The following is a 144179-nucleotide window of genomic DNA, read 5'->3' as shown; positions in this document are numbered from 1 at the left end:
TCTCATACCTCCAAGATCGACAGTGTTCGCAGCTTTTTCCTCTCCATCGTTCGATATAGAGTGCCTGCCCTGAGTGAGAGATCTGCCTGTAAATCTGCACATTAATACTCCAGAAACTCGTAGATATATTGCAGATATGGAATTGCTATATAAGATCATAAATGGAAACTTAAGATGCAGCATCCCACTCCACGAACTCTTCCTCAGAGTGCCTAGACATAAAACACGGAGCAAGGAAACTTTCCACACTACACCTCCCAGGCTCTCACTCATACAACGTTCACTATTCCATAGGCTACCGAATCAGTTCAATATAATCTCAAACCAAATAGATATATTCACTTCATATTCATTTTTTATCAGCAACATAGAAAAAATGTACATAAGTAATGCTTTTGTGAAACTGATCTATTTAGCTTGGTACTTTTTTGGCTTCTTTTATTTTTGTTTATTTTATGTTATCCTTTTCATTGTGTTTTTAATCTTAGTCTATTGTTTTACTGTTGTTTCTTTCTGGTTTAAAATGGCTTCTGCTGTACTGGAAATTTCAATAAATAAATAAATAAAAGGTGCAACAAGGTGTGTTCATTTTACTTGATTTCATGTCCTAAAATATATAGGGCCTATCTCAAACGATCCGTTAAAGGTGCTGCACCTTAAAATCCTTTCCCTACTTAACAACGTCATTTCCAAAGACCTCAGCCATAGTAATGGAAACTTGACAGTCCAGAGCGAGTTTCGCCACGAGAGGTGTGGGTTGAGGGGAAGAGTGTAGTGTTCAGTTGAGTGCATTTGTAAAAGCAATCCACTCTCTCTCTCTCCCTCTCTCTTTGAGCAACTTTCCCATCACCTTCCCTTGCACGAGCAGACACCAAGGTGACGCGAGTTGGGGCATTGTAGCCAGGACAAGAGAGACGGGTAGACACGGAGTTGCAACTCTTGACACAACATGATTGATTTTTAATGCGAATAAATCTAAAGCAAGTCTCACAAGGAACTTACTGTCGAATTAAAAATTATACATACTCGAGATTGGACTCCAATTAAGAATTAACCAGTAGACCTACATAAAAAATAGTTACATCAAAATTTAGCTTATTCAATTTTGCGTTAATATATGCTAACCAATTTTATTTTGAGTATGCATTTTATTTGCTATCGTCGTGAGAACAAAATAAAACTGCCGGTTTTTTTTAGATTTTTCAAATGATCACCCTCTTTGAAATTCTGTAAATAAAAAACAGGTTGTGCGATCGTGATGATGAAATTTTACTACGGTGTAGACCGAAAGGTTTTAAACGCAATTCTTAATTTTCAGATTTCTAACATTTGTCAAAAAAAAGTTCTTATGAATTTTGCGAAACAACATTTTCTTTGTATCGGGTAGTCCTACAAATACAATCTTGGCCTACTGTGGTTCACGACAAATTTCAATTTCATTTCTCTTTCTTACAAGGAAAAAGACAACGATAAGACTTTATCAGTCGAAATAGGAATGATGTTAGTGAAAAATATCGAAAAATGAGAAAAATCGATCGAGCTGTTCAAACTTGAAATTTGAACATCAACTATTGATCACCGCTTAATATTATACTGTCCTTCCTCTTTACAACGACCTCAAGAACACCTATGCATGTTCATTGCTTCCCGAGATATACGCAATTGAAAATTGCATGTTTGTGGAAAATGAGTTTTTGATCAACCCTCACATAATTTATTTCAGCAAAATTCTTTCACGGGTGTTGGTTTTGGAGTAAAGGAAAGCTCTGTTCAGATATCATCAAAATCGGTGACTGAGAGGTCAACTCCTGCCTGATTTGACATGGAATGACCGATATATATGAACCATTATACAAGTAATACATAGTTTGTGACTGTAGTACTTCCTCCTTCATTAATTCAGTGTAGTTCTAACAAGTTTATTTTAAATTGTAACGAATTTTCCATACAAAGTTACTATTGGGGACAGCTATCTACTCTTGAGATCGGCGCTTTATACTACCTTATTTATTTCTATAGAGATTACAATTTGTAGGTTTTAGAAAATCATCTTAACTTTTTGGAAGTTTTTACTCACTCCGTTACGTTCAGATTAATTCCGGTTCTTCTCACCAGAGTCGCTGTTGTTGTTTGCCATTGGCTCCAACCACCCACCTATTCTTTGCAGTTTTTGGCCAGCGTTGCTGCTTTTTTTAATATTCCATGTCTTCTTTCGATCCGATCTCGTCTTTTACGGCACTTTCTCAGTTAAACTATCACTGCCCGATTTAAGACGCAACCATAACTATGAAATATTCAACAAATGATTATTGACATGTTCAGCGCTCATTGTTGGGATGACAGTTGTTAAGTATTATGAAATTTGTGAGTACAAGTGGCTGCAAGAGAATTTTTTTGTAGTAGGATTAAAGGTTGGGGTGTGCCTTGGATGACATAGCTTCCAATATACGAAAGTAAAGAACGTTTTGCCATAGAAAGGTATCTAGAAGCAGAATATACATGTTTTGCCACATACTTTTACTTGCTTCTCAATATAGTCGCCTTCGATATTGCGACACTTGTCGTACACTGAAGATAAAAGTGACAAGAGCAATTCTCAGAAAAAGAAGCACTGGCTCGAAACAAGATACGCTGGATTTGGATACGCCTTTCAAGCGGTTTCTGTTTTCACTTCAAAGAATATTAAGAATAAATTAAGCTCCTAAAATAATTATACGTGTTCCTGTGTACATATATTTAAGTGCGTATATGTGTTTACATATGATTATATAAACATGAATGTATCTGGTTATACTTCTGAATTACCATTTATTAGATGTATGCACTGTATAAAATTTGTACTAAAATAGTATTCTTTACTCAATTATTAGTGTAGTTATGTTATCTCTTTCTTCTTCTGTTGTATTTTATTGTGATAATTGCTATTTTTGAATCGTCATTGCTCTTTGTATACCTATTGTAATTGGAGCCACAGTTCTGTTATAGTTAATAAATAAATAAATAAATTTTCTTCCGTCAGTATTAACCCTTCAGTACTACATCTAAAAAAAACAATACGTAAATGGTATTTAGGGGCCCTGAAGACCCCAAATATAAAATGCAGCTATAATGTATATGGCCACTGCTTTAATGATTTTTTTCAATCATATGTTTATAATTTATAAAACTGAATAAATTTGCAAAAAAATAATCCTGATCATTTTCAAGACACTGGGAACAAACATTTTGAGCACAACTTGCACACTGGATACTTCCACAAAAAAGTTACATAAACAGTACTTTCGGGTCCACAGGACCCCACTTACTCAACAGTGTGAACAAGACTGGCTCTCCTGCAAAACTAATGGATTTTCTAAACTCTTCACCAGATGTCAGGAAACTACAGAGATGGGCAGTCTGCAGAGCAAAGCCATCTGGTGGCAGTCACAAAAAACATATCAGCCGGTGTCTCCAGCACCCCAAAGTAGCAATGCAGGGTTATATCTCTCCATTGTCGTGATAAACCTAACGATATAGAGATACAAGACCCTTGTCAGAATCTTGTCGCCCAGATTGAGCTCTATATACCTGAAGCATTAGGGTCGTTACACACTTATTTTTTATTATAAATATTCATTATTACTTGAAGACCTCAGCACAAAATCATTAACAAATAATAATAATAATGATAATCGGAATTTTGTTTTACAACATTTAGAAAGCATCTCTAATAACCATCCATAATGTTATAAACCAATGAAATAGCTTAGATGTGCATTATCTAGTTGTTTGTGCCAAAGATGGACTACCCCTCGTATATGAACTTTAAATGAATTAATGTATTACAGAAACTATCCGCATGCGTAATGCATATCCCGTTCTGAAAATCGTCAATAAATATTAGAAACTTTGATCGGGAACCAAAAATCTCGTTATTCGGTTAAGAAATATTGCAAACCTACACAGACCAACTTATAAAAACCTTTTCGAGGAGGCCTCATCTCCAGGAACGTATCAACTCGGGGCAAGCCCCGGCACCGATCGATCCGTTGTGTGAGATGAGTCAAGACAAGGACTGATAAAACCTTTTCCCGCTCCCCCCAAAATAGGCAATAGTTAGGCTGGAGAGTTCGATGAACTAACCGATCTCTAACTGTAAACCTGTAGAGTGGGAGTCTATACTATAGTCTGCAGATGCAGGAAATACTATGTAGAACTTGATGGCTGGTAGGCCACTTACTCATTTACAACCGTACTAACAAAGGTAATATAACATGCACAATCATGCCAACATTTTTCGTGCGATAATTATTTTAGGTTGGCCGTTAATAATGCATTACTAAGACAAGTTGCTGCTCTTTCTTTTCAAATTGATTAACCTGCCATCTAGGATGTTATCTGGAGTCACTACACATTGTCTGGAATTTGTGGAGCAGCGCCGTGCATAACGGTAGAGAAGGAGAGAAAGCGAGTGGACTGAACAAGGCAGTGCGCGCTGCTGGTAACTGCAGCCGCGTTTTCCCCTTCCTACTCCCCTTCCCCTTCAAGCGTCCATTGGCCGAGCCCTCTCGAGTTGCGCAGACATTTGTTTTTGTTTGCTTGCTCCAGAGATGAAGCAAAGTAAAAGGAAGGAGTTTCTGGCGTTTAAATAACTTCTTACGTCATAACATTATTTACATAGGTCACGTAACAGTGATCTATGTAAAAACAAATAAACATCTATTCCTCGAAGAAACGCATGTAAACATTTTGAATGCCAACAATTGAAAGTCAAGAGGAGGGATATTAACGGTTGAAATCAACATCCTTGTTTCTCAGTTCGAGGCCAGTGTGGCTGCCGTAATGCATTGTCGGTTTCTTCTCCTTTGGTGAGTATGCGGTATGAGCGTTGTGTGGCGAAATTCATAGTGCACGTGGCGCTTGTAAACGAAAACGAAATTTAATGAAAAATTTTACACGTGTTATTAATACACAGCATGCAATTAGTGGAAGTGAAGTACCATGATAGCAAACTGATGATAATAATAATGATGATGATGATGCATGCAGGGCCCAATTTTTATGAATGCTCCCTGAAGGAATGTTATAAAATCCTCCACAAGAAGGATATGGGTTCGATTCATGATCTCTTCATGGGTGTCATATTTTTTTTTTACTTCGTCTCTAAACATAACTCATTCTTTTGGTTGCGATTATGTAAAAAAACAGCCTTCAATTAAAAAATACAATAATTTCCATTTTCAAAACTTTCTCTCATGGCTATAATTCTAATAGAGTAAAATCGGTAGTTGCCATATCGCCCGCTGAATACTACTTTGTCGTATGTCCATCTGCACTAACTTCTCAGGAGAGTTGATTAAAGTTTGACTTACGTGGGCTTTGGACACACTACAAGATTTTCACAAACATTTTAGTATTGTTCATAATTCACACAACCTATCAGCAATTGTTATAAACATATGCCGCTCCGTAACCTGATACACTAACATGTACGGATCACGAAAACATGATCAACTCATTTCCGACTAAAAGTGGAGATAAGACAGAGCAGAATTCAGCCGGCGATTTGCATAAATTACTAATTTGATACTGATATATCATGTGGTATTTGAAAACTAAATTAGTTGTCATTATAATCGAGTGAATTAAAATCATATAAAATACATTAGCATGCTTCCATTACTTAGAATACTATATTATACATTGTAGCACTTTCATTTTCAAATCCCAAAATACACTGAATCACCAAACTCTGATTTCAAAATTCAATTTTTCTCAATGTATCATCTTCTTGTAGCAAGTGTTTTTTCTTGTTTCACATTTTATGCACGGCAAAAATTTAATTATTTAGGTAGTGAACTGTCGCATCTCGTAGCGGATAAGATGTAGGCCAACATTTTTGATTGGTTTTAGCTATATGTATTATGACTTCAGGCAAGTCACAAGTGAAAAACTTATTCGCATTTGGTACGTTTATTTTATTCTCATGAATTGGCAACACTTGAAGAAACACTTATCTTTGTTTATGTGACATCTGAAGTAAAATTTCATAAACTTTTACCTCCAAGAAATAGCTAGTTATACTTTAATTCCGCTATACATATTTGTTTTTCTGCTAGTAAATCAAGTCAACTACTGTAATTTTGAGGATATTTTGGTTGAGAAGATTGAGTTCAACTATGATGTAGCAGAAAAATTGCAAAATGTCAAAACAAACTATATATTACTCATTTCTGACATGTTTGTGTGAGATGTTTCTGCATCATTCTTTAATTAGTGTGACGATTGATTTCCATCTTCAGAGACATCTAACGACCAATGTCTTAACTTTTGTTTAACATAGTTTGAGGTTAATCAATTGCATAAGAAAATATTGTACGACAGGCGTAAACACAAAAGCACACAGTGCGCATGAAATAATGAGAATCTGTAAGATGAGGAAATTACAAGAATGTCTTAGTAAGGGGACATTTTCAAGGTCATTTGAAGCAATGTTACGACATGAACGGAACCAAATTTTAAGCGAAATGGAATAAAAAACACCAAAATTCCATGGAAATTTAAATACATCAAACTCCATATTTGTACAGATTATGTACTACTTATTATTACTATTATGCGATTTTTAGTGAAGGGACAAACTGAGTGTCAAACGGGATTTTTTCCCCTTGGAAAGGGAAATTGTGCCCTCAGATTGTGGCAACACTGATTTGAAGGTCAATCAATGGATACCTATTTTTTTTCTTGTTTAACATTTTTATTTCTCTTACAAAAATAAAGATATTTTGGAGAAACCATTTTTTCATTCAGCTAGTAGTTTCAGAGATATTTGACAAGTACAAAGTGAAAACATAAATTCACAATATTTCATGTGGATCGAAATTATTATTCCAAAAACGAAAGAAATTAAGTTTGCAACATTAACAACGCTGTACAAAAGTACAGAATTCTTCACTTCCAGGCTAATGATATCATTAGCCACTACGCTCCGAAACCATTGCCGCATACATGGCTGCGGGCGTGATTTCGCGCAATGAACTGTGGGGGAAGTTGCGAATGGTGTATCATCTTTAATTGATCACTGATTGTGTGTAATTGTTTGGGGACTGAGAGTTAAGCAACATTTTTCTTACAGTTTCTGCGCAGTAAAATATGAATCTTAACACTGTTGATTAAACCCCACTACCCTTAAAATGCTTTCCCAGATTTGTAGCTAGCTCTAAGTGAACAATTTTGGGTCACGTGTGGGACAGAAAAAAAAACTGTCTTTTTGCGTAAAAATTAATTTATTTTAATTTCTCCGAATTTTCAAATGATGAAAGATAAATTATTTAATACAAAGAGATAAGGTAATTGGACCTTTGAGTATTCTAATGGAGTTCAGGGTAAATAAAATTGTTAAAGGAGAAATTAATTGTTTATTGTTGTCATGGGTGGGACACGATAGAAAACAACTCAATCAAAAAGTTAAAATAAAGAACAATATGTAAAATATCTTCTAATTTCTAACTTAATTATGTATAGTACTTGAATTTTTATCCAACAGACAATTTTAGATTATCTACGAAGTGAAATGTAAATAATGTCAGAGTGTGTACATAGGAGAAACGAAAAAGAGGCTGAAAGACAGGTTAAAACAACATAGGGATGGTGTACGACTTAAGAGAGAGAGAAATGCGATATTTAAACACGTGAGAGAAACAGGACATGACATAGAGTGGGATGAGGCTAAGCAGATAGGAAGGGAGAAGAGAATACTAGTGAGAAAATGGAAGGAGGCCAAGGAAATAGAGAAGAAAGGTGAAGAAGACACAATGAACTGGAATGGGGGACTGAAGTTAAACAAAGAATGGAAGAAGGTGTTAGAAAGAGTTTAAAGGACAAGAGAGAAAGAGGAGATGAGAAGGAAGAAAAATGAAGGAAGAAGAGCTTGAGATAAAGAGTCCAACCAAATTCTAAATGGAAGTAAATATGTTTAGCCTTTTAGGTGAAAGTACAGTTGACAAGGGAAAGCCACCTGCTAGAATGTTCCAGAACAACTTTCTAATAGTCTGGAGGGGAGTAATGTTTGTGGATATATATCGTCCTGTTTTATACCTTGTTACATTTGTACTTGGTGCAGAGTCTGAAGAAGACCTTGCTAGAAGGTTGAAACGTTACGTTTAGTTTATGTTTTATAATAAAATGAATTACTGCCTTGGTCAGCATATTTTAGTTTTTCATATCATGGTTAGAAGGCTTAATGGTGTTACAATTTTAGATTGCTCATTCACAAGATAAGATAAAGTTACAACATTATATTTAATTTTAAAAATTGAGGTTCAGGGACACTATTACACGGAATACCTCTTTGCAATGAAATTTCCAACACAAAGTAACTGTGGGGTGTAAGGGATGACCCTTCCACGTAGTACACCCAATTGTCAACTTCACTTCTACATTGCAGACTACGTAGCGTCTGGACTTACAACCAGTATAATCTTCGTAGGGCTCTGTTTGTGTTGTCCTGTGTTTTGTCCTTATGAGTATTGAGTGCCCCTTTACAGCCTCAGCTAGTAACTGAAGTCAGAATATTCTAGTCCCCTACGTTACAATTGTGTTTTTACTTATATATTTCAGATAAGTTAAGGGGCTGGACCCTGTGTCATGTGACGGGTGCTAAATAGCCTAAGTGCAGACGCATACAAAATTTTAAATTCAATCAATCAATGAACAAAGTAACTGTAAAAATAATTTACAGTTACTTTTTGAACACAATGTATGTGCTTCTGTGTGTGTGTATGTGTAAATCAGTGGCGTAGCAACATATCGCGAGTCTCTGGGCGAGATTAGAATGCGAGGCTCCCCATTCGTTCTTTAAATTTCAAATCTCAATATGAATCGATACAAAATCTTCACGGATACGTCGAAAAATTATGATATTTAAATAATAACAGTAAGAAGAAATTACTTACGAAAATTACATTTAATAATTTTCCTCACTCTAAAAATGCATTTATCTGTTTTTCTGAGCTGAAATCTGAAGCTGTCTGAAGGATGGATTAACCGCTAATATTATCCATCCTCTTCTTGAGTTGAAAACAACGCAAGCATTCAAATGCCACACACCTTGCCTCATGGGAGTTGGTTGAGTTGGTGTAATTCCACTTTATGCACCGTAAGGCTAATCGGGACTGGACCTACAGTTTAAAGTGGGATCCAAATCACTATGTGCCTCCACCGGGTATCGAACCTGGGAAACCTTTAGTGTTGCCCACGAGACGAGACTTTGGCCTGTCTCGTCTCGTGGAAATGCTGTGAAATGCTGTCTCGTCTCGAAAATGTTCGTTCGTCTCGGGACACATGATCAATCTCGTCTCGTCTCGAATTTTTAAAAGGCTGTCCCGTCTCGTCCCGTGGGCAACACTAGAAACCTTGATTACAAGGCGACGACGCTACCAATGCGCCATCTGGTAGGGCCGTGGGAGTTGAAGGTGATTTACTGTTAACATTAAAATCGGGAGCGCGTTTCATTCAAGATAATAATTAATGAGTAAAAATGACAAAGCAAGTTATCTTGAATTTTTACGTAAATGTTTCACATGAGAAATAAGATAATATTTTTTACTTTTTGAGCTCTTAGGCTTAGGGCTCGCCCACCTGTATGTTACGTCCCTGATTTGACGTATTTATTCAAATTATAAGGTTTAACTAGAATTTACAGCCAGATAATAACATAATGTTTTAATTTTGTGCCCACAAAAATTAGCCTTTTCCATATTTTTTCCTCATTTCTATTTTTACAGCTTTCGTATCAACCCCTTGAAGCGCCCCGAGCGGTCGCCCACTTCGCACACTCCTTGCTACGCCACTGGTGTAAATGGACCTTCTCCTCCATTAATTTAATGACATCGCACCCTGACGTCCCCGTATATGAAAAAGAAAGGAAAATTCTCCTACTTCTGGCAACACTGACCCATCCCTCAACCGAGCACCTTTTCAAGGAAAAATCAATGTCTCATTGCCAGATTCAGACCAGCTTCGGGAAGAAGGAGGAAGGAAGCACAAGAAAGAGGCTGCTTGAGGATTGGAAAAATGACGCAGAGAGACTAAAGACGAGGCACGTGGCGAGAACCAACAATGGGTCCCCTAGGAACCCAACGGTTGACTCTTGGCCCGGAGGAAAACATCCAGGGTCTTCTTTTTTTGACAGCTCGCGAGCTCAGCTAGTTTGACTTCCTGTTCGGCAGACGATTTTACCAGAAGGATGTTTTGGTGCTTCTTTTTACGCGGTCTTCGCTCTGTCTGGCAGCTAATGTCAATTGCCACTCGTCCGCATTAGAACCAAGGGTCCTAGGAATGCAGCTGAGGGGAGGAGCGAAGAAATTGTGAAGTCCTCACTGTTCTGTGCCATAATTGTTTAAGGAATTTCCTTCAGGGTTGTCATAGATCGAAGAACCAATACATTCTAATAGGTTCTATTGGATTCCGCTGCAGACCGGAATCCTTTTTCTCGCAGAATTTAAATTCTGTCCAAGTTGCATATTTTCATTGAAAACAGGTTCCCAGACGTATTTAAATTGAGCCTGAAAAAAAGTTCCTGGACCGAATTTAAATTCAGCCGGAAAGAATGTTAGTGGACCTTATTTAAATTGATCTGGAAAAAGGTTCCTGGACCGAATTGAAATACTTTACAGATTAAAAAGGTTCTTTACGGTCCAGAACCCATTTACGCTTGCTGATTTTCTCTCCTGGACCGGAATTTAATTTATTTAAATTTCCTGGACATTTAACAACCCTGATTTCCTTTGTAGGCATTCAAAACAGGAAAATATTATCATATCTAATGATTTGGGACGATCTCGTGATGATCAGCACCACGCTCAGGAGGCCGGACTGGCCCACCGGGACACCGAGCAAAATCCCAGTACACCCCCTCTCGTCTCGGCGCCCTTCCGAAAACACACATTCGGCGCCTTATTTCTACAGCTCGCAATCGGTACCAAATATAGCAGAGGTGAATAAAGCTTTTCTTTTCTGTTCCATCGTGGACCCACACAGACAGCGGCAACCCTGCGACTGACAGTGACGGAGGCGCCTCCCTCGGGGAGGGGCGGGGAGCTGCCCCCCCTGAGATTTCTGGAAAATGTTAATGTAGCGAATTCGAATGGTGAAATGGTAGCGATATTTTATAACAAAAAAATATTGTTTTCTATGACTTACAGACCGTAAGTAACAGCAACTATTATTATTATTATTATTATTATTATTATTGTTGTTGTTTTAAATAGGGTTACAACATTTAAGCTTACAGTCTATTTTACATTGATTATTTATCTGTATATGGATAGGTATACAGAATATGGAAATTACAAATGTATGTAATTTAAAAAAAAAACATTGATAGTAGTAGTAGTAACAAAAATAATAGAAATAATTACTACTACTACTACTACTACTACTAATAATAATAATAATAATAATAATAATAATAATAATAATAATAATTGTATGACTGTCTCCCTGAGAAAAATCCTGCGGACGCCCTTGTTATTAAGTCCACTTAATGCACAGAAAAGCTACACGGGAGTGGGCCTACAGCTTAAAGTGGCATCCGAAGCATTATGTGCCTCTGCCTGGTGCGTGACTAAAAGAGTTGGATTAATTACAATTGTTGTTGCATAACATAATTAAGTATATTGCAAAATATACGTAGCAATTAAAACCATTTAAATAATTACTGTTAATTTCATGGCATTACTGTATGTAGGTATTAAATAAATACATGCCTTCAATAAAAAAAATCTTCTTTAGCAGTAACACTTACAGTATTTTTTAAAAAAGGTATTATTTTATTTAGCATTAAAACCGTAATTATGGTCATGTATTTTTATTATAGGAAAGTGGGAAGTGTGGGGGCAGGGTGGAAAATGGGGCGGGGTGCGCCAAAAATACACTAATAATAAGTATTATTACTGAATTATGAACATTAAAGCTTCACAATAATGAATAATAATAAGAAATGAGTTATAATGGAATCTTGGACAGAACAATAATAAAAAATCAAATAATATAGAACAATTCTATTAAATTAACTATATTTGTATTGAGCAGTAAGGTTCATATAGTGCGCTATTTAAATAGATGCGTCTTCGTAAAAGTTTGTGGCAGCATTTTTCCACTACCAAGGACATTTGCAATACGATTAAGTTTGCAAGGTCACGTATTCACAGTCGTTGATCACACAGCAGTGAACCAGGGAGTCAGGTGGCATAGTCCTGACGCCAGGGTTGTGCAATTACATGTAAAAAAAAAAAAGTTTTCTACATGACACGTAAATTACACGTAAATACGTATGAAACGTATAGTACGTAGAAATCTAGAATCAAACAAAAATTAAAAATAAAACATTTTTTTGCTATGGTTATTGTTGTGTATGACAGTTGACTTTTATATTAAAATTTTACTACAAAAAACAAAAAAAAAAACAAGTAGTTAATAAAATATCTTTGCACATTTTCCAGTTTCCAATCAAACGTATAACAATTAGCAATCAACCTGTTTTTCTTTACAGATATATATATATATACACGTATGAAAAAGGAATTTGAAACTGTTACTAAAACTATCAAATCCAATTCAAGTAAATTGTCGTTACTAGCTATGTTATGTTATAAATATAAGTACCAGTGGAAGACATACAATATCAACGGTTTCTTAACAGGGTGAGGGCGTGAGGTGGCTGGATAAACAATCTTCAGAAAATAAAGATTTTGTGCTGAAATATATAAGAAAATTAAAATTTCAAATGTAAGTAGTTTTTATATTACTAATTTACAAAAAAGTAGTTTTTTTTACATCTGTGTAAAAATCTGGTTTTCTACGCGTAATGAGTAAATTACCTTGCCAACCATGGAGAGGAAAGCAGTGGTCTTGTTCAACACGCGTAATCTCGGCACAACAGCCAGATGGCTACACAGCGAATGTGCTTGGATGATCGATACTGGACAAATTCTTTGACCTTGCCCATGAACACCGAAGCTATATCAAAGAACTATGGTTATCTTTTAAGACACCAACACATGGTGTGTGTATCGGCTGGGAACAGGAAGTACGATACAAATCCTGCAAGTCAACGACTTCTAACAACGCGAACTCGACTTAAATAACACAACCGACGAAAGAGGAGCAAAAAAAGTCTCAACAGGGCATGGAACATTGGTGTGGCAAAATATTTGGACAAAGCACTAACAAACAAAGTTCAATACTTGTGGTCTGTTTTTTAGTTCATGGTAACTACGATACAAGACTGATATGTATATATACACACACACACACACACACACACACACACACACACACACACACACACACACACACACACACACACACACACACACACACACACACACACACACACACACAGTATGTACCAGTCTTATCCGTACAGAGATAGTTGGAAAGTGAAATGATAAAGTACACCGCTAGAAAACAAAGAATTAAAAAAAGTCTTGCTCAAATTATGTTCACAAGAATGGTATATTGCTATCTTCATTCGCCTTCCTCCACACCCTGTGGTCACCATTTGATCCAAAAAGGTTTATTTTGTTCTTATCGGAGCAGATGACGTCCGTTGTCCCAGAACCTCCTGGTCTTTATGCACATGGTTTTTTGCATTCTTCCAGGGTAGCCCTAACTGTACAATGCACGACGAACGGTTGAATTGCTCTATCTCTCCTGTTGCACACTTAATTTTGGATATGCCTTATTTTGTCTCACCAAGAAACACTCCTGTCTTTCGGTTCGCCTTTTTCTCCCTACTTCTTCTTGCCCGATTCTTTGTTGAACTCTCATATTTGAATTTACCTTCTGTCAAAAAAGTACCGGGAATTTGTAATTTAAAAGGCCCGCGCAAATGATTTTTTTTTAAATCTTTTTTTCTATAAGTTGGTAGCTCTGTACTTAATTACTATGCCAAACATGAGCGCGATCTGTCAACCAGTTTGTTTACAGCAGGAGGTTGAATCAGTCCACTTCAGTAGTGCATCACAATTTTTACAATGAACGAAATTATTGAACAAAGAGTTTGCCTTAAATTTTGTGTTGCGAACGGAATTTCGTGTGCTGACTCGCTAAAAATGTTAGAAAAGACTTATGATGAATCAGTTTTATCAAAAACACGGGCTTACGAGTGGTACAAAGCGTTCAAGGAGGGCCCAGAGATCGTCGAAGACATGCCTCGTTCTGGATGACCTTCGACCTCTTCAAAAGATGTAAACATCGAAAAAGTGAACGAAATTGTGCTCGATAATCACTATTCCAGCTTAAGAGAGATAGCTAGTGACCTTAACATCTCTCACGAGTGTGTTCGTTCGATTTTGGTGGATATTTTGGGCATGAGACGCGTCACCGCACGGCTTGTTCCAAAAGAGCTGAATTTTCTTCATAAACAGTACTGTGAGCAGGTCTCTTTAGACATGCTGGATTGCGCCAATTCTGATCCAACATTCATGGAACGCGTCATAACTGGTGACGAGACATGGGTCTACGAGTTTGACATGCAAACAAGTCAACAGTCATCAGAATGGAGAACAAAATACGAGCCGAAACCGAAAAAACCACGTCAAAGTCGCTCAAAAGTCAAGGTGATGCTCATTGCTTTCTTCGATATTCGTGGTTTGGTGCATCATGAATTCGTTCCAGAGGGACAGACGGTCAATAAGGAATACTATTTGGCCGTATTGAAGCGTTTGCGTGAGAAAATCCGTCAGAAACGGCCAGATTTGTGGAAGATGAATTCGTGGATTTTATACGACGATAATGCGCCATCGCATAGAGCGACAGTTGTGGCCGATTTAAAGGCCAAAAACACAATAAATACCATCGAACAACCACCGTATTCACCAGATCTGGCCTTGTGTGACTTCTTTATGTTCCCAAAACTAAAATTGCCGCTCCGGGGTACTCGTTTTGACTCGATTGAAGCCATAAAGCAAAATTCGTGGAAGGAGCTGAAGGCTATACCGGAAAGCGCCTATAAAAAGTGTTTTCAAGACTGGAAAAAACCCTGGAATATGTGTGTTGCATCAAATGGGTCCTACTTTGAAGGCAACAAAATAAATAGTAATGATTAAATGAAAATTGTGCGTTTTATTTAACAATTCCCGGTACTTTTCTGACAGAATATATTTACTATGTACTGCACAGTAGAATGCGATTTGTTCACTAATGACCCTATTTCTCCCAAAGAATGTCCTTTAAGAGGAAGATTCACTATCACACCTTTAAGGTCAGAGCAAAGCTCCTTCCGCTTCTCCATTACGGACTGCCCACGCTGGCAGGGTGGTTGAATGGTGACAGAGTGATTACATAGACCTGCAACTGAAGCTGTAAGTACAAAAACGCAGTGTGCTGTACACAAGGACGTGTCTTGGTCACTAAGTAACTCCGTGTGTACGAACAACAAAGGTACATACATCATACAACCTCAAAAGATTTATAATACTCTCCATCCAGTACAATTACTGCATCTTGCATCCTTTGTACAAATTACCTTTTCGAAGGTCCTCCCTGAATACTGGACACCTTTCGTTATCATATTTCGCCAACTGAACACGTACAGAGAGGTTTTATACAATGTATACAGCCTGTACGAACAAGTATGGTACATACTGTATATATATATATATATATATATATATATAGTATTTAATAACATGTATTTATGTAGTATATGTAATGAACAAGATTCTATAGACCATAGAATAAGTAGGGTAAAGGAGGGGAAGTTTGCTACCAAAATGCTTTTAATTTTTTTTTCTAAACGAATTGGAGGAGAAGGACAATATTTATACGATACAAAAAGTAGTAATTGTGGATTATGAGGAATATAACATAAATACTGTGGTACTGATATTTATGACGTAATATTAAAAATACCAAAATGAGGAAAAGTGGCGAAATTCCCGCCACATGCTGGGAAATTCGCCATACTTATTTATGCTAACTTATATATAATTTTATCGTCAGTTATGTGTATGACATACCAAGTTGTTGCCAATAACTCAGACAACAAAGTGTAAAAAACCTACAAATGACAATACAATAAAAAACTGCTTAAAAAGATACAATACAAACATGTTTAAGAACACGCATTGTGAACAAGTTGTGTGTGAAAGATCGCCTGTAAGAAGGAAAATTCGACAGATCTTCTGTTACTCTGGCCAATTTACCAGCAAATGCATAGTCGAAAGAAAACAACTTATGTTTACTTGTACATGCATGCACGCTTCCCACAGCAAATATTTTCACTACATTCTTACAGTTTGAGGTTACGATATCAATAATTAAAATGAAGAAAAATAATTCTTATCTGCCACGAAATGACAATTTCCAACGTACATGTAGTATTGAAATTCGGCACCATTCTTTGTCTTCTGTGTAGACGCAACTGCGCATTCCAAACTGTACTGCTTGCTTGCTAGTTCGTTCACCACACTGTAGTTTTCAGTAGAAACAAGGCACATGTTACTTGATTTTTTACAGGCATCAGTGAGTGTTTCCAACCTATAGTTTCTATCTACGATTACAAAAACCACAAGTACGGCGAAATTCCCAGCATGGCGAACATCCCTTCTTTTACCCTACATGTCAACAAGCAAGTATCCTGTGGCAAAAATTAAGAACGATGTTTAGTAGAATATGTCGTATAACCTTGTTATTTAGTACATAGTATATACTAAGGTATAGTAAACTACATAATCTCAGAATTATGGCACTACCAACATACTAATGGCAACCAGTGCAATGGCTCATTAGCAATTCTAATTACAGGAATATTACATATGCATGTCAAGTTAAGGATTGTTTACATCATTAACTAATGCAAAAATCTATTGTGCAAAACATAAAGAATTCAAAATTCCTAAAATTGTATGTGAGTAAAAGGAAGGTATACGATAAATATTATTACGAGGGTTGCTCAGAAAGTAATGTCCCACGTTTTTCTCGGTAACTATTTATTCAAACGTCTACGACCTTACACCAGTGCAAAACAAGGGCATGAAATCCTTCCACGTACTAGCTCGTGTAATGTTCTCACTGCACGAATCACGCTCGCGTCACGGTCACAAACCTTGTCCCACGCAGGGCAGCCTTCATGTTAGTATTTGAATCGTGTTGACCTTATTTCGATATCAACATTCAATTGTTTATATAGTTGTTTATTATGAAATTGTAAGTTCAGTCATCTTGTAAGTTTAATAACGTTGTTTTTATGAATCCTCGTGATGCTCATTATCTTATGAAGTACGTGTAAGTGTGTGAATAGATTAACCTCTGCGTACATAGACGACACTTCAGTAGCTCAAACAGATGAAATTCTGACGGCGCCAGATCAGGACTGTAGGGGGAGTGGGAGCACAGTCCAACCAAATTTGGCGATTGACTCCTGGCTGGAGGCTTGTGCTCGATTGTGAGAATTCGGGGAACCCATCTTGCGCATATCCTCGAATACCTCACAGCGTCAATGAGTGCCATTGAACTATCAATACTGACGGAAAGCTGTACGGGCAATTGCTTACTTGTGATGCGACGATCCATTCGAAGAATGTCATTATCTCGCTGCAACAGGTCTGGGCTGGTGACTGGCAGGACGCCCAGACCGAGGTCGATCATGCATCTCCATTTCTTCCTGCACCCTGAATCCAACGGTGTTCCTATCGACCACAGAACTTCCACACACAGCACACAACCGTTTCTGAATGTTTCCCACACTTTCTTTCTCCGTCACTAAGAATTCAATTACAGCATGTTGTTTGTAACGTGTGTCCCTCACAGACGTCATTTTTACGTACCACTATCGCGGTGCTATCTGTCGCATAACCATGTACTTACACACATGTGTGCATTAAAGTTCAATGTTGCTACCTTTACGTTTGCAGACTGCTCTCTTCATTTTGGAATGAGAAAAAAATGTGGGGCATTACTTTCTGAGCAACCCTTGAAGACGAATAAAAAAAGTAAACAGCAGTACGGGATCTGGGTTCGAATCCAGGCATGGATTTTCTTTGTGGGTGTCCTATCATCATCCTCATAGTCACGATTATCCAATAGTGGCAGGAAAACGACATTAATAAACACAAATCAAATCCATTCGAGATGGTTCTGAGTCAACAATGCCGAGACCCAACGACAAACGAAAGACATTTGGTGCCAAACATAATCGAAATTCTAGACCGAGTCCATAACAATTTTATTAGCTACTTTCCGAGCGTCCGCCGACATATGGTCCATTTCAGCATCTCCCCAGGACTCGCTCCGAGGGCCGCAGGAAGGAAACCCAACGCCGCTCTCTCGCTCCTATTTATTGTTGGAAGATCCTCCCTCGGATCGTCTTGCACCCGGACCACCCCTGAGACCCGCCACGGTCCGGTCTAAATATTTAGATCCGATGGCAGCGGGATGGGGCTCTCCTCGCCAAGTGACGTCTCGTCTAATGAGACGGGATTCAATCTCCTGCTCAGAAGCGCTCAAGTGGAGGATTTCGAAAAGGTGTAGTGTTGCCAACTCACGCAACGAAAGTTGGTTTCAAGCAGTCTCCAGAAAGTTAGTTCGAATCCCGGCCTAGTGTGAGTATCCCTTGATTAATTTCATCATATTATCACTCAACTTCATCGTCGCGATTAGCCAAATGTGGCAGAAAAGCGACGTAATATAACCTAATTCATACAATCGATTGATTGAATTAATATTGTTGGGTGCGTCGGTCATATTGCACCCTTCTATGTACACGAGGAAATATCTCTTATTTAAAATACTCACTTAAAAGATTAAAATTTAAAATAAGGGGTGTGTAAAAAGCCTCTTGGGAAAAATTAAAAATGCAAGGTTATATAGGGGCCCGCACAAGACAAACACAACACATTAAAAAGTCAGAAAACACTAAAAACTTTCTCACAGACAATGAAAGAAACCAGCTCTTCGCAAAAAGCTAAACAAATTTGATAAAACACTGTCATCTGCCAACAGGGATGACAAACAGCTGGGAAAATTAAAAGTCTGTCTGAGAATAGCAAAATCGGCACATCCAATAAGAATATGACAAATACTTAAAACGACATTACAAACCCGACTCATTGGAGGATCCAGCCCTTGCATCAAGTAACCATGGGTTAGACTACTGTGCCCAATACGCAGTCGAGTGAGAAGTACTTCTTCTCGACGACAGGGACGGGACAATAAATTTAAAAAGTCACTCGTTTACAGTTTCTGCTACATGAAAAGTAATTGTCAATTACTTTCACAGTTACTTTCGGGTCGAAATTTTCTTGCAAATAAGTTACACACAATCAATGATTTCACGATAGCAAATTGGTAACGTCTTGGCCTTGTAATCAAGGGGTCCCGAGTTCCTTACCCGGTTGAGACACATATTGGTTCTGATTCCACTTTAAACTGTAGGTCTAGTCCTGATTAGCCTTTCTTTGCATAAAGCGAAAGTAAAACCAAACTGAAACAAAAATCAATTTGAGACCAATATTGATCATAAAAGAGCCCAAGCCCGCAAGAAAATTACAATTCATTTATAATTGTTTATAGTATAGGCCTATATGTAATCAATATCGATTTACATGTGCTTCCAGTAATCCTATCGGCATGCCTATGTCCCAAATATCCATCGCGATTACGCCCCCGGTGCCGTTTACACAGCTTCAACTCCTTGCCACCAGTCCTGGAGAACAGTTCCTCCATATGGCAACACTGAATCCTAGAAGTATAGGAGAAAGTGGGGGTAAAGTGCACCGCTGTTGGTGGCAAGGCAGCTTTTACTAATGGATTAGGCCCAACCCTTGTCTCCACCGAAAACCCGGACACTTCAACTCGTGGATCGGCTATGGTTACACACACTCACACACGCACGCACACACAGAGTTAACAGCTCGGAGAGCATCGGGAGAGGGGTGGGGGGAGGTCATTGAAATTACGTCAATCTTCCCCGCTCCCCAGCTTCTCTTCTCAAGGGGCTGAAGATCGATATTTAATTGGCCAAGAACCGCACCGGAAGTTCCGCCATTAGCCGAAGGGACTGTGGCTACCCAGAGCAGAATGATGACACGAACAAGAGTAAATGAAGGGAGCATTGAGTTGGGGAGGAAAAGAGAGGGGGGAGATTGGCTAGAAAGTAAATTGTGCATTAGAACAAACGTAACAAATGAAGTTAAAAGGGAACGTTGAATCGGCAGAGATCGCTAGTTCAGGAGCATCCCTCCCCTCCCCTCTCGGTTTCTTTTCCGAATGATTTCGCTTTTTTCCTAATCCCCTTTTCGGTCCACTGTATCATATCGAGAAGGCGATGGGGTGTGAACGCGGGATTCGTAGAGAATAAAGGGGAAATTACGCATTGTGCCCCTGAACAATGTCCCTTTTCCATGTTTTGGTGACGTAATCTGTTCATGGTATTCCCTTCTTTCCCTTGTGATCTAGAAATCAGTAAACTAATTCTTGCGAACTCTTTGAATATCTAGACATAGGCTGTGTCCGAAAGGTACAAAGTACAGACTTGAAGTATGGTCTTGGCGGAAGTGATGTCACCTAGTACAGTTCGAAAGCGCCAAGAACAGAAGCACGCAAGTGCACAGCTCGCAGTGCAGATGCTTGGTGACTAGGTCACTTGATTTCCGCACTCGTTGTTCATTTGTTTAAAACCACGGATGTAGAAAGCCAGCAAGTTGTTGCTTATAGTTCTTCTAATGTGTGGAAATGTATGTGTACGAACATTTGAAAATGCTATGTGATTTCTATGGTGAAAAATATAAAACGCGAGGAAAACAACGAGTACTCAGTTTTATCTACTGATCGTATTTGGCGCTGCAGTCGAAGTGCAATTCGAAAGGCGTGTACTTCCAGTCCACGACTTGAAGACCGCACTCCAAGACCATACTCGGAGAATGCTCGCTTCAAGTACGGTCTTGCACCTTTCGGACACGGCCATAGGCTGGAAGTTTAGACATAGGGTGTAAGTTTAGACATAGGGTGGAAGTTGTCTTCAAAATCTGTATATCAGCTTTATGTTTGGGAACCTGTTGACCAGGTTCAAAAGAAAATTTGGGAACCAGTAGATCAGCTTCAAAATAACATTTGGAAACCTGTAAACAAGCTTTTGGATATTCGGACACCAGTAGATCAGTTTCAAGGAAAAATCTGGAAATTTCTATTCTACCTGTAGGAGAATATTTCGGAACTTGCAAACCAGCTTTTAAAGATCACTCGCACATCGGAAGATCAATTTCAAGGGAAAAATTTAGATCTCTCTATCTGGGAACCTGTAGATCAGCTTTTTAGGACGATTCGGACACCAGTAGCTAGATCAGTCTCAAGGAAAAATCTGGAAATCTCTATTCTAACTTTAGAATAATATTTAGGAACCTGTAGACCAGGTTTTGGAGACAATTGGGAAACCAGTAATAAGTATCAATAGGGAAGTTTGGAACTCTATTCAACCTTTAGGAGAATATTTGTAAAAGTGTAAACTAGCTTTTGGAGACAATTTCGAAATCAGTAATCAGTATCAATTCAAGGGAGAAATTTGGAATTCTCTGTCTAACCTTTAGAAGAATATGTCTCGGGCTGCTAATTTAATAAATAAACTAATTAACTCAACTAACTCAACTGAGCTGAGCTTAGCAACGCAACAACGAAGAATCTCTCGCCTCACCTGCTGGGCGAATTAAACATTACATGAAATATAATACGGTCAGGATAAGTGCCTAACAGTCGGAGTTACCGAGAATAAACCTAGGAGGATTTGATTTTAAATACCTGAAATGACGTTACATAATACTACGGTGTTTCTGAATATACACATATATTAAAGCACAGATAAAAACACAGTACATCTTGCCCTCTTTCACTCGATCTCACATTCATACTCTCATTCCATGGCATATGGCGACAATATGACAATTACAAAGGTTAGATTAATTACTACTTTGACCATACTCTTGTTATGTCTTGGCTACATTGCCGTTTACAATTTATCGTTTAGGATTTTAAGTATAAATTGAATAATTGTTCCTTGTGCGAACTCCCTCTATCTTTTCTGAAGGTATAAATATATTCAATAAACTATTGTTTGCTGTTAACATAAACTCTCATCTTTAACATTTGATTACTCCGCCGGAAAACAGATGTCTAGGGATGCCATAGCGCTGATTTAAGTTAAGCAATGATTTGATTCACGCAGATTCGCGGTAGATAGTCGTCATCTTTCTCACGCACGCACATGGTTGGATCTTACCTTCGCTGCATTCCCTCTGACCTGGGTTGGGTGAAAGTGGTCCTACAGTTTTGGAAGGCCTCCCCACACTCCATCGTTGCACCTCGCGGTTATCCTGGTTGGCGAAAGTGGATCAGTCGGCGGCTCCATCTGGCCTCATCGGATCCTGGCTTCACTCGTTCACTGTCGACTCCATACGACAACTTGCGCAATAATAGGTCAGTTCTTCGCGGTCACTCGTAAGTACAGATACGTGACTTGGGCGATGAGACGAACATACGCGATGAGCCATTCGCGGTTTCACATGGATATCAAATGTTATTAACTTTCACTACTTAGGACGTTGTTTCGGACGATTGACACGGGTGGACGTGTCTGGCGTTATTCTCACATAACCACACGTATGTGCACGGATGCGTTGACGGCAAGGGGGAGTAACGACCCCCTGGTTCTATTCTGCTCTACTCCATGGCTCTGAAACACTCACTCGAGGAAAAACAAATCCAGACCTCGAGCCTGCTTGCAACTCGCAGCTCGGTCGCGCGTAGCTCACACTCCGGTGGCGATTGTAGGCAAACTGTGCAAAACTGTTTCAAATCATCCCTTTTATTCCAGATTTGAACGTAGTGACGCTGTACCCTCTATGATCAGGTGCTTGTTTATTGTTTCTGGTGCTTTGACCGTTGTCCTCCTATCCTGGTCAATGCTCACTCCGGTCCTTAACCTTTGGTAGCAGCCCCTCGCGCAGAGATTAGGCTAACTCTTCCTCCATTGTAGTCAGTCACGAAAAGCAAGGACATCTCAGTAGGGTAGCTTCTCCCTTTCAATTCAGCGATGAATCTTTAATAATTCATAACTCCCGTAGTTCTGTTCTGATTAGGCTCAAATCTTGGAATCAGTACTTTCATGATGTGTTCTTCCGCTGGTTAAAATCTCATCAAATTCGGTCCATTGGTTTAGAAGTTGCATTTTTCTTGTTATTCCCATAAGAATGCATGTAAATCCGAATTCGGGCGAAAAACGGTGGTTGAGCAAGCTAGTGCTGGCTAAGACAGTTCGCTAGACACCTGTATTCGCGACGGATATTAATATTACCAATTGCAATTAATTCCTACTAACGGGCAATTAGATTAATTACTTGTCACTCAATATTTGACCGTTATAAATATTTGTGAAAATGTAGACTAGATTTTGGAGGCCATTCGGACATCAAAATATTAATATTCAAGGGAAAATTTCAAACTCTCTATCTGGGAACCTGTAGACCAGATTTTGGAGATCATTTGGACATCAGAAGATCAGATTCAAGGGAATATTTGGAAATCTCTACTCTACCTTTAGGAGAATACTTTGGCACCTGTAGACCAGCTTTTGGAAGCGATTTGGAAACGAGTAATCAGTATCAAGCGGAAAATTTGCAACTCTCTATCCTATCTTTAGGAGAATATTCTTAAAAATGTAGACTAGCTTTTGAGATCATTCAGATATCAGAAGATTAATTTGAAGGGAAAATTTGGAACTCTTTGTCTGGGAACCTGGTAGACCAGGTTTCGGAAACCAGTAGATCAGTTTTAAGGGAATATTTGGAAATCTCTACTCTACCTTGAGGGGAATACTTGGGAACCTGTAGACCAGCTTTTGGAGACAATTGGAACACCAGTAATCAGTATCAAGGGGAAAATTTGTACTCTCTATCCAACTTTAAGGAGAATATTTGTAAACCCGTGGACTAGCTTTTGGGGACGATTTGAAAATCAGTAGATCAGTTTCTAAGAATATTTGAAAATCTCTTTCTACTCTTAGGAGAATATTTGGAAACCTGTAGAGCAGCTTCGAAATAATATTTGGTAACTTGCTCCAGAGAGTTATGAGAGTTATAATTTAGTTTCAAGGAACTCTGAAAATATTAAATCAATATTTTTAGGACTTAATCAGGTGGGGCGCCAGAGGGGCGCGAGGGGGTGTTTGCGCGCCCTTCAATTTTCTTCCGCACCCCCTTCATCACCTCCTACGTTCAACTGAAAATACTAACATTCATTCATTCATTGTTTTCTGCCTAATTGGCAGGTTTTTCACTGAAATCTCCAGCTTTCCCTATTCTCTGCCTTACGCTTCGTAATAGCATACGACCCAGTTAATTTAATATCATCCATAAGCTGATATCTCTTTCTTCCACGGACTTTTCTTCCTTCAACCATTCCCTCCAAGGCATCCCTTAGCAGGCAATTCCTTCTTAGACAGTGTCCTAACCAGTGTCTTTTCCTCCTCTTGATGGTCTCCAGTATAGATCTTTTTTCACCAACTCTTTTCAGTACGGCTTCGTTTCTTACCTTGTCCGTCCATTTTACACGCTCCATTTTTCGCCATGTTCACATTTCAAAAGCTTCGAGTCGTTTCTCTTCATTTCTTCTCAACGTCCAGGTTTCTGCACCATATAGTGCTACACTCCACACAAAACATTTGACTAATCTCTTCCTTAGACCTATGTCCATGGGTCCACAAAAAACATTTTTTTCTTCTATTGAAAGCTTCTTTTGCTATTGCGATTCTCATTTGCACTTCTTGTTTGCAGCTCATGTCACTGCTTATAGTGCATCCGAGGTACTTGAAGCTATCCACTTGCTGGATTCTTTCACTGTTTGCTCTCACATTAATATTCCTTGGTTTCCGTCCTATAACCATTGCCTTTGTCTTCTTTACATTAATCTTCATCCCATACTGCTCACAGCTGCTGTTTAACTCTTCAAACATACTATTTATGGTTATTTCATCCTCAGCGAATAATGCCAAGTCATCAGCAAATCTTATGCAGTTTATTCTTCTTTATCCCAAATTGACACGTCATGTAATATTATGTCATGTTGTCATATTGAGTGCCGAATGTTAGGTACTGAAGTAAGACCGTTAGTATTGTATGCAACAGGCAAGCACTGAAAGAGGTGCCGATATATGTACATACTTTTCTGCACCTTCGGCAACCTCTATAAAGATCAGCGGCCGTTTATATTTCTTTCATCAGCACTGTTGTTATGAATTTTTTTCTTTTTTTGTTTCTTCAAGTGGTCTGTTCGTGGTTTTTGATAATTGCCCATAGCTTAATGTGAGTTATGTTTTTTCTTTTTTTTGCATTGTTGATAAACGGTTTATTTCCCGGCTGCTTGTTCTTCCTTACACTTGAGCAAAAATTTCAGCTGCTTTTAAGGTATCACCAGGTCATGCTCGGGAAATTATTTAATGCGAGTTGTAACATGAGGGGTAGTTTTCTTCCAGTGGCGCAACCACAGGGGGGCGGGGGGCATTGCCCCTCCCAACGTTGGGCGGAAATGTGTTCTAGTGGGGCAAACATTGACGGCCAAGTGCACCTGCATGAGGCAATTACCGCCCACAACTTCAAATTTTATGCAAATAAAAATACTTTCCGTAAAATGTTCTTGTTCGCTTCGCTCGCAATTCCTGCTCTTCTTAGTCTTATCAAGTTCAGAGCCGTAGCTAGGTGGCGACGGGAGTCGGCCCTGGGCGCCGAACATTCTAAATGAAAATAAGTTGTAAAATTGATTGATTGATTTGTGGTTTTAAGTCCACTTTACGCACAGAATGGCTAATCGGGACTGGACTTAACAGTTTAAAGTGGGATCCGAACCACTGTGCCATGTGCCTCGACCGGGTATCGAACTCGGGATCCCTTGATCACAAGGCGACAATGTTACCACTACACCAACGGGAAGGCACAAAAGTGCCATGAAATTACTTGCGCCCTATTAAATCAATATTGATTTCAGCCTGAAAAAAGCTTGGGTCCAAAAATTTTCTTGCACGCTTCGCTCGCAATGTATCATTCTTATCTGTAATGCATTATAAATTACCAGACAGAGAAATAAGACTTGTCTTAATTGATTTTGTTTTAAAAGCATGAACGATTGTTTTGAGGAAAGGGAGCGTGCACATTTGAAAGACAATTTATGTAATTTTTGCTCTTTGTTTATTGTAAGATGGATGAATTGGTTGTGTAATGTATTTAAATAATATATATTGTATATAATATGTGTTAAAGAAACTTTGAATACATACACAATTTAGTGTCCACGTCGCTCCATGTTACATTTATGTGAAACATATATCGTGCATGAAAGTTACAGCTACATGTTAATATAAAAAAGAATTTTATTTGAAATGAATTTATCTATCAAGCATTTTCTGTCTTTCAAAAATAGTTTATGTGCTTGTTTTCCATTATTAATGTGAAATTGAACGTGATTAAAAAATAATTCAAATCGTTTGTTCGAACACAAATGCTTTAGCACCAACTTCTATCCCCTTTTTGAGTAATTTATGAGGATAATAACGTCTTTGTTACTACCACTACTAATACTACTAGCACTACTACTACTACTAATAATAATAATAAAATTATAAAAAAATCAAAAAAATCGTGGTTGCGCCTCTGTTTTCTTCTTAATACGTTCTATGTATTTGTTCCACGTAACATGTCTAGTAAACGTGCCATTTCAAGCTTTTTCAAAAATTGTAAGGAACAGCACCAATGTTCACGAAGAAATTTTACAGTTCGTTGTTGGGGATAGTACGGCAGAAGGGATTTTAAAGATGACACAGTTCCTGTGCTCTTTGCGTTTTGCCTTGTGGCACACGGAAGGTATAATTATAATAATTTTATAGTTATGACAACCTATTGAACAAGTTAAAAGTTGAATACCTTTCAGCTAGAAGAAACAGAAATGATATAAAATTTGTTGAGAAAATTTTAGAAGGTTGCTACTCTGTCCCTACGCTTTTATCGAGAATATCTATACGAGCTACGCCGTATCGAGTACGCACTAAAGGGTCGTTATTGACAACATCTACAGATTATAAATATAATGAGTTTTTAAACTCCATAGTCAGTAGTTATAATGATTTCCAACGAGCCTAAAGATCAATTGTATTTTAATCATTCACCAGGCCTATTTTAATGACTTATCATGTATTCTTTAATGTATATATCATTAATATTTTATTGCACCTCTTATTGTATTTAGCATTTCCTTTGTACAGTCACAACTTTATCATTCAATCTTGTATTATAAATTTATGACTTTTTTGTATTTACATGTATATGTACTGCTGTACTAAGGCCAGCCAGCTGTTTTTCAGCAGGATAATACTAGCATAAATAAATAAATAAATAATGTACTATGTATTTTGTACCTCCATTGGTTACATTGAAAAGGTTCAAAAATTATGTTTTTAAGGGCAGGATGATTTTATTTTGTATTTCGCTACATAGTTCAATATGATTGCAACGTGTATCTTAATGTTTACAGTATGACCACTTTCTTGGAGTAGAAGACTTAATACACATCATCATGGACTTCCAGGGGGAGAGCAAGGGGGGGCAGCATCCCTGGAAAATGAATGTCAATCTAAACGTATATATTTCTCACATATATTTTAATTTCAGTCAGTATTTTTTTTTTTTTATCCAGTGGCGGCGAGTAGGGGTGCAGTTGCCCCCCGCTTTTTGCTATTTTTGTCCCCGCACTATGCTAAACCTTGTCTACCAAGGAAAGGTAAACTGTTCTTGCCCCCCCCCCCCCACCTCCAGTTTTTTGGCACCTGGCCCTACCAGTTTTGAAAGGTTGCATGTGTGTTTCATGTTTTCCTTATTTTCAGAATAGCATCCCCTAAATTTCTTTCCGCACCCCTAGATGAATAATCCTGGCGCCGCCGCTGGACTTAAGTGAACTAAGTTAACGAATCAGAAAATAAATTAATTGTTCTTCTTGTGCACTGTTGCACCTTAGAAAGATCAACATAAAAAAAAAAAACTGTTGCCAAGAAACGGAAATTCTGATTCACGTAAACGAGGAGAACGAAGTTTGGTTTATATTACGATTCACATCACTGTGGAACCAGAGAAGGCGGCTTCTTTAAACCTCCCCTCCCCCTCGAGTACTGAAAGGACCAAGGCGTGGAAGAACAAGATGAGGATTTAATGAATCTGTAACAATTTTTCCGCCTGACGAAATCCTCTCGCGACTCAAAACGTGGATCTTATTGTTAATGCCTCTTTGCTATTCTGTGCGACGTCTCTCGGGTGAAAAATTGCGGAGGGATTTTCCCTTCGCTCTTCTTTCAATTAAATATGCTAAGAGGACCAAAGGGCCCTCAACTACGCCCAGAAAGGGACAATTACAAATTCAAAGAGGCTGTTTCGGGTGGTTATTTGGAGTGTCTTGATGGTGAAGGCCACTTTCGACTTCTGGTTGTCAATTTTCTGTTCTCACGACTTTCCTGCGAAAGTGGGTGAGGTTGAGTCGAACGACTCAATTTTGTCCGCTGTGAGAACCAATTCATCATAAACAAATTCACGCGGTTTCTGACAATGTTTGGAAGTAACTTACTTGTATTTATTTATTTATTTATTTTACTTCGCACTTCTGCCACTTTTGGCTAATCGCGAAGATGAGGATGAGTGATGACGGCCATGCCCAGGGTTGTTATAGAACCCGTGTCCTACTGTTAGGAAAGCGTTCTCAAGAGCGAATAAACGTGCCCGCAAAGACACTACCACTCCAGTATTTGAGGTATGTATATAATTTAAAGTTGCTCAATCTTTTTAGTTCCATTTTAACATCAAAATCGATGTTATAAGGGAGTCACGTTTTTTTTTTTTTTAATCTAGTTAGATGTTACCATAAATGTTTTGTCGCTAAATATGTCTATATTGTGGAAGGAATTTGCCATTTTTAGGACAAAAACGCAAATGCACTTTCGATAAGCAGAAATTTCTGTCTCAAAGAAAAGCTACGACGCTAATTCAAACTGCATATTTTACAAAAAAAGAAGATTTTGTTATTTTTTCACAGGTGTTCAAAGAAGAGTTCCAGTCCGTACAATGCAGAGGCTACGAATTTGTCACACGTGTTCCAAAATTTTCTGACTTGAGTTTCTTGTACGCAAATAGAAATAAGACGCAAGGAGTTCAGAAAGAAGCTAAGTATCCCGAGGAAACTGTTCTTCATGAAGAATTGATAAAGATGTCGGACGGAAGCAGGTTTCTTTTGTCTGATGAAGATCGGCATGACAGAATGTTGATTTTCGCAGGAGCCAAAGGGAAGGAGAGCTTGAAACAAAAAAAAACACCTTTTTCATGGACGGAACTTTTAAAAGCTGTAGCAAGCAGTTTGCACAGCTGTACACGATAAACGCGGACTTGGGTAGCACGGAAGCAGAGTCCAACATAGCGCCGGTAGTCTTTGCTTTACTGAAAGACAAGAAGAAGGAAAGGTATGTACGTTTGTTTCGGACAATCCTACGCGCGGTACCAGGTTGGAACCCTCAGAATGTGACCATAGACTTCGAAGCGTCTGCTATTCGCGAATAAAATTACCACCTGAGCGCTAGTGTCGCTTCCAATATGGCCGCTCTACGTAGGATAGATCTTTGTTTACATTCAGTAGTAGTACGTAATAGCAACGTGTTGTCATTGCTGGGATGGAAGAAACGTTTAAATTACGCGTTATATTTAAATATTGCGAATGCGATGTGAATTCCAGGAACTATAAAGAAGGTGAAGCTGTGCTGAGAGCGAAGCATTTAATTATGATAATAAAAATAACACGGAAAACGCACACGAAACTAATGTATACGCACTGGTTTTTCAAAGCGGTGCTGTTTCATCTGCACCTCGGTTGTAACTGCCTAACTGGGGCTCTCAGAAATGATTTGAAAATAAAGCAATTCACCTCTATTGCAAAGCTTGGGAGGAAATAAATGAAAACATGCTGTTGCAGTTTTTCCCCAAAGAGGCAGGCTGGTTTAATAACAACACCGGATAATGATAATAATAATAACAATAACATAAATTTTCATACTGAATGAAACAGCAACATTAGCATGTCAATTATGTTTTTCTGACTTACCTTTATGATTACGGACATTAATTAATTCTCAAACTATTTTCATCTTTGCACTTAATCGACTTGCACGTGTTCCAAATTACATACATAATACATTGTTTTCGAAAAAAAATGTTATATTCATAAAGAACAATTTAAAACTTACTTTCATGGCAATAAAATAATCTTTCTGAAAGATTATTTCGGAAAATAGAGTGAACAGACTCGTACATTCTTAGTAATTTCCTTGCCGCATTTCAGTTATGCCAATCTTATCAATCAGTTGTTTTCTCTGATTTATTTAAACATTTCATTTTGTTGATTCCACGGGGTGGAAAACACATGTAAGCTTTTCACTTGTCCTGAACCACAGAACGATTTAGAGCAAAAAACTGAACAGTATACGCTACTTTTTCGCATGTTCCCCATACTTTGAACTGCTTCAACACGGCGAAGCGCAGCGAGGTGTCCTACGTGTAGTGGTTCCTGAAAATCTCACCAGATGGCATATAGGATAATTTTAATCGCGAATTGCAGCTTTGAGGGAGATGTTTTCGACGGTGAAGTTACATGGATATTTCTTCCAAAACTACGGTTCTGGACCGTAAAGAACCTTTTTATCTCTAAAGTATTTCAGTTTGGTCCAGGAACCTTTTTTCTGAATGAATTAAAATACAGATCAGGAAGCTTTTCTTCCGAATCAGTTTAAATAGGGTCCAAGTTCCGTATTGAAATGAAACAATACGCAACGTGGATCGAATTCACTTGTGAGCATGAAAGACTAATCCAGGTGAAATGCTGTCTCGAGAATCTAAGGTACAAGGTAGAAATGGGCGAAACGCAAACGCTACAGTCACTTTGCCCTCTTGCCATGTAGCCCCATTCTCTCGCGCGCGTAGCAACACTGGCCTTGCCTGTCGTGATATCTGCTGGGAACACAGCAGCATCGCGTTACCTCATCGACGGCTCCTATTGGCTGCGGTTCCTGGATCGGATGCCGGAGCAACACGTGACGGGTTTGTTTGAACTCAATGTGACGCCACACTAATATAGTCCATTGCGTTATGTACAGTAACTCTTCGACAAGGGAGTTTTTGAACCTGGCCCACGAGAGTTTTATTCCCTGCGCTACGTTTTCTACAACCGCAGTTGGACGTTCCAATGTAAAACGTACTCGCGGACATTTTCAGAAGGCAACCCTGGTTCAAGAATTGTAAATAAATTCAATCCTGGACTAGGAGAGAAAATTAGTAAACGTAAATGTGTTCTAGACAGTGTATAACCTTTTCATATTTAAAGCATTTCAATTTGCTCCAGGAACCTTTTTTCAGCATCAATTTAAATGTGGTACAGGAACCTCTTTTCCGGATGAATTTAAATTCGGTCCAGGAACCTTTTTTCAATGAAACAATACGCAAGTTGGACCGAATTTAAATTGTGCGAGATAAAATGTTCCGGTCCTGAGACGGTTTAGGGCTCTTAGCATTAAAATAACATCCCTAAATGCTTAAATACCTGTTCACACGTAAAAATCTGGTCTCGAGTACGAAAGCCCCTTCGAGCCTCGCATGGAAATCCACGAAAACTCGTGTCCGAGTTGACAGGAAACCAAGACCACATAAGCTACTTTCAAACCATGATTTCTCCGATAAATTACACTTAGTCAAGATTTGTAACTGCGCTAATCAGTTTCTCCAAGCTTGGAACTTACTCCCGAAACAGTTTCCAGTCTTGTAAAGCAGTATTCTCCTCTATAAAACTTGCAAAAAAATCATTAAACTTTCGGATCTAACTAACTCGTGGTCGTGCATATCACATGACCCACAGTTCATATTTACCGTACGTGTCCCCACAATAAATGTGTATATACGGAGGGGGCAGAGGGGGCACTGACCCTCCTGAGATAGCCTACCTAAGAAAAGTTAATGTAATTCGAAGTTTTTGAAGTTGCAGCGATATTTTATTACCAATGCTATTTTCATGTGATTTAGAGGCTGTATGTTATAGCAGTTGGCTGCCATTTGAAACAAAGCAACGAGAGGCCATTTTCACCAGGCATTATACTCATCTTGACTGCCGTAACTATAGGGGTGTATCGGAAGGAAAATTTTTATAACCCCGAAATTCTGTACAAAAAAATCTCCATTTCCTGATGGAAAAATATTCCGTGTCGTGAAATTTTCAAAATTCCCCGTCGCTGGGAAAATCTCCAATCCTACGTGATTGCTTTTGCACTTCTAGAATAGAAACTGTTAATTTTCAAGAACTTTCAGATATTTGTAGTGCAGGAAATAGCTAGAATTAACCACACTCTTAAATACGATCGTTTGGAATTTTTCCACTGCCTATAGCCCGAAAGTCGGAAATCATTTCCTGGAATCAGGATCTGACCCGGACAATTCACATGACGTCCTTTACGATTACTTTTTGTTTTTACAGTATATTTCGGCGCGTTAAAACATGGGTAAGAGATAGCAAGAAGGACAGCAAATTAAGTGGTCTCTCGTTAAAAAGTACAAAACGTCAAGGAGCTATATCTTACCAACCCAACCATCAATAACGACGTTCAACGGGATCCTATAAGGCGGATTTATAAAATGCCGGGACTAGATTAATTAAAAAATCTTCTCTATATGTATAAAAATGGATGTAGGCTATGTGTGTATATGTGTGTGTTTGTTCCGGCATAATTCTCGCACGCCTGGAGCGATTTCAATCAAACTTGGAACACATACGACTTGCAAATCTGGAAGGAAATACTGTGGGGATAAGACACCCTTTGGCATCCCTAGGGATGGGGGTGGTAAGGGGATGACATGTAAAAATAATCGAAAACGACCGATATTAGTGTGGAATCCATAGTTTTCAGGGTCGCTAAGATGAATAATGACACTACGAATGCCGTTCAAACCCCTGGCACCCTAGGGGTGGGGGTCGAAAGGGGATGAGACGTAAAAATAATAAAAAACGACCGATATTGGTATGGAATACATAGTTTTCGGGGTCGCTAAGATTAAGAGTGACACTACGAATGCCGTTCGAACCCCTGGCACCCCTAAGGATTGGGGTGCGAAGGGGGTGACATGTAAAAATAATCGAAAACGGCGGATATTAATGTGGAATCCATAGTTTTCGGGGTCGCTAAGATGAATAGTGACACTATCAATGCCGTTCAAACCCCTGTCTCTCCTAGGGGTGGGGGTGGGAAAGGGGGGACGAAAACGGTTAAATTTGCATAGGAACTCGTGTCCGGAAACGTACCGTTTCTCAGCTACAAGCAAAACACCACCACAACAGACGTTGAACCAGTGGCGATGCTAGATAAAGGGCAACTAGGGCACTGCCCCACAACAATTTTAACATAAAAAGTTCATCTGAAGAGACGATTGGTATATAACTATTTTTTCCCTCCACTCCTACGTTGCTGCAACCAGACGTGCATCCCGTGCGAGGCTAATATATTTCTGCGTCCTGTTGGAGAGAGTCAGATCTCAGCTCTGCTCTGAGATGTGACGTCACTGACTGATCCAAAGCTTCACAGCATAGGCAAGGGACGGTACGCCTCACAATGGAAAAGCGCAAAATACGTAGCCGTCTTTGGTCAGTGGACGAGGTGCCCTGCCCATTCATGTTTGCCTCATTTACCGTTCAGTGTTTCCAACTCTTGGCAGGCACTTCATTCGTTCTTCCAGCCTTCATACTTTCACTTTCCTCAGTAAGAGATGCAGCAATAAGCTAGAAAAAAAAATCCCTCGAATGCTTTTCTTCGCGCTTGTTCCGGCGAACTGAAAAGTTGACAACACTTTTTATTGCCCAAACTAGTCCCTTGGTGTTTTCAAAAAGATCCTCCTTCCTTTCCAGTTTCCATTGTATACGGATTTGGATTTGAGTTAGTCTGTGAGTTTGCGTTGCGTTCCATCTGTGTGTTGATTGCTTATGAAATAATTAGTTTTTTTTCGCGAGTGAAGGAGTTTATAGTTACTGTACGTGTGTATTTATTTGTGTGGTTGTGCCTGTGTTCCAGACAAGTTGACATGCAGATTATCTTCGTAAGTATAAACGAACTTTTTGGGGGGTATAGGGACAATGAAAAGTGTTGTAACTGAACTTAACGGTGTATCATCTTCCTAGTTAGTTATTGATATTAGATCGGAATTTGTTACATTTCATTCCAAATAGTGACCCACTGTTCGAACAATTTACTTACTCAATGTCAAGGAACTCTTCTCAAAAACCTTAAAGAAAAATTTAGAGGTTATCTGCCTCCTCCTCCCCCCCCCCAAAAAAAATGTGCCCTGCATGCCTAGAAAGGCACACGTCGCCCCTGCGTTGTACTATCCCGCTTTTTTGCGCCAATGACCACAGTATACGTACGTTGGCCTGCACGTTAGATGGACTTGGCATCGCTCGATTATTTCCTGTGGGGCCACATGAAGAACCTGATTTACGAGACCCCGGTGGAATCAGAGGAAGACCTGCTGGTATGGCAGCGGCGGAAGTTGGACTAGCAGGTGCTGGTGATCGTGTGTACCAGAACATGATACGTAGGTACGGTGTTTGTGTTGAAGTCAATGGTCGCCACATCGAACCCTTCTTGTAAGTGGACGCTGCAGCTATGCAAAAACAACGTACAGTAACCAGCAGAAGTGGGAGTGTTCAGCGTGTGTTTTGGTGGTGTTTTGCTTGTAGCGGGGAAACAGTACGTTTCCGGACATGGGTTCCTGTGCAAAACTTAACCGTTTGGGTCCCCACTACAAGCCCTCAAAGTCTGTAATGGGAATTTAGATACACCCTGTATACTTCATTGGCAAAAACCACGTCACATCTTAAAGTTAAAAAAAAAACATTAAATCGCTGTATAAATCGTCGCACTTGCTTTCAACTGATGTTAAACTGCATCTTATACAATCTCTAATTATTTCCATCTTCGATTACTGTGACGTTTATGGCGCTAAGTTAATATTAATGAATGCTAAAATTGTACAAAACGTACAGAATTCCTGCATACGGTTTGCACTTAGTTTGAAACGAAGGGATCACATACTGTCTTACTTAAATGAGCTTAACTAGCTGAATATGACACGTCGCAGAAAACGACATCTGGCGTGCACAAACAAAAATGACAGACTCCAATTTAGACACAACATGCACAAATACACGACTCGACACTCTATGAAACTCAGTGGCGTGCGGTGACATTTTTCGTTTGGAAACAGATCCGGGAAAATTAAGAAAACCAAGGATACATTGCTTCTACGCGGTACGTTATACTGAAAAGATGAGCACTGTGCCTGATACTGTTTCCTTAACGTCTCTGAGGGAAAAGATGAATGTCCTGGCGCAATTGTTCATATATTCGAACTTCATTTGGGCTGTTGTCAAACATATTTAATGAAACAGACGATCGCGGATGATAGAAACAATTTTCACTATTTTCACATATTGCAAAATTCACAAATCCACTTTCGCACCACGCAGTTCTCTCCGCAGAAAATAGCAAACAAGGCCAACACTAAAGTTTTTGAAGCAAAGAAATAGAAATTCACCCGCCCAAAAAGCAGTAACTTTTCACCTCGCAAAGCGCTTGAAAAAAGTGTGACAGAGGCCAGCGAGTTTTACCAACTTTTCTTGGCGGACGTGACTATGAACGTATTAGCTGTCGTGATAGACCGGTCGCTCTGAAACGTTTACCTTTACTTAGAATACGTCATCCGTGTGTCAGCAATCATATTTTTGTGTTTCTCCTGTGCTTTGAAACTTTATAGTTTATTTATAAATATACATTTTTAACTAGCTTGGTGGATATGCTACAACGCTGCCAGTATACAGTACACGTGGACACTTAATCGTGCAGTTCGCAACACTGAGGACATCAGCAGACTTCACCGATGGCACCCGATTTTGTTTCATCCCTTGCCTAATGGAAAACAAAGTTTCCCTCCACATAAAGTACCCTTCCATTGGCTGATGCAAGGTCGCCTGTTTATATTTTGGTTGCTTGCTGGCGTTGCAGGCTACAGGCTGGCCAGAGCGATGTGTCGCAGATGTTTTGTCAACACGCCGAAAGAGGGTGCGGATGGCCCCATATCGGAAGAGGACAAACCTTGGAGGCTTGCAGGTTGATTCTTTTGAGGTAACAGGGAGAAAATAATGAAAACAAATAAAAAATTTAAAGACGTAATTTTGTAACAGTTATGTTGTGGGCCAGCACTGCTGGCTTTGCTGTACTGGAGTGCACGCGCATGATGAAACTTTTCAAAATCTCTATTCCTGTCATCTTTCAAAGCATGCTTCTGCCCTATTGTTGGAATGCGCTGCCACCAGATGCTACAACGTGTTCGACATACAACAGCTTTAAAAAGGCAGTAACAAAAGTAATACTTCTCGATGAGCAGGGACAGAGCCTTAATCCACATGATTAGATTCAGCATTCTAACGTTGAAATCAAAACCAAGTAATTTAGCAGATTTGAACCCGACACGAATATTTTGATATGTGTGAATGAGTAAAATTGTCTTTATCTTTCTTAGTGTTAGTTACTGAAATTTTCAGTAGGTTGATGTTTTCTTTTAAGTACACTTTATGCACAGTAAGGCTAATCGGTACTGTACCTGTAGTTTAAAGTGGGATCCGAACCACTATGTTCCTGCAACGGGTATCGAACCCGGGACCCCTTCATTACAAGGCGACGACGCTATCGGGGAGGCCTGACATTTTTAGTAGGGATAAATGTAATGGAATACTTATGTTATAATAGTGTTGTATTTTTGTTTGTTTAATTGTACAAGTTTTTTGCGGGTTAAGTGGTAGGATAGCCACAGGCTGAACTTTGCCCATGAATAAAGAATTTCGGTAACAGTTTCATACATCGGAGACACATTTAAATCGGATATTTTGTCTTTCTCGTGGTTAGTACTTACCAATTATGTATTGCGGAACATAGTGGAAGGTGCCATTATGCTTTTTGCACGAAAACAAACACTTATTCTGCTAAAATAAACCATTTTCCTTAATGCTACGGAAAGCACGTCACGGTGCGATATCGCTTGCTTTGCGAATGATAACGCTTCTTTTGTTTTCGAATATCAATGTTTCCAACTCTATTGTGCATGAAAGTTGTAAAAAACCGGGGGTCACGTCTGGAAATTGTACATTTTGATAAACCATCCACGGGTAGCCCCACAAACCATTGACGTTAGCCCTCAAAACCATCCACGGGTAGCCCCACAAACCATTCACACGAGGTTAGATTAGGCCTGTTAGGTTAGGTTTCATTAGCACTCATTTCACCCCTAAATTCATCGAAAAACCATTTTCCTTTCTCGAATAAAAACCGCGCGTTTCTCGAAAAAAATCGCGCGTTTGGAATCCCTGATTCCACTAGCGAGATCGCGTGACTTCCGACGCTAGAGCCATCTGCAGGTACATCTTGGAAACAACGGCATGATGATGTCGATTTTCACAAAATGCGCAATATTATTACATGAAAAGTGATTATTTATTCTTCTGCTGCATTGTACGATGAAGTTTTAGGAAGAATATATATCGACGAAGGTTGTAAACCTTGGAGAAACTCATTTCCGTAAGTAGTTTCTTGTGTAAAATTGAAGAAATGTGTCTCCGATCTATGAAACTGTTACCAGAATTTCTAATTCATATTCTAACAACGCCAAAGTATTTTCAATTCAATTCCAATTTTTGGATTTGTCAAATAATAATAATAGTAATAATAAAAGGTACAATATAAAATTGTATGAGTGAAGGGCAAGATGTGAAATCCTCCCCCCCCCCCCCCGAGAAAAAATCCTGACCTTAGGCACACCATCGCTTCCAGTAACCAGCATCCTTAATGTATGGTTTCCTTCACATAAACGATTTACTGATTCCATAAACGAAGCCGTGGCGTAATTTCCGCACTGCCTGCCCCACAGTCATCGGAAGTCCCGCGATCGCCTGTCGTTTCCATTTCGACGACGAGCCAGCACTCGGCATTGTTATGGTAGGCGCCCGCTCAAAAGATTCTGTTTGTAGCAAGAACAACAGCCTGGAAGGAAGTCCGTATTGACTTTTCCAATCACGTGTTGCCTTGGAACAACACACGTGGCGGCTGAGAGTAGGGGCGGAGGGGGGGGGGAGCTGTAACAGACTTTTCCTGCACCTTGGTAACATGCCTCTCCCTCCCTCTAGGGCAGTGTTGCTAACTGCACGCTAGCCACGGCTCTGCTTGTGCACCATATAACACCACCCTCAGTTTTTACCCACAAAGAATGGCAAAATTAAAGGGGTAAGGTGGGTTATCACCACTAGGGAGTGGATTTTTAGGCAAAAACATATTTTTTTTCCTTGCTTCAGAAGTCGACCATACTCGGTATGGCTGCAGTGTAATCTGCGATGTCTTCTTTCACATAAAAATGCACATAAAACATGCATTTTTAGGTAAAGAACATAAAATATACACATTTTAGACATTCCAGACAAAATATTGTATCCGAATTCATTGTGTAAACTCAGATTTTGGAGTTAATGAATAAGGTAGTGCGATAGTTCAAGATTTATTAAAAGACGGATGCTTACAAAACGACTTGAGGTTCCTGCTTGCAAATCTAAGCTTTTGTGTAGCGTGATAGAAAAGCTGAAAACTTCCATACATCTGCTTTACGAAAAAGTGCAGTGCAGTTGAAAGGAAATTGAACTCTCTCTCAGAGATTGCAAGAAAGTGATTAAAGAGAAGTCTGTGCGAAAAAGACATGGGGTGGGTACCAAGAAATGTAACGTTCCCGAGGTTCTGGAGAGTGAACGTGTAGGTCAGGGCTCGAAATTAAAATTTTCACGAAACGGAACGCTTTACTTTGGGTGGTGGATTAACGGCGAAAGGTCAGAAAGGCGAAACGTAACACAGGATTAAACGCGAAAGGAGTAAGAGCGAATCGGAATAAACGCGAAGGAATAAGCGCGAAAGGTTTAAACGCTAATTTGAATAAGCGCGAAAGGAATAACAGCGAAATATATTACGGGCGAAAATTTTACTATCGCGCTTAATCCCTGATACGCTTTGTTTATTTTGGCCATATGAAATATTTTATTTGTTTTCTGTTAATTTCACATTTGATTTATTTGTTAGTTTCAATACTGTTGTTCGATATTGGCTTAAATTTGTAATTTTTGCTGTACATTTGTTACACGCAATATCGGAAGCAGAAGGCATTTCCGGTTTATAAACATTTGTAGAACTGTCCAATCTTTTATTGATTCGGTTGCGGGGACAACAGTGCAAAAAGAGAAAAAAAAAATAAGTTGAGTTGCAGAAGATGACGTCTATTTTGTGAAAAACGCTGTTTTAAAGGAAAAGCAGAAACTTGATTCAAAAGTGATTGTGTTGGTGAATATTGTTATTAATTTGCAGTGATTGTTTAAAGGTAAAATGTTTTAATAAATTTGTAAAATAGTAAGAAGCTATTTTTTTGTTCAAATCGTTTAGTCCTGAGAATCCAGTGTAGTATACATTAAGGTGAGTCTCATTACTCCGCCGCACAGGGAGATTGGGTAGCTACCGTGACGTAGTAATCCGTGATCCAGTGGCGAACACCAGAAAGGAACGTCACATCCCTTTCTCGGTTGTTCCGGCGACTTGATTTTTAATTTGATGTAGTTTATTTTACTTCGCGTTTTGTGCCTCTTGGCTAATTTGCGAAGATGGGGATGAGTGATGAAATGATGAAATTGATGAAAGGACATTCACAAACAACCAAGCCCGACCGGGATTCGAACCCGCGATGTGCTAACCACTCGGCCACAGGGTCGGGTGGTTGTTCCGGTGACCCCTTTACTTTAGTTAACATGGTGTTTGTCTTCTATGGTTACAAGAGCGACGAGATAGCGACAAATGAAATGATGCGCTGTATCACAATTAATAACAGTAACATATTTACATGAACATCAAATAATATAAAATACATTGGACACGAGTTCTGGAATTCTCTTCCCTTTTAAAAATTTAAACAGACTGAAATCCCTGCTCCCAGTCAGCTCGCCAAGAGGGGGAAAGAATTTCTGAATTAGAATTTCTGAATTAAATGCACATATCTTCAATATTCAGTCTTAATTTGTGGAAGTGAAAGATAATACGTATTTTACTATTGTTATTTTGTGTATGATCAGGGATTAGATTCATTGTTTGACTGATTTGAAATTTTACTGTTAGGCTAATCTGTCAGAACAATCGAATCCACAAAACACACTAACTATCTTGCCTATTTAAACCAGAAGGTTCATGGCTGCAGCAACCCAGGCCTTCCATCTGTCCCTATCCTGGGCAAGATCTATCCGCTCTTGTCCATTCTTACCGATTTCCTTTAGGTCCATCTCAACGTTATCCCTCCATCTTCGTCTTGGCCTTTCTATTGGTCTCTTACCATTAGGTTTCCCAACCAGAATCCTTTAAGCTCTTCTTTCCTCTACCACAAGACACAACAAAGAGTAATAATTAACAAATATAAAAACTGTAAAAACGATAACTATAAACCACAAAAAGATGAAGCTTGTATGAATGTTATAACTTCGTTCACATTTGGTGCAAATTTTATGTCTTCGGTCTGCAAAGTCCATTCATCTATCGCAGTCATATGAGAGCGTGATAATTTTTCAGTCAGCCAGGCCTAATAAACCGCGGGGTTTAAAATTGCACATTAACATTTACGCTCCATTTGGCGATTAATAAGTTATTTTTAAGTCCACTTTATGCACAGAAAGGGTATAATCGGGACTGGACCTACAGTTTGAAGTGGGATGGTAACCATTATGTGCCTCCACTGGGTATCGAACTCGGGATCCTTTGATTACAAGGCGACGACGTTACAACCACGCCATCGGGGAGAGGTATTTGGCGATTAATGGATCATACATGTGAAAACATGGTCTCCAAAATTTGATTCGATAGTTAAAGACAGGCACGTATCTAGAAATATGTTTCAGGGGGATCCGAACCAAGTGTCTCATTAATAATAATAATAATATTAATAATAATAATGTTTAAATTAAAATAATTATATTAAATAAAATTAATACTAAATACAATACATAAATTAATATTATATTATTATTACACGAATAGATAAAAAGACTGTATAAGAATAGAGATATAACAGCGCATATTCATTACGTAGCTTACCTGTAGTTAAGATCGGAATAATTTACATAAAAACAAGTGCCCTGGCAATGAAATTAATGTCAAATAGATGAATAATTGAATATTTATCGAATAACAAAAATGATGTTACATGTAGTTTGGAGAAAAGTAAGTTTCTGATTAATATTTTGTGCATATTGAGTAGTAGTGTACGTAAATCTCCTTTGTAATGTCATTCAAAGCCGTATGATCCCAATATAATCCTCGCCTTCTAAAAAGTTCCGAGGAAATTAATAACCATCGTTTATGCAACAAATGCGAATATTTCCATTACTTAATTTTAGTTCTTGGTAAGTCGTTCGGGGGACCCCTGGACCCCCCTCCTAATTACGTCCTTCCTGTCCTTCAAAGCCGTATGATCCCAATATAATCCTTGTCTTCCAATACGTTCATAGGAAATTATACAACAAAGTCTAAAAGAATATATTTTTCATTATTTAACTTTAGTACTTAATAAATGTTTCGGGGGGGGGGGACGGACATCCCCTAAATACGCCCTTGGTTAAAGAGTAAGATATCAAATGCAAATCATGTAAAAACAATGATTACAATTAGGGATGTGCCGAAGCCGATTACAGATGTATGAAAATCGGCCGAAATTGACACATCGGCATCGGTATCGACATCGGCAAAAATCCGATATTTAAACCGGTACAGATTATACTAGAGTTTTTACCTTCTAATAAGTTTTATATTCTAGTTTTGTAAGATTTATTGAAAATTTGGTTAAATTCGTCATTATTGTAGAGTTTTTGTAATAAAATTATTGCAAACTCATTCAGAGGATCAACCTAACTATAAAAATGGAAATAAAACAGTACATTGCTGAACCAGGATCTGCTGTTGTATTGGATATTCAAACCTGAAGCAAGTGCTGAGAAAATATTTGAGCATACCTGCTGCATCAGTATTCATTGATTGAGTGTTCAGTTTGTTGAACAGATTTGAGATAAGAGAAGAAGTAGGTTACTTCCTGAAGTGCATCCAAATCTCGTGTTTCTGAAGTTGAATCTGGCAGAACAGGAATTCATTTTGCATTTTAAAGAATTGCCTGTGTACTAATGTTTAATTTCTTGAGAATCCATGTTCTTCTTAAAGGTTCACATAACATTTTGTAGATGCAAATGTACATTCGCATCTCTTGAGAATATAGTATATGTATATACATATGATATGCAATAGAAATGTAAATAGCAAATTTATTTTTGTCATGCTGAAAATAACATCCTATTTCTGTTTAATAGTCTTATGTATCGGAATCGGTTAAATATCGGCATCGGTATCGGTTCCAAAAATTATCGGTGAGTACATCGGCATCGGTAAATTTTCAGCTTCGTCACATCCCTAATTACAATGAATTACTTTCATGCGCTGTAACAAAAAATCACATGATAAATAAATCCACTCAGAGCCTTTGGTGGGCCTTGGCCTCCTCCACAAACAGCCTCCATTCCAATCTGTCATCAATTCTTCTCCTCCGTCCTTTAATTTTCATCGTCCGCAAGTTTGCAGCAACGTCGTCTATCCATCGAAGTCGGGGTCTGTCCTTTCTTCTTGCGCGGTGAAGCTTTTCTCTCCAACAACCTTCTTCTTGGCATCCGGTCTTCCATGTTTCCCTCTACTTATCCCAACCAGTTTATCCTCTGAGCTCTAACAAATTTCACTATATCCTGGCCTTTTATCAATCCATTGACTTCACGTAACCCAAGTGTATTGAAGGTGAAGTTATTCATGAACATATTTGGGGTGTAAGGGTGACCTTCCGAAAAGGCACCCCAGTGTCAACCTCACTTCCCCGTAAGTACACCCCTGTAACTACTTCTTGCAGGCCAACCCATAGCCATTATAATCCTCTGTGCGTTCGCGTTGTCCTGTTTGTTCGTATGTCTGCTGAGTGCCCCCTTGCAGCCTCATCTTCTAACTAGAGTATGGAGATTGTATTCTCTGAGAGAGAGTAAAGTTTTAATTCTTTATTACGACAGTATTAGTTTTAGAAGATGATTCAGGAAGTTTAAAGCAGACATGTTCTTTTCTTGTTACAGTCCTGTCTTCCATTTTGTTTAAGTTAATGGGCATATTGCCTGACGGGCACAAATAGCCTATGTGCTAACGTGCCTATAATTTAACAATCAATCAATTAACGAACATAATGTTTCCAAACTTGCCGATTCATAACTCTGCAATGCTTGAAATGCTAGAAATACAACTTGATTGGTTCTGTTAAGTTTCAAATTCAGAAGGAGACCTCTCTATTTTTCTCGGTCGCGATTAGTCAACACGGAGAAAGAAAAGCAACGAAAAATAAGTAAATTACAGTGCACTCAAAGTGAGTGTTCCAAGAGATGTACATGAAATTTACCACTGATGAATATTCTGAGGTTGTTCTTAGATCAGAAAATAGTATTTAGTCGTGTGTAAAACAGCAAAACAATTTGGTCAATCGCGACGTTGAAGATGGACTGATGAGATGGTGATGAGACAAGCATGGTGGTCGTTGCCTGACCATGGTTGGAAACTGTTAACTTTCGCGCGTCTGGCGCCAAATATATTAAATAGTTGCGAATAAAAAATAATCTCAGTCATATTTTGCCACTCACGATCAGAGATGGTCACCCTCCGCCAGGCGGACCCTCATGAGGATAGACCTCATCCTCAACCTCCGAAGACTTGTGAGGGTGGGGGCGTGTGAGGGTGAGGGCTAGGGTGAGCCGTGAGCGTGAGGGCATGAGAGTAAAGGCGAGAGGCGATCTGTGAGGTGAGGGTGAAGGTGAGGGTGAAGGTGAAGGTGAGGGTGAAGGTGAAAGTGAAGGTGAGGGTGAAGGTGAGGGTGAGGGAGGTTGAACGAAATTGACCACTTCTGCTCACGGTCACTATTTTCGAACACACCAGATATTAATAATTATTTTTAGCGTAAAGCTAAGTCAAAGAGGATAAAATTTGATAGCCATCTTAAATACAAGTAAAGGCGATTAACTTGGGGATCATATGGGCCCCGAGCTTTCATCTACAAAGGCGCCTGACAGACTTTGAAAAATCCCTATATACAAAAGTGGGGATGGTAACCAATAATATAAGAAGCAACTAGTAGTCGGTAAATATGTATTACTATAGTGAAATCGTCGTATCTTCCGACGCGGGACCGGCCTTGGCAGTGACCCTCTGTTGCCTTGTTTACCTACGAAGGAACTTCCAGTCAAACAGCCAATTAGACCTACCCTGCCCCCTCTTTGGGCTACAAACGGCAATCTTCGAATCCCTCCTCCCCGAAGCAGCCATCAGGAAAAAGGATTTTGTCAAAATAACCGTTCTACGCTGTGAATGGAAACTTGTTCTTAGCCCTACTGTAGATCTCGTTTTGTACAGCCTGTACAAGTAGACTGCACAATTAGGCAGTAAAGTGTCACTAAAGGTCGTTTCTACTGTTACGGCGGCCGATCCTAATGCTGGCAAGGGAAATGGGGAGCGGGGAAGCGACCAATCCAGCACGATAAGAAACGCAGCAGCCAGTAGAACGAGGGTCACATAGTACTTCTTCTGGCCGCGTCGTAACTCTCGGCGCCACCGCTGTTGTTCCCGATCCCCACTTCCCTTGCCAGAACTAGGACCGGCCACCGTAAGAGTAGAAAAGACCTAGGCACGATAATCAGGTAGTAGAAAACCGAAAGTCACTATACTAAGGCATATTGTCAATAGGCCTAATGAAAGAAAATACATACATCTCCTATCCAAGAATTAACATTCCTTAAGTTAACATTAAAAACCAACCAATTGTTTATGTAGCCAGGCACCAATTTAGGGGAGGGGGCCTCAGAGGACTAAGCCCTCCGGTGTTCATCTGCAAAGGGGTCTCCAATGGGGAAAATTTAATTTGAGAAGGGGCACAAAATGAAAAATTAATGAAAGTTTCTAAACATTTGGTACCTTTAGAATACTAGACAAGGGAATCAGTTGCTGGGGCAAAACTATTTGGATGCGTTGAGCTACCCGGACATTAATTTTTATCTTCTCTAGATTCTCCTATATAATACATTTGTAAGCAAACAGTTCCTAGTTAATATATTGAAACAGTGGCATACCCAAGGAGGTAGGTTGGGTATTACAACCCCCTTTGGCTCACCATCTCTAAAAGAAATAACTTAAATGTTGAAAAATATGGCAAAATATACAGCAGACTATTATAAACGTCAGACAAAATCCCTCCCCCACCTTGTAAATCCTGAGCATGCCACTGTCACCCTCTGATTCACCGAGGTACTTATCTCAAACGTGATGTTACTAAGAATATATCTACTCACCCCTGGGAAATATTCCGGTGTAAATGAATTACTCTCATCGCTTCAAGTCGCCAAAAGAAAAGAGACAAAAAATCAGAAAAATATCATAGAAATATACACCAGTACTAGAAATAGAAATTCTACTAGTGGAACTAAATATTCGTTTTCCACACATAATTTTCTAGTTTTTAAAAAGTACATAAAAATGAAGTGGGTAGGCTACAATATTCGATGATAAAATACTGTGATTCCGAATTACCATTTATTACTAGTGGAGCCATCTACGTGTATTCTTTTCCTCCCATTATTATAATTCTACGATACCTAACTGTATCCACATTTGTCAACCTCTTGTAGATATATGAAGTTGACAAAGGTGGGCCAACACCCCCCATTACTTCTATTTCATACACACAGAGAACTAAATGCGTCAGAACGCATTAATTGATGCACTAAAGTGTGTTTTATGGCCTCTGCGAAGGATCACATTCACATTTGATGCATTTTGGTGCATTTTTTGTATGTCGTAAAAGAAACACCAAAGTGCATCAGGTGATGCAAATGAAGATTTTTTTCAGTCGAGATGCGTTTCGCTTCACCTTGATGCGTTTTGATGCACCTTCCTGCACCATTTCTAATGATGCACTTAAACGTTTTGTCTGAGCTACATAAAGTCTGTAGCTCAAACCTAACGTGTAAGTGCATCATCGATAAAGATGCAGGAAGGTGCATCACGGATGCATTTAAGTGTATCTCGACTGAAAGAAATCCTCATTTGCATCACATGATGCACTTTGGTATTTCTTTTACGACATACAAAAATGCACCAAAATGCATCAAATGTGAATCTGATTCTTCGCAGAGGCCATAAAACACACTTTAGTGCATCAATGGCTGCGTTCTGCTGCATCAATCGATATGATGCATTTAGTTCTCTGTGTGTACCGCAAAATTCTTCTAGCACAGATACTATTGCATTACATGGTTCCTAAAATCAAATCCTCTCCCCCATTTCGTGGATACTTATAGATTAAAAAAATATATGTATAAATCCTTAACGAATGTTCGTTCGAGATTTGGTACGATTTGACAATTTTGCCTCAACGAAATTTTCTTCATGATACGATTGTTTTTATCAAGCGTCGCATGTCTGCCACTTTTAGCTAATCGTGATTATGAGAATGAATGATGATAAGATGAAATTGATGAAGGGACACTCACGAAGCCCAGGGCCGGGATTCGAACCCGGAACCATTGCCGTTGCAGCGCAGTGTGCTAATTACTCCTCCACGAAGGCTGGCGTGATGATTTACAAGAGTACGCGACCATAGTTCCTTGTCCCGGTGGAGGCACATAGTGGTTCTGATTTAACTTTAAACTGTACACTCAGAAAACTAAATGCATCATATCGATTGATGCACCAGAATGCATCGATTGATGCACTAAAGTGTGTTTTGTAGCTTCTTCAAAGAATCAGATTCACATTTGATGCATTTGTTTGCATTTTTGTATGTCGTGAAAGAAACACCAAAGTGAATCATCATTTGATTCAGGTGAGGATTTCTTTCAGTCGAGATGCACTTTAATGCATCATCTGATGCGTTTTGATGCACCAGAATGCATCTTTTTTGATGATGCACTTAAACGTTTCGTCTGAGCTTCATAACGTCATTAGCTCAGACCAAACGTTTCAGTGCATCATCCAAAAAGATACAGGAAGGTGCATCAAGGAACATCAACTAATGCATTGAAGTACATCTCGACTGAAAAAAAATCCTCACTTGAATCAAATGGTGCACTTTGGTGTTTCTTTCACGACATACAAAAATGCACCAAAATGCATTAAATGTGAATCTGATTCTTTGAAGACGCTACAAAACACATTTTAGTGAATCAATCGATATGATGCATTTAGTTTTCTGTGTGTAGGTTCAGTCCCAATTTGCATATATTTACATAAAAGTGAATTGAAAACAAAACTGTGTAAAGGGGTGAAGACACTCAATTTTCAACCTCACTTCCACGTTGCATCGTAGACTCAATTGTTGCAGACTAACGAAGCTCTGGCGTCTTGACCTACGGCCAGTGTGATCCTCTGTGAGGCTGTGTGTGTTGTCCTTATAATATGTACTGAGTGCCCTTTTACAGCATCATCTTTTAACCCAAGCAAGAATATTTCAATCCTCCGACATTAGAGCTATGTTATGTTATAGTCCGGCCGTCGTAGGAACCGGTGTCCATTCACAGCACAGAACGGTTATTTTGAAAAAAAAATCATGTTTCCCTGCTGGCTGCTTCGGGGAAGCGGGATTTAAGTGTTGCTGCTTCTTGCCCAAGCAGTAGGCCTAACTGGTTGTTTGACCGCGAGTTCCCTGTTAGGTAAACGCGACAACAGAGGGTCACTGCCATAAATGTAGTTATATTTTAGTTATGGTAAGGGGGTGGACCCCATATGATGTGACGGGCTGACGCATTCAAAACTTCAAAATCAATCAATCAATCAATCTAAAACTGAAAAACTCATAGGCGCTTTGTGATTCATTCTCATCGTTGTGATTCCTTGTAACCAAGGGGTCTCGGGTTTGGTAGCCCGGAGGAGGCACATAGTGATACGGATCCCACTTTAAACTGTAGGTCCAGCCCCGAATTACCTTACTGTGCAAGGACTAAAACACCCAACTCATCGTTGCGATTGCCCGAATAGGTAGAAAGCGACGTGAAGTAACAAAAAATTGGCAATTATCTCGATGCCGTCCCAAGCGAAATCTGAAAAAAAAATCTTGCTATGTTTAGTGTTGGTTTCGTGCGGTTAGCAACACTGCTCCGAAGGCGAGCTTTATTGGCCAATCTTCCAACTCGTACCAGGCGTTGAGTGCGGAGGGCGTGTCCCGAAGACCGATGACGTCACGGACTAGGGCACCGCCCCCTTCTTGGTATCCCGGATGAGTTTCCCCTCTCGCTCGGGAAGTGACTCCCAAGTGTCGACAATCTCCGACGTTGCGGCAGGAGTGTCGGGTTTTCGGTTTCCAAAATCTCCTCTTCACCTGGGAATTTCTTCACGTGACCTTGCTTGACCTTGAGAGGCGAACCCAGGACCGGTACGTGGTGCGTGTGTGTGGTGCGGAGTCGAAGGAAGGCCATGGAAATGGTTCCCACTTCGCTGGCCATAGGATCCGTGACACCCTTTTCGATTTCGGACATTCTTACCAAAGAAGGGGCCGCCTTGCCCGGAAGGGGGCTACAGATTGTGGCGCACGGTTCGAGTCCCGGTGGGGCCAGAGGGCTCGGTCAGGACGAAGCCTTGGATATGACGCAGAAAACGTCAATGAAACAAGGTAACTCTTTCACCATATTTTTAAATTTTCTTTCTCAGTTTACAATAAAAAGGTCAGTTTTCGAATTAAAATTTCATTCAGGAGGGGCCCCGGGTTCGAATCCCGGCCTCGGCATGGGTGTTCCTTGCTAGTGTCCCTTCATCAATTTCATCATAACAGCACTCATCCTCATGGGACCTAAGTTTAGGGACGCAGAATTAACTTGGGACTTGGGGGGGCAAAATCGACTTGGGACTTTGGAGGGGCAGAATCAAACTTGGGGCTTAACTTTCGAGGCAGAATCAAACTTTGGCTTAACTTTCGGGTGCGGAATCAAACTTGGGACATAACTTTCGGAGGGAGAATCAAACTTGGGACAGAATCAAACTTGAGACTTAACTTTCATGGCAGACTCAAACCTGAGACTTCACTTTCGGGGGCAGAATCAATCTTGGGATTTAACTTTCGGGGCAGAATCAAACTTCAGACTTAAATTTCATGGCAGAATCAAACTTGGAACTTAACTTTCAGGGCACAATCAAACTTAAGACTTCAATTTCGGGGAACAGAATCAGTCTTGGGATTTAACTTCCGGGGTCAGAACTTGGGACTTAACTTTCTTCGGCTAAATCAAACTTGTGACTTAACTTTTGGAGGCAGAATCAAACCTGGGACTGAACTTTCTTCGGCTGAATCAAACTTGAGACTTAACTTTCATGGCAGAATCAAACTTGAGGCTTCACTTTCGGGGGCAGAACCAGTCTTAGGATTTAACTTCCGGGGGCAGAATCAAACCTGGGACTTAACTTTCGGGGGCAGAATAAAACTTGTGAGTTAACTTTCGGGGGCAGAATAAGACTTGTGACTTAACTTTTGGAGGCAGAATCAAACCTGGGACTGAACTTTCTTCGGCTGATTCAAACTTGTGACTTAAGTTTCTTCGGCCGAATCAAACATGGGACTGAACTTTCGGGTCAGAATCAAACTTGGGACTGAACTTTCGGGGGGCAGAATCAAACTTGGAATTTGGGGAGGCAGGATCGTCAAGCTTTCCATTGCATAAAATGTCCAGGACAATTTTTGCTAAATAGCTTACATTTACGCAATCATAAAATATACTCTTAGATACTCTGCTCCTCAGGTTCCAGGAGGTTAACAAAAGTATCCTAAATTTTTAAATTTGGTTGCCTGAAAATTTTGGGGGGGCAAGTGCCCCTCCTTGCACCCGCTAAGTATATGCTCATCCTCACGGGATTAGCCAAAAGTGTCAGAAAAGTGATGTCAAGTAACGTATTTAATCAATGAACCATTCGTGAGATTTCCCACACTGAGAAACAAAGTTTGTTTCGAAAAAAAACCCAAAACTAGTTTTTCTTCACCAGATATTTGTTTAACTAGGTTTGTTTTTGTTATTTAGCGTTGCTTTTCCTGCCACTTCTAGCTAATCGATCGCCACGATGAGGATGAGTGGAAATATGATGAAACTGATGGAGGGACGCTTACAAAGAATACCCACGCCGGGATTCGAACCCGAAACCCCCGGCCCCTTAGCGCACTGTGAAAACCACTCCGCCACGAAGGTCGGCTTGTTTAAATACACACAGAAAACTAAATGCATCATATCGATTGATGCACCAGAATGCATCGATTGATGCACTAAAGTGTGATTTGTAGCTTCTTCAAAGAATCAGATTCACATTTGATGCATTTGGGTGCATTTTTGTATGTCGTGAAAGAAACACCAAAGTGCATCATTTTATTCAAGTCAGGATTTTTTTCATTCGAGATGCACTTTAATGCATCAGTTGATGTTCCTTGATGCACTTTCCGGCATCTTTTTGGATGATGCACTTAAACGTTTGGTCTGAGCTAGTGACTTTATGTAGCTCAGACGAAATGTTTAAGTGCATCATCAAAAAAGATGCATTCTGGTGGATCAAGACGCTTTCAAGGTTCATCAAAACGCATCAGCTGATGCATTAAAGTGCATCTCGAATGAAATAAATCCTCACTTGAATCAAATGATACTTGGTGTTTCTTTCACGACACACAAAAATACACCAAAATGCATCAAATGTGAATCTGATTCTTTGAATAAGCTACAAAACACACTTTAGTGCATCAATCGATGCATTCTGGTGCATCAATCGATATGATGCATTTAGTTCTCCGAGTGTATGCCTGAAACAAATGATTGTACATCAGAAACAAAAAATATTTTAGTAATCGTCCACTTTTGCTGATAACGTTTATAGTTATCAACAAATTTAGTCAACAATTCCAAAACTTAAACAAACGTGTTTTTTAGATTATATCAAATCCGTTTTCTTTTATTAACTTTTACTGATACCCATAAGTGCTTAATCCACAGCCGTTTACCCTCAGTGTTGCAAACTTTCCATAGTTTTTGTGCATGGGGCTATCTAGAAAAATATTTCGGGCGAGCATGCTAAGTGTCTCAGCAATAATAAATAATAATAAAATAATATTAGATATCATGAAAAGAATAATAATAATATAAATGTTTAAATTATTGCGTTAATATAAATTATAGTTCCATTCATAACATGTAATATTGTATCGTTAAACATGAATAGGTAAAGATAACGGATATAACAGCATGTATGCATTATCTAGCTTACGTGTAGTTAAGTTTGCCAAAATGCTTGTAAAAACAACTGTTCTAGCAAGGAAGTCAATGTCAAGAAGATAAAGAGTTGAATATTTATTGAATAACAAAAAATAACGTTAGACCCAGTTGACGAAAAGTAAAGTTTCTCATTATTTTATGAATATTATTATAAGTATTACTGTACCGAAATCTTCTTTGGTACTGTCATTCAAAGTCGTATGATCCCAACATCCTTATGCTTTTCAATGAGTTTTGTGGAAATATATAATCCTCGGTTATACGACAAATGCTAATCATGTCTATTTTCATTATATATTTATTTAACCTCATGTCTTTTGGGGGGAGGTTCGGACCCCCTTAGCCCCCCTAAATACGTCCTTGCAAGTGCGTAATATTATCAGCACCTAAGGATCTCTGTTGCTCTACTCATAGAAAACAAAATACATCAAATTTAATTTATGCATTAAATCCATCACTTCATGTAATTGAATGTGTTATTTTTGATCTTCAATTATCATTGACCGATGTACGTATTTTGAATATATCAAGGAAAACCAAATGTTAGAACGAATCAAGGAATCCTGGCCTTCAGGGAAAATGTATTTTTTTTTTTGCATGTATAGCTGGTCGCATCATTAGTTGAAGACTAAAAGTGGTAAACGTTGTAAGTACCAAAAGCGAAAGTGTTGGGAAATCGCATCGTTCCGCACATCAGCCCGTAAGAACGTGTACACTAGTGACCTCTTTACACGCCCTTTGAACTACTTAGAGGGCTACCAGCCACCTTTCACGTTTACCACATTATAAAGCATGGCACATTTCACAGTTTAACGTGTAAAACGGTGTTTGAATTATTGTGGAACTTACAGCGTATACCAACTTTAGTTTTCATTTCACATAATCCCTTTACTTTACATCTGTATTTCCGATTTTTAAATTTGTTGTTAAAGATTTGAAAAAGTTATCTGAAACATCAAATTGATTAACATTTAATACGTTATGTAATATGTAACAGTATTTCCTGTATATCAAAGTAGGAAACATTGTTCAAAATTTCAAGATAAACTAATTATAGTTTAAGAATTCAAATTAACCTAGTTTTGTCTCTAAGTTTTTTTACATACACGATATATTTGTTGTAAATGTAATAATATGATGTAGTTCAAAGTACTCCCCTTATAATCAGCATTCCGAAGAGACAACGTTACAATAAAAATGTCATGTTTGATAAAATAAAAATAGTCACCAAATACTTTGGTAAAAATGATCAAATTTAGTAACCAATTATGGTTACCGAAAATCTTAACCAAACGCCTTCTGTTAATTAAAGCAAACTGGTTCTTTCATGTTGAGTTTTTGGACTTTTAACCACTGTTTTAAACTATTATATACACCTATATTTCGGAGCAGACCCGTAGCTATATGTTTTGGCAGGATTGTGGTTTGCCCCCCTTTCGTATTTCCAACCACCGAAATTTTGTGTGCAACCTTCAATATCTTCTTATTACACCATGGTTTGTGATCTTTACATCTTACAAATTTTGAAATGAAACAAAGAAAAAAACCCACTAAAAGAAAATATACATTGTATTTAAAGATTCGTAGTTTACATTTCTGATTAAAAAGAGTTTAGAATATTTAAGAACATTTCAGCTACGTCCTAGTGTCTGAGGAACATATTTAGAAACGTTACTTTTGCAAACATGAACTTCCAGCAGTGTGCTGCAAGAATATAAGTTTACAAATAAAAAAGAAAAAAGGTTAAGAATAATTATTAAGTAAATAATAAAGTGTGCAGTATGTTTTCAATAGAAAAATTTCTAATTTAAAATTATGAGCTCTGCTTGAAAAAATAATATCCTCATAAAGAGAGTTCTAAGTTCTAAGTAAGATTTACAAAATATTTACAAAAACCTGACTGATATCTTACAAAAAAGAAATAATTAGAATTTAACTTACCTTGCTTTCAATGAAGTAAAATCATCAATACTATCAAAATGGACAATTTTTGCAATTTCTTTTTCAACTGACAATATTGAGAATGTACTTAACCTATCCTTTTTATTCTCTGTCGCATATTCTGATTTTGATGTCGTTAAATAAAAATGGTCTTGAATGACTCCCTCTATGCATAACACACTAGGCTTCAGCCAGCCCCTATACTCAGAGAACTAAATGCATCATATCGATTGATCGATTGATGCACCAGAATGCATCGATTGATGCACTAAAGTGTGTTTTATGGCTTCTTCAGAGAATCAGATTCACATTTGATGCATTTGGGTGCATTTTTGTATGTCGTGAAAGAAACGCCAAAGTGCATCTTTTGATTCAAGTGAGGATTTCTTTCAGTCGAGATGCACTTCAATGCATCAGCTGATGCGTTTTGATGCATCAGAATGCATCTTTTTTGATGATGCAGTTAAACGTTTCGTCTGAGCTACATAAAGTCATTGGCTCAGACCAAACGTTTAAGTGCATCGTCCAAAAAGATGCAGGAAGGTGCATCAAGAAACATTGACTAATGCATTGAAGTGCATCTCGACTGCAAAAAATCCTCACTTGAATCAAATGATGCACTTTGGTGTTGCTTTCACGACATACAAAAATGCATCAAAATTCATCAAATGTGAGCTACAAAACACACTTTAGTACTAGTACATCAATCGATGCATTCTGGTGCATCAATCGATATGATGTATTTAGTTTTCTGTGTGTACCTCCCTAGTGGCTTGTTTCGGATACTGATTCCGTAATTAATCATTTGTCCAGTCCCTGGACACGATGCGTGTTTGGGGCAGGCGTGGATATGATAGTTTTAATTAGAGAAGGGATTTGAAGGTGCAAAATTACGGTCAGGAAAGAGAAGAAAAGTTCTGAAAATGCTTTCAAAAAGATACAGAATAAAGGTGCTGCTAAAATGCCTTTATTCGATGCTCACTTTTTCTGCACCTTCTGAATGCAATGCGCGCGGACCGCATAGAGAACTATGCTCACTTTTTCTGCGCCTTCTGACTGCAATGCGCGCGGACCGCGTAGAGAACTATGCTCACTTTTTCTGCGCCTTCTGAATGCAATGCGCGCGGACCGCATAGAGAACTGTGATTTTGTTGAAGTTTGTGTTCTCCCTCGTGGGTTTTGCTACATTATCTTGGGAACTATTGGGGCTGCAATGATTATATTGTACCATTCTATAGCTCTCATTCTGCTCTACAAAATGAGACTACATGATTTTATGTAGCTGCTCAAGAAGAGTGAAAATCATTTATTTTTCTGTCCAATGTTTTAATAAAACATGAAAGAAAAAGTAGGAAAAAGTGCTAAAGCATCAAAGAGGGTAAATGTGCTAATCTCACGAAAAGGTGCAACAAAGTGACAAGTGTGCTCATTTTACTTGATTTCATGTCGTAAAATATATATCTCAAACGATCGGGGTGAAAACAGCTATATTAAAGCAGTGCTTAAAAGTCCAAAAACTCAACATGACTGCACCACTGATCAACTTCAAAGGAAAAGAAAAGTATTTCTGTGTAGTGACATTTTTCTCAGAGTAAATCTCACTCAGCATCTTTGAAAATTCTATGAAGAAAATGTAAAAGATTGAAAAAGTGGTGATCGAGCTGTTGGCTCTTGCTCCTGTGAATGGCAAACATGAATTTTTGTCTTCAGAGAATGCTGCTCGCAATGCCATTACCAGACAATTTCAGGTGGACTCTACTTTGGCTAAGGGTGTGCCGTGCGAGGTGGAGGTACAACCCCCCTCGAAATATACTCGAAATAATAGTAGTGAAGGACTAAAATGAAATATGAAAAAATAACTTCATTTTTCACTTCGTGACAATATTTAAAAGTTCTCCATTTCTTGCCTACAGATGGGGAAGCAGTGTTATATAAACCACTAACTATATTGTATTGTAACGAGAACTTTTCTAACCACTAACACACTTAGGTAATGTAAATATAACTAGTTGACTTCAACTCTTTGTTTGTACTGGTACAGAACCCAAATCGTGTCAAATGACACAAATATGTTGAATCCAGTCACATATAAACGTGCATAAATATGCATCATAATATGTAATACACGTAATAATATTGATTTTGCCTAAGTGTTATCCTCTTCTTGTATTCAAGGTTTTGCACTTCACTACGCCAACCTGTTAGTACATTGTTTTCAATCCACACTACGGCCAGCGTTATTACTGGCCTCCAATAGCATAAGAGCGTGGGCAAAACATTCTCGTGTGATTGGCTGCTTCGAGCGCCTGCCGTGACGCGTTGCGGAACCCCGCAAGTGTCCAATCACGTCCCCTGCTTCGTCCAATGACGCAACAGCATATAGGTGAAAGGGAAAAGGTCACGTAGGAAACTACAACGTCTTCGAGAATCTACATTCACTACGGCATCACAGCTTGTAGAAACATTTAGTGAGACAACATCATGCCGGAACACATGGAAAAACCTTAGGCTACTACAGAAGTCATTTTCTTAACTCATTGGACATTTTGCAACACAACTGTACGATCTGTTTCACAAAGACAAGAACATTGTTTCAGCGATTACGTGGGAGGAGCGCACGTGAGATCAGCGCACATCAAGATTTCGTGGGACTAGCGCATAGGATCTCAGGTGTTAGTGGGATTGCGCACAGTATGTTCCGTCAAGGTAGAAAGAATCACAAGATGTTAATAATTTCTTGCCAATGTTTCTTACAAACACCAGATATTTCTTTTCGTTGTCCACTGTCAGATCAAGCATAAGGAAGCTCGTCCCGTCGGAAAGTCTCGACACATTTTCATCCAAGGAGGTTCCGGAAATACCAATCGGATTTTGGGTTGTTCCCAGTGTTTTCCTACGTATTTCACACAAAGAGGTTTTTACGTTATTATATTTTGGAATTTCAGTAACTAGTTCATAACCTCTATTCGTCAATTTCCCAAATTCTTGTTTGTAGACGACGTTCCTCCCTTGCTCTTTTCCTGCACACAGACATGGTTTTTACGACTTCCAACTCTGCAACATTCGGAACACACTGATGAGGTTTTCTTTCCAAAACGTCGTTGTTTAATAATCCCTTACACTTCAGCCGGATTTCCTTTACACATCTCCAGTAGATAACATTTTCAGTCTTAATAACTTATTGTTATATTGTTATAATAACTTACATTGCGCATTCACCTGCAAGGAAAGAAAGAAGAACATTTGAATGTGCGCTTCACCCACGATCTTTTTCTCTCTGTGCGCAGATCACACTGTGCGCTCCTCCCACGTGCGCTTCTCCCACGACACCGTTTCAGCACTGGCTGTGCTTCTTGAGTTGTTTTTTGAAGTCCGCGCAAAATCGGGAAACAGGGATTCGAAGCACTATTCGAATCCGGGACGCCTTGATTACAAGGCAACGATTACCTCGCCGCCATCGGCGAGGACCTTTAACATGGTGCGCAAATGCATTTCTTTTATCCACCTTTATCAAGTAAAACCTTTGAAAGTTAGTGTTTCTGGCACGGAGTCTGTCTGTTGTGATTTTGCGCGTGAAAATAAAAATATTATTGTTAGGAACGTGGGCGTAGCCAGAAATTTTTCAAGGGGGGAGATGAGGCCATTGATAATACTTGGATAGCAGAAATAATATCAACCAGCCCACCTGTGCTGAGCCATGTGGGAGTGAGGCCTATAGTTAGGCCCTGGCCATCAAAGGCTGTTTAGCCACGGGATATTATAATAAATATTACCACGGTTATAATTGTTATTGTACAATAAAAACTAATAAAACTAAACCAATATTATTATTATTATTATTATGTAAATGGAAACACTTTGGTGCTCAATCCACCAGATAAGTGAATATCCAGTACAACTGTTTTCCATTTCTTTTAAATATTTCATACAGTTAGTGTACTGATTTTTAGAGCAATTGTATTTTGTTACGAACTTTACACACCTCGTTCAAGTTTATGTTGTGTGACCTCTCACGCACAGAACCCAAAACGTGTCAATTGACACATATATTTTGATTTCAATAACAGGTTAACGTGCATAAACTGCAAATGATGCACCTTTTAGTGTGTCAAAATACACATAGGAATGTATTAAAGGGTATTTTTATGGGATGAAGTTCCGTGTGATGCACTAAAATGCATCAATTTGGAAGATCAGACAAGATCATTTCGAAGATAACGAACTTTCACTTTTAATGCATCAATTGACACAGCTCCATGTGTTATTTCGTTATCTTCGAAATGATCTTGTATGATCTTCCAAATTGATGCATTTTAGTGCATCACACGGAACTTCATCTCATAAAAATACCCTTTAATACATTCCTATGTGTATTTTGACACACTAAAAGGTGCATCATTTGCAGTTTATGCACGTTAACGTGTTATTATATGTGTCAATTGACACGTTTTGGGTTCTGTGTGCACATAAGATTTTCTTATTTGGAATTTTGAAAACTGATGAATGATTTATTCTTTGGATTACATGTTAGAATATGAATATATGTTCCTGTATTCCTGTATTTTACACTATATTTTTCGATCTAATGCACTTCATGCTTTGGTTATTATATTTGATGGGGGTCGAACCGTGCCACCGCCCAGAGCGGCAAATTTTCAGCGCGGCAAAATTTGAAGAGATGAAATAAATAAGCCCATTGAAAACTTGAAAGTTATAATATTACGTATAACTTGGGAGTTAATTATGCCAACCCACCGTTTTGAAGGAACATATAAGTAGTCTTACTTTAGAACCACTGAGTGCCACAAGGTGGGAAAGCAGATTTGATGCCTTAACTTTGTTGAGATATCAAGTGGGGGAGGTCTATGATGCGCTCCTTCAAATAAGTGACGACAATAAAACTGTCCAAATGGTCGCACATGAGGCTCAGTGTATTGCGAACCTGTTGTGTGGCTCTACATTCCTTTGCTCGCAAGTTATCTGGTATGACGTTTTACTCCACGTAATGTAATGAGCAAATGTCTTCAAAGTATTAATCTACGATGTGTTAGATGCTGTTAGATGATTTCTTGCAAACATATCAGCGCTTTGAAAAAAGCAGGAGCGATGAAAAATTTCAGTTTCTTAGACGCCACTTGGCAGCCTGGCAGGGCCTCCACTCGTGGAGGCGTCGGGGGGCGGCGACCTGTGAGCCCCGGTTGATGAGAAGGAATTGCCATCGATTGGCAACACTGCTCAGGGCCGAAATCGAAAGAAGAAGCAGTTTCAGTATGATGAAACTGTTGAAGATCCACAAAAACGGTACAAATTTGATTTCTATTATCAGGTCCTAGACGATTATTTTAGCTGTAAGAGAAATATTTGAGCAGCTTAAACATCACAGTGAATTCTCAATTTCTTTTATAATATTAATAAGCATAAAGACATGGCATCTGATATTTTGGTTCAAAAGTGTAGAAAACTCCCGGACTGATAACACATGAAGGCTACTGAAAAAATGAACTAAAAGTATTTTCGGCTGTAATAAAACAATTACACCAAAGGAGACCTTAAACTGATAATGGGTCATGATTTTGCACCTAATGTGAGTAGAACTTCGAATTTATTAACTTTGTCGGTAACCGGGGTAAGGTTTTTGGAAATTGAGGCTAATAAAAATAAAGATTATCTTTGTTCAATCATGTCTGAAAGACGCTTGCACCCATTTTATGCAAGATAGCGTTATACGAAAAGGAATATTACATGCAAAGCTAAAGTTTCCTGTGCATATAGCGCCATGTCATGAAGGCACATTTAGGGGATGTGGGGGGTAGGGCCACACACATTCTAGATCTCGGCCATTTTGGAGGTGATGTGATCAGCACCACTCTCCGGCCACCTTTACCTCGGAGGGTTGTCCCCAGGTTCCCATTAATTGAGGCTGAGTGAATACCAGAGCCGCTTTATTTGGGGGCAACGCAGGAAAGAATTCAGACCTCAGATTACTCACGCGGAGATCTAGGAATCGTACATGTAATTCTTTTAAAAATCCAATCATATATCACAGACCTACAACGGTAAACACATGAAGTCAAGCCTACATTTCTTTCCTAATGCTTGTTACATTTAAGAGACAGAGAGAGAGAGAGAGAGAGAGAGAGAGAGAGAGAGTTTTCATAAAATATAATAATAATATAAAATTAGTGTCGCATTTTTTGAAGTTTGTCTGTTGTCGAGCGAGATATCCTTTTGTGCTTAATAGTATCGAAATGGTGTAACAAGTCTCATTATTTACTTTATAGTTTGATGTTTCACTTAGGAATATATTGATTTTCAATTTCCCGTTGCTGCGTAATGACGGAAAGGGGGGTTCGAAAGAGAGCGGCATCTGCCCCCCTACCGCCCAGGGCGGTAAAATGACTAGCGCCGGCACTGATGCTAACATAATGAACTTGATTTATGTTACTAATAATAATAACAAGATTTCTGCTTTTTGTAACATGAAGTAAATTATATTATATTTCTAGGGGGGTCGACGAACCCGTTGGACCCCACCCCTCTCGACACCCCTGGCTTGGAATATTTTTCATTAAAACTTATTGTCTGGATCAACTGAAAATTCGAAAACATTAGGCCCTGGCCTGATGTGCATTTTACACTTTAGTTTGGAAACTACATTTAAGTTATTCCGATGACCATGCTAGAACCTGCTGTGAATCGCTCGGGCATTTATAGCCGGGTTCAAACACCAGGCAAAATAAAATAAACAAATGGGAATTTATGTACTTAATTTCTATTGGTTGGATAATTTCTAAACTTTTTTGTGCGATTTGGCTATCCCCACTCTTTCTCCAGAATTCGCCCACTCAGCCTACCTGATCACATAATCACTTATTACTCTTGTCTACTCTTATGGCGGACGTTCTACGTGCTGGCAGGGGAAGTGGGGAGCGGGGAAGCGACCAATCCAGTGCTGTGAGAAGCACAGCAGCCTGTAGGACCAGCGCGCGCAGTACTTCCTCCCGCCACGTCGCATCTCTCGGCGCCACCGCTGTTGTCTGGTTGGTCTGCTGCGTATTCCCCGCTCCCAACTTCCCTATGGAAACAACTAAGAAAGAGAAATGAAGCAGGGGAAACGATATGTCCTTTGTGCGATGGGGAGGAGACGGACGAGCATATCCTACTGAACTGCCCTTTCACACGTGACCTAAGGGACAAATAGATGAAAGACTTAACAGGGAGGGAGGTGATAGAAGTGGTAGACGACAGAATAAAGATAAAGGAAGCGGGGCAACAAGTGAGGAAATTCCTGGGAGAAGTAAGAGAACGGCGGGGGAAAGCTATTAGAGAAGGCAGCGAAATGAGTGATCATGCTCCAGACGAGCCATCTTTATAGTGTAAGTGTTTGTAAAGCAAAATGTATGCGTTTTTTGGTGAGAGTGCAGGAAAAGAGAAGTGGGGCGAGGAGGAAGGAAGAAAGACTGGCAGAAGAACTGTCGAGGAAGGGGAAGAATGTGTATATAGGGGACAAAGTAAGAGACAGCTTAAAAGAAAACTAAATGTAACAAAATAGTGTAGAAAAATCAAAACTATGTAGTGCGTACAGCCTATGGCTCGCACAAAAAATCCTAAATCTGTAAGAAATCTATCAGTATTTAGGCCACCCGCCGTAAGAATAGACAAGAGCTAAAGTAGACCCATTCCTTATGTTCTCAAATCTACTAACCACTGTGCGAACTTCTTGTTTTGGAAGGGGGGGTAGTGCCCACTCAGTGGCGTACTTGTGATTTCATTTCGGGGGGTATGATCGTTTGGTATACAAATTTGTGCATGTAACCAGTGTAAAGTAAACTATTGCTTCCGGTTCCAAGTAACGTAGAACCACAGATAAAGATATATAAGCAGATCTTCATCTAAGGCAGGAAAACCGATGCACGGACCTCCCACTGGGAGTCGCCATTCCCAAGAAGTTTTGTAATAACAAACATTTTTTTTAGTTCGTCGCCATGCAGTTTTACGAAAAGGGTGTAAGACTGCCTTCCAGAGAAATTGCTGCGAATATTGAATTCACTCAGTAACGTCTTTTATATCTATTGAGGTGGTATATATGTCGAAAATGCAAATTAAACTCAAGATAAATAAATCCACATAATAAACGATTTATCTCGTTGCTACGCACATCTGTGATAAATTGCTGAAGTGTTCCTTGAAAAAGTAATGGTTTTATATAACGTTGTTTCTTGAGTAACCTCTTATCTGTTAGGAATGAGTAGTCAGGTATTTTCCAGAATATATTCTTTACATGGATGTCCATCATTCTATTTTTTCGTAACCGCTAGTAAAAGTCACACCTTCGCGGTCAGCTTTCAATGCCGAAGCACTGAGGCTTCGCAGGTGAAGATTTTCTCGGAATCCATCGCTTCAGGGCAATGGTTCCGGTGCAGTCTGGCTTGACAGCTGTTGAAATTTAGCAGTGCCATCTCTTGTTCTGTTTGTTAGAATAAGTGGGAGCAAGATTGCGAGTAGTGACTCTCAGCGGATTATTACAAAACTTCTTGCGAATGGGGCTCAGGAGGAGGTCAGTGACCCTCTGTTGCCGCGTTTACCTACGAAGGGACTTGCGGTCAAACAGGCAATTGCAATAGTATGGGGGAAGGTGGGAATATGTAACACTTTTTTGTTATCCACTGTCATTAGACAAGTTGCTGACTCTAATTATTTTCTAGTATTACAGAGGTAACTATACTCCTTGATATTGGTATTACCAAACGTATATTCTAAACTGTGCACTCATTTCGGAAATATACAATTTATAAGAAAACCTTGTCAAAATTGAGGGCTGTTCAAAATAAAAGCATTCATCATATCTTCAGGATTCCATTGTTGCCTGATGTTTTTCTTCTTAGGATCAAGTTGTGTTCGTGGCATCGTGAACCTGAAACAATGGAAACCGGGGTTGTAATATGGAACAGGTATTTCTTACAAATTCAAAGTGTTCCATATTGCCACCAGCAGACATTTTCCAAGCACCGTCAAAAAACTTTACCTACATCTACCGCTTCCCATTCAATACTATACGTTAGTACAGAAGTCTAATCTGAGGACTTTCGAGAACACGCTATTTTGTTTTGCTAATAAAACTAATAATGCATCAAAAACATGCACAATTCTTACCTTACAACAATTGTTTCGAAAACCTGCCGCTCTTGCCTATGACGACGTCGCTAACTCAACTGCGTCCAACGCGCTCTAGTAAGAAATGGTGAGTATTTTGCAAGTGTTGCCAACTGCCAACATTAGATCCCAGCAGTGAGTAGAAAATTACAGCGAATTTCATATTACAACCATGTTTCATATTACCACCTTATCCCCTATGAGTTTTTGACCAAATTTATATTGCCAAGTTATAGGCTATCACTCGTCTAACCTACAAGTTTCTTGTGAACATATTATTTAATGTAAAATATATGCGCTATTTGATGAAAACTTAAGTTGAAAACAGCTTATGTGGGTTCGGTGAGGTTGGTCAGTTCCAGAATGGTGTATTTTAATCCAAAAGGCTGCATACTTTTCAGGAGGGAAATTTTTCATGTATGGACAATTAATGGTAGGGGTGTGGTCGGGAAGGGATCGGAACGGGAAAAATTCGCAATTTCTCGACTTTGTCGGGAAATTTTCCTTTTTCCGGACGGAAAATGTTCGAAATTTCCTGGAGCTCTGGAAATCTCGAATTCTAGATGTCGTTTTCACCTGAAGTGATTATTTTTGCATTTCTGGAATAAAAACTAACACTTTCCAATAAGTTTCAGACACTTCCAATGCAGCAGAAATCATCGAGGATTAACGACTTTTTAAAATGACCATTCTGCATTTCCCGACTGCTCGGGATCCCGAAAAGTCGGGAAGCCATTTCCCGAAGTCAGGATCGGGACGGTAATTTCTTTTTTCACCCCGATCCCGGTGCCGACTTTTCGGGATCCCGCACACCCCTAATTAATAGACACGAACGATTTTTCAATTGTGTTTGTTAAGAAATGGTATACTACACGCTTTCAATTCCCTTTTCATTGAGGGGTGAGGGATATAAACATCCCTGGCAGGGATATAGATAATTATATTTATTTGTGCGGGGATGGAGATACCGGCATCACCCTCCCGTTAATTTGCACACTGCTAATAACATAGATTTTCAACTACATAAAAAATAATAAACTCGTTAACAGCCATAATGTGTTAATGGGAAATACTAGAGGAGAAGGTCCAAATATGGGCGAAGGTTTAAATATGGGTTTTGGAGTTATCAGCGCTCTCGGGTGCTGCAGCCTGGCAGAGGCTATTGGAACTGGTTATCTGTCAAGGACAAAGGTTGCGGCGCCAATTCGCAAGATATTGTGGTGGTTAGTATCGGCCATGGATGATGTTGTAGAATTGCGACCTCCGAAAACTTTTTGCAGGTATGTTTTAACTCAGCGTTTTCCGAATTCTCATCTGCTTTGTATAGGTTATGATATTAGCGGTACATAAAACAAATGTGAGCTTTTATAATGCCATGATTTGTTTGTTAAATATGTACCACAGAGAGCGAAAATAATTTGAAGAAGAAAAATAGCGTGATGGTCTAAATATGGGCTATGACATGAGGTCTAATGTTGAGATCACATTTTCAACAAATATTTGGAAGTTTTTCTTAATTTCGATTTTTCCCATTCCGCGTGATTTTCAAAACAACAGATTATTCATAAATATGATTTTTATAATGTTTTAGCGATAAATGACTGTTTATTAAAATTTTAATTGCTTTTTGTGATATTGCCACTAGTAGCCCATATTTAGACCACAATTTTGAAATACATCATTTTATAATTTTTTGGAAATTGCTTTTTTTTTTAAAAAAAAAATGGAGACCTTCTATACTTTAGCATGCTATTACATTTAAGTATATATTTCATAGATATGCATTTTAAAGGCAGGTGCTTGATATATATTATTTTTTCCCCTCCGAAAATGACAACATAAAAAGGGGGGCATATTTAGACCTTTTCCTCTACCGGTACTGACGATACTAACGAAACAAACAAAAATTACCAAATATGCCGTGGAAATTTTATCTTAGGTAACTACAATATCCATATATTTCTCTGTATATTAAAGTGCAAGAGGGTCATATTGGCTTGTTCAAAAAATGTTAACAGAATTTCATTTTATAGCGAATAGCTAATAACCCTTATTTCATAAGACATGGAATGGAAACAGTTTTGTTTTGCGATCGGCGTAGGTTCGAATCCGGCTCTGGTCGGAATTTATTCGGCCTACGTATAGGGCCGGTGGCAACCCACCATCGTGAGGAAATTGGGAAGCTTCGAACAAATAAGCGTAATCCGGTCCCGGAAACCTACTATAACGGCTGGGGATACGTCGGGCTGACCCCCCGACTATTCCAATACTGGTTGCAGATCTCCACGCTTAGAGGTGACGAAGGAAAGCGTGGGAGGGAGACTGGCAGTCGGTAGGTAAGCCAAGGCCCTTCAGGGCTGTTGCGCAAAGGATTATTATTATTATTTATTATTATTTTTTGGCGATGAATGCAATGTAAATTACAGCGTTTCAAGAAAATAATAAAATAAATGATGATAAAACCTTAGGCAAGTGGAATGGACAAGACAATTGCAGCTGAATTACGTGGCAGAATGGTTAGAACAGCGTGCTGCGTCGGCAGGTGTCCCACTTTCGAATCCAGACTTGGGCATAGGCGATTTTTGAGAGTATCTCTTCATAATATCGTTACTCATCCTCATCTTTGCGATTTGCCAAAAGTATCAGAAAAGCGAAATAAAATGAACCAAATCATTCGATCAATCTTTTTCGCTTCTTTAGTTCGAGTTCATACGAACCACAACAACCCCTTTCACCGTATCTCTTTATGTCGACTGCGATAGAGAGGTTTTTTTTTTCATAGAAATAAGTAATAATGCTATGTACAGACTGTACACTATTGGCTTCCATTGCATCCAGTGTTGCCAACACCGCACGCACACAGTGACGCCAATTTATATGGACTTGCGAGCAAGGACTTATTTAAGGGAGGGGGGTTCAACGGGTCCAACGCCCCCCTTTTTTGGATCAGTAAAATTACCAGATTACCTGTTCTATCCGCTATATGCGGAGACTTGTCCGTAAACATTTCTTCGGACTTATTTTATTATACTAAATTAGAGGCGTATATTGCAATATCCTGATAGTGGAATTTCTTTGGAAATTACTCAGACAATTTCTGAAATTTCACAAATTCTAGAATCTTACATGTAATTTCTGCCCGAAGTAGTTGTTTGTGAACTTGTAGCATATTACCATTTCATTTTAAATTCTGGATGTGGTGTGCTACCATTCAAGAATTCACAATTCCTCAAGTTTTAATTTTTTGACAATTTGAGATTTCCCAACTGTTCAATAATCCCACCAAAATGTAGATCGGAATGGGAAACATAGTTTCCAATTTGTCTTCCTTGGAGATGTAACTATCTGAGCGAAGTGAATTTCTGTTTTTATTAAGAAGCATAAAGACTTTGATAATTATCTTGTGTATCTTCTGAAGGTAGAAGGTGAATTAAATGGTTAATATTCAATATGCATTTGTAGTTCAGAATTGGAGAATTTTTAGAAAAGCAATATTTTACCACCATTTAAGCAGTGCCATCTATTGGGGATGCGATGAAACTACACATTTTGTTGTGAAATTAAGGCAGTTAATAATTATATTGCTGTTTTCTGAAAAACTAGACGTGATGGGTAAAAATAGATTTTATTTTTGGAATCACCGTGCTGAAATTATTCAGAGACAACAGCCATCCAAACCAATGCAGACTGGTGTAATGGGACTGTATACAATCATTACGTTGTACAAACATATAATTTTGTCGGCACCAGCAACCACCACTCCCGCTTCTCAACAAGCTTCCGGTCAGCAGTGTCCCGGGTTTTCACTAATGAAATATAGCAACCCTAATCATACCAAAAGTTGAACCCCTCCCCCACGTGAACTATACATACGCCCATGCTTGCAAGGCTTGGTGCATGCGATACAGTCTCCACGGGACTCTTCCCAAGCTCTTCCGCCCTTGGCAGTGTGCCAACTTAGCTCTCTTGGAGCCAGATCTGGCTCTTTGGTGCACTCGTTCGGCTGTGAACTGGGACGCCCAATCCCGTGCCCCACTATGATGCAATCACTGGTTCCGGCTTACATAGACTAACTTTTGTCATAATTATACATTTTGCACGTGACGTGATACTGTTATATTGGCTGCGTCGCCCCACTCCCTCTTATCTCTCCAGCTACTTCCTTATAGCGCCCTGTTTGACGTGAAATTGACATAATATTGTTATCAGGGAATTCTTTATTTTCGATTTCGTACGACCATCGGTGGATTATTGAGATGGGCGATGCCGCCGGATCTAGATGTTGAAAACTAAGAATAAATTGTCATCAATTTAGAGTTAACGATAATAACAGTGCCCCCACCCCTTGACAACAAACATTACCATAGGAGGCACTTTATCAAGACTTCGTAAATCTAGCTCCTTGAGAGTGAGTTTTATCTCCATTCAAGGTGAAATTTAGTTCTTTTATGTGCATCAGGTTTGGCAAAACTGCCAGGAGGCAAGGAGAAAAGCCTTGATCATATGGGAGTATAACTTGGTTCATTCTCTTGGGAATATAAAACTTCCGACGGAATAGAAAAAGATGTCAACGGGAAGAGGACAGTTTGAAGATGCATTTCACCAGCGGAAGAGTCGAAACTTCCATTTGTTTAGCCTTAACTTGATGTTGAAGTTGATTCCCCATAAGGAATACATGGGATTCCGAAAATTCTTATTCATCACATTTTTCAAACATTGTGTCCAGCTTAATAATAAACATAAAAAAACGCTTCCACTTACAACATGGAGAGAAATTCATACTCTTGGATACACCCAGCGTTTTTTTAGTAGCAATACCCATTCGGGCGATATTGAAATAAATGCACAATTGGTGCGTAACTGTATCTCCTCCCCTTAAGAAAACAAAATGCTTCATCATTATACATTTAAAGAATTCTCACAACTGTATTACTAACCGAGTGTTATTAAAATATTTCAAAAAAAGTTGTTACATCTCTATTATGACACTTTTCTGCGTCATTTATTATGTACAGTATCCGTGTTCATATCGCTATTATTAAAATAAGGGAGGATAAGGCCTTATAAGCAGGATGAGGATCGACAGGCATTAAAAATTCAAAATAGGCAGCAAACATGCAGCGAGAAATACAAATTAGGCACTAAAATTGACGAACATCTTCAAATTTTTCATCACTTTCCCGAATTAAGCACTCGAAAAGCAGTTATCTTCGTAATAGGCACTTACGACTAAAATAGGCACTTACGACTAAAATGGGCACTTACGACTAAAATAGGCACTTGCGACTAAAATAGGCACTTACGACTAAAATTGGCACTTACGACTAAAATAGGCACTTACGACTAAAATTGGCACTTACGACTAAAATGAGTACTTACGACTAAAATAGGCACTTACGACTAAAATAGGCACTTACGACTAAAATGGGAACTTACGACTAAAATAGGCATTTACGACTAAAATTGGCACTTACGACTAAAATAGGCACTTACGACTAAAATTGGCACTTACGACTAAATAGGCACTTTACGACTAAAATAGGCACTTACGACTAAAATTGGCACTTACGACTAAAATAGGCACTTACGACTAAAATTGGCACTTACGACTAAAATAGGCACTTACGACTAAAATTAGTACTTACGACTAAAATAGGCACTTACGACTAAAATTGGCACTTACGACTAAAATAGGCACTTACGACTAAAATTGGCACTTACGACTACAATGGGCTTTTACGACTAAATAAACACTTACGACTAAAATAGGCACTTACGACTAAAATAGGCAAAAACAGTCACTATGAAATTCATGTATTCCTCTCAGACATAGCCTGAAACATTATTTAAACACAAAAGTCTACGTTTCATGCCAAGGAACAAAAAAGGCAGTGTAGGGGAAATCATCAGTTTATTTATGACATTGAGTAAAGTTATACGTAGCTATAACAAATCTGCGAGTTCAGCCCACTCATATTTTTCAAAACTTGGCGCCACTGCGCACACAAGCAGAACGACCGTGCAATTTGCACTAAAGCAAAGTTAGGGCAAACGTAATGCATTCGTACTTATTTTTCAACTCATTGTTCACTATAGCTCTTTTCAGTTCTTACGGCGGCCGGTCCTAGTTCAGCCAAGGGAAGTGGGGAGCGGGGATTACGCAACAGACCAACCAGACAACAGCAGTGGCGCCGAGAGACACGACGCGGCCGGAAAAAGTACTACGTGAAACTCGTTCTACTGGCCGTAAGAACTGAAAAGAGCTATAGTCGGCTCGCGAAAATGGCGGCGCCACAATATAAACATTATTAACATGTAATAAACAATTAATGTATATATATTGCGTATCATTAGCTCAGAGCAATGAACTGAAAGTCCTCAAAGTTAAAAATAAAGACCATGGGAGGCTAATTGAAGTTTCCAAACTATTTTTTTTTCATTTCCGATGTGCCACTGTTGCAACGTTCATTAAATTTTATTGTTCAATATTCTCAATCATATCGAACAATATTATCTGTCATAATTCTCTTTGTTTAGTTTTTATTGGCTTTTGACTGTAGTGAATTTACGTTCGTTCATATGATATAATATTTTTCACTTCATGATTTAATTCCGTAATTAAAGGAATAATGCACATTAACTATTATATTCTTGATTGAAATATTTGAACAGTGGTCTTAGATGTACATTGCCCCTGAGATCTGTGGAATGAGGACGCGCATAACAGAAAAGAAGGGGAGAAAGCGAGTGCGGGGAGCAAACGGCTGGTAGCTGCACTCACTTCCCCTCTCAAGAGTTCATTTGTCGAGCCCTCTGGACTTCCGCACAGACTTGTTTTCGTTCGCCTTGCTCCACAGATACCAGGGACATAGTTTACTAATTTCTTTAGAATGTGATATGATTGTAAAATTTACTGTCAAAGCAACCCATGATGTGAGAAAAAATAAGAAAAGTTGCTTAATTGGAAGTCCAGTGTCCTATAAACCCGCAATAAACCGTACAAGAAATATTTTCATCTGGCACGGTGCCTTTGAAGCGCAGGACCTCGGGCGAGTGCCCCAGTTTCCCCTCCATAGGGGCTTCTAACAAAACAACAAATTACAACTACATTCTTAACAAATGAATAAGGCCTCTGCACACAAACCCTATGCCTACGGAACATATTGACGACATAACAATTTCCCCTACTTTTAAATATTCCCCTTCCAACTTGATTAGTCGAAATGATTTCGCCTAAAATGGTAGACATGCCTCGATTTAGATAATATTGTGCTGATAAGCTATTTTGCGAAACGGGATGGAATACAGTTGAATGAAAGGCCATGATTTCAGGGGTCCCGGGTTCGATTCCAGGTATTGGCATGGCTGTTGTGGGTGTTTCTTCACCAGTTTCATATCTTTATTCATCCTCATCGTCGCGGTTAGCCAAAAATGGCAGAAAAGGAACGTAAAATAACCTAATTTAATTAATCAATCGAAAGGCACTGATTCAATGTGCATTGATATTTTTCATAAGGTCTTAAAGACCTTGTTCGAAGGTATGTAACTTAGCACCCATTCCTAGCAATAAATACAAAATTATAATACTTACTTACTTACTCTCTAGCCTTCTTAAACCCGAAGGTTCATGGCTGCAGCAACACAGGCTTTCCATCGTCCCTATCTTGAGCAAGATGTATATACTCTTTTCCATCCCTGCCGATTTCCCTTAGGTCCATCTCGACGTTGTCCCTCCATCTTCGTCTTGGCCTTCCTACTGGTCTCTTACCATCAGGTTTCCCAAAAAGAATCCTGTAAACTCCTCTTTCCTCTCCCATTCGTGCCACATGGCCTGCCCACCTAAGTCTTCTTGATTTAATTATTCTAATAATATCTGGACATGAATACAAATTATGTAGTTCTAAATTATGTAACCTTCTCCACTCACCTGTCTCCTCATCCCTTTTAGGTCCAAAGATTTTCCTAAGGATCTTATTTTCAAATACTCTCAATTTATGTTCCTCTTTCAATGTAAGGGACCAAGTTTCACAACCATATAATACTACAGGCAAAATTACTGTTTTTTATATTTTAACTTTCAGTTTCTTAGATATTAAACGAGAAGACAAAAGTTTATGAAGAGAGAAGTAAGATGCATTTCCTGAATTAAGCCTACTTTTTATTTCCTCTTTAATATAATTTTCATTTGTTAGTATTACTGCTATGTAATTTGGAAACTGGTTGAAACGAGTTGTTATCAATAATTAGATTTTGATTATTACCTAACACTTGGTTTCGGCCTGTAAGCATATATTTAGTTTTCTCTTTGTTAACTTCCAAACCTATCTCTTTAGCAGTTTTGAAAAATATTTTATCATTATTAATAATTGTATTTATATTATCCCCTAATAAGTCTACATCATCTGCATATGCTAACAACTGAGTCACACCATTTAATTTTAGTCCTTCTTTAGTTTCTCTTACCTTCCTAACAGCATATTTACAAAATTACAATGCTATTATAATTACTTAGTCCTTTCTCTAGCATAATTTACACTTGTCAGAAGTTCCTTCAATTCCAATTGGATATGTATCGTATAATATATCTCCTATGAATGAATCTTATTAAAATATGTAATATCTATGGTGACTTGCAGGGACAGTTTTATGATGAGCTAAAAATATTTGCACTCTAAATAGGTTTAAAAATAGGTATACGAAACATTGTCTCTTGATTGTCGAGAGAAAGTTTTGCGAATGTTTGTTTAAAGTTATTGGAGAAAATCAAGAAATTACAATCATATTTTGGGTGAGGTGCTGCCATGTTATGAAAAAAATTGTCTCCGAAAATTCACTTCCTTCAACTCCATTTTTAAATCTAAAAGTGTTCTTTCATGTTTTCTTCAATGATAGGCCTATATGTGTGAAACATTGTTCAGCTGACAAATTTGTGTAGAGAGAATCAGGTTAAAACTTGTTGGTATTAAGGGTAGATGCGATAGTTTTTTTTACCTACTTGATATTAAATGATGTAAATAGAAAAGTTTCTTTTTTTAATTTCGTAATGAAAGAATTAACCATATTTCAAAATAATGATTGATTTTTACATGAATGTAATGAATTATTGTCCTAACATATATCGTTTATATATTTAAATTCATATTTTTATATTATAATTATGAGCACCTATTTCTCATGTTCATATTTCATGCAACATATTTATTTTCAAAAAAAAAATTGGAATGCTCCAGAAAAATTTGTTGAACAATCTTATTTACAATTTGAATGTATTCACTCAGTATGACTGTATACTCTAGTATAGAAAGGTTAGAAGTGTTTGCCCAAATCATTTTGATAGAAAATGAAATTTTTAGCTTTTAAATTTTCGTAATACATTTCATAGAACTTCAATTGAACCTGAATATAGATAGATCTTTTAGTTCTTCTATTTCTAATATGGGCTCATCAGCACCCTCTTGTGGCAAGGTAACAAAATATCTTCCAATATAACCCGTCGTCCGTAATAGAGGAAATGAGTTCGAATTGATTTCAAACTAACCAATGGCATGTCACTTTACATTACATACAGGGATACTTCCCCCAAGGGCATCTGCAAGCGGGGGGGGGGGCACTTGCTCCCCTGATATTTCTAGAAAGAGTTAATGAAATTCGAATGGTGAAATTTTAGCGATATTTTATCAACAACAAAATTGTTTTCTCTGACTTACAGGCCGTAAGTTACAGCAATTATTATTATTATTATTATTTTACTATACCGTTCTGCACGTAAAATCATGGATCAGAGGTACCATGAAGGACAGTAGATTAAGTGGTCCTTCTTTGATATCTATGCATTGTAAAAAGTACAAAAATACAAAGAATTGTTCATCAACAAGTGACAGATGTTTATCGAAAGGCAGCAAGGCGGTTCCAGTTTTTATTTAAATAGTAGACTTGAGTCTGAACTTGTATACAACGCCAAAGTATTTTCAATTCAATTTGAATTTAGTAGTAGTAGTAACAATAATAACAAATAATAATAATAATAGTAATAATAATAATACTAATAATAAGAGCAGTTTCTATGACTGTCCCCTGAGAAAAAATCCTCCGAGCGCCCTTGCTCACCCCCCTTTAATGGACAAAAGAGGCGACGGAAGACATTTTCTTTATCCAGTGTTGCAAACTGTACACACAAAACCCAAAATCTGCCAATTGACACACATTTGTTGACTTCAGTAGCATATTATTGCAAATAATGCACTTTTGGTGCATGAAAACACGCTGAAACGCATTAAAAGGTACACTCAAAATGCATCAGTTCAGATCACACAGAATCATTTCAAAGAAACCAAAATTACACGTTTAAATCGGCTTCGCATTGGACACATTCGTCTCATACATTGTAATTTGCTGCAAGTGCTGGACCATCCGATGTGCCATGTATATGTCATGTAGTTTTAAGAGTTCGGTATATCCTTATTGAAGGTACCGATTTTAATGTTGTCAGGCAAACGCTTCATCTTCCTTCTCATTCATGTTGAGAGATGATGACTAGACATGCGATTTTTATGTAGCCAAATTTTGCGATTTCATTTGGGGATGCTTTAAGCGGAGTTTCAATAACCTACGTGCACAATGTTAGCCTAATTGTGATAATTTCAATCCCCTTTTACACAAAAGCTCTCAGGTATATGAAGACTGAGCAGTGGCGGCGATTGGGTTCCAAAACCGGGGGGGGGGGGTGGCACGGTGCCAAATTTAGGGGGGGAAAGGTTTGTAGATAAGGTTTAGCATAGTGCGGGGGCAAAAGTGGCGAAAAGTGGGGGGCAACTGCCCACCCCCTCGCCCCCCTAATGGCCGCCACTGGCTCTGAGTATGCGTTATCAATTTAGTACAGTTTTTCCTATCATTATGACGATATTTATAGCCTAAATAATGAAAGTAAACAATTTAAAATCAATATTCTTACAGAATTACAAACTCCTAACAAATGTTATAAAATACAAACGTACATATCTACAAGTACTATCAGATTAACTAAATCTGTAGATTCATTTAATTTCCTTTGACTCAAGAATGCCTAGTTTTTTGACTCCGCTAATTACAGTGCTTAAAGAGCTTATGATATACAGAAATCCACCAACGGATACTTCTATTGGCTGTTGTTCCGAGTCATGCACTGAAAATTGCATCAATTATGATCAGGCAAGATCATGTTAAAGAAATCAAAATTAAGGCCGAACCACACGGAACTGGTTTCACATAGGAATGCCCTAGTTGGCGCTGGACTGGCTACCTGGTTGGAAATGATGGCTGCCAGGCTGGTTTTGACTGGTTTTAACGGCTAGACGGTGTTGTAATTGCAACTAGCTTTGAACGAAAGTTTTGACATTTGAAGATATTCTGTGAGTTCGGCAAAGAATATAAGGTTTTTCTTTTGTGTATTTTCCGAGAGTTGGTTGTTTTTGTTAGCTGCTCGATTAAAGAAAATGAGGTGCATTCGTGTTTAATGATATTTAGGAATTTATCCAGAGCGATGAGATTTATACACGACATGTGATTAGCCGATAATGAAAATCCTTATTATTTATTACCAGTGTGTTAAATGCTTGATGTATTCATTCTTCAAAATATTTCTTTTTAATGAATGAATCCTGCGAATTTCACTTGTGAACCCTTTCGTGGGCAATGGGAAGCATACCTCCCAAAAATACTTTCATCAATTGGATGATGTTTGGTCCACTGGAAAGCATTATTCCCACTACCAACATGTTTTGATTTTTAAATTAGATGTCTTAACATTTGATTAATTTGATTAATGCCCTTCGTGGCTCTGCTGCCATCTATTGAGCAAATATTGTATCATATTTTTATATTTTTTCCCATTCTTTCCTGCGAAGCAACGATCACAAACTTTGTTATCTTTCCTTTGTTCTGAACAACTAAAATTGTATTGTTGTTCTTCTAAACAAACGGAAAATGTCACAAACGACCTTCAATGCATAGGGAATCATAATTTGTGGTATTTTTTTATGTGCAATGTAATTCAAACTTCTATTCAGTAACATATTTGAGTGGAGTTCTTGGACAGGTTCTGGCAATCTTGAAAGCTGTGAGTAATCTGTGGGTTGTGACTTTTAGACTTTTCACCAATTTTTAGTGCCTACAAAACAAACTACCTACAGAAGATGCCGTAGATGTAGCTCCAGGGGTGTTGAAAGTAGAACATATGTAGTGAATGCGATGTTCCACTATGCACGGAACCATGTTTCAGACAGTTGCATGGCTTGTTTCCTTCTGTGGAAACTCAGAGTATATTCTAATAATTAAATGTTGTCAGATAAAAGTGTATATTCAAACAAATGTAACACAACTACAAAAGTGAAGTTTGTTCACACTAAAAGAAATAAGTAGCAACACATGTACAAAACCAATGTCAATAAACCATTCAAAAGGATATCATTGACATGGTTACTACATTGTTATTCTCCATTTACGATGTTATTTATTTTGAATATTTTTGCAGGAAATGTAATTTTATTTGAAATTTAATCTCATTTTTCATATTGGACACACAATATCACATAATGTTGCAAATGGAAATTAAAACTTTCCTGAGTACCTGTGACGTGAATTGGTCCAGTGGGGAGAATACTTCCCACACCATAAAATTATGGGAAACCATGGAGAAAACATAAAGTAACAACAGTCTTTACTATGCACATACACATTATAATCCGCAGAAACCAATTTCGTCATACTTTTAGAAAAAATTGGCCCATGAAAGGGTTTAAAAAATCTTGTTCATTAGCATTTTTTCAGGAGCCAATTTCTAGCTCATGCTTTTCTTATAATTGTATATAATAACAGCAGTAGCTATTTTCCTAGGAAGTTCTACCTCAAGTCGCTCGTCCATCTTTGTAGATTTTCTGCTTTGCGCAATGCCTTGTGGGAAGAAAATTATGCCAAGTACGGTAATGAGTATCGTGTGAGGCGAAAAAACAAGCAGATGAGCAAGTCTAACTGGAAAATCCAACGAAATCTAGCCTCGTGTGATTCCGGCGTTACATGTTAAACTGTTCGACTTGATAGACCAAAACTTCGATTCAATTCATATCTTGTTATGTGTAAAGATGTGGAGTTTCCGGTGGAAACTTTAGCATGTAGTTGATCTACAAACTTCACGAAACGAACTTAAGAACGAGAGAGATAAGAAATGGGAAAGAATAAGATATGACAAACGCTAAAGAAAGAGAGATCAAAATAAAGATTCTGCTAAAGAAAAAGAGATCAAAATAAAGATTATGCTCAAGAGAGATCAAAATAAAGATTACGCTAAAGAAAGAGAGATCAAAATAAAGATTATGCTAAAGAAAGAGAGATCAAAATAAAGATTATGCTAAAGAAAGAGAGATCAAAATAAAAATTATGCAAAAGAAAGAGAGATCAAAATGAGGAGTATGCTAAAGAAAGAGAGATCAAAATAAAGATTAAGCTAAAGAAAGAGAGATCAAAATAAAGATTAAGCTAAAGAAAGAGAGATCAAAATAAAAATTATGCTACAGAAAGAGAGATCAAAATAAAGATTATGCTAAAGAAAGAGAGATCAAAATAAAGATTATGCTAAAGAAAGAGAGATCAAAATAAAGATTATGATAAAGAAAGAGAGATCAAAATAAAGATTAAGCTAAAGAAAGAGAGATCAAAATAAAGATTATGCTAAAGAAAGAGAGCTCAAAATAAAGATTAAGCTAAAGAAAGAGAGATCAAAATAAAGATTATGCTAAAGAAAGAGAGCTCAAAATAAAGATTATGCTAAAGAAAGAGAGATCAAAATAAGGATTATGCTAAAGAAAGAGAGCTCAAAATAAAGATTATGCTAAAGAAAGAGAGCTCAAAATAAAGATTAAGCTAAAGAAAGAGAGATCAAAATAAAGATTATGCTAAAGAAAGAGAGATCAAAATAAAGATTATGCTAAAGAAAGAGAGACCAAAATAAAGATTATGCTAAAGAGAGATCAAAATAAAGATTATGCTAAAGAAAGATAGAGATCAAAATAAAGATTATGCTAAATAAACAGAGATCAAAATAAAGATTAAGCTAAAGAAAGAGAGATCAAAATAAAGATTATGCTAAAGAAAGAGAGCTCAAAATAAAGATTATGCTAAAGAAAGAGAGCTCAAAATAAAGATTATGCTAAAGAAAGAGAGATCAAAATAAAGATTATGCTAAAGAAAGAGAGCTCAAAATAAAGATTAAGCTAAAGAAGGAGAGATCAAAATAAAGATTATGCTAAAGAAAGAGAGATCAAAATAAAGATTATGATAAAGAAAGAGAGCTCAAAATAAAGATTAAGCTAAAGAAAGAGAGATCAAAATAAAGATTATGCTAAAGAAAGAGAGCTCAAAATAAAGATTAAGCTAAAGAAAGAGAGCTCAAAATAAAGATTAAGCTAAAGAAAGAGAGATCAAAATAAATATTAAGCTAAAGAAAGAGAGATCAAAATAAAGATTATGCTAAAGATAGAGAGATCAAAATAAAGATTATGCTAAAGAAAGAGAGATCAAAATAAAGATTAAGCTAAAGAAAGAGAGATCAAAATAAAGATTATGCTAAAGAAAGAGAGCTCAAAATAAAGATTAAGCTAAAGAAAGAGAGATCAAAATAAAGATTATGCTAAAGAAAGAGAGATCAAAATAAAGATTATGCTAAAGAAAGAGAGACCAAAATAAAGATTATGCTAAAGAGAGATCAAAATAAAGATTATGCTAAAGAAAGAGAGATCAAAATAAAGATTATGCTAAAGAAAGAGAGATCAAAATAAAGATTACGCTAAAGAAAGAGAGCTCAAAATAAAGATTAAGCTAAAGAAAGAGAGATCAAAGTAAAGATTATGCTAAAGAAAGAGAGATCAAAATAAAGATTATGCTAAAGAAAGAGTGATCAAAATAAAGATTATGCTAAAGAAGGAGAGCTCAAAATAAAGATTAAGCTAAAGAAAGAGAGATCAAAATAAAGATTATGCTAAAGATAGAGAGCTCAAAATAAAGATTAAGCTAAAGAAAGAGAGATCAAAATAAAGATTATGCTAAAGAAAGAGAGCTCAAAATAAAGATTAAGCTAAAAAAAGAGAGTTCAAAATAAAGATTATGCTAAAGAAAGAGAGATCAAAATAAACATTATGCTAAAGAAAGAGAGATCAAAATAAAGATTACGCTAAAGAAAGAGAGCTCAAAATAAAGATTAAGCTAAAGAAAGAGAGATGAAAGTAAAGATTATGCTAAAGAAAGAGAGATCAAAATAAAGATTATGATAAAGAAAGAGAGATCAAAATAAAGATTATGCTAAAGAAAGAGAGCTCAAAATAAAGATTAAGCTAAAGAAAGAGAGATCAAAATAAAGATTATGCTAAAGATAGAGAGATCAAAATAAAGATTATGATAAAGAAAGAGAGATCAAAATAAAGATTATGCTAAAGAAAGAGAGCTCAAAATAAAGATTAACTAAAGAAAGAGAGATCAAAATAAAGATTATGCTAAAGAAAGAGAGATCAAAATAAAGATTATGCTAAAGAAAGAGAGATCAAAATAAAGATTATGCTAAAGAAAGAGAGATCAAAATAAAGATTGAAGAGAGAGATAAAGGAAAAGTGACAAAGGAGGAAGACAATAACAGAAGGGGAAAATGGGTAAAGTAGAAGAGAAATAAACGGATAAATATAAGAAATGAAGAATGATGAAATAGTGTGGTACAAAACGCTGAAAAGGAAAAAGAAAATGTAACGTATGAGTAGAAATGAAGGTAGTGCAATATTTCGTTTGTCCAAAGGAGGGCCAGTAACAAAAACTAATATAAATTTTTACCACTTCATATTCGAAAAGGTGTTGTGTGAAATTACAAAAACACAAACTGTTTGATACACTTAAATATATGTCACAGATTACTAAAATCATATTCTAAGCAAAATAATAGATTTAAAATTCACTGTAAATATCTAGGTACATTATCAGTACCTACCACAAATAGCTTCAATGCACACCTTCTAATACGTCCTCGCCTTGTAATCAAGGAGTCCCGGGTTCGATACCCGGTGGAGACACATAGTGGTTCGGATCCCACTATAAACTGTTGGTCCAGTCCCGATTAGCCTTACTGTGCATAAAGTGGACTTAAAACACCAATTCAATCAATCAATCAATCAATACTCCTCCACATAGAAGAATATACGAACACATTCAAAAATTACGTTTATATGTAAAGGTGTAAATTTCTGCAGCGTATTACAAAAAAATAAACAGTAAAATTATGATTGGATACTACCAATTCCAACATATGAATACACACCAAGAAGAATTAGGATTTCACAACAATATGTCGGAACGGCTGTGTAGTGCAAGTTTTTAGCATCCTCATAACCAGATGAGAGAAATTTCTCATCCTCTGAGAGCGTATGGACCTCACACGAGTCGCAACAGTAAATAACCATTCCTGCAAGACCCCCATCCACAGTGTGTAAGAGCTTCGGTCTCGCCCACCTGGACCTATCAAAAATTTAGCGGCGAAAAAGACAATTCCCATCTGCTCTCTCGCGATGCTTACGCGCGAGTTGATACACATTCGCAGCACCAGATGACAGCACCTGTCTTTATAGCGCGCGTGCCATATTTGCCTGCCCTCCCATATTACCCCCTCGTTTCTTAATGTGTCTGAGTGGATGGTTCCATTTGCAGCTTAGCTTCTTCTTTGGCTGTCGGGAGTGGAATGCATGTTGATTCTCGATGCCGACATCTTGAGAACATTTGGTGGCCGGTGTTTCACCAATATTTTCTGCCGAGTCGTATCTTATCACGCATTGTATTCTTTTTACTTTAAGGTTGATTTCCACATCTCAGAGCGACGCGACAGATGACATGTAGAATACACACCGAAGCGGCGAGCATAGGCGTAACTTTGCGGGGGCAAGAGGGGACTTGCCCCCCAAATGTTCAGGTTTATTCAAATTTGGGATCTGATGGGCAAAGAAAAAAATAGTAATATTTTGTGATTTCGCAAATGTCACAGTTATTTAGCATATAATCCTGAACACTATTTTTTATAAGATGGAAAATCTTTCGAGTTTGCCCCCCAAAGTTAAGCTCCTAAATTCCATTCCGCCCTCTCAAAGTAAAACCCAAAGTCACGCACGTGACGGCAAGCGACAATCAAGACAAGCTCCTCGCGTCTAAAGCAAAACATTCGAACAACAGACCGAGGCAACACGATGCACGGTGTTGAGAAAACGATCTATAGTGGAACCACAAGCAAATCAACCTGCGCAGACCCGCAACTCCTGTACACCGTAGTCCCGCGAGGAGGGGCGGGGGAGGTGGACCATGCTTCCTTATGGCCCGAGCTGATGGGAAGAAGGTAAAGATGCGCGGGGACTTTTCGTCCAAAGTTTTTCCTTCTGGTCGATCTATAGCTCGTGCCTCTTCGGTTCGAAAGGCTGCATTGATTACTGAGGGTTGGCTTCCAAGCGACACGTGCAGGTTGTTGCTTGTTGCTTCAGTCTGAAATCTTCCTAACTTAATCTCGACCATAGACGTCCGAAAGGGGGCAAGGGTGAGGGGGCTCGGCCACTCCTGGAAAATGAATGTCAACCTAGAAACACAAGATTAAATATTCCACACATATAAGTTCATTTTAGTCACAGTAATTTATGTCAATTATTATAATTGCGTTGCAGGATCATGATAACTTGAAACCGAGGTAGTGTTTTTTGAGGCGGCAGCACTATTATGGGGGATGTATATGCCTCCTCCTGAAAAAAAAAACCTTCCTTGCCGCTGGAAAAATCTTTTGGACGTGTGATCTCGCATCCCCCCAGATCATGCCATTATACCAAAAAAATATTTTGCCTACTACTATCCTACTAAAACCAGCTCTTTCAGATTTACTGAACATTTTACTTGATCTGTCCCTCTGCCTAAATTCTTTCTCTTCGTCATTAAACAGATTAAAAGGTTTGCACTTAGTAAGAAAAGTGACTTGGAACCAACTAAACTAAATGAGTTAGTAAGGAAATATATTCTGATTCTCCAGCTACATCGCACATATTGCAGTATGTAACTACTAGAACGTCAACCGTAACGCATTTTCGAGAGCCTGTGGTTAACGACCAACCTTCATGGAAAACTCTTTTAAAATTAGAACGAGAGATTATGAGGACTAAAAGTGGTAAACGTTGTAAGTGCCAAAAGCGAAAGTGTTGAGAAACCTCATCGTTCTGCACATCAGCCCGTAAGAACGTTCACACTAGTGACCTCTTTACACGCCCTTTGAACTACTTAGAGTGCTACCAGCCACATTTCACGTTTACCACATTATAAAACATGGCACATTTCACAGTTTAACGTGGAAAACGGTGTTTGAATTATTGTGGCACTTACAGCGTTTACCAATTTTAGTCTTCTTATAATCTAGAATGTTGGTTGTAAAGAAAAAGGGCCGGATGTAACAAATTACATGTTTGTTGATTGTTCTTCTTGCCATGTTTAAAAACTAACTGAAGTTAAGCGTGTTGTTGATTGCGTGCATAAGTATGTTTGCATAATGCAAGATTAAAATATGAACCTACGTAGATTGTAGGGTGTTATTTGGAATTTACGTAGTAGCATATATTAAGTGTATAAGAAGACCCGGCACGAGCTAAAAAGTGGTAAAAAATGTACGTTTTCATCCACACAGAAGGTAACGTAAAGTGCATTGATTCTCCCCGTCTTTAGAACTAAGAAGTCCAATCAAAGGTAGAGAAAAAGAAACACAGGACTTTGCTTAAGATCTCTAGGTGCTTGTCAAGCATGGTGCCAAGGTGCAATTTTGTTTACATATATTTTAGCTTTTTAGCATTTACAAATATAATACGTATGTTGAATTTTATATTAGGCAAATTTCTCGTATCGGACAAACGGCTGAAATTTGCTAGTTCATTTAATTTGAATATTCGTACTTACGTATTCTGCATTGAGAAACACTGTTGTAGGTGGTATTTCGCTTATTTCACGGAAATAAGCTCTATTTGCGACATATCGAGTAAGCTTTCTTCCTTTCTTTTTGCCTTCGGTAACACGCAAAATGGCGTTCACAGTTTCACTACCGTACTCGGCATGCAGTGTTTTCACCCCACTGCACCCAAAAATACTTACGTAGCCCCACAAACCATTGACGCATAGCCCCACGAACCATTCATACATAGCCCTAGGAACCATTTCCGGTAAGGTTAGGTTAGGTAGGATCACGTTTAGGTTAGAATAGTCAATAGAAAAAAAATATGCGTAGCCCCACACACCATTCTCGCATAGCCCCACGAACCATTGACACATAGCCCCACGAACCATTGACACATAGCCCCACAAACCATTTGCGGAAACGTACCTTCTTCAGTTACAAAAACACGTGTTTGGAAACACTGATCGGGGTTACGTCATCACACACAGGCTACATCCACCTGGAAGTAAATGGATGCAACAGCTTTCGTGCATCGGTCACACATTTATATCGAAAAATAAATGATTTACCGGCAAAATTCAATGAACGATGCGAGAAAACACTTCCCCGAACTTCCACAGGTATAAAGAAACTGCATTCGGTAAGTAATTTCTCCTGTAAATTTGAAGAAATCCGTTTGTCCGATACGAGAAATTTACCTTATATTATTTTAAGGAAATAATTGCACCTTCTAAACTTAGATGGCGCGGTACGCACCAATTTCCCCACCGTGGGCACCCATGCTAAGATGGTTTTAATAAAGCTTGGGCTAGAGGTATGTTGTCATTCTTACATTATGTCCTCAGAAGATTCAGTGCGGCCATAATTTCACACTCACAAATCTACCGCGCAAGGAGAATGGACATGTCACCGTGACGTGGTAATCCGTGCTTCCAGTGGCGGCGATTGGGGGCCAAAACCGTAAGGGAGGGGGGCAAGGAAAGTTGGTGACAACTGCCCCCAACCCACCCCCATCCCTGCCACTGCTTGCTTCTAAGGAATGTTACACCTTACTGAAGAAAATATAGATATACTAGGCATGGCAATTACTTTCTTTTGCGAGAATGCAGGACCCGCACGAAAATTCGAAATATGTAAATGGCACGGGGCACTGTGTGGTACTTTCGAATGTATGAACAATGCAGATCATGTGTGGCAAGTGTAGGATAGGGAACCTCTATCAAACACTTATAAACGACAGCGTCGTACAGTGGGGTCCAGGAGCATTACCGTGCAAATTGTCCATGACTATTTTCATTAATTTTTCTCTTACATCCTGTGTGTTTTTAAGCGATGGATTTTTATGTATGTTGGTGCAGAAGTTGTCAACAACTTGTTTTGAGTTTTCTTTTAAATCTTGTTATGCTTTACTTGCTCTTCTGTGGAAAGTAACCTACCTTGGCTTGACCTGTCACTTGTTTTCGTTACTTCCCCAGGCAAATAATTAGCAAAATACTTGAAAAAAAAAACTAACAATGCGGTTCAATCGAATAAAAATACATAGAATAACTACCATATTCTTTACCATGGATATTAGGGGAAAACTCAGTTCTTTTATCTCAATGATACCCAGGCGTTCGGTTTAAAAATATATAAAAAAAACTTATTTATTTCGTTGATTAAATATATACAAAGAATTACATCGAAATAACCCCTCATAGGAAATGACATGATCCTCTTTAATTGAAACACTGTAATATATAGGGAGCGGAAGTTGATGAAATGTCATCTTTTCTCTGACATCTCTGACACGATGCCCATTAAATATACACAATATTAAACTTCGTCTAGAACCCAAAAAAGGTAATTTTAAAGTACTTTTTTTTGCATTTTTTTTGCCAATTTTCAGGTTTTAGGTCATTCTGCCCGATTTTCGGCATTTAACCGTCATTTTTCGCAATATTCGGTGTATTGTTTCGTCATATTTTGTAACTTCTTTCATTTTGGTAATATTCTTGAGTCTTTTCACCAAGGAGAACATAGGCCTATATGATATATTTCGCAGGATTGCAATTTACGAGCTTCTTCATTAAATTGTTTAAAAATTATTCAGTTGTTTCCATTGGAAATTTACGTTGCATATTTTAATTGAATGTGCATGTGCTTTCATTTGGTATCTTTTTTTTTATTATTATTGAAAGCAAGATTGCATTTTGTTTAATTTCCTTTTCATTTAAATTTTTAACCTGAAACTAACAAATTTAATGGTCATTTTTTGCATTTTTACGTCATTTTCCCCATTTTTTAGGACATTCTATAGGTCATATGCCTATATTTTTTAGGTCATCAACTTCCACTCCCTAGTAATATATATATAAGAGAGGTTCGTAGGCTGGCCTAGACCAGCAGTACTAGTTCAAAAATGTATCTAGCTTGTCACTAGCGCTACATGACATGTTTCTTTAATTCCCTCCCCTTCGTGTTTAGAACGAAAATTGCCTCGCAAAAATAGACTAAACTTGATTGAAATTACTACAACTACTCGTAATATGCGCTGTTCTTTGAATTATATAAAAACAAAACTGTTATGATTCTTTTTCCACCCTGTCACAGTCCCTTTAATCCCAGTTTAAATAAAAACCCGACCCTTGACAGTGTCGAATCTACAAATTTAAACTAATATTTCCACGCAACAAGTTACTTGACTATTCACCGACAGATAGACATATACTTGAAATTAAACGCGTCCCTTAATTCCCTCGCATATGACGTTTCTCTAAGAATATTAACAAATGTCCACCGAAAACTAAGCGTTGGCTTGTCACCAAACGAATAAAAGAAATGCGTGGACTTGTCTATGTATTTCGATGAAAGCAAATGGTTGATCCGTGACCGCTAGCAATTTGACTAGCCCAGCCACTCTACAGGCACCGAAGAACCTTCCAAATGTCTCCCCTCTTGCCCAAAAAACGTAAGAATGCCAACCCCCTACTCAATCGGTTCTCTTATATAGGCGATTCGAAAGAGCCAGTAAACTGGACATTTCCACCCCCTTCTGGTTTGAAAGGACAAGATTTTAAAACTAACCGCCTTCTGCAAGCTGGCTTTCACCGTCACGTAGGACAGCCCTACAGCAGTTTGCATTGGTAACTGCATAAAAAAGAAGTATAGCTGTCACTAAAAAAGAATAACATTGAACATACACGAAACAAATAATAATAAAAAAAAGATCTTGTAGCGATTCTATCATTACAATCTTGTAGCTCTTGTTGGGTCAAATAAAGTGCACGAACATGGCGATGGACAATTTGCACGGTAATACTCATGGATCCCACTGTACTACATGTGCTTATTAGTTAGAAACCATAAGATTACAGTGTAAAAACGGGCGCACACATATTTGCCTTAATTTAAGCACATTATTACAATTCAAGGTAGTTTTTCATCATTTTTTCTGAACACCAGTAACTGAGAAACAACAGGTGTTGCAATTAAGTGTGTTAAACAGGGTTGTTAAAGGTGTAGAAACCCATAAATTCTAATGGGTTCTATTGGGTCCCGCTGAAGGACCGGAAACTTCTTTCTCGCACAATTTAAATTCGGTCCAAGTTAAGTATTGTTTCATTGAAAAAGGTTCCTGTACCGTATTTATATGCATCCGGAATAAAGGTTCCTGGTAGAAACCGCAGGAAATAAATCATAACGCTGTTGTTCTCTCGTGGGCCAGGTTCAAAACCTCCCTTGACGAAGAGTTACTGTACATAACGCAATGGACTATATTAGCGTGGCGTCACATGGAGTTCAAACAAACCCGTCACATGCGGTTCCGGCATCCGAACCAGGAACCGCAGCCAATAGGAACCGTCGATGAGATATCATGCTGCTGTGTTCCCAGCAGATATCACAACAGGGACGGGTAGTCTTGCTAGTACCAAGTGAAGGAACACGCGCGAGAGAATGGGGCTACATGGAGAGGGGCAACGTGACTGCAGAGCTTGCGTTTCGCCCATTTCTACCTTGTACCTTGGATTCTAAAGGCAGCCAGCGCCTGGATTAGTCTTTCAAACTCGCAAGTGGATAATTGTTTATCGTCAGGTCCGTAATCGATCCAAGTTGCGTATTGATACATTTCAATACCTAACTTGGACCCTATTTAAATTCATTCAGAAAAGGGGTTCCTGGACCGAATTGAAATACTTTACAGATAAAAAGGTTCTTTACGGTCCAGAACACATTTACGCTTGCTGATTTTCTCTCCTGGACCGGAATTGAATTTATTTAAAATTCCTGAACCTTTAACAACTCTGGTGTAAAATGTTAGGGGATTCTCATATCTCAATAAGATACATTTTCTCTTTTTTAAAACAGAAAGTTTTCGAAAACAATTCAGGTCCTTTTTTTTAAAGAAAAAAGACAAACAATGGTGATATTAATTTTAATTGCACATCATTTATGCTACTGTAGAATTATAAATTCATATTTATAAATATTTTCAACTTGAATTTTTGTTGATATGAAGTAAAATGTTTTCTTGTGGAAGTAGGAACAGACACACTGAGCAGAGATTGACTGACACACTGTTCCGGGTGTATCTGGAGCAAGCGAACGGAAATAAGTATCTGTACAAGTACTGACTCAGGAGGGCGTGAGAGGGGAAGTGAGTGCATGGAGGGGAGAACGCGACTGCAGCTGCTAGCCGTTTTCAGCAGCTCGCACACCACTCGCTTTCTCTCTTTCTCTGCCGTTATGCACGGACTTGCTACACAGATTACCGATACATAGTGTAAACATTTCCAACCCCTCCCCCAAAATGTTCCCCAACAATTCTTAAAATTTTCCAAAAAGACCACGGCCATGTTAGTTCTAAATTTACCCTTCAGAACAGAAAACTCTGAAAAAAAAAAACACCTAGTGACTGAGGGTACACTAAATAAAGATGTGTGCACATAAAAAAAGTCTAGCACGTGGTCTGTTATAATCGGGAGAGTAAGTGTGCTATGAGAAAATCAAAAGCGGGGAAAAAGTAGTTCCTTTCCTCACCGCACTTACAAAAGCGCCATTGCCCTTTGAGAGGAAAATGGAGGTATTTTCGGTACAGAACCGTCTCAATTGTTGACATTATCATTCGCGCGATGAATACTCTACATTGTATTAAGAAGGAGGATAAAAAAGTGCTCCATCTTGAAAAATAAGAGCCTCATTATAACAAGACGCTCGGCCGCATTTCATTTGTTTTTAAAAAAGAAGATCCCATCTCAAAGCAAGGATGGATTAAACGTCACTTATCCTCACCTAGCTTCTATTCGAGCTCAAAATATTTCTTCTCGTCTGCTCTTAGAGCCTTGTTCGCAGTCGGGCGCTTTGTCGAGAAACGTGATAGCAGTGTTTCCAACCCCTCTTAATTTTAACCAAATCCGGTGGAAACTTTAGCTGTTGGAAAAGATGTACCAGCAAAACTGGCGATTCATCTACTTCCATCTTGCGTGACTTTCATATCTCTTGAGTTAATCGTGGCGTTGAGGATGAATGATGAAGTAATGAAACGATTGGGGGACTGACACAATGATGGGACCCATGGCGCTAGAGTTCGATTATAGGACCTCAGGCTTCATAACGCGTTACGTTAGTCACTATGCCATTGTGATTCATCAATTTAGCTTCAATCATAAGTATAATCTCTCAATCCGGATACAATTGCGTCGAGATATCCGCCATCGATATTTATTTGACGACCTCCATGGAGGAGTGGTTAGCACAGCACGCTAAAACGTCAGCGGTTATTGGTTCGAATCCTTGCATAGGCATGAGTGTTTTAATGAGTGTCCCTTCGTCATTTTTCATAATATCATTATTTATCCTCATCGTCGCGATTAGCCAAAAGTGGCAGAACAGCTACTAAAATTAAGTTACTAATCAATACACACACACATAGGTATATATATATATATATATATACACACACACACACACACACACACACACACACACACACACACACACACACACACACACACACACACACACACACACACTGGGTGAGTCTGTTAAAAGAAGCCTCAGTGCGGAGACAGTCTTTGGACGCACTTTTGGCCTATTCAGCACGGATCCGGTTTCCCGCCATTTTGCAATCAGTTTTTGCATTACTGATTTGGTTGGGGCCTTCGCTGGAACTCCATTCACCGCGAACTCCGTCGTAAACAAATCTGCACACTGTTTCCAAGAACCGAGGCGTGCATACGTCTCGACAACAAAGATACGCTGCTGCACCGTTAACACCATGCTGACCCACCGAACCACACTCACAACTTTCCTCGCCGCTCAACTACACTCAACTGACCTGCACGCTGCCTGCCTCAAGGTCATCATTAGACACTTTATTTTCAATCCCTCTCTATGTCGTGTTGTCGAAACTACTTGGCACCGATATCCTGGACTGTTCTCTACCCCGCTCTTATCTTCGGTGTACCAGGGTTGCCTACGTGCAAGGAGCACATTTTCCACGGGGACTCACAGTATATATATATAGGGTTATGTATTTATTTATGTAGGGGTCTATATAATCAGGGGCGTATATATTCTATACGTATTGGGTATGCAATTTGATTTCTTAGCAGTTTGTTTGTTATCTGGCTGCCGTTGGCATGGCAACGTGGTTTCCTTGAAGACACTGAGGACGGGCAAGATGGACGTGTCTTATCACTTATACACGGCGTTTATGATGGCCTAGTCATCTCCTTTCCTCCAGAGCCTGTATTTCAATGTAGCCGCCTCGGTGGGCGAGAGTGTTAAGTGTTAACCAGAATCAAAATAACCATAACGGTTATTTGGACAAAATCCTGTTTCCGTCCTGGCTGATTCGGGGAGGAGGAATTCTGAGGTTGCCGCTTTTTGCCCAAACAGGGGGCAGCGCTAGGCCTAATTGGCTGTTTGACCGGACGTTTCTTTGCAGGTAAACGTGGCAACAGTGGTCACTGCCATAAAGGCGGTCCACGCGTCGGTTCTTAGCTTGCCCAGACTCTACTCTACAAAGCGATTTCACTGTCTGAAAGGCTTCTTCCGAAGAAATTTCACAAGTGAAGCATTTTCTTTAGCATTTTTGCTAGCATAAATGCTATGTAAACGCTTCCAAAAATCTTATGGCAGATAGTTCTTTACACGGAAGCATTTCATGTAACTTTTCGGCTAGCTCTTGCGATTACAATGCATAACATATACAGCATGAAAGGCACGTCGAGTTACGCCATCTATGCTGAATGCACGGTGTTTACATTTGAAATAACTAAAATATTCTTCCATACGTGTACAGTAAACGTTATAAAGTGTGCATTTAAGCAGTGCCATTCCATTTGTATCTAATAATAACGTTTTGTACGAAACATTATTCCTCTCGGTTCAATAGTTATCGAGTTTTAAAATTGTGAAGTGATACATTGTTTACATCTCACGCGGCCGCCATTACAACTGTACTCGTGACCTAGAGCTCGTATCTGATTGGTTACGTAACATGTTAAGAAGAATGCTTTCGTCTAAAGCGAGCCTTACTTGTATAAATGAGACACCGTAACTATGATTGGGAAAACATATAAACTTGCTGGAGCAGTGGCACAACCACCGGGGGGGGGGGGTCATTGAACTCGCGAAATTAATTCTAGGGGGCAAACATTGCAGTAAAAAATTAAGGCTAGCAGAATCTAAGAATAGCAGGGCAAAAGGATACTCAAGATGGAATTAGTTTTCATGTTTATCTTGCATTTATTCTTCCAGACGGCCAAGAGCACCTGCAGGGGGCACGGAGGGGCAATTGCTCCCCTGGATTTCAAATGTTATGCAAGCAAAAATATATTTCGTAATTTCTTCTTGCTCGCTTCGCTCGTATTACCTCCTTTCTTGCAATCTCATCAACTTCAGAGCCGTAGCTAGGGGGCGGCGGGAGTCACCGAACGATCAAAATGAATAAAGTTGTAAAAAAGAGAACGCATGGCGACGCGTGAAATTATTTGCGCCCTATTGAATCGATATTGTTTTCAGTTTGCAAATAATTGGACCAAAAAAAAAAAATTGAATGCTTCGCTCGCAATATTATAATTTTCTGTAATGTATTGTAAATTACCACAGGGAGAACTAAAACCAAATATGTACTTCAGACTGTTGCTGCTAAAACAGTTTTGCCTTAAATGCATGAACAATTGTTTTGAGGAATAGGAGCGTGCACATGTGAGAGACAATTTATATCATTTTGGCCTTGGGTTTGTTATGAGATGGATGAATTGATTATGTAATGTATTTAAATAATATATGTTTTATATACCTATATATGTGTGTCTGTGTGTGTTGAAGAAACTTTGAATAGGTACACAATTTAGTGTTAACATGTTGCATATGTATTTTCTTATTTTACGTCGCTCCATGTTACACATGTAAAACATAATAATAATAATAATGCTATTATTATTTTGGTTATTATTATTATTATTATTATTATTATTGACACTTTTATCCTGGTACTTGCCCCCCACAGACAAAAATCCGTAGTTGCGCCTCTGTGCTGGAGTACAAATCATGACGATCTAAGAACGTAACGCAACACAGAAACAACGAATCTTCGAAAGTTAGGATTTTTTGTTCAAGCAATGTTTGTCAATTCTGTTATTCTTATCAGGATATGGCATAGTAACCAGAAGTCTAAATGGCTCGCTCGCTGTGTTCAACGTGGTTGCACTTTTATCTTATAAGTTCACCTTTACGAATTATAGAAATACTTACAGTTATGACGCTGAAAAAGATTTATATGATGCTAATGTAAAAGTAATTTCCACTTATATATCGTGAAGTTACACTTACTCTAAATAAGCAATCAAAACTTATCGAATGTAAGAAAACCTAAGGGATGCTTAAAGGGTAGAATGCAAGAAGTTTAATTGTCCCCTTCGACACTCCTGTTGATATATATTTTGATTGTTTCATCTCTATATTTATTCTTGTGTCTACTTTGGGCTATGCATTACCAGAGGTTTCTCTCGTTATGTACAGTCATGCGCAGTTATGGGTTGTAACTATCTCATTGAAACTCATTGTTACAACATAGAAATGACCGTGACTGTACATGTTTCTGGGCATACAAGAAGAAAAACACGTGTGGGAGACACGTATTTTCAAATATCGTGTGCAAGTAGTGCCAAAGGTAATCACAATCATAGGTGCAGATACGATTAAAACAAAACAAAAAAAAAAAAGGTAAAGTGTTCCCCTGTGCATAGCACCACGCCATGAAGGCGTATAGGGGGTGTGGGGGTAACGCCCCACACTTTCTTGATCCGGTCGTGAGTGGGGGTGATGTGATCAGCATCACGCCCCTGACCGCCTTTACCCCCCAGGGTTTCCCCCAGGTACCCATGTTATTCGACGCTGGGTAGGCGCCGGGGCCGCTTCCACCGTTAGAAAAGTTCCCGGATTTGAACCGGCCGGGGATCGAACCCGGGACCTTGAGCATGGTAGTCAGACGCGTTACCGACTGAGCCACCGCGGCCTCTACGATTAAAACAAACCTAGAACAAATGTTCCATCGTATAAATCGAGAAAAATAGCATTCCAAATTTGGAAACTTGAAAAGTTAAGTAATCATATAGCTAAGAAATATAAAAGATAGGGAAAATATACATCAACAGTCAATTAGGCAATTTTAGACATAATACAATTTCAGTGTTCTATTGCTATACTATGACCCTTCAGCTTTGTATGACCGTAAATGTTTAGTCTCGATTCAAGATATTATTGGCATATACCATAGCGAGTAGTGTAGCACATTGAATTTCGAATCGTGGATAAAACATCTTGTCTGTTCATGAATTCGCTGTTCATTTTCGTCTTCACGATTAACTTACAGAGGTTGAAAACTGACGTAAAAGAAACTACAAGTTTCGTTACCCGACTATAGGCCAGAAGTTTTTATGCTAGTACATTTCCCGCCAATAACAGATCTTTCGTCTGTAGGGCGTTGTCAAACGCATGGTTGTGCAAACATAGCGAATGGGCGTCCTGCTGCAAAAGTCCTTCGAAAGGGCAAGCAAAAATGTCAATATGCTATTCAGGCCCTTACAGGAGAAGTTATTTTCCTCTGATCCCTATCTTTCATTTGCTCCCCCCCCCCCTTCCGATGTGAATGTGGCAACCCTGTGTTCAAATTTCTCGCGGAAAGGGAACGACAAGCTCTGGTTCGCAGAGAATGAAGCACGTGCTGTCTCCAGAGCCCCTGTCAGTGGTTGCAAGAGCTCACGTGACGACTGGCAAGGTCTTTCAGCAGGCGACAGAGTGGCGGGAGAGGTACCGCAGGATAAACCTGAGTTACATTGAGCCCCGCGTTGTCAAATGGATAGCACTCTTACCTTTGTACGAGGGGTACCTGGTTCGATTCCGGTCCGAGCCGATGTTCTGTGGCCCAGCATGGTGAGAACAATTGGGGTAGCTACTTCAGAGCAATAGGAGAGTGTGCTGGTCTCGAAAGCCATAAAACAGCGGCGATGGGATTCAATTCGTTGGCCACACATCACCCAATGAAAGCCTTTTCGCAACCTCGCCGTGAAAGTGATGTTTGTGGAGTTAGTCTATGATTATGTGTTTCATAGAATAATCCTTGAACACCTTAGCCTTTTGGTGATAACGGTCTTGAATTGAATTCCCGACATTCATCTTCTTCTTTTCGGTTATAGTATTACTCACTTTTTACATTTTTAAAATTCTGAATGTAGCACTTCGTGAGTGCCCCTCCAGCAATTTCAACACATGACCAATGATCCTCATTGTCGTGATTAGCCAAAAGTGGCAGAACGCGACGCTTAATAACGAAAAGCAAATCCAATAAGAACGCTAATTCAATATGAGCCGTGGTGGTATAGTCGGTAGGGTGCCTGACAGCCACACGGGAGACCAGGGTTCAATTCCCTGCATAAAGCGGCTCTGGTACCCAGCCTCAAATCAATGGGTACCTGGGGGCAACCCTGGGGGGTAAAGGCGGTCGGAGGGTGGTGCTGATCATATACATCACCTGCCGAGAACGAGAATGTGTGGGGTCCTATCCATAAATGTGCCTTTATGTAAAAAAAAGTAAAGTGCTCTCCTGTGCTTTGCACCACGCCATGAAGGCCGTACATGGGGCGTGGAGTTAGGTCACCACACTTTCTTGATCACGGCCGAAGGTGGGATGATGTGATAAGCACTACGCCTTGACCACCTTTATCCGCCACCCCCCCCCCCCGAGTTTCCTCCAAGTAGCCACTTTATCCAATACTGGGTGGGCGTCGGAGCAGCTTAAACAGGTGGAAAAAATTCCAGGTTCTCCCCCGCCGGGGATCGAACCCGGGTCTCTCGCATGGCAGTCAGACGCCATAACGACTGAACAAAATGTGGTTTCATTGTTCAAAATGTACCTTGATGGCACGGTACTATATGCACAGGGATCTTTACCTTTTACCTTATGCTAATTCAAAATTATTTCTGTAATTTTCTTAATAAAGGGTGTTCCGTATAGGACACCGAATTAGAAAATTAAATAAAAATAGAGAAAATATCATGAAAGTAGTTATATTTCACATATATGTAAGCAGTAACATCTCGCATTTACGTATGAAAGACAATGTCAGGCATATGTCCACCCCTACTGAGTCTGCATGCATTTATACGCTGCACAAAATTATTGATAACCCTTTCGCAGATGTCTGTCCCGATGCCTCCAATCACCCGTATGATTTCCGCCTTCAGTTCCAAAAGGGTTCGTGGTTTGTTGGCGTACACCTGTGATTTCACAAACGCCATAAGAAGAAATCACAGGGTGTAAGATCACACTCCACCCTCCAAAACCCACACCACACAGTCGTTCTCAGCGGATGGATGGATTTCACGCTCTTGGATTATTCGAGGATTTTCGGAAGGAAACCACAACAAACGAGTCAAAACAATTGAGGCTACATTAATCGGCATGACAACAGATACCAACATTGGTAAGAACAGGCCTGCCAACCTCGAAACAAAACAATAGCACTCGATTCAAATTCGGCGTCGTATACGGAACAGCCTTTATTATCCTGGGGTCCGGCAGGAGACAAATACCCGGTTGTTGTATGGACCTCTTCAAAACTTTGACTGCCATTTTAGCGATGTTTTGCGTCAGGCAGTTGGCAACACTGCAAAGTGCAAAGTTTTGGTCGGGAAACCCGATCCCGCTATTACCAAAGGCCGGAGATCAACATGTCAGTCACTCCCATCCATTTCGAGAGAGATCCTGGAAGCGAACCAAATGGACGCAAAGAGGCGAGTGGGGAAAAAACTTTTTTTAGAGCTTACATCGCGCAGTAGGCCCCACTGTCACTCCTTTACATATCTCATCATCGGGCCCTCTTGTCAATAGCCGAGCGTCCATTACCACAAGAGCTGTCCAAACAGCGCTGCCCTCTTTGGGACAGAGTGTTTTCGTATTTGGGGGAGGAAAAATCACTTGCGTCTACCGATGCTCTAGTTATTTGCACAAGTCGAATCTTCATCCAGCCAATCGACGAACATCCTGAAAGCCAAATGCTGATCGCTTCCTTTTCAATTAGTGCTGTCTGTACCGCGGGATCCATTCCAAATGCAGGGTGGTTCGTAAGTAACTGCGTGAAATCACGAGGAAAATGTGTTAGTGCTTTGAATTGAGCTAAACGTGTAACAGAATATTGATGTTATTATAATTGTTACTAACACAACTGAATGATAATTATTATAATATCAGCGGCCGAAATTCTGCGTTCGAAGGCCATCCAGGACATTCCATATCTCTTCATCAATTTAATCTAATCATCATTCATCTTTATGATTAGCCTAAAGATAGCGAAAAGAGACTACAATAGAAGTACAATCCAAATATAACAATAATAAGTAATAATAATAATAATAATAATAATAATAATATGTAAAATAAACTAAACTAAATCAATGGTGCAACAGCCATCTAAGGACCCGGGCCTACCAGAGCGGCCTCTTTCATTGGTCAGAGCATCGAGTCCCATCGCCGATATTTTCTGTCCTTCGAGACCGAAATCCACTAGTTTGCAGAAATGTTTGGGGCTCCCACCGGGACTCAAACCCGGTACCTCTCGCACCAGAGGTGAGAGCGCTAACCATTTGGGTACGGAGGCGACCGTATAGCGAGAATAATAATTGCGATTTTACACCAAAGCTCTTTTTCTTTGTAATTAAATACAATAAAATGTAACAAGAAAACTTAAGAACGTTTACTATAGAAAGCAAACTGTTTTAAGAAATCAAGATTATAGATAGACTTGATGGTCAAGAAATTATAAAGTTACTAATAATGATGGAGATTATTTGGAAACACATGTAAACTCTTACATGATCCATGGCGAAAAGTATGGGCGAGATTCAAAAGGTTTATCATAGAGGGACAAATTGCCTCCAAAAATTATGAGTACAAACAAAAGCACAAGTGGAAACTCAGGAAACGATATTGTATTTCTAAGAAGTCGAAAAAATGTATGGAACTTTCAGTATCCTGACTTATTTTTTGTTGAGCAGCAGGTATATCTGATTCAGCTGCCAAGTGGGTATGGGCGGGTAGAAATCAGGCCTCTGAAGGAGTAGATCGAGTACCAGGCAAACCTGCTTCAGGTGCTAAAGCTTGAATCACACAGAACTGGATCTCCAGTAGGAATGCTCTAGTTGATGCTGGACTGGCTACCCATTTGCTAGTTTTCGCCTCACACGGTACTTGTTACACCGTACTTGTCGATAGTCTTTTGTTCCCATAATGGCGTCCGCGTGAGATGTAAACAACGTATCACTTCACACTTTTAAAATACGATAACTATTCAACCGAGAGGAATATCGCTTCGTATTAAATGGTTTTAGTAAGAGAAGAATGGCACTGATAAAATATATATTTTACAACGTTTACTGTACACGTATGGAAGAATATTTTAGCTTTTTCAATTGTAAACACCGTGCACTCGCCATAGACGGTGTAACTCGACGTGCCTTTGGTGCTGTATGTATTATATGTACATTGTAATTGGAACAGCTAACCGAAATGATCCATGAAATGCTGTAAAGTACTCTCTGTTATAAGATTTTTGGAAGCATTTACGTAGCATTTATGCTTTCGTCTAAAGCCGGCTTAAAGGTGGACGTGGACGAGCAATTTGAAGAATGCTGTAGGAGAATTACAGCTTTGTGCTTTTATTAAAAAAAGAAAATAATGAACGAGAGATTGGCTGGAAAAAAATATGGTAATCAATGCGTACCGAACAAGCTTTTTAACTTGGGTTTGCATTATTCATACATGAGATTCGCAGGATTCATTAAAAAAAAGGGTCAAACATTTATTAATACACTTGTAATAATAAGAATTTTCATTTTCAGATAATCATATTTGTCACGTACACATCTCATCGCTTTGTATAAATACCTAAATATTAATGAACTGAACACGAATGCACTGCACGTCATCTCTTTACTTTTTTTTTTATAGAGAAACGGAGAAACTATAACATAAACAGCCAGCACTCGGAAACCACAGACAAAAAACGCTCCTTTGCAAACTCACAAATTATCTTCACATGGCCAAACTTTGCTCTGATTGGCTGTTCCACAGAATCCAGTCGAGGAAAGCTAGTAGCAATTAGAACATGTCCTATTCCTCCAAACCAGTCAAGCAGTCAGTCAGGCAGCCAGGATTTCTATCTAGAAAGTCAGTTCAGCGCCAACTAGGGCATTCCTACTAGAAATCCAGTTCCGTGTGATAGCGGTTTAAGTTTGTATGGGCGGGTATAAAGTAGGCCTTTTATGGAAAGGATCGAGTAAAAGGCAAACCTGCTTCAGCTGCTAAGTGGGTATGGGCGGGTAGAAAGTAGGCCTCTGAAGGAGTGGATCGAGTAGCAGGCAAACCTGATTCAGCTGCTAAGTGGGTATGGGCGGGTAGAAAGTAGGCCTTTATGGAAAGGATCAAGTAAAAGGCAAACCTGCTTCAGCTGCTAAGTGGGTATGGGCGGGTAGAAAGTAGGCCTCTGAAGGAGTGGATCGAGTAGCAGGCAAACCTGATTCAGCTGCTAAGTGGGTATGGGCGGGTAGAAAGTAGGCCTTTATGGAAAGGATCAAGTAAAAGGCAAACCTGCTTCAGCTGCTAAGTGGGTATGGGCGGGTAGAAAGTAGGCCTTTTATGGAATGGATCAAGTAAAAGGCAAACCTGTTTCACCTGCCTAAGTATGGGTGCATAAGAAGCAGGCTTCTGAAGGCATCAGAGAAAGCAAATTTCAATTTCAAGTCAACTTTAGGTCAGTGTACGAATTCAATTTTTACCTTGGGGAGGGGTGGGGATCCAGAGGATGCCATCTATTGATGCATATACTTATTCCTACCATGGTGTAATTAGCATAACTAGAGAAATACTTTCAATTAGTATGAACATTTTTCGATCATTGACTCACACTTTTACGAGCATTACCTGTTTGCCCTACTGAATTTTCTTCTCCAATTACCATCGCATTTTGCAACACACCTATAGTATATCATTTTCTCGTTCTACAGAAAATTTTACTTTTTAAATAGAATTTAAAATACATTAAGGTTACATATTTTGAAAAATTCCAGTGCGGGGAAATTCAACCAGGAGGCAGGCAGGGCGCATCACAAGCTTTCTATCTTCAACAATAAACGACTAACAATGTATTTTTATGCATGAACAATAACAAACAAAACTGAAACTGCAGGTTGATTACTAAGTTATAACTTTAATCATTATCCTATTAGAGAGGCCTGGTGTGGAACCAGTAATGCGAATTTTGAATATGGAACTTCTAACATATGTTGTCCATCCATTGATTGATTGAGTTAATGTTTTAAGTTCACTTTATGCACAGTAAGACTAATCGGGACTGCACTTACAGTTTAAAGTGGGATCCGAACCACTATATGCCTCCACCGGGAATCGAACCCGGGACACCTTGATTACAAGGCGACGACACTACCACTGCGCCATCGGGAAGGCCTATATTGTCCATCAAGAAACTGCAGATAGATTTTGAGAACATTTAAATTGTTATATCCTGTGCGAAAAGTTTATGTGTTCAAAAATGACCAAGTCTTCTATCGAAATTGATTATAAAATTTTCTAAAAATGTTTTGAATCTATTTTCTCATTCGATAATAGCCAAAGCTACAGAACAAGCTTTCCATCGTCAACAATAAAAGACTAACAATGCATTTTTATGCATGAACAATAACAAACGAAGTTAGCATTCAACTTGTATGATTGATCCCTCTTTTCAGCCTATCGTGAGCCGTTCTCAATAGCTCATAAAAGTTATTGATAAACAGAATTCATTCGGGTCGTCCAACATAAAAAGAATAATGAAATGAATTGAAGAGCCTTTGACAACAGGATGTGGGTGCACAACGTTCAAGGGCATTATAGATGTGAAGCCTATATATCATGTACGTCACATAAAGAGTACATAGATATTTGTTTCTGAACTTATGACGTGACCTTTACTTCAATGCCTTCAGAAGTTTCTTTCATTTTTTGTTTGTTCAAAAGAAACAAGTGTCATTGCTTGTACCAATTTTCAATTTGCGATATTTTAAAAGGATTTTGAGTTCTTCACAGTAACAGCGAATCGTGTGAAGATGGTTTCGGTGTTTTGTTCGGTGTTGGGGACAATTGAAAAGACTGCTTCTTGTCTTTAGGTGAACAATTTTCCATTCATTCGATTGTACAAAAGAGGTGGAAAGAAATGTGGAGTCTTTCTATTCATTTTCCTACTGACCTAATTTTTATTCATTTTTTTTGCGCTCCATTTCTTTTCTTAACCAATTTCAATTTTTCTTTACTTGTCAGCAATGTCGTTAATGGGTGCACTAGCACACCGAAACTTTCCCGTGCACCCCCAACATTTTCGTGACTTACAGAAAGTTTTACTTTAAAATTTAAAAAAAAACTCTAAAAATTTGTATGTAGCTACTCGAATTTCACAATCGGTATAATCTTTGTAGTTACTGCACTTGTTGGGATATATGGACTAAGTTAAATTTAAATGTCATAACAATAATGTAATATATGTTAATTACCTGTTTGAGTCTGGTTTCAAGTCCACCTTATTTATGCACAGAAAGGCTAATCGAGACTGGACCTACAGATTACAATGTGATCCGAGCCACTAAGTGACTCCACGGGGTATCGAACGGGGAGCACTTAATTACAGGGCAACGACGTTACCATTACACCATCGGGCAGACCCTAGTGTGTGTGTGTGTGTGTGTGTGTGTGTGTGTGTGTGTGTGTACTCCTCAATGACCTTGCATTCTAAGGCTCTGTGCTCCGACCGCGGGACGGCAAGGGTTCGAGTCCGTATGAGTTCAGTCTCTGGGTTCTCGGCCTGCGTATAGAACCGGTGGCAACCAACCATCTGAGGAAATTGGGGAGCTACGAGTGAGTGGCGTCACACCCGGTCACGGAACTCTCCTATAACGGCTCAAAGTTTAACGTTCTGACCCCACGTCACCCCATTACCTGCTGAAGATGACCACACCTCTACGTAGGATTGTGGGAGGGAGACTGGCAGTCGGGAGTTAGGCCAAGGCCTTTCAAGGGCTGTCGAGCCACTGGTTATTATATATATATATATATATATATATATATATATATATATATATATATATATATATATATATATATATACACACACACACACACACACACACACATACCGGGTGGTCCATTTATAACGATAGTATGGAATATCGCATGCAGTCGAAAAATTCCACAGAAAAAAAGTTTGATACTATTGAGGGGGTAAGTCAATGCCGCAAAAATTTCATCGCCGCCACCCACCCCTTAGGGAGGTGAGGGTAATTGTGAAATTTCAAATGGAACACCCCCATTCGTTTTACATATTTGGATTCCGTGTTGAAAAAGAAGTATTTTTTGTTCGAAAAATTTTGTAAAAAAATTGCAACCTTTAAACACTTATAAACATTTGGTAGTTTCAGTTTCATTTTGTTCCCTTTATGTAATAACAGTTTTGGTTTCCGTTGAGAACATTGCAAAAACGAATTTTATTCAAAAAATGTATGCAAAGAATTCTGCAAAAGAAAATTGTTTGCAATTTATGTTTTTGTGTAACAATAAATAATATTAATTTGTTCCAACTCTTTGGTTTCAAGGAACAATTTCACATGAACAACAAAATTAAGTATGTTACTACAAATTAGTTATCATTTGAGGTACACAAACAAATGTTTAAAGGAACAAATGTTCAAAATAATGACTGTTCTCTTCAATGCATTTCTAAACACGGTGTCTGAAGCTCCAGACTGTTCGTCCCAAAATGTCAGGAGTGATCGAGGCACAAGCATCAACAATTCGTTGCCGCATGTTTTCTGGCGTTGTTGGAACAATTATTTGAAGACAGGGTTTTGTAGACACACCCAAGTTCATCCTGTTCATTTTGAACATTTCTTTGTTCTTTGTGATTGTCTTTTCATTAATTGCACTCATCATTAGGGCTAGGATTTTGATGCAAATGCATATTTTTTTTTTTGGTAAGTCAGAAACATTGCTTAAGTAGATAGGAACGTGTTTTATTCGCAAGTGAATAAATTGGGATGCCTTTGTTAGGACATTTTTTTGCATTTTTTGACCCTTTTTTGGAGTAAAGGGCATTTTTTAAACTTTTTAAAACCATTTAAGTCATTTTTCGGCCTTTTAAAAGTCATCACATGCATTTTCTTACATTTTGATGAAAGAAGGGGCATTTTACATGCAAATGTAACCCTTTGAAGGAGAGAGGTTTCCGACTTTCGTCTCATTGCCTTCAGCGCAGTTCTGAACGATTGTGTTTGAAGAAAAAAAGAAATTCTGTGCAGTATTGTTGATACAAACTGTTGTGTAACAATTCAGCTCAAACAATGTGATTTCCCCCTCTATCAGTAAATATATCTTCGCGAGACGGATTATTGTCAACAAGGGTGTACAAAGTTTTGTACTCTGTATCGGACATTTTGTCAGGGAAGAAATTTGCACTCCATGCAATTGAAAGTGACTTAACAGCAAGTGATATTGTTCATTGCAAGTACGCTACTCTTGTGTCGGTGGAAGACGAGAGAAGTTTTTCCATGTACAAGGCTCTCTTGTCCGACAACCCACAATCATCCACTTTTGAAAATTTGCATATGATGTTCGTTGTGTACTGCAACTCAGTACTTAAAGTGTAAAAGATGACAAAAAGTGAACTTTCTTACTTGTACTATAATGCGCAATGAACATGTGATAGATACTGTAACGATAATTTGTAATTTGAATTTCTCTTGGCAGTTTATAAATTTGTTCTACAATCTTTCAAAATTTTTAGGTCATTTTTCTAAGTTTAAGGGCATTTTCTTTCATGTATTAGGTCATAAATGCATTTTTAGAGGTCATTTTTTGGCAATTTTAAGGTCATCATCGCCGCGATTAGCCCAAGTTGCAGAAAAGCGACGTGAAATAATAAAAACACAAATCATAGAGGAATGGAGATATACGAAATTTCTCTTCATTTGTTCTGCTCATTTTCGCACACAACAAAACAAGAGTCTCTACGGTACAGTAAACAGCTACACCAGTGTGATCTAGTTCCGCGGTTTTTAAACTTTTATTCTTATTGTACCATTTAGTTGTAACTAAACGTTTAATGTACCCCCAGCATAGGTTTTCTCCGAATCGTGGTTTTGGGGATTTTTTTTTTTTGTGCTGCCTGATTGGTGGGGTGTTTGTTATATGTCGGAGTCGTGTATCTGCGACTGAACAAAATGGCATTCGGGATGTACACACAAAAAACTAAATGCATAATATCGATTGATGCACCAGAATGCATCGGTTGATGCACTAAAGTGTGTGTTATGGCTTCTTCAAAGAATCAGATTCACATTTGATGCATTTGGGTGCATTTTTGTATCTCGTGAAAGAAACACCAAAGTGCATCATTTGATTCAAGTGAGGATTTTTTTGCAGTTGAGATGCACTTTAATGCATCAGTTGATGCAGCTTGATGCACCTTCCTGCATCATCAAAAAGATGCATTCTGGTGCATCAAAACGCATCAGTTATTGAAGAAAATAGCAATAAACAGAAATAAGTTTGTAAAACTCTCCAGCACAATCATTTTTTTTTTTTTGTAAATTCTCAGTTTCCAGTGGGAAGGATGCGCCTGCATATTATTATTGATGTCTGGTTGTGCACATGAAACTTTCAAGTGGAGATTCGGCTCCAAATTTAGTATATTTCGATACCACACTTCAACAATATACCCAGTCGTACTCGTGACGTTTCTACACTTTAACAAATGTTTGTGGGCTTGAAGAATGAAATGAGTAGAAATTTCGAACGAGTATTTTATTTAAAAAGATTTGAATCAAGGATAAGAGTGTCAGTGACAAAATCAGCATAATTTTCCTGTTGAGTGATGAAGCTATGAAGTATGAAACAATGAAGTCTGCTCCACATTGCGCAGCAAAAATGTTGTCGTGTGGGTATTCTAGACATTTCTCTTCCTAGCTGATCGCGTTCCCCCTTCAAGTAGTTCATGTACCCCTGGGGATACACGTACCACAGTTTGAGAACCACTGAACTAGTTGATATAGACCATGAGCCTATATTCTAGGCTAGATAGGCTATCTGCGAAGCCTGAAGTCTAGAGAATAAAATACAGGAGAGAAATCGATCACAAATTGTAAATAATATTATTAATATCAGTGAGATGATGATGCTGATTCTGGAGTTGGCAACCTGGTTTCTTATGAGTTGGTAACCTGATTTCCTGAGTTGGCAACCTGATTTATTATGGGTTGGCAACCTGATTTCCTATGAGTTGGCAACCTGATTTCTTATGAGTTGGCAACCTGATTTCTTATGAGTTGGAAACCTGATTTCTTATGAGTTGGCAACCTGATTTCCTATGAGTTGGCAACCTGATTTCTTATGGGTTGGCAACCTGATTTCCTATGAGTTGGTAACCTGATTTCCTATGAGTTGGCAACCTGATTTCTTATGGGTTGGCAACCTGATTTCTTATGAGTTGGCAACCTGATTTCTTATGAGTTGGCAACCTGATTTCTTATGAGTTGGCAACCTGATTTCTTAGGAGTTGGTAATATTATTTCTATTCATAGCCTACGACCACGTGACATAGTGAGATAGCCCAGATCTTGGACTCCGTATACGCCACTGATATAGACCGTTTGGGACGGCCACCCAACCTCAGTATTAATTCTTGGGGATGGATTCCCTCCGTTCCGAACATTTGCAGAGCACGTGACGTGTAACGAACAAAACCAGGTTACTTGATATTGCTTTCCCTTTAACGGCATCCCTTGGGGTCCTGAGAACGAGAAGCGATGGAGGCACATCGTGGTCCCAATTAACCTATCTGTGCACAAAGTGGACTCAGACTTTAAACCAGATCCCATTTAAACAAATTCGGGTGGTATAGTCGACGCGCTGGCTACGTTAACGACCGGCTGGCTTTGAAGTCGACGGAGCGCGCCCACCAGCTCCAACAATGTGACTGAGACTCCACGTGGAGTAGACGAGCACAATGACAGCTGCGCCCAATGGCTGAAAGTTGAGTGTCATTGGACTAAAACTTCTCGCCCGCTATTTATCCCCACCCACGTTTGTGGCGGCCGTTTTCTTTGTTCTTCGACGTTAACGAAGTAACGCGTGGACTATACTTGACCCTACTGTGCCGTGCTGACCATTAACAATTGGTTTTCTGTCCCTATTCATCCATAAGAGTAGTTGATTTATCATCTGTAAATAGTGTTGTTTGATGTAATTCAAGACTAAAATTGGTAAACGCTAGTGCCACAACAATTCGAACACCGTTTTCCACGTTAAACTGTGAAATGTGTCATGCTTGATAATGTGGTAAACGTGAAAAGTGGCTGGTAGTTCCAAGGGGGTGTACAAAGGCACTAGTGTGAACGTTCTTATGGGCTGATGTGCTGAACGATGCGATTTCCCAACACTTTCGCTTTTGGCACTTACAAGTTTACCACTTTTAGGCCTCAATTGTGGAATTCAATGTCCCACTAAGGTGTTTCAAGACTGAGAAAGCAATCGAGGCTAGACGGAGAACAAGATCTCCGTACCATCAATACCAAAAATATGTACACAAGAAGTAAAATTATGTATTGATACTCTGTTTTCTTCTTTCTAGAAGACGGACTCAACGATGTCTCCAAGCCCGACAGCAAACCGAGGAAGAAGAGGTCAAGGGCAGCCTTCTCGCACGCACAGGTCTACGAGCTGGAGCGACGATTCAACCACCAAAGGTACCTCTCCGGCCCAGAGAGGGCGGACCTCGCCCAGGCCCTGAAGCTCACAGAAACCCAGGTGAAGATTTGGTTCCAGAATCGCCGCTACAAGACGAAACGGAAGCAGCTTCAGCAGGACATGCTCCCTCCCTCGTCTGCGAAGAAAGTGGCCGTGAAAGTTCTCATGAGGGACGACCAAGTGGTGTACAAACCGGATGACCTCGCGCGACCTCTCCTCTACCCAACCCTGCCTTTGCCCTTTCCGGCTGCGTACTACTACTACCCGCTGCTTTGCCCTCCTCCAATGACGTCACCGATGCAGCAGCACACGACCACATGTCAAGCAAACTCTGTTCCTTGCACTCAGTGATCTAGGCAGCTCAGCTCTCTTCAGAAGAAGAGTTCTGAGGACTGCTGAACCAATACTGAAGTTTCTTACACTCTCTGAAGACTATTTCATGACTTACCAGCCAAGAATAAGCAGTGTATAAGCACGAGAGAAGTGTAGAAATATGGTTAGACCATGACTCATGGATATCTGACATTACATGTCAGATCTCTCTACTATAGGTCTTGTTAGCTAGAGGAGCTTTGAAAGTACAACTGGACAACACTCCTTGTAACGTGGCTTCGGCGTAAAGTGCGTTCTCATCTACATTTCTATTAGGACATATGAAGTCGGTGTACGTGGATTTGCTTTTACCCAGTGCAAGGACCAAGTATTGAGAAACATTTCGTTACTCTTGATGGTCAGTGTGTTTACAAGAGAGTCCCATTTGGGTTCAATATATGGCCATGGATCCATACACACTTCAATCACATTATCATCACACGTGCAATATTAATGATACAGGAATGTTAATATTGGACTCTCGAGTAACGAATCGATGCAATGGATCAACTACGTTGTTGCTGACTGTTCAGTGTACGAACTACAAAAACGTTCGTGTTCACTTTTATGCCCAGACAGGTTAATCGGGACTGGATCTACAGTTGCATAAGAACAACTACACTTTGCCCCTTTCAAGAAACGTTGAGTCCGTCTTCTAGAAGTTACAAGAGTGGATTAAGCATGTTAATCTTAACTGTGAATAGTTAATGGAAGTGTCAGATTCCTTGCAAGATATGGCGAGAGAACTTCAATTTTACTTTTAAAAGTACCATGAAGTGGAAACACAATCATACTTAAAAACGTTAACTTCATTTGCTAAAAACATCTAATAGGACACGGAAAGATGGCGGCTGAAACATGTAATTTGGAAGAATACTGAGCTAAATATTCAGTGCTGAGACAAAGGACGTACGATTAGTTTCATTTTAGGCAAACAAAACAGCAAAAAAAAACGAAACCTTTGTAGCTAGTGGACTACTGACAAGTAAGCCCAAATGAATTATTGTATCACTAGAAACTCCGATAAATCCACAGAATATTGAATTAAAGACAAAAACTTGTTTAAATTATTGTGGGACTGTGCAATCAAGTGTCTTGCAGTGTGAAATGAACTGAAATCACGCTAATCAATACATCTCTACGACTTTATGGTTAATGTGTGTTAGGACACCGAGTTGGACTTTGAGATCCCCATTTATATATGTATGACATACATAACATTTACTTCACAGATTAATTTATTCACTTCAAATCAGAAAATTGTGTTTTGCACACAGTGTGTTATATTTAAAACAATTTTGAATTCTACACATGTCACAAACACTGTAAATGTTGGTCATTCTCTGTTACTATAAAAGAAAATAAGAAATATTTATTTGTTTTGTTCTTTACTTAAGTCAGCATTGAGAAAATCAGAGGAAGATTCAGTGGATAACAGTAATTACATGTGTGTCACACAAAGTAGGTGATAAATACATTTTACAGAAAGGCAACGAAAAGGTATATTGTTGATTTGGAGTACATGTAACTACTCAATGAAAGAATAGGGAATAATAAATTATAAGTATTAAGTATATTACAAACAAGGAAGAAGTTGTGGACATCACGAGAAAAGAAACAGAGATTTTTCCTTAGATTAATATAGTGGGAAATAACATATTTAAGTTTTAAAACTTTGAGCTGGCGTATTCTTTAATCACATGAAAACAATGATATCCCTTAACAAGATCAGTGTTGGCATGTGTTTCATAGGGTTAATATACCTAAGCAAACACCTTCACTTAATTGTCACATTTATGTAAAGTTTCCAGACAAAGAAAATTTTCGTTATGCAACCCTTATATAAGATCAAGCCTTTCTAAATTGCTCATTAACAATGATCAGTTGTTCTTATACCCTAAAGGCAGTGGAAGTAAAATGTTGCGGGTATAACTTTTCTGCCCAAATATAACAACAGTAAGAAATATTTGTACATTGACATGAGATAGTTTCATACATTATGCAGTCAATCATAAGTTCGTCATATATAACATGTCTGACCTAAACACATCTGAGAATTTGATATTTAGGTTTCATGGAATTATCCTATTATAATAATATAATAATTTATATTTTGATGAAATTTGGTACGAAGATATATGTGATTTCTTTTTTTTTTTTTGCAGATAGCGATATTCTAGCATTTTTTCACTTTTGTATATCCTTTGCAAAAATAACTCTAAAGTGTATCATAATATGATGCAAATGTGTCTTTTTTTGTAAGTCCACTTTATGCACAGAAAAGCTTATCGGGACTGGATAAGCCACTATGTGCCTCAACCGGGTATCGAACCCGGGACCACTTGGCTAGATGGCGACGACGTTACCACTACGCCATCGGTGAGGCCCATGATGAAATTAATTCTTTTTATGTCGAGCTGTACTATAGTGCATCAACTGATGCAGTTTTCTGATTCATTTTCCTGCATCTTTCTCGATGATGCACTTCACCATTTGGTCTGAGCTATATACTTTATGCATTTTTGTTTCATCTGATGCATTTACTTTTCTGTGGAAAAAGGGTTGCAGTGTAAATCCCGAAGCTATGCACGAGGTAAGCTTACTCCGTGGACCACATTTGGCATACATGTGTTCGGCAGCCAATACTTCTCATCCCAGAAGAATGCAGAGGCATCAGACCGTGCTTGTCATGTCACTTAGCAGGCTCTTCAGGAAACGACAACTATGTTTATTGTTGTTAGGGGACGCCAGAGCGCGATGCTCAGATGTTGTGCACCTCTCATCGGCAACCATGGTGCAATCTTGGTGACTCTAGAGCAGCGTAAGAGGGAAGTGAGTGTCACTGCTTTTTTGGTCCTCGTTGGATTGGTTGCGGTCGGGGAACATGACATGAATGTCTTGTGGTGAAAGTGGTGTTCTAATTAAAGGGGAAGCCCCCCCCTTTTTCGTATTCCGATACTGCATTTCTGAATCAGTTCGCAGCTGTGGAAAGATAGTTCCTAGTGATTCATTAAGAATTGGTACTTTTGGAACTTAGTTCCTAAGCTCTCCTGAGGGACCCACCACTTCTTGTTTTTCTATTTTTCAACTGTGAACACTTTCATGAAAAATTGGGGAGAAAATCCCTAGTGTGTTACCAATGTTTCTGTACTATTGTTCAAAAAACATAGTAATGGTAGCATGATGAAGCCTTGTATCCATGCCAGAAAACAACACTACATATGCTGACCAAGGCAGTCTATATTTTAGTAAAAAAAACAACAAAAAAAACATGACGTTTCAACCATCTACCAGGGTCAAATCTGAGGATGAAACGTCACGTTGTTATTTTTTTTTTACTGAAGTAAAAGTAATGTAAATGGGAGAAGAAAATATTTGGCTGTTGTATCTGGCAAACTTCTATGGATGCGTGTTCTTCATGCCGCTGCTGGCAGTAATGATTGTAATTTTTGTAATTATTGTAAATTATATGTAACTGCACCTGTGTAAACAAAACAGCATTGATGCAAAATTAATATGTTTTTAAGTTGAGCGAATGACACTCATTCAATAATTGGTTATAATTTTTTTATCAACGATGGTAATTTTTGTAATTATTATAATTAATATATAACTACACCTATATAATCAACAAAGGAAGCATTGATTAAATAACAAGATGGTTTCTTGAATTTTAGTAATAAAAATATATTGGCCTCAGGGGAAAATTTCTCGTACGACAATGGTAAGCTTGGTTAAGGTGTTATCGTGATGTCGACAAAGCTTTTGGTTCAGTAGACTCAAGGATGGGTGAAATATTCTCAGATACGCTTACTGTTGGATGCCATGCATATGTACAGTCATGTGACTGAGACTCCACATGGAGTATACGAGCAGAATGACAGCTGCGCCCATTGGCTGAAGGTTAAGTGTGATTGGACGAAAACAACTCGCCCGCTGTTTATCCCCACCCACGTTCGTGGCGGCAGCTCGCTTCAGATCTTGGACTTTAACCAAGTAAACGAGTGGACTATACCAACCGTGTGCGCACAACTTCACTCCGTCCACTCCCTTTCTCCTCTTCTCTACCGTTATGTGCGGCCTTCCTGCACATACTCCTGAGGCGTAATATATCTAACTTAAGAAGACAATGCCACGCAGTTGGTGAATGACATGAACCTATCTTCTTGGAAAGCTGAATTTGTATTAAATAAACGCAAGATCAGTAGATGGCGCTGATAATTGAATGCTGGATTATCCCAAATGAACGACTGGCGTAGAAAATTTAAGAACGAAGAAATAAGGAACATTCTGAAGTGTATTATTGTGTAAAAGATAAAATTAATGCCGCTAGACTGTGGTGGAAGATTCAATGTACATTATCACAGAACACCATTGTGTAGAATAAATGCATTTGAATAAAGTATACAAAGTGAAATACTCGTATGTAATAAGGAATTATGTATATGCTTTTCAAGCGTTAATTTCTGCCTGTTTGACACGTTTAGGAAAGCTAACTAACTAACGAACTCTCTAGCCTTCTTAAACCTGAAGGTTCATGACTGCAGCAACAAAGGCCTTCCATCTTTCCCTATCTTGAGCAAGTTCTACATACTCTTTTCCATCCCTACCGATTTCCTTTAGGTCCATCTCAACGTTGTCCCTCCATCTTCGTCTTGGCCTTCCTACAGGTCTCTTACCATCAGGTTTCCCAACAAGAATCCTGTAAACTCCTCTTTCCTCTCCCATTCGTGCCACATGGCCTGCCCACCTAAGTCTTCTTGATTTAGTCATAATATCTGGACATGAATACAAATTATGTAGTTCTAAATTATGTAACCTTCTCCACTCACCTGTCTCCTCATCCCTTTTAGGTCCAAAGATTTTCCTAACGATCTTATTTTCAAATACTCTCAATTTATGTTCCTCTTTCAATGTAAGGGACCAAGTTTCACACCCATATAATACTACAGGCAAAATTACTGTTTTGTATATTTTAACTTTCAGTTTCTTAGATATTAAACGAGAAGACAAAAGTTTTTGAAGAGAGAAGTAACATGCATTTCCTGAATTAAGCCTACTTTTTATTTCCTCTTTGATATAATTTTCATTTGTTAATATTACTACTAAGTATTTGAATTTGGAAACTTGTTCAAACGAGTTGTTATCAATAATTAGATTTTGATTATTACCTAACACTTGGTTTTGGCCTGTAAGCATATATATTTAGTTTTCTCTTTGTTAACTTCCAAACCTATCTCTTTAGCAGTTTTGAAAAATATTTTAGCATTATTCTTAATTGTAGTCACATCATCCCCCGTAAGTCTACATCATCTGCATATGCTAACAACTGAGTCACACCATTTAATTTTAGTCCTTCTTTAGTTTCTTTTACCTTCCTAACAGCATATTCTAAGGCAAAATTAAAGAGCAATGGAGATAATGTTTTAACCCATCATGAATTGTAAATTTGTCAGACATATTAAGACCCACACGAATTTTACTTTCTGTTTCACTGGTGCATATTTTTATCATACTAACAAGCTTCTTAGGTATTCCAAACTCTACTAATATATTATATAATTTATCTCTTTGACCGAATCATATGCTTTTTGAAATCAATGAATAGCTGATGGACATTTTGATTATATTCCCACTTTTTTTCAAGTGTATGTCTGATGTGAAAAATTTTATCTGTAGTTGATCTGTTACGTTTAAATCCACATTGATAATCACCTATAATTTCATTAGCATATGGTGTTAGTCTTGTTAAAAGAATGTTAGACAATATTTTGTATGTTGTTGAGAGTAGAGAAATTCCACGGTAATTATTGCAGTTCATTTTATCACCTTTTTTAAACACAGGAAGAATTATGGATTCTTTCCACTGTTGAGGGATTTCTTCTTTATTCCATATTAAACAAATTAATTTATGAATTTGACATATTAACGAATTTCCACCATATTTAATTAACTCAGCTGGTATTAAATCTATGCCAGGTGCTTTGTTATTCTTTAGCCTTTTAATAGCATCTTTAACTTCAGTCAAGTTAGGTTCTGGAACTAAATGTTCGGCTGTGTGTACTTCATTTACTTCTGATTTATCTCCTACATGGACATTTAATAGGTCATTAAAGTAGTTCTTCCATCTATTTAGAATATTGCTTGGGTCAGCTAGAAAATCACCGTCTTTATCTTTTATCAAGTTTACTTTAGGTTGCCACCCCTTTCTAAACTCATTTACACCTTTATATAAATCTCTGATATTTTTGTTTTTGCTGTTTGTTTCAATTTCGTTAATTTTGCTTTTCAAGAAATCTCTTTTTTTACTTGTAAACGTGCGGTTAACTTCTCTCTTTATTCTATTATAATTGTTTAGATTTGTATCATCAGAGTTATTTAACCACCTAAGTCTAGCCTGATTTCTTATTTCTATTAGATTATGACATTCATTATCAAACCATGGCTTACTTCTTGTCGCTTTATGGTATCCTATACTTTCTTTAGCTGCTGATTCTATTGCATTACGTATGTGCTCCCAATTCTTATTTACGTCTGTTTCATTTATATTTTCATCATCATTTAAATCCTGCAAAACATCAAATCTATTTGACAGTTTAATTTGGTAATCTTTCTTAATTCTTTCATCAGTAAACTTTCCTGTATCAAATTTTAGAACTTTTAGATTTTGTTGCTTATGATTTATCACTGAGAGTCTTTCTCTTAATTTAATAATAATCCGTTGCGCAACAGCCCATGAAGGGCCTAGACATACCTACGCATACCTACCGACTGCCGGTCTCCCTCCCACGCTTTCCTTCGTCACCTCTAAGCGTGGAGATCTTCAACCAGTATTGGAATAGTCGGGGGGTCGGCCCGACGTATCCCCAGCCGTTATAGTAGGTCTTCTCGACCGGATTACGCTCACTCGCTCGGAGCTCCCCAACTTCCTCACGATGGTGGGTTGCCACCGGCCCTATACGTAGGCCGAATAAATTCCGACCAGAGCCGGATTCGAACCTACGCCGTCCTGCAGCGAACGAACTCAAGACGAGTGAACGCCTTAACCCGCTCGACTACGGAGGAGGATTTCTCTTAATTTAGCAATTACTAAATAATGGTCACTGGCACAGTCAGCACCTCTATGTGTATGATCGTCAATTATACTATTATGCCTTCTCTTATCAATGAGAATATGATCTATCTGATTATGAGTTTTACCATCCGGAGAAGACCAGGTATATTTATGGATATCTTTATGTTTAAAAGTGGTACTTTTCACAATTAAATTCTCTGAGGTTGCAAAAGTAATCAATCTTATACCATTATCATTACTTAATTCATGAAGACTTTCTTTTCCAATCGTGGGTTTAAATGTCTGTTCTTTGCCAATCTGTGCATTACAGTCACCTAACAGAATTTTCATATCATACTGAGAAAATTTATCAAAGACCTGTTCTAATTCTGCATAAAAATCATCTTTAGTATTATCATCTTTATCTTCCGTTGGTGCATTTATGTTTATGGAAATAATTTTACACCACCTACCCTGTAAAACTGCATATGATATCCTATCATTAATAAATTCTACTGTTTTAGGAGCCGAGATAATTCTATTATTTATGAAAAAGCCTGTTCCAAAATTATGATTTTCAGTACCACCATAGAAAAAAGTATAATTTTTAGTTTTACAATTCCCTTCTCCTGGCCACCTAACTTCCTGGACAGTTACTACATCTAATTTATACCTAACTATCTCATTAACTGTACACTGAAATGCCCCAGGCCGGTAAAGGCTCAGAACATTCCAGGTGCCTAATTTAATATCCTTATTCCTAATGTAGATCTTATCCTTAGTCCAGGGACCTCCCAGAGTAGTCCCCACCCGGAGATCCGAACGGGGGACTATTTTACCTAGAAATATTTTACCTTGGGAACATCCATGGCCTTATATTGCTGTTTCTTGACATTTTTTTTTACAGTGCAGAGTTGTCAGCTCTACGCCTAACCCCCAATATGAATGGAGGAACTACTACACAAGACAAACACAAACACATTAGACAGCACAATTACTACACAAGACAAACACAAACACATTAGACAGCACAATTACTACACAAGACGAACACAAACACAGCACAACTATAACACAAGATAATCACAAACACACCACAACTACTACACACTATAAACATAAACAAACTACACACTACAACTACTACACAAGACAAACACAAACAAATTATACAGCACAACTACAACACAAGAGACATACATACACACCACCGATACTACACACGACAAACAGAAACACATTAGACAGCATAACTACTACACAAGATAAACACAAACACACTATACAGCACAACTACTGCACAAGACAAACCCACATACAAGCACACTACAACTACTACACAAGACAAACACAAACACACTACACTATTCCATAGTAAACAAATTAATTTATGAATTTGACATATTAACGAATTTCCACCATTAATTAACTCAGGTGGTATTAAATCTATGCCAGGTGCTTTGTTATTCTTTAGCCTTTTAACCCTAGAACACTACCGTACGTAAAATTTACGTGTGCTTCGCGCTCATTTCCCTCCCCTACCTCCCACATCGCACCCACCTACCCCTCTTTCTATGGTATTCCTCGGACATTCTGTCAGGCACGTGGCAGCACTGTGGTAAGGAGGGCGGAAGCAGTGAACGTCTTTAGTTTGTGCGTTATGTGGGACTCTGTACGTCAATAATACGTAGCGATAGTAACAGAAGAAAAATCTTGCACGTAATTTTGACGTGCATGTAGTAATAACGCCATTTGTATTCACGTATGATTTGCTAGAATTTTTCTATAATATCTCATTTTTCTATAATATGATCAACATAGCAGCGATCAATGGATACATTATTCACACTCAGAACTTCTACAACAATCAGGGCAACTCAGAAAAGAGACTATTCTCCCGAATTCAGTTCATACTTTTTGAAGGTATTGGGGAAGGAAGAGACAAGTACAGTAGCAGCCACGTCACAAGGGAACCAAAAGTATTGCAGTTTCTGCAACTACAAGAAAAGGAGGATGACAACTACGTACTGCTCCTGTGGGAAGCCAATTTGTGGAACACTACCGTACGTAAAATTTACGTATGCTTTGCGCTCAAATTCCTCCCCTACCTCCCACCTCGCACCCACTCACCCCTCTGCCTAGCAGTGCCTCAAGTTGTCTGTCGGACATAAGGGAACACATAAGGAGGGTTTAAGCTCTGATCGTCTTGATTTGCTTTGTTATGTTGTACGTACACTGTACGTCAATTTAACGTATCTGTGTAAAACCAGAAATATCTATCACGTAATTTTGACATTTGTAAATTTGATTTGGATACTTAGATTTTGAAAACGAAAGGTTAAAAGCATGCACTATTTTCTTGCAAGACTTAAAAATTACATTTGTTCCTTATTTACAGCGTTATGAATATTATTATTGTTTGCTTTTCATTGTTCGAAATTTTCGCCTTCATTCTTAATGTACGAATGGGCTTGTCAAGCAAGACCTTCTCTTAAAATATTCTATGTTTAATAAAACCATGTTTATACATTTTAAAATGATGAATAAAATTCCAATATAAGGAAAAATAAACAAAATAATGTTCACAATGAATAGAAATTTGTTTTCATGATGTACAGGTTGTTTTAAAAATAGATTTCTTCAAGTACGTAAAATTAACGTAGCGGTAGTTATACTGTAATATTGGAACACGGTAGTGTTCTAGGGTTAATAGCATCTTTAACTTCAGTCAAGTTAGGTTCTGGAACTAAAGGTTCTGCTGCGTGCACTTCATTTACTTCTGATTTATCTCCTACATGAACATTTAAAAGGTCTTTAAAGTAGTTCTTCCATCTATTTAGAATATCGCTTGGTTCAGCTAGAAAATCACCATCTTTATCTTTTATCAAGTTTACTTTAGGTTGCCACCCCTTTCTAAATTCGTTTACAGCTTTATATAAATCTCTGATATTTTTGGTTTTGCTGTTTGTTTCAATTTCTTTAATTTTGCTTTTCAAGAAATCTCTTTTTTTACTTGTAAACGTGCGGTTAACTTCTCTCTTTATTCTATTATAATTGCTTAGATTTTTATCATCAGAGTTATTTAACCACCTAAGTCTAGCCTGATTTCTTATTTCTATTAGATTATGACATTCATTATCAAACCATGGCTTACTTTTCTTGGTTTATGGTATCCTATACTTTCTTTAGCTGCTGATTCTATTGCATTACGTATGTGCTCCCAATTCTTATTTACGTCTGTTTCATTTATATTTTCAACATCATTTAAATCCTGCAAGACATCGAATCTATTGGAGTGTTTAATTTGGTAATCTTTCTTATTTATTTCATCAGCAAATTTTTCTGTATTAAATTTTATAACCTTTAGATTTTGTTGCTTATGATTTATCACTGAGAGTCTTTCTCTTAATTTAGCAATTACTAAATAATGGTCACTGACACAGTCAGCACCTCTATGTGTATGAACGTCAATTATACTATTATGCCTTCTCTTATCAATGAGAATATGATCTATCTGATTATGAGTTTTACCATCTGGAGAAGACCAGGTATATTTATGAATATCTTTATGTTTAAAAGTGGTACTTTTCACAATTAAATTCTTTGAGGTTGCAAAAGTAATCAATCTTATACCATTATCATTACTTAATTCATGAAGACTTTCTTTTCCAATCGTGGGTTTAAATGTCTGTTCTTTGCCAATCTGTGCATTACAGTCACCTAACAGAATTTTCATATCATACTGAGAAAATTTATCAAAGACCTGTTCTAATTCTGCATAAAAATCATCTTTAGTATTATCATCTTTATCTTCCGTTGGTGCATTTATGTTTATGGAAATAATTTTACACCACCTACCCTGTAAAACTGCATATGATATCCTATCATTAATAAATTCTACTGTTTTAAGAGCCGAGATAATTATATTATTTATGAAAAAGCCTGCTGATAGGAAAGGCGTTTTATTATTATATAATATTTGGTATTGAGTGGTTGTATTTTATTTAATAATAATAATATCTGAATAATGCTCAGCGGTGAACAATGAGACTCGTTGAAGTAAACAGACTCCTCTCAGTTACAGGCGTAGTGTTAGGCAACAATACCTCACAGCACAGAGGAATAAAACCGCAGTACTGCGTAGATAAAATGATAGGAGTTATTCTGTATCTATTACAATTATAATGCAAATATACTTTTATGAATGCGAGGATTTCGCTTTAACGGTGTGTTGACTCAAATCACAAAAACCTTAATGCGTGGCTATCGGCGTACCTATGGTCGCATTGGCCTCAATGGCCTAGCTTGCGCCACGAACTACCGCACCAAGATGTGTGTACAACACCAAGTAGTTCTTTTGAGTTTTAAAATGTATCGACGATCTGAGGCGAATGTGTGATCATTTCTTACCCGAAATCCTCGCTTTTATACGATTTCAAGATCACAGATCAAATACACTTGCTAATTACAAATAGATTCTACAAACAAAACTGACACCTGCACAAGTTTAGATTCCAAATTCACACTATGCATTTTTTCAAATATAAAGATAGCTTAAATTACTAATAATAGAACATAAAATACAATAAATATTAAACAAGATATATGCATTACAAACAAGGCGCGATTTGCATACAATAGCACAAAAAATTACGCTTTCTTTCACAAAAGAATATATCAATGACATATTTTGAAGTGATGACGTCACAAAATATGGATCATATCACGGTACTAATTTCTCTTTCTATCTAACGATAGCTATATTATTGGTTTTATGTATTCCCTTTCGCTTGTTATGGGACTGTGTAAAATTCTATGAATATTTTATACTTTTGGTGTGAGCGCAGCTTTGTTTATTTCACCCCTAATGATTACATAAATACACTAATATTCTAGATTGGTCTGTATTAACGCAAATAAACGTATTAACTTTAGCTGTGGTTTTAATGTGTGCAGCCAAATATTGAATTTAAAGTGCATAATGTGTTATTTTATACCTATTTATAAATTTGTTTGTTCAAAATACGTGGTGTACTTTCTGAGTGTCCCTTGTTCAGTTTCATTATATCATCACTCATCCCCATCTTAGCCAAAAGTGATAGAAAATCGAAGTAAAATAAGCCAATCCAAATCAATCAATCAAATCTTGGGTTCTTCTCAGCAAAGCTAACTGCGAAACAAATATTAACAGAAAGTTATTTCTCGTTATGGTGGCCAGCTCAGTCTCCGGATTTGTTCTCTTTGGACTTCTTATGGGGTTTTCATAAGCAAGAAGTACGTATTCCAAACACGTCCTGCCACAATTTTGTAAGTGAGGGATCGCATCAGAGATGTCGCTACCAGTATTCCGACAAACATGCTAGACGTTCGAGTCTCCCACGCTCGACCTGATACAATGGAATATCATTTTAATGTGGAAATAATCGTAGACACATACATGCATATAAAGTATCCGTCCTGGCAGTTTCAGCCCATAATCATCTATTTCATTTTCGTACATCACTGTGTTGATATCTTGACTTAACTACATTTTAACATGGAGATATTTGAGGGTCCACAGCCACAGACAAGTTGCGGTTATACGTGTTGTAACCGTACATATTACCATTAATATATATTATTACTAATTATGTATATGATATTCATATTATTTATTTAAGATGCATATTGCTCATATCCCCGTTTAAGGAAACTTTACTTCTCGTGGGAACTAAGCAGATTCTTGTCTCCCAGCTCTGACCTAAATTCCACATCTTTCTTCCAAAAGGGTGAATCTTCTGCCCGTCATCTCCCACCTTTTCAGAACAATAGTAGTGGCTATTCCGGCCCAAACTTTCATCACCACCTACCGTGCTTGGCGGCAGCCGCTTGCTGTTTTTCAGCCAAAATAGATCCCTCTTCTGAGATAACGTTCATCAGGTTGGGTATGTCGGTAGCCGACAGTTTCTTGAACCTTGGCCTACATGACCCCGTGGTTCAAAAGGAAAGGGCCAATCAGAACTTGCCCTTTATGTGGAAGTTTTAGGAAGAATGGAAACCCGCGAGAGGAGAGAACAACAGTTTTGGGGACAATAAAGAACAGGACAGTATTTGACAAGTGTTCGTAGAGGACAGTTCGTGGAGTTACACGCGCACACATACAGTTCATTGGATGTGCTTTACAAGACTTCGTGCATAACAGTTCGCAGTGCATTACTTCAGTGCAGCAGTACTCGTACGCTAAGGGATGCTGAGTGTGATCTAAGTTTCCCGCAAGAGACAATGTGTTTGGAATATTGTTACGTCGGCTGAGTGGTATTCGAGTTGCCCGGAGGGACTCAATGTGCATTTGAAGTGTTACGCAAATGACTCATCCTGCGATTAGGCCAGACGCGGAAGCAGCAGTGCTCTGAACTACAAGTTGCGACTGTGGGACAAGCCAGTGTGACGGGTTCGCGTCCCGGCTACCGTACGGAAGTGTGCGGGGAACTTTTCCGGTATACCAGGTTAGAGTCCCGCCAGCGGGCACCGCAGGTAAGCGGAGCAGAACTACCCAAAGAGGAGCAGCGAGCAGTGTTAATAAAAGTAAATAAAATGTATATAGTGTATACGACGTCTCTCCATAAGAGCCCCTTGATTCTTTCACCGAGATCTGCGGGATTTTGTTGTGTTTTGGTCCCTGCAAACTGAGTCGGCCGCGTTGGTGAGAATTATTGTATGTCAGCAATCTTCTCACTCGGCGTGGTCTGGCTACATTGTGGCTTCCAAAGGCGAGACGGCAACTATTTGCGTGGCGTCTCGGCTTGGTCGCTTACAGTGTACTACTGAGCTTCGAGCGTATGCCGCTCGTTTTGCCTGTTCGAGCATTATTTGCTCCAGAGAAGAAGCTCTAAATTTCGTACGCTATCTAGCGTCGTCCGTGCGAACTATTTGGCGCTCGAGCGAAATCCTCTCGTTGCAGCACTTTTATGTGTGGCGTGTCACGGTACTTATTTGCCGGGGGTCATGTTCAAACAGTGGCGGCGATTGGGTTCCAAAACGGGGGGAGGGGCAAAGTAACAAAACTAGGGGGGCAAATTAGAGGACTTACCCTTTGCAGATAAGGTTTATCATAGTGCGGAGCAAAAGCAACTGCCCCCCCCCCCCTCGCACTCCCTAATCGCCTCCACTGTGTTCAAACATTAACTGGTAAATGACAATCCTTTCTGTACAATGGACATTTCCACTCAATTTTTTTTACAACAATTTTTAAAACTACACCCTGGAAAAATGACCCCTGCAAGTTCTCGCGTTTCTCTGCGTCCAGTTTAAGGCAGAAAACAGACTTCCAAACTTGCGAGGCTAGCGTTGCGCAGAAAACACGCCGCCGCCATGTTACTACGTCACTCCTTAGGGAGAGCTCGTTTGTCGTCTGCTTCGAGCGTCCAGTTCCGGATGGGTAGCCCTCGGTGAGCGAACACGTGCAGCAGTTTTACAAATCTGTACCGATTTAAATAATGGAAGAAGGAGCGATAGGAGAAAGGAAAGCTATGCTTTGTAATGATCATTCTTCTATGAAATATCCGTGCTGCTCACGTGCAAGATAAATGAAAGTATTCAGCTGCATGTGTGTTCTCAAGCTATGCGAAAAATATTGCTTATAAAATTGATTGCTGACCAGACACTCAAAAATATTTTTTTAACTTATATTTATCGATATTTACCGTAACCTATGTAGTGCAATATAGGAATTTTCACATTCTTCACTTTATTTATAAAGCCTATTTAACTTTCTTTTCCATAAAGCAATTTCAGTTTGTGTTCCATTTCTGTAGCACAAACTATGATCAAATATTTTTGTGCAGATAAGAGAAAATACACTGAGAAGATTACATTAGTTGCACAATACATATCTATACTTAGTTTATTTATAATTATTACAAGGAAATAATATGTAAAACCATGGGCGTATTTAAGGGGGATTCAGCGGGTCTAACCCCCTCTTTTTTTGGTTCACTAAAATTTTACTAGTTTCCTTGTTCTATCCGCTTGTTCATAAAAAATTCCTTCGGATTTATTTCATTCTCTTAAATTAGAGACGTATAGGACGGGATACGGATGGGAAGGAAATTTCGTAATTCCACACACCAGATGGGACTGCAGACCAATATCTGCAATTTCCTGATAGTTTCGGAATTTCTGCGATAAGAAACTGCATTGAGACTATCAAATCAGTTATTTTTCCCCCTCGAATCATATTAAAGCAATTAATTTGGTTCTGAAAAACGTAGTGACACAAGATGAACAGAAAAGTATCAATACTTCGTGACTACAAACATCCCCTCCCCCCATGCTCCCCAAGAAGCTTCCGGCCAGCAGTGTCCTGGATTTTCACTTACGAAATAAAGCAACCCTAATCATACCAAAAGTTGATCCATCCCTCCTCCCCCCGTGAACTATATATACGCCCATGTGTATAACAATATCCCATACTGAAATGGTACGATATAATTATGTCACGGGCTGCTAATTTAATAAATAAACTAATTAACTCAACTAACTCAACTGAGCTGAGCTTAGCAACGCAACAACGAAGAATCTCTCGCCTCACCTGCTGGGCGAATTAAACATTACATGAAATATAATACGGTCAGGATAAGTGCCTAACAGTCGGAGTTACCGAGAATAAACCTAGGAGGATTTGATTTTAAATACCTGAAATGACGTTACATAATACTACGGTGTTTCTGAATATACACATATATTAAAGCACAGATAAAAACACAGTACATCTTGCCCTCTTTCACTCGATCTCACATTCATTCTCTCATTCCATGGCATATGGCGACAATATGACAATTACAAAGGTTAGATTATTTACTACTTTGACCATACTCTTGCTATGTCTTGGCTACCTTGCCTTTTACAATTTATCGTTTAGGATTTTAAGTATAAAGTGAATAATTGTTCCTTGTGCGAACTCCTTCTATCTTTTCTGAAGGTATAAATATATTCAATAAACTATTGTTTGCTGTTAACATAAACTCTCATCTTTAACATTGATTACTCCGCCGGAAAACAGATGTCTAGGGATGCCATAGCACTGATTTAAGTTAAGCAATGATTTGATTCACGCAGATTCGCGGTAGATAGTCGTCATCTTTCTCACACACGCACATGGTTGGATCTTACCTTAGCTGCATTCCCTCTGACCTGGGTTGGGTGAAAGTGGTCCTATAGTTCTGGAAGACATCCCCACACTCCATCGTTGCACCTCGCGGTTATCCTGGTTGGCGAAAGTGGATCAGTCGGCAGCTCCATCTGGCCTCATCGGATCCTGGCTTCACTCGTTCACTGTCGACTCCATACGACAACTTGCGCAATAATAGGTCAGTTCTTCGCGGTCACTCGTAAGTACAGATACGTGACTTGGGCGATGAGACGAACATACGCAATGAGCCATTCGCGGTTTCACATGGATATCAAATGTTATTAACTTTCACTACTTAGGACGTTGTTTCGGACGATTGACACGGGTGGACGTGTCTGGCGTTATTCTCACATAACCACACGTATGTGCACGGATGCGTTGACGGCAAGGGGGAGTAACGACCCCCTGGTTCTATTCTGCTCTACTCCATGGCTCTGAAACACTCACTCGAGGAAAAACAAATCCAGACCTCGAGTCTGCTTGCAACTCGCAGCTCGGTCGCGCGTAGCTCACACTCCGGTGGCGATTGTAGGCAAACTGTGCAAAACTGTTTCAAATCATCCCTTTTATTCCAGATTTGAACGTAGTGACGCGCTACCCTCTATGATCAGGTGCTTGTTTATTGTTTCTGGTGCTTTGACCGTTGTCCTCCTATCCTGGTCAATGCTCACTCCGGTCCTTAACCTTTGGTAGCAGCCCCTCGCGCAGAGATTAGGCTAACTCTTTCTCCATTGTAGTCAGTCACGAAAAGCAAGGACATCTCAGTAGGGTAGCTTCTCCCTTTCAATTCAGCGTTGAATCTTTAATAATTCATAACTCCCGTAGTTCTGTTCTGATTAGGCTCAAATCTTGGAATCAGTACTTTCATGATGTGGTCTTCCGCTGGTTGAAATCTCATCAAATTCGGTCCATTGGTTTAGAAGTTGCATTTTTCTTGTTATTCCCATAAGAATGCATGTAAATCCGAATTCGGGCGAAAAACGGTGGTTGAGCAAGCTAGTGTTGGCTAAGGCAGTTCGCTAGACACCTGTATTCGCGACGGATATTAATATTACCAATTGCAATTAATTCCTACTAACGGGCAATTAGATTAATTACTTGTCACTCAATATTTGACCGTTATAATTATTTTGAATTTTGTACTGCGAAAAAAGCCGCCTCAACTCGTTACCCCGAACGCATTAATTGGATGGTTCACAACTTCACCACTAAGGATCCTATCGAGACGAGGCATGGCAGCCTTGGTCTCGTTCTCGTTGAGATTTGTAAATGTCTGCCTCGTGTTTATTTGTAAATGTTTCATTGACAGTCTCTTCTCAATTTATAAAGATCCGTCTCGGTTTGGGAGGGCAATTCTCGTTCTCGTCTCAAGTCTAGAAAAATATAGAATTAACAACGTATGCAGAGGCTTATCATTATAAATACAAAAAAAACCTTTCTTAATATTTATTATTATTATTATTATTATTATTTTTGACTCCTCGTTTCGACGGTACAGCCCTCGAAAACTAAATATTATCCTGCTTATAAATGCAAACCAAACTGCAGATTCAGAATTACCAGGAATGAACTGGCGTTGTAATTATTATACAGAAAATTCATGATTTATCTGAGGAAGTCGCATGTTCCAGGTTTGACTCTCGACCTGGGCATGACTGTTTCCTTGTGAGTGACATTTCATTGAACTGGAAATTGTTACATGGGAGGATGTTTGCTCGAGACTTCGGGGACAGCTAGGGGGATGCTTCTACTGTTAATGTTAGTGTTGCTCACGAGACGAGGCATGTTCCGTCTCGTCTCATAAAAGGAGATGGGACAAGTGAATGTTTTCGAAATGAGATGGGACAGAAGAAAAAGTTCGTCTCTTATCATGGCAGGTTGAGTGATACTTAGATTGTGCAGTTGGTGGTAGTGTGTATGTGTGTGTATGGGGGGGGGGGGGTACTCCTGCACCCCGACTTCGAATACAGCTTGTAGTTATTCATCTTTATTGTAGCGATTAGCCAAAAGTGGGAAGAAATGTGATGTTAGAGATGATACATAATAAATTAACCATGCGTTCTCATCGTTGAGGTTAAACAAAGTGAACGGAAAAGCGACGTAAAAGTAGGCTAAATACAAACATTTGCAATATATATATTAACTGAAGAAAACTGTCATTTACTGCAGGAAATTTAAAAACTCACCGTACCTTTTTATACCGTATCACCTCTTATCTTGCAGAAATTGGCGTGTAAACCAGTGTGTTCTAAAAGTATTATCTTAAAATTTGTGAAGAATATATTATGACGAAAATAATTGTAATTCCAGAAAAGGCATTCCTATAACATTAATTTCTTGCCAGTCAGAACTAACCTATGTATTAACATTGAACAAGGCTGTTCACGTGTTCAGACATTGACTGTTACATTCCTGGTTACAAGGTTTGCTTTGTCACCCTAATGGGAAAACCCTCTACCGAGTGGCTGAATTATAGTAAATACTACTATACTGCTAGGGCATAATTCATCTCCAAGAAATGGAGCACAGATTTTTGCACTGAAAGTTGTAAGATACTTGTTTTACACAGTAACAAGTGAATATGCTGTCGCTTCTGCGGCTCATGCTAAGTTGACGGGACGAGCAGAAGCCCCGCCTGCACGCATTTGTAAGTGATGACGTCAGAGGACCTCCTGTCTGTGGAGAGGACGTTTTCAAATCCGTGACGTAGTAGGTGAATTTCAGTGGTGTTTGAAGGCGTGTTTCTCGAGAACCGAAACAAATATCGCCGAGATATTTTGCACATCTCATGTTTGTGTCATTATCTGCAAAATAAATGCATTTAAAACGTTTTTCATGTCAAAGTGGAAATGTCCATTAGGTACCAAATTAAGACAACAGGGATAGAAAGGGCTTTGTTCATTTTTTTGCGAAATTGAGGTAAAGGTGTCATATAGCTTTGTGGAGGGTCTTTCTAACTACGAATTGTACAAGAACGTATTTTTTGCATCCATTACAAAGAGGATTTGATTGCGTATACAGGGAGAGAACGTGCTCATGACCATGCGAACAGGGAAATAATGAGCTCTCCTGTAAAATCTAATAAAATTGACAGAACAAGTTCGTTCCCTGTGGTCTTCATGTATAATTTAAATTATGATATGAACACTGACGCACACTGTATAAACACAATTCCATAAAGGTAACTGAAAATGCACGTGTCTAACTTTGAATCGGAAACAACAACTTTTTTTTATTCCTTAGGAAGTTTAGAATAAAATTCAGAAGCAGTTCCAATGAGATGAAACTCTCCTGGTGAGTTTTCCATCATCTCCAGACTCTGCACAGGAGACCGGTTGTCAAGAGAGGAATGTGCTAAGTCCCTCTGCTTCCCTTCCAAGAATACACACACATACACACGCACACAGGTCTGGTAATGTTCGTAGGGTAAATAGAGCCCTCGCGAGATGACGAGAGTGGCGCAGGTCGTAGAGAGGAAAGAGTGGGTCTGTTGTACGAATTTCTGGTTATATGGAGGCTGCTTGAGAGATTTATGTCGCACTTACCTGTCACTTGGGAAATTCTGTGATGTTTCTTGATGGTTGACCAAGTGTCTCAAGAGCTGAAACCTAGAGCATATGTTCTTTATGAAGGCAATGCTGGATTTTTGCTACTATTGAAGACTGGCTAGCAAGTTTGTGGTAACAGTCTAATGAGTCATTTCATACCAAATCAACACAGTTATGTGCAATTTTTCAATTTTCAATATGGCGGACACACACACAACTATGATTCACCATGGGTCTAACCTATCATGACCAGGATAACTCCTTTACATTTAATAGAGGATGTGGCGCTTTTGACTCACCCAAGTACATTATAATGAGGCTTTCATCAGTCACATAGTTATACATCTGATCCCACTGCAGTCCCAGTTTGATTTTTCATATGTTTTAGAGTATATCATGGTGTGCAAAATTATATTTTTCACAATAACATGTTTTGAGATTTTCAGGGTCAAATCTCAAGGTCACGTGACAATATTGTATTTTTATCAAGAGGTAGGCTTGTTACATACCATTGCAAAGCATGTTCAATTACCTGTACAATAAACTTCATTTCAACTTCCTAGGTCAAATAAGGGCAGAGTTAAAGCACATTTTGGATTGCTAAACGAGCTCAGACTTTGGCCTCGAATAATTTGACAATTACAAGACGCACGAGACTTAAAGTTTTCAGTTACTAATTTCCTTGCATAGTTTCAACTCCCCTCATTTCATGAAAATCTGAGATGATCAGGTTGTGGATTGTGTTGATATCGTATGGAATGACTCTATTGTTTCTGTCATGTTTAAAGATATTTGAAGACGTGAGGCAAGTTTGAACAAAATGTGACTTGGTTGTTAATTGTAAAATTTTAGTATAGATACCTGAGTGAATTAAACAATGTCATATAACTCCTTGAGTGTGTGTTGGGGGAAGGGGGCTCATTCCATGTCAAATCAAGCAAGAGTTGACCCTCATAGTCACCGATTTTGATGCTATTTGGTACACTTCTTTGCTTTGTTCCAAAATCGATATATCTGATTTACTCATATACGATTACTATGAGGATTGATAAAAAAATCACTTTTCACAAATATGTAATACTGAAAGGTATATCTCCAAACCAAGTGAGAGCCAAGTGAGCCGCGCTGCTCTAGTCGCTAGGGCGTCTGACTGCCACGCGGGAGACCCGGGTTCAATTCCCGGGGTGGCTGATCTAAGGTTGGAAGTCTTTCCGCCTTGTCCCCTTCATAAAGCGCCTCTGCGGTTCACCCAGCCTCAAATCAATGGATACTGGGGGTAACCCTGGGGGATTACATCACCTCCAAAATAGCTGAGATCGAGAATGTGCTATATGCACGGGGAACTTTACTTATACAGTAAAATCTCGTTAATCCGGACTAATAAAGGGGATAAGTTGACCGGATAAACGAAAGTCCGGATTAACTGAAATAACCTAAAAGAACAGTAGAAAGTGCATTAAGATTCCGTTTATAGCAACAAGACACGTTCATTATGGTGTATTTAAAGGGCATAGACCTTGCTACGTTCCCCGGATTATTCTCAATGGAACTACTTACGTTTATTCCTCAACGGCGAGCCTGAGACTTATCAGCCTATTATGAAGCCCTCAGGTTGTGGGAAATCAGATAAGGATATGCTTACGTAAACCTTACTAACTCTCGCACACAAAAATATATTTAGAAGTCAGTTAATGTTAATATATTACACTTGAACTCACAATTAAACTTATTACAAACAAAAGTGTATTTAGATCATAATACTTCTTCACTACACAAATTAAAACATTCACATTTCCAAAATCACTTCCATTATTCCAGCAACATCCATAATATCTCTCACCTCTCAACCCACAATCAAATGTTTTAAGGTTAGTCCATAACTATAAAATACTACCCAATTGAACAAAACAAATTACGTCATAATAGACAATTAACATTTTAAACATATTAAACACCTAAAATGATACAATAAGTGGGTGCGTATCAGCCTAAATACACTACAGTACAGTACATACTCTGCGAGAAACAGAATTTCATCAGTGGTTGACTGCCTTTTCTTTGGGAAGTCCTCTTGTTGATTTCTAGCCACATTTAGAACCTTCCATTCTGCTTTTTTCCCCTTTTGCCTGTCCGGATTAAGCGAAGTCCGGCTTATCGGGGTCCGGATTAATAAGGTTTTACTGTATCTCAAAACAAGGAAATAAATGAAGGACCGTTATTACTATCCAACAAAGTTCTGTCGGATTTCCACTTCCACGCGGTGGCACTACACGCGCTTCCTACCAGTGGCGGCTGGCCAAGTGCAACAAGTGCAGATGTTTTCACCTAATTTTCAAATTAATATTGACATTTTTCATTTGCTTGTTAAATTAAACTATTTCTCAGCAGAACGTACGCGATAATACTCAAATTACGCCGCTCGGCGCTACGCACGTGAGTTCGTCGAAGAGCAAACCCCGCCAGGGTGCGGAAGACTTAGCCGGTTGTCATGGCAACGGTGACGTCACCTAGCGTTGGCCTTGAACATGGTGTCGCCCTCTACGTGAATCAGTTCTCTCGTCGGAGAAAACATTGCATCCAGTGGTTGTGACAAAATCTTTGCGTTCTCGCGAGATCTTGTTCCGCGTGTGTGTTTCGCGTTTCCTAATCGTGTGTTGTGTTCATGTGTTGAGCTGTGGTTTGTACAATGAACCCAGTAAATGACTTAGTGTGTAATTTGTTGCAGACACCATTTTCCAGATGGACGGATCAAGACAAAAAAGACGTTTTAAATTGTGGGCGGCCAACTGACATTCTTCAAATATCAGTTAAGCGAGAGAACAAAAAGGCAGGGAAATCATACAACATTAAATTTAAAAGTTCCTGGTTTGTCGACTTTCCTTGGTTGTGTAGTAGTCGATATTTGCAATCGTTGTTCTGCTGGCTTTGTTTACTGTTTAGCAACAAATACAATGTGTGGAATAAAGAAGGGTATAACGATTTTGTCAATATAACGCGTTCTCTGCATAAGCACAATGATTCGGTGGAACATTTAAAGTGTAAATTACAATTCAAAGTTTTTGAAAAAAAAACAGGAATACCATAGCAGATGCCCTTCAAGAAAATAGTAGGCTTTTAAATGTACGGTTCAATGAAAATGTAAGATTAAATAGGCTTTTCCTACAATTAATAGTTGACGCAACGCTGTATTTATGTAAACAAGAACTTGCGTTCAGGGGTCACGACGAAAGCGTGTCTTCGCTTAATCGTGGGAATTTCAAGGAACTTGTTGCATTATTAATATCGAAAAGTTCGTTAGAAATAGAGAACCATTACAAGAAAATAAAAAAACGCGTTCAGTGGTGACTCTAAAACAAACTTCTTCACCTGTTATTTTAGGCACGAGCCGCTACTGCTTCCTACACCTTTCGTTCCGAGGTGAGACAGATCGGATGAAGGTAACGTGTTAGTGATTGTTTCCTATTGTAGCTGGGTGTGGTCGCCACAGATCAACAGAGACGTCAGTGAGCACCCCAAACAGCGCTAAACGGACCTGTATGTTTTACGAGTTCAAACTGGGGACAAACGCTAGTGAAACGGGAAGAAAAATATGCCAGGTATTCGGTAGGGATGTGGTAAAAGAGCGGACAAGTACAACGGCGATGGATTTCTTCAGGACGCACCATGAACCACACGTCTACAAGTCATAGACAATGAGGCACTACAAGCTGCTTTTGAGGCCGATAATGGCCAAACATGTGAGGCATTTGAAGAAGCATTCAATTGCAGTGCAGAAACCACTCGCCAACACATTCATCATGGCCTTCTTTTTGCAAGGGTTAGGGGTTAGGTGGTAGAACAGACACCCGTTAATAAAGGAAAATCGAAATTGAAAATTGAAAGGTCAAAATCCGACAGAACTTAATTTGGTACCTAATAGAAGCAAAATGGCAAGGTGAACAGTTCAGGTGGACAAATAACGGAAAAGTCAGTTGTAAAGAAAACTAAATATTTGACCAAATAAGCAACACAATAGAAGGAAAAAAGCAGATACAGAAGAAGACCAAGTAAAGGATTTATAAAACTATAATTACACCTACATTGCTTTATGGGATAGAAAGTTTGACACTCAAATGTAAACATAAAGAAGGCTAACAGCAACAGAGATGAAATACCTCTGGGGTGTGGTAGGAAAAACTAGACTAGATAGAGTTAGAAACACTAAAATCAGGGAACAGCTCCAAGTGGAATCAATTGAAGAGGTAACAGAGGGATGGATATTGGGCTGGAATGTTCATGTTACTGCAATGAAAGAAGAGAGAAAACCAAAGCAAATACTGGAAGCGAGGACAGAAGAGGAAGAGGAAGACACAGAATAGAATGCGAACAATACCTGACAGACATGGTTACTAAAAGAGGGAAGACCGCATTGGAAGTTAAGAGAAAGGCTCAAGTTATAAATAATGTTTAGAAGGTGACTCAAGGATCCCTAAGCCTATTAGCAAAAAGGGGAAGAAGAATAAGTTATGCAGTATTTAATTACGTATATCTGCAAAACGAATAAGATGCAGAAGCATGCTGGAGCTCGTTGAAAGGAGGAAAGAGAGTAAGCACATTATGATGAAATCATTAGCTAAGACTGTGTGTTCATTAACGACAACTGTACTGTAGAAGTAAAGTAACGACAACTGTACTGTAACACTAGTTTTAGAAGTAGAATAACGACGACTGCACTGTAACACTAGTTTTAGAAGTAAAGTAACGACAACTGCACCCTAACACTACTTTTAGAAGTACAGTAACGACAACTGTACTGTAACACTAGTTTTAGAAGTAAAGTAACGACAACTGCACCTTAACACTACTTTTAGAAGTAAAGTAACGACAACTGTACTGTAAAACTACATTTAGAAGTAAAGTAACGACACCTCTACTGTAAATCTTTACAGTTAGAAGGAAAACAACGGCAACTGTACTGTAACAAGTTACTATTAGAAGCAAAGTAACGGCAACTGTACTGCAACACTACTTTTGTAAGTAAAGTAACCATAATTCTACTGTAATACGTTACTTTTAACTGTACTGTAACACTACTTTTTAGAAACAAAGTAACGACACCTGTACTGCAACAAGTTACTTTTAGAAACAAAGTAACGACAACTGTACTGTAACACTACTTTTAGAAGTAGAATAACGACGACTGCACTGTAACACTACTTTTAGAAGTAGAATAACGACGACTGCACTGTAACACTAGTTTTAGAAGTAGAATAACGACGACTGCACTGTAACACTACTTTTAGAAGTAAAGTAACGACAACTGTACTGTAACACTAGTTTTAGAAGTAAAGTAACGACAACTGCACCCTAACACTACTTTTAGAAGTAAAGTAACGACAACTGTACTGTAACACTAGTTTTAGAAGTAAAGTAACGACAACTGCACCTTAACACTACTTTTAGAAGTAAAGTAACGACAACTGTACTGTAAAACCACATTTAGAAGTAAAGTAACGACACCTCTACTGTAAATCTTTACAGTTAGAAGGAAAACAACGGCAACTGTACTGTAACAAGTTACTATTAGAAGCAAAGTAACGGCAACTGTACTGCAACACTACTTTTGTAAGTAAAGTAACCATAATTCTACTGTAATACGTTACTTTTAACTGTACTGTAACACTACTTTTTAGAAACAAAGTAACGACACCTGTACTGCAACAAGTTACTTTTAGAAACAAAGTAACGACAACTGTACTGTAACACTACTTTTAGAAGTAGAATAACGACGACTGCACTGTAACACTACTTTTAGAAGTAGAATAACGACGACTGCACTGTAACACTAGTTTTAGAAGTAGAATAACGACGACTGCACTGTAACACTACTTTTAAATGTAAAGTAACGACAACTGTACTGTAACACTAGTTTTAGAAGTAAAGTAACGACAACTGCACCCTAACACTACTTTTAGAAGTAAAGTAACGACATCTGTACTGTAACACTAGTTTTAGAAGTAAAGTAACGACAACTGCACCTTAACACTACTTTTAGAAGTAAAGTAACGACAACTGTACTGTAAAACTACATTTAGAAGTAAAGTAACGACACGTCTACTGTAAATCTTTACAGTTAGAAGGAAAACAACGGAAACTGTACTGTAACAAGTTACTATTAGAAACAAAGTAACGGCAACTGTACTGCAACACTACTTTTGTAAGACAAGTAACCATAATTCTACTGTAATACGTTACTTTTAACTGTACTGTAACACTACTTTTTAGAAACAAAGTAACGACACCTGTACTGCAACAAGTTACTTTTAGAAACAAAATAACGACAACTGTACTGTAACACTACTTTTAGAAGTAGAATAACGACGACTGCACTGTAACACTACTTTTAGAAGTAGAATAACGACGACTGCACTGTAACACTAGTTTTAGAAGTAAAGTAACGACGACTGCACTGTAACACTAGTTTTAGAAGTAGAATAACAACGACTGCACTGTAACACTACTTTTAGAAGTAAAGTAACGACAACTGTACTGTAACACTAGTTTTAGAAGTAAAGTAACGACAACTGCACCCTAACACTACTTTTAGAAGTAAAGTAACGACAACTGTACTGTAACACTAGTTTTAGAAGTAAAGTAACGACAACTGCACCTTAACACTACTTTTAGAAGTAAAGTAACGACAACTGTACTGTAAAACTACATTTAGAAGTAAAGTAACGACACCTCTACTGTAAATCTTTACAGTTAGAAGGAAAACAACGGCAACTGTACTGTAACAAGTTACTATTAGAAGCAAAGTAACGGCAACTGTACTGCAACACTACTTTTGTAAGTAAAGTAACCATAATTCTACTGTAATACGTTACTTTTAACTGTACTGTAACACTACTTTTTAGAAACAAAGTAACGACACCTGTACTGCAACAAGTTACTTTTAGAAACAAAATAACGACAACTGTACTGTAACACTACTTTTAGAAGTAGAATAACGACGACTGCACTGTAACACTACTTTTAGAAGTAGAATAACGACGACTGCACTGTAACACTAGTTTTAGAAGTAGAATAACAACGACTGCACTGTAACACTAGTTTTAGAAGTAGAATAACAACGACTGCACTGTAACACTACTTTTAGAAGTAAAGTAACGACAACTGTACTGTAACACTAGTTTTAGAAGTAAAGTAACGACAACTGCACCCTAACACTACTTTTAGAAGTAAAGTAACGACAACTGTACTGTAACACTAGTTTTAGAAGTAAAGTAACGACAACTGCACCTTAACACTACTTTTAGAAGTAAAGTAACGACAACTGTACTGTAAAACTACATTTAGAAGTAAAGTAACGACACGTCTACTGTAAATCTTTACAGTTAGAAGGAAAACAACGGCAACTGTACTGTAACAAGTTACTATTAGAAGCAAAGTAACGGCAACTGTACTGCAACACTACTTTTGTAAGTAAAGTAACCATAATTCTACTGTAATACGTTACTTTTAACTGTACTGTAACACTACTTTTTAGAAACAAAGTAACGACACCTGTACTGCAACAAGTTACTTTTAGAAACAAAATAACGACAACTGTACTGTAACACTACTTTTAGAAGTAGAATAACGACGACTGCACTGTAACACTACTTTTAGAAGTAGAATAACGACGACTGCACTGTAACACTACTTTTAGAAGTAGAATAACGACGACTGCACTGTAACACTAGTTTTAGAAGTAGAATAACAACGACTGCACTGTAACACTACTTTTAGAAGTAAAGTAACGACAACTGTACTGTAACAATAGTTTTAGAAGTAAAGTAACGACAACTGCACCCTAACACTACTTTTAGAAGTAAAGTAACGACAACTGTACTGTAACACTAGTTTTAGAAGTAAAGTAACGACAACTGCACCTCAACACTACTTTTAGAAGTAAAGTAACGACAACTGTACTGTAAAACTACATTTAGAAGTAAAGTAACGACATCTGTACTGTAACACTAGTTTTAGAAGTAAAGTAACGACAACTGCACCTTTACACTACTTTTAGAAGTAAAGTAACGACACCTCTACTGTAAATCTTTACATTTAGAAGGAAAACAACGGCAACTGTACTGTAACAAGTTACTATTAGAAGCAAAGTAACGGCAACTGTACTGCAACACTACTTTTGTAAGTAAAGTAACCATAACTTTACTGTAATACGTTACTTTTAACTGTACTGTAACACTACTTTTAGAAACAAGGTAACTACACCTGTACTGCAACAAGTTACTTTTACAAACAAAGTAACGACAACTGTACTGTAACACTACTTTTAGAAACAAAGTAACGATAACTGTGCTGTAAAACTACATCTAGAAATAAAGTAACGACAACTGTACTGTAACACTACTTTTAGAGAAAAGTAACGACAACTGTACTGTAACACTAGTTTTAGAAGTAAAGTAACGACAACTGCACCCTAACACTACTTTTAGAAGTAAAGTAACGACAACTGTACTGTAACACTAGTTTTAGAAGTAAAGTAACGACAACTGCACCTTAACACTACTTTTAGAAGTAAAGTAACGACAACTGTACTGTAAAACTACATTTAGAAGTAAAGTAACGACACGTCTACTGTAAATCTTTACAGTTAGAAGGAAAACAACGGCAACTGTACTGTAACAAGTTACTATTAGAAGCAAAGTAACGGCAACTGTACTGCAACACTACTTTTGTAAGTAAAGTAACCATAATTCTACTGTAATACGTTACTTTTAACTGTACTGTAACACTACTTTTTAGAAACAAAGTAACGACACCTGTACTGCAACAAGTTACTTTTAGAAACAAAATAACGACAACTGTACTGTAACACTACTTTTAGAAGTAGAATAACGACGACTGCACTGTAACACTACTTTTAGAAGTAGAATAACGACGACTGCACTGTAACACTAGTTTTAGAAGTAGAATAACAACGACTGCACTGTAACACTAGTTTTAGAAGTAGAATAACAACGACTGCACTGTAACACTACTTTTAGAAGTAAAGTAACGACAACTGTACTGTAACACTAGTTTTAGAAGTAAAGTAACGACAACTGCACCCTAACACTACTTTTAGAAGTAAAGTAACGACAACTGTACTGTAACACTAGTTTTAGAAGTAAAGTAACGACAACTGCACCTTAACACTACTTTTAGAAGTAAAGTAACGACAACTGTACTGTAAAACTACATTTAGAAGTAAAGTAACGACACGTCTACTGTAAATCTTTACAGTTAGAAGGAAAACAACGGCAACTGTACTGTAACAAGTTACTATTAGAAGCAAAGTAACGGCAACTGTACTGCAACACTACTTTTGTAAGTAAAGTAACCATAATTCTACTGTAATACGTTACTTTTAACTGTACTGTAACACTACTTTTTAGAAACAAAGTAACGACACCTGTACTGCAACAAGTTACTTTTAGAAACAAAATAACGACAACTGTACTGTAACACTACTTTTAGAAGTAGAATAACGACGACTGCACTGTAACACTACTTTTAGAAGTAGAATAACGACGACTGCACTGTAACACTACTTTTAGAAGTAGAATAACGACGACTGCACTGTAACACTAGTTTTAGAAGTAGAATAACAACGACTGCACTGTAACACTACTTTTAGAAGTAAAGTAACGACAACTGTACTGTAACAATAGTTTTAGAAGTAAAGTAACGACAACTGCACCCTAACACTACTTTTAGAAGTAAAGTAACGACAACTGTACTGTAACACTAGTTTTAGAAGTAAAGTAACGACAACTGCACCTCAACACTACTTTTAGAAGTAAAGTAACGACAACTGTACTGTAAAACTACATTTAGAAGTAAAGTAACGACATCTGTACTGTAACACTAGTTTTAGAAGTAAAGTAACGACAACTGCACCTTTACACTACTTTTAGAAGTAAAGTAACGACACCTCTACTGTAAATCTTTACATTTAGAAGGAAAACAACGGCAACTGTACTGTAACAAGTTACTATTAGAAGCAAAGTAACGGCAACTGTACTGCAACACTACTTTTGTAAGTAAAGTAACCATAACTTTACTGTAATACGTTACTTTTAACTGTACTGTAACACTACTTTTAGAAACAAGGTAACTACACCTGTACTGCAACAAGTTACTTTTACAAACAAAGTAACGACAACTGTACTGTAACACTACTTTTAGAAACAAAGTAACGATAACTGTGCTGTAAAACTACATTTAGAAATAAAGTAACGACAACTGTACTGTAACACTACTTTTAGAGAAAAGTAACGACAACTGCACCTTAACACTACTTTTAGAAGTAAAGTAACGACAACTGCACCTTAACACTACTTTTAGAAGTAAAGTAACGACAACTTCACCACTACTTTTAGAAGTAAAGTAACGACACCTCTACTGTAAATCTTTACTTTTAGAAGGAAAATAATGGTAACTGTACTGTAACAAGTTACTATTAGAAGCAAAGTAACGACAACTGTACTGCAACACTACTTTTGTAAGTAAAGTAACCATAACTGTACTGTAATAAGTTACTTTTAACTGTACTGTAACACAACTTTTAGAAACCAAATAATGACAACTGTACTGAAACAAGTTACTTTTAGAAACAAAGTAACGACAACTGTACTGTAACACTACTTTTAGAAACAAAGTAAAGACAACTGTACTGTAACAAGTTACTTTTAGTAACAAATAAACGACAACTGTACTGCAACACTACTTTTAGAAACAAAGTAACGACAACTGTACTGTAACACTACTTTTAGAAACAAAGTAACGACAACTGTACTGTAACACTACTTTTAGAGAAAAGTAATGACAACAATGCTGTAAGACGTTGCTATTAGATGCATAGTAACGACAACTGTACTGTAAAACGTTTCTTTTAGGAGTAAAGTAACGACAACGGTGCTGTAACGTGTTACTCTAGAACATCAGATTTGATAAACTTATAGAATTAGTTCTAAAAGGTTCTTGTGCTTCTTTACTACGATACTAACACCATCTTCTCCCAATGTGAAATTTCTGAAAACACTACTGATACTTTGAGACACAGTTCCTCAAAGATATACCTTAGGGCATTTTCTCTGTCGAATACCCTGAATTTTCACCCTTGCAGTATACTATACACATTATACCTTGAAATGGCATACAGCGGAACATAGAAAGTTCACAGTGAAATGTTCGAGTTTGCAATCTGATTTAACGAGTCAGTCGTGAAACTGCATATACTTGATGAATGGATGAGCGTCACAAAAAGCGTTCAACATTCGAAGCGACAAGTGGCCTGCCTCCTATACTCATCTGCCTTGCGTCATTAAGTAGATACCAGATGTTGGAGAGCGGCGTAAACAAAGGTTTTTTGTAATGTCCTTATAGACCACCCAGACAGTGTATATACTTTGTGCAGAAATTGCCGCCTTAAACTGGAATAATACTTATGTGGTGTCCAGTGGCGGATGATCCTGCTCTAAGTATGGGTACATGAAAGAGTAAAACCTATTTCATTTGCTCTACATTGTTGTTTGTTATGCTGAGAATAATACAAGAGACATAAAACAGGATTGAGCAATAAGCAATGAAAGATTATTAATACAGGGTGGCCCCAAAAAAGGTAACCGAAACATAAGGTAACGACAATTATTCGGTTACCTTTTTTTTGCTCACCCTGTAATAAGGGGTGAACCTATACCAATTTGAACCGATACCAATACCGATACTTGAAAATTGTAACAATTAAAAGCCGTTCAAAATACTGATTAATATTAGAGTTTAAATTTTCCACTCCAATTATATGCATCAATTTACCAGAGTTTTGCTTCAAAAATATAGGGTGGTCCAAAAAGGACTTTACAACTTTGAAAACATATAAAAAAAATATATTTGGAGACGTTCCAAAAACTGTGGTGCTGTCATTTTGTAAGGAAATCCTCAATAACCGATTTCCAGGTCGATGAACGAAACCACAAAATTGAAAATCGAGAGGTGTTAGGTCAAGTGAACGAGGTGGCCATGCAATTGGCCGACCTCAAGCTATCATCAATCGACCTGGAGATCGGTTATTGAGGCTATCCCTGACTTTGAAGTGCGCCATCTTGTTGGAAGGGGATGGAAGGGGAAGTACACAGTGAGCTCGTTCTTGACCTGTGAAAGCAGCCATTTTTAATGGAACTGCCGCTGGCGATTGCGGTGGCGGAATTCGGCACTATTCCACAACGATAGTCAAACTTGATACATTTCCTTACAGCGTGGCACCACAACCAGTTATTTAACGTTTCCCGAATAAAGTTTTTACACTTACAAAGATCTAAAGTCCATTTTGGATCACCCTGTATTCAAACTTCACACTAGAATATAAACATACCTGTTATGTAATCACAAGACAGTTTTTTAACATAATTTTGGTACAAAATCAATGGAAACTGCGAAGTTTGTATAACTTTCAGGATAGTAAGCCTCCGTGAAAGTGTCCTCCTGCATTTGTGAGGATCCCGCAATCGATCAAAACTCTGGAGAATTATCGTCCGGAATCGATAAATAAAATCCAACCTATTCTTTCCGATACCTATACAGCGGCATCGGCATAAACGCAGCCATACTATAGAATTGCAGGCATGAACCAGGCAGAATTAGAACGACATAAAGTTTGTGTCTCTGTGAGAGAGTAAACCCGTAATAACACCATTAAGCCTTGTTTCCATGATTACCAAAAACTCAATATGCTGACCAATGCAGAATTTATTTTATTTTAAAACATAAATTTCGTAGATAATTTCTCTGTTTTCCTTTTTTTTTCTTTGCATTCTTCGCTATTCTTAAGATGCTTCGTACTCCCTTCCTGTAAGTTTTAATGCCCGCTTTCCTAAGTACTTTGCATATCTTTTCTTTTTAAGAATAGCGAAGAATGGAAACAAGAAAAAAGAAAACTGAGAAGAGGAAGAGGAAGAGGAAGAGGAAGAGGAAGAGGAAGAGGAAAAGGAAGGCATTATCTACGAAGTGAAGTGTAAAGAATGTCAGAGTGTATACTTAAGAGAAATGAAAAAGAGGCTGAAAGAAGTTTGAAACAACATAGGGATGATTTACGACTCAAGAGAGAGAGAGAGAGAGAGAGAGAGAGAGAGAGAGAGAGAGAGAGAGAGAGAGAAGTGCGATATTTAAGCACACGAGAGAAACAGGACATGACATAGAGTGGGATGAGGCTAAGCAAATAGGAAGAAAGAAGAGAATGCTAGTGAGAAAATGGAAGGAGTCCAAGGAAAAATAGGAAAAGAGGAAGAAGACATAATGAACTGGGAAGGGGGACTGAAGATAAACAAGGAATGGAAGAAGGTATTAGAAAGATTGGAAAGGATAAGAGCGAAGGAGGAGAAAAGAAGGAAGAGAAATGAAGAAAGAATGGTTAAGGAAAAAGAGCGTCAGATAAGGAGTCCAACCACATTCCAGATCAAAGGAAATGTTTATCTAAATCGCCTGACTGGTGAAACAACAGTTGACAGGAGAAGGCCGGAGAGGAATGTCCCAGATAAACAACTTTCTAATGATCTTGTGTCTGGAAGGGGGTGAATTGTGTGTGTGTAGAGATATATATATATATATATATATATATATATATATATATATATATATATATATATATATATATATATATATATATATATATATATATATATATATATATATATATATATATATATATATTGGTGGCCGCGGTGGCTCAGTCGGTAACGCGTCTGACTACCATGCTCAAGGTCCCGGGTTCGATCCCCGGCCGGTTCAAATCCGGGAACTTTTCTAACGGTGGAAGCGGCCCCGGCGCCTACCCAGCGTCGAATAACATGGGTACCTGGGGGAAACCCTGGGGGGTAAAGGCGGTCAGGGGCGTGATGCTGATCACATCACCCCCACTCACGACCGGATCAAGAAAGCGTGGGGCGTTATCCCCACACCCCCTATACGCCTTCATGGCGTGGTGCTATGCACAGGGGAACACTTTACCTTTTTATATATATATATATATATATATATCTTCCTGTCTTTGTACCTTATTTAATATTTAATTTGTATTTGGTACAGAGTCTGAAGGAGACCTTGCTAGAAGGTTGAAACGTAACATTTAGTTTATGTTTTAAAATAAAATAAATTCTGCCTTGGACAGCATATTGAGTTTAAGGTAAACCCGTAAAACTGTCAGTCCGGAAAACCATAAGAAATAGTAAAAACCAAAAGTGGAGAATTGACAAGATGAATGGAGGAGACCGCAATAATTAAAAGAAAGAACAAGGCAAGAAAAAGTAAATGATTGTTGATCTATTCCCGATTCAGAAACTATGGAAATTCCAATGTAAGCAGTTCCATTTTAAGCATTATGACCTGTTAAATGAAGATTTATTCCCGATTCAGGACTTCCAAATTCAGGAAATATGGAAATTCCAATGTAAGCAGTTCCATTTTAAGCATTATGACCTGGTAAATTGAGATTTCTTTCCGAATCAGGACTTCCTAATTCAGGAACTACGGAAATTCCAATGTAAACTGTTCCATTTTAAGCATTATGACCTCGTAAATGAAGATTTATTTCCGATTCAGAACTTCCCAATTCAGGAACTATGCAAATTCCAGTGAAGACAAACCAATCTCAGGAACTGTTCTTTGTCAGTTGTATATTTCAGTGAAATGGTTCCCAACTCAGGACGTTTTACTAACTGCTTCGGGGGAGGATGAATGGGTGCTTGAAATAGTTGACATTACGTACACCCATGTTACTGCTAACCTAACCTAATCTACAAGCAAAATATCTGCGGTTCCTGAATTGGAAACATTCCACGTGAAAATATCGATTCCTGAATTGGGAACTTTCGTCATATATTTTGTGCATTAGCGGGACCAAGAGATGAGGATCAGAAGAAATGCTAATTACTTAAGTACTTAAGTACATAAGAGAGCAAGAGCTATAGAAGGCGTAGGTATATTATTTGTAGAAGAATGTACTAAGGAAATAGTAAATTAAGAACAAATTACACAAATAATGTTGAAAGTAGATTATGGAAATGAAGGAAAAGATACAAGTTATACGGATCTAATACAAGAGTTGAGTTTAAATGTCGAGTGAATATGATGTGAAGTAACAACTTTTCGCCTCTAATTTATTCACACCCAAACTATCCAAAGTAAAAATACAATTATGGTCCTGGATTTTTTGTCGAAAGTGAGGCTGTGACCGAAGATGTGCTTTGGAGGAACATAAGAAGAACCGCAAGTGGACAAAAGTACTTGAGGAGAAGAAGGCTTCTGGCTGGCATCTTGTTTGTCAGCGAAGCTATTAGGGCCTGGATTTAACCCAAAACTTCCTTCCCGTCAGCCACTTCGCCTCAAGTACTCCGAATTTGGGGAAAGAGATGTTTCTGGCTCCTTGCGGAGGCTGCGGTCTTTCCTTGAGATAACTTTCAACACTCTAGGGGGAAGGATTCGTTCACTTCATGTTACCTACCGAATGGAGAAGTGGCCAAGGGGTAGAGGAAGTTTTCATATCTTACCCTTCAGTCATAGAAACCTTTATTACTATTATTATTATTAGTTTACTAATCACAAAAAGTATTGAATATACTCTGGCGTTGTATATAAGTTCAGACTAGAGTCTATTATGATTCATTGATTGAATTGGTGTTTTAAGTCCACTTTATGCACAGATAGGCTAATCGGGACTGGGTAAACTGGGATCCGATCCACTATGTTCCTCCACCGGGTATCGAACCCGGATCCTCTTGATTACAAGGCGACGGCACCACTACGCTATCGGGTAGGCCCTAGAGTCTACTATTAAGATGGGCTCCCTAATGGCGTAGTGGTAACGTCGCCGCCTTGCAATCAAGGACTTAAAGTGGACTTAAAACACAAACTAAAAATACACAAAAAACTACTATTTACAGTATGGGTAGAAAAGAAGTATACCGAAAGTTGGTACATTGTGCACAGTCGGCAATAGTGTGTACAATTTGCGATTTTCACCGCATCGGGAAATTTCTGGAGATGGAGAATTTTTTTTTCAGTCCCATTGTCAGGATTCCGTCCCGACGAAAAAAATTTCCGTTCCCCACATCCCTAGTTAGGCAGTGAACATGATTCTATAATGTCTCTTGAGAAATCATTCTCCTAGTATTTCGTTGGACATGGCAGTTAAGTGCTATACCTGAGAGCCTGAAAATCTCAGAAAACAATATTATTTGTAATAAAATATTGCTATAATTTCACTATTTGAATTACATTAATTTTTATCCAGATATCTCAGGGGGAGCAAGTGCTCCCCTGTCCCCCTCCCCCTGCGGGCGCCCTTAGCAGTGGAAGTGGCGGATCCAAAAGTGGCGCTGGGAAGGGCGAAATTTAGGCTCGCACCGTAACGGGTCGAGTACTATACTATTCTAAATAAATAGAATAAAAACACACACATGCTGCCATATTAATACATATCATGGGGGACAGCATGATAGAAAACAACAAACTGATATTTTTATTTCACAGGATTAAAACTCAAGATACCAATTTTCCCCGTTGTTATTCGCTAATCTATACATCAAGAAAGGCAGCTGATTTGTGTTTATATGCTGTTTATGTACAGGGTGATTCAGTGAAAGCGTGGAAAAACAGGAAATAAGTGATGCACCACTGAACAATTTGAGATAAGGTACGAAGCTAGCGTATCAAAATACGGAGCACCGCATCACTTCAGCGTGGATGTCCGCGAACATCTGGATGTTACCTTTCCTGCTCGCTGGATTCGATGGGGAGGCTCTAATTCCCTGGCCTGCAAGGTCACCCGACTTGTATATATTGTATCAATCCCTAGGATTGTATGTTTATTTTATTAAGTCTCTCTGAACGCTTCATGTTGACCAGGGCATTCACTTGTTTTTCTCAGCTGTCTCAAGCCTCTGAGGCATGTTTACTATGCATTGTGTTGTGCCATGCAAACCTCCTGAGCATTCAGGAAACAGGTAATACTTCTGGTTTTAGAGTCAGCGGTTTGCATGGTAGCAATTATTATAATCACACGATTCGGCGATTCGGCATCGAGGAAGAGCTCGATGGCCAGAGAATATAGAGGGGAGACAAGCTGAGGTTGGGGGGACTTTTGGGATTGAGTTGGGAGGAAGAAGGTGGTCAGCAAGGCAGGAGGTCAGTGGTGGAAGCACGCTTTGGTCAACATGAAGCGTTCAGAGAGACTTAATAAAATAAACATACAATCCTAGGGATTGATACGATATATTCCATTTTTCGTCTTGGAATATCTCAAACCACTTGTCTATGTGTCCCAGTAGACAGGAACATGGTATTAGATGCCTGGATTGTCGCCGCTTGTGATGTGATTCGCAAGACGCCAGGGACATTTTAAAGGCTGAGGCAGAATCTTGTACACTGCTGTCACGTTTGCTTGTTTGATTGGTCGTCGTAATTATGAACAACTGTTGTGAGGTGCATAATTGTACGTTGTTAACACCTGTTCGCCAAAGCTGTGAAACTAGATTCCAAACGTCAAGCATGTAACTCATACGCGTACAGATTAGCTAATGGCAATGGGAAAATAGGTATCTTGAGTTTGAATTTTGTGAAAGAAATATGCCGGTTTGTTGATTTCTTTCAAAAGCTATCCTCGTTTCCTCCTGCACTTCGAGGACTGACTAAAGCAAGACAACATAAGTACATGAGAATGCAAAGGTTATTATAAATAAATATAAACATAAAACTCTAGTTTTATTAGTAAATGGACCAGAATTTAAAAACCGTGACGTAGTGGTTAGAACCAGTAGCGTAAGCAGGATTTCATCAGGGGGGGTCGTTTCTAAAACTTTCTCCAAATTCACATTACTATTGTTTTATTATACTTTAATTAAATAATAATACCCCTAATTAATTAATAATGCTCATAATTAGTTGAATTACTACTACTAATATTACTAATACCACTATCAATATTAAGTAGTAGAGGTCTACATAAATATAGTATTTATTTTTTATTTAATAGAACGAAATTTCTTTCTAGTCATTCGATTTTCAACAAATTCTAGGGAGCATTTTATTTGTTTCTTTCTTACGATATAATTGTGTAGTCAACAAGGTGAGACATTTTAAGTGCGAGGAAAATACATAAAAACAACAAATATATTGAAATAATCAAGGTATGGAATTCATCCAAGGAGCTACGGTGGTTTGGCCCGTAGGGCGTCTAACAATCACGCTGGAGATCCGGGTTCGATTCCCGAATTGGTTGGAAATTTTCCGGTTTTGTCCCCGATAATTCACATCTGGATTGTCTCGCTGTTCTTACCAACAAAGCATTTTTAAATAGTTAAGCTTATTGTCGTTTGAATTCAGAAATTCAAACGTGCCGTACCGCGGTAAACAATGGGAAGGTGGACTGGTGACTATTCTTGTCCGCCTAGCCTTTGTCTATACATTAGCCACTTAAAACGAACCAATAACTTTATTTAGTGAATGCTCATTGTTCGCACACAAAAAATACATGTTCATTGGACATTGAACGTTGTTGCAGCTGAGATACAAGACAACCTTTTATTCTTTCAAATCATAGTTGCCCTCATATTTTATTTTCAAGAATTCGTGTTTATTTTCAAGGCATTCTCTCTGAAAGACGCGTGTGTTTGGAATGCTGTGCTTTTCTCCGTGCTGCATAGGAATAATAATTCAAATAATTATTATTATTATTTGTAGTAGTAGTATTGTCGCAGACCTTTGACTGTGGTACATTGGCCATTTTTAATATTTTGCGCAGCATTTTTCATAATATTTCAAAAGCTCAAGGGGGGTGGGTTAAACCCCGTAACCCCCCTTGCGTACGCCACTGGTTAGAACAGCCTGGGGTCGCGGGTTCGATACCTGAACCTGGGTGTTCTTTTTGGGTTTCCCTTCATCAATTTCATCATATCATCACTCATCCTCATCTTCGCGATTAGCCATCAGTGCGCAGTATATATAAAACAAATAATTCAATCAGAATCTTAAAAATAAAGGTTTGTTTGAGTTTGCATTTCGGTCTCTTTTAACTTTTAATCTTTCTTTTTACACACTTTTTTTTAAACGTTAATGGACAAGTGTCGCTTGGAAATGACACAATCTGAAGCAATGTTTGACACCGTAGCGGTAAGGCAGGCCACAGAAGCCTGTGTTCGTGTGGTGAAATCCTCAAGCGCCACGTATCGCCTGTCGCTTGTCGGTTCGGTGTGAATTCTCCCTAGATAAGAGGAATTTTCCTCGTATACCTTGATGGGTGCAAAATGGTCATTTGTGCCGATGAACCCAAAACTTTAATTCAATCAATCAGTCCATTTTATGCATTGAAAGGCATCATTGGGATTGGACCTACAATTAGTGGGAGCCGGTGGCTCCACCGGGTATCGTACCCGGGGCACCATACACTTTTTGAACACTTTTGTTTCACTTTCTTCTGTACAAAATCTGCACCGAAAGCGTACTAAAAGTGTACCAGATGTGACGACGGGATGGAAACAATTTTAAGTACACTTCTTGTACACTTTTAGAACACATTGGAGCTTAGGTACACATTTGGGACACTTTCTGGACACTTTTTAAAGAGTAAGTCAGTGCACTTTTGTAACAGTTTTGGTATGCTTCGTATCACAAGAAAGGTGACTACATTTCTGGCAATTTGAAATCTTATGAACGAATAAGAATTGGAATTACAGTTGATATCCACATGTAATAAAAAAATGTTACAAAGTGAATGGCATCAAATCATCCACGATTGCGAATGAAATAACTTTTAGTTTAATATAGATCTATTATAATATTATTTATTCAATGTGTTACAATTTTAATTAAGAATACTGAGTTGCACATATGGAAGAGGAGGCCTGCAATGATCTGCAATACAAAAATGTGGACTGGAGACCCCACTCTCATTGAGAAATATTAGAAATTTCAAGTTTGTAATAGGTTTCCTTTTTTCACTCCTGCATCACTACAATTTATATTGTTCCAACTGAAAGTTGTGCTTGCTTGGACTGTTCTGATTTAATCTGCAT

General features: G+C 38.5%; 1 protein-coding gene across 1 annotated transcript; it reads left to right on the top strand.

The window, feature by feature from the left end:
- Positions 1-48682: 48682 nt before the first annotated feature.
- On the top strand, positions 48683-104416 carry LOC146003112 (homeobox protein XENK-2-like). The gene is made up of 2 exons (XM_083141289.1): positions 48683-48923; positions 103831-104416. The coding sequence occupies exons 1-2, from the start codon at positions 48728-48730 to the stop codon at positions 104295-104297; spliced, it is 663 nt and encodes a 220-aa protein (XP_082997415.1). The 5' UTR covers positions 48683-48727; the 3' UTR covers positions 104298-104416.
- Positions 104417-144179: the final 39763 nt, after the last annotated feature.

Source organism: Lepisma saccharinum, chromosome 19, assembly GCF_977018435.1.
Source record: "Lepisma saccharinum chromosome 19, izLepSacc3.1, whole genome shotgun sequence".
Taxonomy (NCBI): Eukaryota; Metazoa; Arthropoda; class Insecta; order Zygentoma; family Lepismatidae; genus Lepisma; species Lepisma saccharinum.
This window is presented reverse-complemented; position numbering and strand designations above follow the sequence as displayed.

Excerpts from the sequence above, each read along its gene's own strand:
- LOC146003112 (XM_083141289.1), top strand. The coding sequence starts at position 48,728 with ATGGAAATGGTTCCCACTTCGCTGGCCATAGGATCCGTGACACCCTTT. Across the intron at positions 48,924-103,830 it reads GAAAACGTCAATGAAACAAG|AAGACGGACTCAACGATGTC; the intron begins GTAACTCTTTCA and ends TCTTCTTTCTAG.